This window comes from Symphodus melops, assembly GCF_947650265.1.
Source record: "Symphodus melops genome assembly, chromosome: 3".
NCBI classification, from domain to species: Eukaryota; Metazoa; Chordata; class Actinopteri; order Labriformes; family Labridae; genus Symphodus; species Symphodus melops.
In genome coordinates, this window is record NC_136693.1 from 18,605,793 (window position 1) to 18,749,971 (window position 144,179).

General features: G+C 40.5%; 1 protein-coding gene across 1 annotated transcript; it reads right to left on the reverse strand.

Annotated features, from left to right (window-relative positions):
• Nucleotides 1-24,504: 24,504 nt before the first annotated feature.
• On the reverse strand, nt 24,505-107,914 carry mafa (MAF bZIP transcription factor a). The gene is made up of 3 exons (XM_079338793.1): nt 106,407-107,914; nt 98,569-98,634; nt 24,505-33,755 (listed from the first exon to the last, which is right to left on the reverse strand). Exons 1-2 carry the CDS (start codon nt 107,372-107,374, stop codon nt 98,607-98,609), a joined length of 996 nt encoding a protein of 331 aa, XP_079194919.1. The 5' UTR covers nt 107,375-107,914; the 3' UTR covers nt 24,505-33,755; nt 98,569-98,606.
• Between the last annotated feature and the right edge of the window lie 36,265 nt (nt 107,915-144,179).

The following is a 144,179-nucleotide window of genomic DNA, read 5'->3' on the forward strand; positions in this document are numbered from 1 at the left end:
AAGTATTCTGATGAAAAAAATAAATAAATAAAAAACAGACAACAGTCCTTTGCATGACCCTGCAATGACTTGAACTGATGGGAGACCAGACCGAAATTAGCTGTTGCTTTTCGCACTTTAAACAAAGGAGTTGACAGGATGACCTTTCCTGGTAATTGTATAATTAAATGGGGCTATAAAATTAATGGATATATATTCATTTTAGAAATAAATTTAGTTTTTCAAAGTCTTTTTAGAAGCCTCTCCCAACCAGGGTCTCTCAAGCAGCCTTTCTGTTTGATGACACTGTGATTGACGTAAACAGATAAATCAGTGGCATTTTCTCATATTGTCATTAAAATAAAACAAGTAGTAAGACAGATAAGGTAATTGTATGCACTGTTGCTGCCACCTCTGAGCTTCGTCATTTCTTCTTTTACAAGTCAAATAGTGCCCCTCTACGTGTTGCATAGTGAACTACGGTGGCCGTGGTGGGAAACAATTCTAAAATAGACCCATCAGTCAAACAGTTATTAATCATGACTCTGCTCAAGGAAGCCAGCGGTCCTCTGGCTTTAAACCATCAAAACATAGCATAGTATCAACATCACTAAAATGAACTGACAGGACAGAACACAGCCCGCTGTTATTAGCTAGAGTAGTGCATTCATGAAAGAAGGAGATTTGGAGTCTATAGTAAAAAAAAACCATTTAACTAAAACATGACTACAGCAGTAAGTTAAAAATACATAATGGCTAACTCCAAAACTTGCATTATACTCAGAGATGAGAATAGGACAGAGTCTGACTGTTGATGACAGTAATCACTGGAATAATATGCTGCTAAAGGTGAGCTTGACAGCTAGCCACTCCGCTGTAATGTCAATAATGATGTAATTTTGCCGCCATGAATGACAGAAGAATAGTCCTGGTCAAATAAGAGTGGCTGTTGACTAATTTGCTCCTTTGGCTCTGCCTGCCTTTTTTGATGTGGTTAAATTGATCTACTTGTCTGGATTTATCTGCATGTAATAATCAGTTCACTTAAATAGTTATTTTATTGTGGATTTTTGCATGCAGATATAAACAACCATGGTACGCACATGTATGAGGTTAACATTTTCAGCTTCCGATTCAGATCAAGTTACCTCAGTAGACAAGGCCTCTGCAGTTGCGGTAGTTTACTGGGTTGTCAGTTATTGGGTCATGTTGTGAAATTAATATTCGGCCGAGTGTTAAGTGTATTTGTGCATGTTGAGCATTTCACAACAGGGTTTGTGTGTTTGATCGCTTAGATGCAACCTGCGGAGAGAGAGAGAGCGAGTCTGTGCCATAAGTGTGATCTTGTGTGTGCAAACTGCATTTGAATGATATCATTGTTTGTAAAATTGGAGCTATAATAGTGCATCTGGTTTAGATCGATCATTCGTGTTGTCTCTTTGGTCTTCCTCAAAATTATTCCCCATGCCACTGAGGTGCATAAACTATATACCTTGAACGAAGTAAGGACCGACCGATATGGGATGTTTGAGGTACTATACTGATATCGATATTAGAAAGAGGAAAAAAATCTGATAATCTGTTAAATCAGCTGATATCTTTCTTACATCTATGTTAGATTGTTAGAGATAGAATTATTGCAATGATCCCTGAAATACAGTGATCAAACACTTGTGGGAAAGATGTACAGTATAAAGTAGACGAGATGGTCATACAACTGGAAAGTAACTGTGCATGTGTGTGTGTCACCACCTGACACTCGACACAGAATTGTGTAATAATGTTTGCTCTAACCCATAAAGCACACTTTGCTGGTGACAGCCAGAAAGAGAACTGCTAGTGTGATAACATGTTAATCAAATTAAATGCTATTTGAGTGCTAAATAAATCTAGTAATATCAGCATTTAAGCATGTGCGATAAAATTAGTCGATAGCTTAGTCACTTAACATGCAAAAGAAGATCCAAACAGCTTTGGATAAATAAACAAGAGCCAAGGGGTTGACAATACTTACTTTTTGGTTAAGTTTCCAAAAACAATTAAAAACAAACATTTACCAAAACATAGAGTGTGAAGACTGCACATGAGAAGAGAATTACAAGGGAGAAAAGAGAATTATATTTGTTTGCATTCAGCCTCAACTATTTCCCTTGTTTCAAATGTGGGAAAGTGTTAGTACCGCCTCCTTTCAACAGTTTGGAGAGGAACAACGTTGTTCATAGCATCCACGCTGAACTGATGTTTTCAGAAGGCTAGAACGACAAATGAGTTAAACATGCATCCGATCCTTTAACCCCCTCGTCTAAAACTCACGGCTAATTCATAGCCCCGTTGATTACCCAGGGGAATTCTTTTATCTCCCCCATTTCATTCCTGAAGCGCTCGGCAGACATTTTAATGGCTGCACTTTCATCGTCTGTCAGATATTTAAATGGAGAAGTGCGTGTGTGTGGTGTGGAGTGAGGCAGTGTGGGGGCCTTCTCCGATTCTGCATGTCAATCTTTAATGCCTAGAGATATGGACGAGCTCTGACCTCTCACTCTGTCATTCTGCTTCTCCCTTGCATAAATTGACCTCCTGATAATCATTTCCTGCTTCTATCTACTGTAACGAGTGTTCCAGAGTACTTGGCAGTCACATGACCCGAAGAGAGCCATTAGGGTTGAGAGATTGACCTCTCTGCAATGGCTAGGCCATAGAGCCCCCTTCTGACATATGGACCACAGTAAGACTGTTATGGCAAGTGCTTTTCATTTGGCCTGTTACGACCATGAACATCACAGAACGAAATGTAATAGAAGGAGTCCCATTGGTATAATGGCAATAATGGCAATGCCAGAGTGAGTCATTGCCATTACCTCTATCTGTTGGTAGTTAGAGTGAAAGGGAGGTGTGGCTACAGAGCCATACTGAAAGAGAACCAGGGTTAGTGTGTGGTTTGATAACATGTCATGTTCATGGACATGTTCATATTTTGAGAATTCCTTGTATACATTTCTTTTGTATTTTGGCTTAAGGGGATTATGGCAAAAGGAGCGAAATTATTTTGCCTTTGAGTGAGTTTGCATCCCATCCCATCCCTGCACTTTATGCAGCGATGTGAATATGGCTACAATCCTGCTCTGTCGCAGTGCCTGTTTACCGATGACAAGACACTTCATGATCCTTTAATTTATCCAGATCTGTCACCTGATGTAACAAGGTGACACGTCTTTTGGTCTACATAGTAAAAGCCATTTTAAAGCAGACATTTGTACTCTCTCTGATTGCCATGAAAGAACAATAGAACCACTTCCTGACCCTCCGGATCCCTCCAGTTCTCTAAATATATACACCCAATTAGCTCCGGATGCAAATTCTGCTTAATTAGTTTACTTAATCCTTTCAAGACTAATGGCCACACTCTGGATGTCCTCAAATGAACATTTAATCCTTTTGTGGGCACCTCTAATCTTTTCATATTAAAAGCTAAATAGCCAAATGTGAGTATCGATCTAATTACACTTGGATTGCTCTAGAGAGCAATGAAAATTAAATGTGCTGCACATGTAGCACACAGCCCCGTGTAGATATGTTAGGTTGTCAGGATGTGTACAGTGCAGTACTGAGCCATGCCCTGTGATTGGTTTTTAACTATCCTTAGTTCCTCTTTCTTTGTCAGTTAAACAATCCATTGTAGTATAAATTGTCATGGAAAAGCATTATCACCAATTACTTCTTTAATTTTGCATCTTGTTGCCTTTTACCTACAGAGCAGGTTTGCACTATCACGTACTATGATGGTAAGCTACTGATAGGAGAGGATCTATTAGTTCATATCATGCTCCTTGTGGCATTTCATCTTGAGGGCATAATTTTGTCTGTCTGACATCAACACATAAAACCAAATAAAGATTGATTTAGTGTTCTTGCAAAAATCTATTCATTTACTGTTATCATTCAGTTTATAAAGTTTAATTTGTGTTTAGTGTCATTTAAAATGCTTCCAAATGCTTATCTTTTTTTTTTTTTAAGTTTGAATACAGCTCTGCAAACATGAAGAAAAATGTCGAAGGACATACTATCTAGATTGGCGATTTAGTTCCTCTAAAACATTTGGTTCATCTCTAAAGGACACATATTTGGTGCCCTTGATAGTAGGAGGCGCACTGAAATGGAAATGTCATTTGTTTTGTTTATCTTGTAAGGAAATGCTGTTTTATGCTTATGCAGGTGAATCATTTTTAGACAAAAAAAAAAAAAGTACCCCAAATGCGGCAGGCTCACAGGAATACCACAGCTGTGGTGTTGAAAAATAGAGAGTTGAGATAATCGCTGAGTTAGAATAATGCATATAGCCAAAAACTGTTTGTTCTGAGTAGAAGGGCCAAGGACATCCAAAGATCAAATTCATCCTCACAGTTGAAAAATATGGTTCTGTAGTTCACTTTGTGATGATATTTGTTTGCTGTTACGTGATCATATATTGATTAGTCTCGACCATGATGTTTGCTACCAAGATGTACAGTATGTGTAAAGACCGAAACAGTCAAGATAGCAGTCCATAAAGGTATGAACCCTCTTTAGAAGTCCTACGGTAGAATTCAGAGCACGAAAGGAATATGACTTGTTCACCTTAAGTCAGGTACTAAAGTGATTCTATTTGGCACTCGTCACCCTGTAAGAAAAAACCTTTCTTTAAGAGAAATGTACTCAAGATTTGTTGCAATGTTATCCTAAAAATGGAATTAAACAACTATTCAACATAGGCTATGTAGTATATGTGTTAAATAAAAGACAGGTCATTTCTGTCAGCATAGCAGTGGAGTATATATATGATCTTTGTAAAATGTAAAACCTGAAAATAACATTGTATTCATGTTTTTAATGTCACATTTGACGAGGGGTTGGTAGCGTTTGGTTTGATCAAGTCTGGTTCTGCTTATTGATTCTGGTTCTAATTGATTCTTGATCCAGATGTAAATAATTGTATAAAAGAAAGTATACAGGGACTGGGATTTTTATTGCCCCTTCATTTATAAACTCAAAGTAACTCTTTTTTATGAGGATCGATCGTAAAAACATTCATTAAAAAAAGATTTAAAAAATAATACATATTTGTATATTATCTATTTAGGTAAGTTATTCTGTCAACTTTTTCTGATTGACTGTGATAATACATGGAAATATCAAACAAGGATTTCATTTTTCGATTTCTATGATTAACCAGATATCAATAGTGCATTTTTCAAACCAAAAAGCTGCGAACCCAATCGTTCTTAAGAGGTTTAAACACTTGACAAATCTTCATATCATGTTGCCATTCCTCCACTTTCCTCTCCTTTATTCATCACGAGTGAACTGAGTTTCTGAACTACAGGGTCTCTTAATAGGAACCTCGGGGTGGAGGGGTGTTGAACTCATATCTAAAAAAGATACACATTTCATATATTTGTAGACATGATTATTATCTCAATATACATTAAACTGTGAGCTCCATTGTGTTTAGTACCTGAGCGCTGCATGATCATGCTACAGCTGCTACTGCTGCCTGTAGGCATTATTGTGAATGTGAGGCCACAGCACGACAGGTGCCGTGCATTAAATGTTCATTTTACTGTATCCAGTTCAACACTATATTCTGAAAAGTGAAACCGAAATTCAGAAACAGTTCCAGGTTTCAACAGACACTTAGTATCCAAGTCTACATATGACCCATTTAAATATGCTCATTATAGATTCTTTGTGATATAGAGGACATAGGGAGTGAAGTCAGTGTTTTAAGTCATTCAAAACCCCTGGTATGGTCCTTTTAAGAAGACAAACTGTGGGTAACTGATGAGGTCTGATGGGAGTTGTGAGAAGTCTGCAACATTAAACTGTTGATTCCTCCAGTCTGTGAGAGCTCCAGGCCTGTCAGTGTTATCTCCTTCTCCCTGGTGGGAGGAGACATGCTCCATGGGAAGGGCTATCACCATGGGCTGCTGTGAAATCAGACTCTCCTATCAAAGCCCCTGACCTCACTGTTATATGATAGAATGTGAAAGTTAACCTGGATCAGTGCCTGGGGACAGTGTCTGCCTGGGTCCAGGGAATATGATGTTTCACTGTGTTCTAGGACTTTTCTCTCCCCACACTTTTGGGGATTGATGTGTGTGGATGAATACACACAGATAAAGTGACTGTTTCCGGAGCTAAATCAGCCTAAAAGTTAAATGTCTTAGTTATTGCAAGCCACATGCACTTGTGTCTTTTGTTTTAAATAAAACCTCTGAACAGCCAATCAGAGAGATTCTTTTCACCAACTGCTGACTTCGATTCAACATGTCCAATCAGCCAAAGAAAGGCAGACATACTGTATAGCGATGGAGCAGGAAAAACTGAAAAAAACTATAGGGCAACTACCGCTCACCGACAGTCCAACTAGGATCGATGGCCAACGATCACCTTTGTGTGTCAGGGCCTTTACTCAACCAATGACCTGCATCCTGTAGAATATACTTGACAGTGAAAAGTTGAAACAGAAACAGATGAGAGAGTATAAACTCCACAACCGCTTTATCATTCATCATTGTGTGTTCTATGGAAGTGTTCAGCATAAAAAGAAATGAAATGTATAATTGAATCAGTTACGACAAAAGTGGAATTTTTTACCGGCTGAACAAAGCCTCTGCAAAGTTGTAGACGTTCAAGACTGATTTGGTTAAATGTTCCCAAATCAGTCTTTGATTAGTGTTTTCTTTCACTTTATGTCTGGCATGTGCCAGCGATTATTGCAAAACACGAAAGAAAGGAAGCATCTCAGCCAAGCTCGCATCCAAAATGCAGAAGAAAGCAGCTCCAGATTATCAGGTTAAACTTTAACACAGTACAGCTGTAACTCTCTGTAAATGTGTGGGAGGACTCGCTGCTGATTATCCGCTGGGAGGATCTGTACATGCACTGCTCTGTAGAAAGGTTAATGAAATTACGCAGGGGGCTGGTACCTCAACTGCAGGTGTGTTCTCACACAGACACACACACACACACACACACTGAGGCACACTGAAGAGAGACAGTGAGTTCTTTTGTTGCAAATGAACTCTGTGCAAAAAAACTGCTTATCTAATAATTTATCTTGGCAGCACACTTGACCAGACAGAGTTATTCAGACACAGGAGTGGATTTTTTTGGACCAGTGTACATGATTGTAACAACCTTGAATATTCTCATAACTGCTCTATAGCATTTGTCATTTCCCTATCGCATTTTTGATCACCTTCAGGCCTTTTTAAGATCAGTTTGGGCTTCAGTTTGTGTGTAAGTGTGACTGTGTAGTGTGTGTTTACCAATGGTGCAACGGTTCACAGTTTTTTTGTTTTTTTCTTAACATGGTGTAAAATAATTGGATTGCCACCAAATTCCTGTGTAGATTGTCAGTGAAAAGAAGGCAGAGTTCAACTTATGTGCGTGTTGGCACTATGGCGATATGCTGTGCAAATAGGTCGACAATTCACAATTCAATTGTGTCTCTTCAGACACATTTTTACAAAGGTCTTTACATTTTCACACACTGATTTCACTGTTGGCTACATATAACATCAAACCAACTTCCAACTTTTCTTCCTGCTGTTGTCTGTGGCTGTCAACTAAGGTGAAGAAAATCTGTAACAGAGTGTACACATTTATGTTTACCAAAAATGCTGTTACAGCTCCCTTTGGCTAATATTAATTATACAATGGTATAATTCATATTGAAAATGTCCTCTCCAATTACATCTCAATAAACAATAAAACTTGCTTTTCCATCTAAAAGTGCATGGAACATTTTGTCTGAGGAGTTAATGTCTTTTCAGTTCAATAATTGTTTAAATTTTCTGAAAAAGTCCCTGCTGTTGTTACACGTAATTTTTAACACAACTTTATACAATTATATAATGTACAGCTTCAAATAGGCAACTTTGTATTTGCAGCATAAGTAAGCATTAAGCAAGCCTGAAGGTTATGCCTAACAACATGTCATATCTGTCTATCTATAGACCTATATACATGTCTATCTGTCCAGCACACTATATCATTATAGTGTCTGCATTCATCTATTAAAACACAACACAACAACATCTGCTGTTTTGGGACTGCAGTTTTTTGTGGCTGTAATATAATGCTTTGTGAACTTGACCACTTAGAAATGATACCACGCAAGTCTCCAGAATAATGTACTCTTAGCAGGTCATTGATTGGCTCATCTTAATTTAGACCCTCCACCCTATCATCATAGCTGAGCTACAAAATGGATGTTTTTTTTTTCTTTTCATAACTGCAGGCCATACAATATGTTTGGTGACGTTTTCTTACTGTCTCTGTTTGCTACAGCAGGTTAAAGGGCACATAGTGATGACTGCCTGTGCCCAGTGTGCAAGAGAGCCCCAAAGACTAGAAGGTGCCAAATACGAAAATGACAGCAGGACAAAGATATTTAGTTTCACTATCCGCAGACTGTTCTCTATTCTTAAAGCTGTTTACAACTGTCTGATCCCAGGAAGCAGATGGTGCCCCCCCCCCCCCATTTTCATATTTGTTTTAATAGTATCACCATTTAGTTATGCATGTTCAAATGTTCATGTGTGTCCGTGTTTAGAAAAGGCTTGTAAAAAATGACCATAATCGCCAAAATGACACTTTTAGGCAGCACCTTCAAAGCGACATCACATACAGACGAAGATCTCATCGTCAATAATAAAAAGAACATTTAGACAGATTATCTCTTGAAGTTGTAGATACATTTATAGGCTGGTCAAGACGTGATTTTGACAGTGCATGATGACATAGTCAACATAACCAGTTGTCATGGCATGAACAAAAAAATAGAAAAGATAGGAAATGAGGGTGGTAATAGAGAAACAAGTACGATAGAGTTGCATAGAGTTAGAGATGAGGGGGGCTGGAGGGATACAGGCAGTGTTCTAATGACTTCACACCCCATTAGCCACTTAGTCTGATGCGTCACACCTCATTATGCTGCTGGAGCAGCAGTGCATGAACGCGTGAAACCGTCCACTCAGCCAGACCTGTCCACCCGCTCCAAACGCTCACTCACTTACAGCAATTAGATTGTGTGTTGGTGTGTTTGTGTTTCTATGCTGCTTGCTTGCATGTCTGCATGTGTGTGTTGGCAAAATCCAACCGACCTACCTGTTTTTAAAACAAACGGTTCAAGTGAATTGTTTGAAGCCCAATGAAGACCTTCTCAACAAAGATGTTGTGGTTTCCACTATGTGGCATTTAAACACAAGTTCACCATGCCAACCCCCGAGTTCAAGCTGGAAATGCTGCAGACAGGCCAGAGCACCACTTTCTTTTGTCCGCCTTCATAAGGGAGGAGGACCGAGTTGCGTGCTCCGGAGGACTCTCCTTAATCACTCTCCCTTTAAACACGCGGGTGCACATGCATACACTCTGACACTACAATAAATATGCATGCAACCACACACACAAAAACAAGAAGATGGGAGAAAAGAGAGAGGTCTCCCCATGCCATTCCCTGCACGGGCAGCCCCACTTGGCAGAGTGTGAAGTGTTCCTCTCCAGTACAAGGCCTGCTAACTCAAATCCCTGGCCAGCAGCCACGCTCCTCTCCATTACAAACACTGGGCCCATTTATTCCAGTGTCTCTCCCCCCCCTCCCTACCGCCCCCCTTTTCAGTCACAGTGCCACCCCTGGGGGAATGCCACATAATGGCTATGAAGCCACTGTAACTGACATCTCTGTGCAGATAATGTTTATTGTTTAGCTCTGCTTGGTTTGTTGATATTCAACAAAAAATGAGACGCACACAAGAAAAACCAGCATGAGAGGATAATCGTATCATTGTGCCAAGCTTTGTATAATTCATGGAGCAAAGACAAATATTTCATATTTAATCTGAGTCGTCTCCTGGTTCCAGCCAAGTTCGACTGTTAATACCCAGCAGATGAAGGAGCTACTCTATTATGCAATTTGCCCCTTACTAGAACACCAGTATGAGGTTGAACACTATTTTTATCTCTGCAGCTGACCTGAAATGATCTGAGCTTTCCTCTCTTCAGTCTCCATCCTGGACATTTCCTAACTGCACTCTTTTGTTTACTTTTTAAATTTCATTCATGTCCAAATTTGATCGTCTTTTACCATAGTTTGCATGATCCCATCGGCTTTTTCTGCCCTCGACCATACTGGGAACAGTTGTCTCTGAAAAGTGATTTTCTTTTATTCTTCAATTCAGGTTTTGTGCGAACGTTTCCTTTGTGAAGGTGCTCTGAAGAGCATTCAGACGTATCTGCAAGAAGGCAAATTGTCTCTTCTACACAAGATTTATAAACAGTAATCAATAAGGGCCTTTGCTATTTTAATGGCGCACAGGTGAGTTAAATTGTCATTAGCTGTGGCTGCACCCCAACCCACATGAATTGCATGTTATTTTGAAGAACATGAAATGAAAAGAAAATGTGTAAATGTGATGATCTTATAGGATTAAGGTGAGTCCACAGATGGACTGTGCAAAAAACAAATGGCACTCTGTGTTGGGACTTTCTGCGTACGAAGCGACAAACATTTACCTAATATGTTTTTGGTTTTTTTTGTGATATAACGGAAACATAATCTCACTGTATTTGTCTCATTGATAGTTTGTTTTTTGCTACGAGCTGGGAATCTCCTCTGACCTTCACCAGCACACCATGAGATAATGTAATCATGGTCAGGGAGTCGCTGCTGTCAAACACGTCTCCTCCCTGTGATGAACGCACACTGTGTGAGCATGTCAAACATCACACACCTGAACACCTGTCTGTTTCTTTCAACCCCATCTCAACCCCAGTCTTTGAGGACGAGGGAGGAGAAGGACAAAACGGGAGGAGGGGTTGTTCACAAGTACGCTGATAGACAATAAATCCACATGCGTCTTAGAGCTGAAAAAGATCTCAGCACACCCCTGATTAACACACATAATAATTGCATTGTTAATTTGCTGCAATTGAGTTTTAATTAAAGAGTCTATCAGTGTGTGGTGAGATGTCAGATGATTTGTCAGATATCAAACCTTGCTGACTGGCAGCTGTGACAGGAGACACAGCTTGCAGTGTGTTGGCCCCTGCAGCGGCCTGTTACTGGGTCACAGAGGCCTCGCTGTGGCGCTGTGCGCTGCAGACAGGGGGTGGCCTTTGGTGTCAGATTCTTCTGTGACCTCCCTCTTGCATTCTCAACCTCTTCATATCTGCCTCCCATCCTGAGGGGGAAAAAAAACCAAACAAACAGAGGAGAGCGAGTATCAGCTGGAGGAAACTGGCATCCAAAACATGTCTCGCATTTCCTGCTGGGATAACAGTTTAAAGCCGGTGAATTGATTGCATAGCACGCACAGGTAGAGACGCATGTTGTTGTGCGTTTGTGTAAAAGGGGTATCGCACTCTGTCATCTTCAGAAATCCTTTACATAGACAGGCTGTGACTCCTTGATCTCTGAACTCTACCCTCGCTGCTGGGAGGAACCGGCATCAACAGAAATGTGATGAACATGCCCTTGCCCCATCCAGATGTACACAGCATAAATATTACACTTTATTTTGAATGTGTGTGGGGGAGGGATGATACTACTACGGTCAAACATTCTCATTATCCCTCTCAGTTCATTATTCCCTCCACTGCCCTCTGCTCCCTCTCTTTCTCCACCTCCTCTCCCCTTCCTTCATTCACTTGTTCTCTCTCACACTTCCTCTTCTCTTTTGGACAGAGGTATGGCTGAGATCATAATTATGTTTTGACACATGGTGTTAGCCCCTAGAGCGCTTAGGATTTCTAACTCAAAGTGGGAGTTGTCAGTGCGACAGCCCCTACTGCTCTTAATTGGAGGGGAGGACCAAGAGGCCCGCCCACAGACCAGGGTGGCAGTTTTAATGAGGTTATGTTTGTACAGGAAGTCAGAGTTGTGACAGGAGGAAACTGTCATTGGCCTGTTAAAGAGAGCGGCTGGCATCTCAAAGCCGGCTGTGTTTGTCAGTGAGAGGGGAAAACCTCTCCCCTCCTCTCTCTACAGGTGGAAGAAGGCAATTAAAAAAGAAATAAGTAAGTAAAAAACAGCCAAGCTAGCCACACCAACTTGAGTAAATGGCCAATAAACACCAATCAGAGGAGGAAATGCTGCTGATAGAATAATAATTGCCAAATTAAATACTTATTAACCCCCTTGGCCTCACTTCAGCAGGACTCAGTAGAAAAGGAGCCTTAATTACCCCAACTAAATGGCAATTAACACAAATCAGCAACACTATGTGTGTGCTTGTGTCAGTATTACATATGCACACATATGTAGCATGATGTATAGATCATTATGTGAGTTTCTTAATTTGGAGGTATGTGCTTGTGTGTTAGCATGCAGTTAAGAGACTTTGCGCCCATGTTTTTCAACCTTTGCTCCACTCGCAGAAAAACATGGGGAGCGAAGGTGTTGAAAGCTAAACTGCAGATTCCGCTTGCCAAAACACTGGCCTCAGTGTTCTCCAGGTGCACCCTGTTGTGGAAGGGTGCTAATGCCAGAGCAGTGTGGCTCTTGGTAGTCTGCCCTAACAAACAGGCAGTGTGTAACCTTTGATCTGCACCAGCCTCAAAGTGAAAAATCCCCTGAGGTCCCACTTCTGTGAAAAGTCAATTGACAAAATGTATTCCATTCTTTTCTCTAGTTTATACCCAAAGCCAAAATATTGGCCCAAAGTTTCAGTTCAAACAGAGATTTATTTGGAATGGAAGCTCAGTTTATTTTCCTAAGTACAATTTGAACAGGTTTGAGTTTCACCCATGCTTTTAAGCACACACACGATGTGCGCCGGCGTCCAACCAAAATCATCACACAGATCATAGCTATTTCCTCCCGGCATGTTTCTATATGGACCGCTGCATGTTTTAGACACACCAGTTTGTTTTGATGACAAGACTTAACTTACCAGCCAAAAATTCTGTGGGTCAAGGACAGGGGTTTTAAACACAAAAACAAAAGATGAGCCAGTCCAGGTTTCACACCTTTGGTTCTTTGTGGGGTCGAGTTATTTTTTTTTACATTCTTTTTAGATACAGATAATCCTCTGTGCTTCAACCATAGCCAAACATTCTGTTATCATTGGAGGAATATGACAATGTTGATTATGGCATGTTAAACGTATGTGTAGCACATGTGCACACATACACACCCTCACAGGGCTGATTCCATCTGGCTCGGTTTTGATATATCGCTCAGTCTTTGGTTTGCTTCATCTGGACCTTATATCATGAACTTAATAGACTCTCTTTGTCCACCTTGACAATATGTGGCTTCGCACAATTAGAGAGGACTCCTTCCTGCCGTACTGTAGATAAGCATCACCTGCTGGCTGTATAGATTGGAACAGGCCTTTCAAGGTTGTCTGGAGGTCTTCCTGTGTTTAGCACCGCATTCTCACAAACACCTCAGAGCCAGCCTCTCTGAGGAGGAGATGGAAAGGAGCGTGGGTGCATCTGTCCCGACCTTGTGTGGCAAAGGTCATGAGGAGTGAAAAAAGGATGAAGTAGAGAGCGCGATCCTGAGCAGAAAAGGACAAGGTCAATGTGTTTTTTTAACAGGCAGGACGAGGCTGTTTAGTTAGTCGACAAGGATCACAGCAAATGGGCTTATCTTGAGATATGGACACCAAGGTGAGAAGGGGCAAAGTCCCATTTAAATCCGATCTAAATTTAATTCTATGGTGAACACAAGTCTTTCCCATGTTGCACATCACAGCCTTGGATGGGTGTGTTTCAGATCTGAAAAACCCAAGTGAGCAAGGTGCCTGTATAATAGCAACTCCATCAGGACGAAGGATTTCTAAGATCTAACAAGTATATTGAGTGGCTTCTACCCTCAGGCTCACAGGATCCAAGGGATACCATATGGTTATCGACTGTAACCACCATATTTGCACGTCTGCCATTTTCCTCAGACATTCGGCTTAGAATGGGAAGCGCAAATTCTGCCATGATGTCATACTGTTTCAGGTTGAAAGCCAAACAGATGTAGAAAATCCTACTGCTTTCAGATCAATTCAAAGACAATGTCTATTACAAGTCATTAGCAACTATTAGATAGCAGCCAGTATTGGAACCAATCGGCTTTTGTCTCCTGAAGATGCCTTAGCTCTATAGATAGCTAGCAGCTTACCATAATGAATTACTTTCCAAGGCTTCCTCTTCCAAGGGTTGCTTTGTTGACAGCCTACCTTGCAACTTCAAGTATAATATTTGATTAAAGTTGAAAAACAACATGAAAGAGCCAACTGTTATCTTCACTTATGTGCACGTCTGTTCAGAGACATTAATGAAACCTAAATCTACATTCTATTACTGCCCATGGCTTCAGAGATTGTCTTTCAGCTGATGTGTACCCCCACTTATCCTCTTATAAAAAACTATTTGAAATACTGACGTAAACCAGAAACCTTCTGATACATAAACATTGCACATTTAGACACTCAGCTGCTCAGATATTTGATGCTTGTATTCAATCAGTTCAGTTCCACTACAATTTCTTACAGATGGGTCAGGATGAATAACTGACTTGGTTAGCTTGACGCTTACACGTACTGCAAAATACCGAATAACAGAATGAGCATTGTGATAATCTTAACTTGGGACAATCTATCTTACTTAAAATACCCAACAATCACCACAATATGCACTTGTACTTGCATGCCTTTGTTTTCTAAAGCTCTGTGGAAATTAACTTAAAACAAAAAACATAAACAAAAAAAAATCGGGTTTTCCTACTCTGATCCATCTCTGTAAACAATCATTGTTCAGACCAAGAGATTCTTTCTCTTTATGTCTGGTGATCATAGGACATATCTTCTGCTGCATAAGTTTGGGGACTGGTGTGCAAAGTGTTCATGAACTCATTTTGTAGCCCCTCAAGAAGCCCCTTTCTTTTGTATTTATGAGGCGCAAATGCACATGTTAGACTTAATGGCAGTCAATGGAGGCCCCTAATGTCATCATTCTGAATGTAAAACAAACAACTCTGGTTTGTCCTCTTGCTTTATCTAAACTCTCTCTCTCGCTGCAGCCTTTCCTGGTTTAGTCTAAACAGGTCGAGCAGTTACCAGCAACAAGTCAGTTGAGCTAAGCTTTCTTTGCATAGTCTGCATAGGGAGCCAGGTTGGCTTTTGATTGGTATTCTACATCCAGAGTGTACAGCAGTGATAGGTTGGAGGTCTTACAGGATTTCAACAGCTATGAGAACTACCCTTTTTCTGTCCTTTTTCAGAGCACATGATTTATTGATTGCTATGGGGGTGGGCAGACCATTTCAATTAACGTATCAAAGAGTGTATGCTGGATAAAGTTACCAACAATTATTTTAATTGTGTGATAGAATTACAATACATTAAAGGCAGGGTTGGTAATTTTCAAAAACTAGTATGATTCTAAAACTAGCATTGTCTCCGCTGTGTTCACCCACCCCCTCCTCTCTGTGCTCCCTCAAAAGCTACGCCCCTCACTTACATGCACTAGCGCCATTGGTCGAGAAGCAGATTTTATCTCATACTGTGAGTGTGTGCTCGTGCATGCATGGGGTAGAGCAAAGAGACAGGATTGGTTCATAAAACTTGTTCCGAGTGCAGACATTGGTCTGTCTTTACCCGCTTACAACTGCTACACTCATTTTCAGAGCACATATATAATTAATTTCTGTCAGGACCTAAAGACAATTTCAACCTAAATCTTCAAAAAAAAGTATCTGGAGGAAATTACCAACCCTGCCTTTAAGGAGGATGAAAATTCCTGGCTAGGATTAAGATTTTTTTATGATAACATTAGCTGATTTCTGGCTTTATCAAATATAAAGTGTTTCCATCGATTTTTAGACCGATATCCCTGGGGGGCTTTGCTTCTTTGAATATTTTATCACTCACAACTTGGAAGACAGCAGTAGACCATATAAATGCTTTTGAGCTTCAGCCACATTGAGACATAACAGGAAAATGAAACCCGTGTGAATATGGTCAGTGTTTCTGCTACTGGCCCAATCTGTGAGACTCAAGAACAGTTGAGGTGTGACTTTTGAGGTGAAACTGCAACAACAGCGAGAGTTATCATTACTTAAGCCGGGTAGCCTTATGTGTGTGTGTGTGTGTGTGTGAAATGTGTTTGTGAACAAGGGGCTCAGGCCTGAGTTCCCACCACACCTTTGAGGTATGTATCACTGCGCTGTGATCATGTCTGAGTTTAATCTTACCACAACTTAAGTTTACCCTTCTTAGAATCATCTGGAACTTCAAGTCATGAGTTTCAGTAGAGAGCACTGTGACCTAACAGAGAAAAGTGGTTATGCTAATGCTGTCGCACAGCTCTTCCTACATGTGTCGTTGACGGAAACTGATGTGCTAGAAAAGTCAACATGCACATATATCAGAAATAGCACGCAATGATGATGGAGTTTTTCAATGTTTTAGATCTTTACAGAAAGTTATGAAGGCATTAAAATGTCAAGGTTCCTTTTTTCAAGTTAAAGTTAAAAGATGGCCACTTAATTAGTCTGCAGGTAAATCTTTCTGTCACGCTGATGTAGAATCATGTTGTACTGTGTAGTCTTTGTGAGTCTCTGCAGTGATCACCTCTGGTTAAACTGAGAATCCGTAATGCTCAAAGGTCCACTTAGCTGGGCTTCGCTAACATTAATAATGCAGAACATTTTCCTAATGAAGGAACATATTTTTTCTTTTCCATTTTTCTTCCAACATGTTGGATAACTGTGTTAATCAAGGCTTTACTTTCAGATTTCCTCTCTAATGGCATATCCAGTGGAAGGAAAAGGTCATGGTGGTAATAGACTGATGTGAAGTCCTCAGGGAGATCTCTCTCTCTCTCTCCCTCCCTCTCTCTCTCTCTCTTTCTACCTCCTCGTGGTCCAAGACAGGCCGTCTCACTCGCAGACATCCTCATCTGCCTCCCACTGCGTTCAGCCCTGCTCGCAAGGATTTCAATCACACAGCCAAATGAAATTATTAAGAGGTGCTAAACTTATTAATCATTAAATTAGCTAAATGATCCTCCGAGTTCAGCTGAGATGAATGACGTGTCATTCTCTAATGCAATTTGCTTCTTCGACAGGTGAAGGTCAGGAGAGGGCCCACAGCGTGGAGGTTGATGGATTTTCTTTTTTTTTTTGGTCTCATTTCATGTCTTTCTTCTTTCATGTCCGTTCTAAAGCCTTCTTTGAGGTCCAGAGGAAGTATATTGACAAGACACAGTATGCTTGAGAAATACGTCATACAATACATTATGACAATTTATTAATTTAACCTTTGTTTTATCTCCAGAAATCATTCAAGTCCTCAGTTCCATTGTCATTGAGAGAAGTAAAATATGCACATCAGAAAAATAAATACACAAATCATGAGATTAAGCTCTTGGGATAAAAAGTAAACAAGCTGAAAAAAGCAGAACAGAGTTAAAATAGTTGCATTCATGATCAGAGTTGTTTGTACCATGGTTTAGTATTTATTCAGGGTGTAAAATGTGTTTCTGTTCTGCAACAACACCAAGCAACACTCACTTGAACACATCACATATTGACTATTGGATCTGTTTAAATAGGAAGTGGTTTATGAAGTATAGTGCTTTACTGTCTTATTGTTTTCTGATAATAATGTAGCAAAGAACAAATCACTAATGTGTTATATTTGAGCTGAGTTTAGGTTTCCTTCTTATCTTGATTTGACTTGTGGGAAAATAGGTGAACGTTTGTGAAACACCCCCATTTATACCTATGTTCTAGTTGTGAAGTGTGCAGTGACATTGTTGTGGTATTTCGTATAAAAATCCCATGACAACTGAAAGAAAGAAACTGATTTCGTACCTCAATCACCTTTCAGAAGGCAAACGTTAGTGTGTGTGTGTGTGTGCGTGTGCAAACACTGAAAGTCATCATGTCTTACATGTTTTGAACTCTCGGTATGATCACAGTAATTAGGTTCATTTAATACTCTGCACACGGACGTGTCTCTCTCTTAAATTTCGGTGTGACTGACGTAGCAGAGAACTGGGTGTCTTTGGGTCATGATGAGATGGAAAATCTATCTATTCTGGATTCATGATTTAAAGTCTATTTTTAAATAAGTACATACTTCTGGATCTCCTCCAGTCATCTGTGAGACTGGCTGAATTACTTGCTGCTCCATTTGACATTCTACTGAGTTAAAGAGCTCAACTTAGCACTTAGCAGGTTGTGTGTTGGTTGGGGGAGGAAGAGATTTTTGAAATGTACAAATCTATTTAAAATCTCAAAAAATAGAAATAAATTATATAAACGGATCCCCCCACCTTTACAGAGAACCTTTCAAAACAATACATGCATTTAGTAAAGGAGCAGAATTACAGAGTTTACTGACAACTTACAGAGCAAAACCTCTGGTTGTACAATTACAGCGACAAACTGTGCCTTTTCATTCAGTTATTTCGCTGCTGTTATTTTTGAGATTTCATCAACTTAATTGTGTATAATGTCCTGCCTCAGTGGTGTTTAAGAAGGTAATGTTGACAGGCGTGACTTTTTTCCTCAATTCCAGGACATCCACAGTGCTGTGTGAATAGCATCCACCTGGAAAAGAGTGGAGAGTGGGTCACATTTGGTATATGGAATATGCTTTGCTGCTCCAGATACACTTTTTAGGGGGGCTAGAAAAAGTTGCCGACCCTTGAGTTGAAGTTAGTGCTGTGGATGAGCAGGCCCAGGGCGGTCCTGGTTTCATGTGCAATTATACTTGGACTTGGATTAGTATAGAGATGTGCTCACTCACTTATTGTTTTCCTTGTTTGTGCACATACAGGCCATGCAAATGTTTTTTTCTTTCCTACAAATCTCACTGTAACCTTCCATTCCTCTGCAGAGTTTGCTGCCATACCTGTATGTGTGTGCGTGTGTGTGTGTTTGTGTGTGACATACATGCCAGTGGTGCAGATTACAGTCCTAAGGGATTTAAATATCATTTTAATTAATCTGCTCACCTGAATTTAATGAGACATATCCAAGGGGCTGAATGCATGTGTGAATATTGGATGCATGTGTCCATATATGAGTGTGAGCTGAGGGTGTGTGTGGGCGTGCTGCATGTGCATCTATACGTTCAAGTGTGCATGCCTGTGACTAATGAAGTTCATTGCTGGACTTCAAATTACCTCCTTCATTCGGTCTTTTCAAATTTGCATAAATTACCTGTACGACAGCGACACATGAAAGAGAGATCAATGACGAGGCGACTTTGTGTTTATACAGTGAGAGCTCATCCACAAGCCTTACTGCACCATATTTGTATATCGGAGCTGAGTCTAGAAATCAACACTACCTGATAGTAATATGATTATATTATTAGTCAGTGATCAATATGACATTGATTCCAATGCAAACAAGGGGATTAGAGCTCTCTGTGTTCTCTGGACAGTTCAGCAGGCATGATCTGGACGAGTTCGACAGGCTGACCAGCTGGCCGGCACAACCTTGACCAAGTTTACATCAATACCTGATTGAACAGAACACAGAGGTTATGGGAAAATATAGAGTTAGAAGTTACCAAAAGGAGTCACTTCTAACATCATAAAAACAAATCATCAGCCATAACAAGTTAAGATTAAGTTTTTGCAATGATTAGTTGTCACTTGTGCACGTGATTTCAAATTTCAACGTTTTTATGAGCGTTTATGAAAAAAACCAACCTTTTGTTTGAGGAGCCTCTTGCCCACCTCGCGTTTTTTCAAGGCAGAAAAGCACTGTTGATAACGGCCATGTTTTTACTGATGTTGCTCCGTAAATTTTTACTGTATGGATTGTTTTTTTCCCAATCAGGCATGGAGCAAAGAAGAGGTGAATATAGACACGATCCGTAAGCGGCCAAACTACAGGGCATATCATACATTTAGAAAAGAATGCAAGTGACGTTAACGTTGCCTTTTGAAACGTTGAAAGATTGTAAACTTAAACGCTCGGAGAGGCTCAGAGAAAAAGACGCTGGGCGCTGCATTTTTTTTTTCTCTCCAGGTGGCCTTCTATTGCTGCGAATGCCCTCTGCTCGTTGAAAAAACAATTGTGTTAAAAATTTTTTTATATATATATATAAATATATGGAAATGGAGCCTTAAGATGCAAATAGTTTTGTATTTACTTCCTCTATTTGATATGAAGGAATCAAAAAGACTTAAATACGTCTGATATGTTTTTCCTCCTCAACATGACACTTCAGGATGAGTAAAGTCATAAACGGTTACTTTTTGTCCAGCGCCACAAAATAATAGGAAGGTTGTTCATACATACATTCATACATACTCAACTAGTTGAGACATAATTTAACAAGCTCAAAGTCTTATTCTGCAACATTTTAATAACACATAAATATAGCAGAAATCCAGTATATCTCTCTAAGTCATGAATGTCTACAATGAGTGTGACACTGAGTCCGGTCTGCGATGTTGTCAGAGGCATATACATTGAGTTTAGGCAGACTTGACTCATCCCCTTGAGTACAAAAGTTGTTTCAGTGAGGGACTAAAGCAAAGAAGAATAACATACTGTACTCACTGCTTGTTTGAATGTCACAGCGTTTTTCGGTCATAGTCATTTTGTGTACATTTACTTTCAGTGTGAAGCTACTCGCAAACTCAAGAGCACTACCATTAGCATGCTAACGCAACTATGTAGCTCGAGTTTTTGGTGTCATGCTGGTGCTCAAGGGCGACATCTACTGGATCAAAAAGTCGCACAATTTTCCTTTTATGTGTTAAGCGTGAAAACAATATTCCCCTGGTATTTAGATGAATTGATAAATCACTGTGGCAAAAAAGTCTGTAGTCTCTAATCCCATTGTTGACTCATTTTGTTATGTTCACTCTTTGGCCTTCAGACACATTTGAAGACATCACTTTGGGCCCTTTGAAATTTAAATGATACTTTAACACAACACACTGACCTTTAAACAGACTACCAATTAACAGATGAAAAAAATTATGATCTAATTGTAAATGTAACCTCCATACATTTTTACACACTGCAACTTCATATATACAGTATCTCTTTATGAATACATGATGTCGACATCTCTCTCTCATTTCCAGGCCTGTGTGTGTTTGATTGTGGTCGCTGTTAGACGGCAGTTGTCAAACAGCAAACATACGAGCACAGTGCCAGATATTACACAATAGGAACCCCCCTGCCCAACCTCTCTGTTACAATCGCCTGTTTCTCTCTGTTTGTGCTTTTGTTTTGTCCATCCTCATTTGTGATGGTATTTATCTCAGTAACGGATACAAAAACGCTCGCTGTTGTGTGAAAGAAGAGTAATTTACAATCATTTACATTAACAAAAAATGTATTTTAGCATTACAATAAGCTCACACAATAGCATATATCCGCCTCAATTCATTTTGAGCTACAAAAGAACAGAGGTACACACGCTCCCATTGTTCTGGATAAAACATGGAGCAGACGTAATCATCTCTCCCCACACTTGGTGTATTAGATAATGAGAAGATGCTGATAAATTCCTCAATACAATCTACTCTCCGTTGGCTAATCCACATTATTCAGTATTGTAAGGATCACAATGATGGTTTATCACTGCTCATTCAGAGCTCAGCAATGATTTAAACATTTGGAATATAGCAACAAACACACAGTCTTAGATCATGACTGCGTTGAAGAGGATACCAGTTCTGCTTAGTGGCAGCTGTTTGTTGCTTGGAGGATGCAGATTTGTCGAGAAGCTCTACAGAAGAATACCAACCTTTAGAAAGTCCCGCAAAATACCAATGATGCCAAATACATGATCTTCTGGCAAAACAGTTTGTTCTCTCTGATATCGATTCTGATGCATGAATTCAAAAAGCACCAAGGCTTTGCTTCGTCCTAACCCTTTCAAAAACAAGAATAATATTTACAGAGCTTTTTTTTTTTTTTTCTTTTACAGCTAGTTTGACCTGAAGTTACAAAATTATTTTTAATAAATCAGTCCGGAAATAAAGATTTGTTAGAAGTGTTGCCAGCATGTTCAGAAGGAACATGTGTGGTGGTCTTAGTGCTGAAATGCATTCCTAGTTACACCGCATGCGGTGCAGGAGTAACTTTAAGCCCGATACAACCGTCACTCATACGTCAAGGTAATATATATATATATATATATAGGTGTATATATATATATATATATATATATAGGTATATATATATATATGCCATGATGCTGTGGGTAGACAACATATAGTATATAACAAAAATGGATACAATTTGTTCTACATGCTGTTGATGAAGTTCTGCTCTCAATAGAGTTAACCTTCCAATGTTCTGGCAGTAAAGCAGTTCTCTTTCTCAACCTAACAACGTCATTAGCCAATCAAAGTAGTAGTAGGAGACCAGAGAGAGAGAAAAAAGAGAGAGCTGTTAGGTCTTTGAATGTAAAAACTACAAACAATGTATCTACCTGTTTTGTGTAGCTGCTGGCAGCTAATGTTAGTTTTTAAAATGATTAAAAGATTACATCATAATTCTAATGTTTTGCAGAAATGGCACAAATTGGTGCAGACAGTTGATCAGAATGCAGGACAATGCATGTTCAGTGCTCAACATTTTCTGGGATCAGCCACAAAACCCCCTTACCAAGTGAGCTAATAATTTACATCTCCATTCACTATTTTGTTCAGGTGTGGTAGAAGTGAATCTGTCTGTCTTTGTTTTGCCACTGTAACTTTGCTAAATGTTGCAAAGTGCTTCTGAAGGACTAACATTAGGCCTTTGCAGATAAAATAGCACTGAATTAAGTCTTTTACCTGCTTTTGTAAGGTGTCTTGAGAGAACATTTAATGTGAATTGGTGCTCGACAAAAATGTGTTCATTGAAATAAATAACTAAATTATAAATTGAAATACATAAAAGTCTACACGAAAACATAGAAAGTGAATGAAGAATAGAACTTAGACATGTTGGGGCTGTAGTTAATGTCCTCCTTTTCCCAGGATCTTATAAAGACAGAACATCTTCTGTTCGGCTCATCTGCTCCTCCAGTGTCGGGCACCTGGTGTATTGAATTTCACCAAGAGTCAGGCCCTTAATGAGAAGCAGAACGACACCTTCATGTTATAGCTTATGCCCTACCTCTTTCCAATTCTATGACTTGCTTTAATAAATTACTGTCCAATAAGAACTTTTATGATCTTGGCATATGTTGCCTTTTATAGGTGAAAATAATTGCGTTCCCAGATCACCCTGGCTGTTCTGAACATGAGAATGAGACTAGCGGAGCCTACAAAATGAGATAGTTTCACAGTGTCTGCACAAGTCCTTCTCATTCGGGTGGTTACGCCTCCGCCACCTCCCCCCGCCTTTCTCAGTTTCCTGGTATACCTTCACAAGCACCCCCCCCCCCCCCTTTGCCACTCTTAACTCCACTCATGCCTAGAGAGGCCTGCGTTTGCATGCCAACAGGCACTCTTAAACCCACAACCCCATCCCCCATTCAACTTCACACGCACACCCCTGTACACACATATACACAGAGTCTTGTTTTTGAGTTCCCACTGAAGTGTGACAGAAGCCACTTGACAGGTGACACACACACTTGATGTTATCGGGTCAGGGCCAGAGATTCAGCCTCTTGAGTGATGAGAGACTGTCACCCGCATTGTTTATCTACGCTACAGGAAGGGAGAGAGAGAGGAGTGACAGAGAAAGAGCGAGAGCTTCTTTCTTTCTTTGCCATACATCACTCAAGAGGAGAAGCAGGGGAAGAAAAGAAAAGACGGACCCCTTCTCCCTTCAAAAGAAAGCGTCAACATGTGGAAACGTATCTGGCCGCAACCAGTGACTGAAAACAATTTTTTGGATGTTAAAGACGGGAAAGATTCTCCTGTTTTACTTGCTTCCGTCTAAAAGAACTCTTGTGAACTTGCTCTTCAATCATTTAGAGAAATGTGTTTGTGTCACCCCACAAATTGATGCAGCTTTGTTATCGGCACTGTCAATTGATTACACCTAGGGCCATAATGAAATAACTAATTGAATGTGTCCTCTTGTAAACAGTTTGCAGGAATGCTCAGAACACAACTAGCCATGTCGAGCCTCCCTCTGTGAGACTGCGAGCGCCTTTTAATATAATTGCAATACCGCTCTGATAACCTTTAGACAACTATAGCCTAAGAGGTGGATTATTGACAAGTCAGGAAATACTTCAATAGAGATAATCTTCAGTTATGTTTTTATTTTTAAATGTGTGATTTAATAACCAAGAACAGTGTGTTTGTGAAGTGAAACATAACCAAACACCTCAATCTCTCTTGGAACCACGGCTCAAAGGTCATTGTTCATGAGGCCAGAATTTCTTCTGATTTCATCAAGGACATAATGAGTTAAAAGGCTCAACACTTATCTCTTTGTATTAGAGAGAGAGAACACTGATGCTCTGTTTCACTGTCTTCATTGTACGTCTGTAAAATATCCAGATGTTTTCGACTCAAAGGGATAGTCCAGAAAATGACACCACAACGTTACTTGTTACAATAATTATTTATTAAATTTAAAATATCTTTAGCACAGGTTAAAAATTAGACACTTCCATCTACCATGAGCGCCTTGGGATTGAACATGGTTCTAACATGGTTGAAAATAAACACTCTTAGAAACCCAAGAAGATTTCTACCCACTTCCTCCCGTCGCTGTTTTTTCATCAAATGTCACAATAGAGTTGTTAGGGCAGAGGCAAATTTGGCATTTAGACAATCATCATTTTCACTGGACATATAGTGTAAGAAAAAACTGACAAAGATTTTCAAAATGTCTTTCCCTTGCAAATCATGATTTGGAGAATTTGGAATGAATCAAATTATTATTCTTATTTTCTTCCAGCTTCTTTAGGTCGTTTAACGGTTTTGTGTTCATAAATAGGTATGCCTTTTCAAAATATCGGCACTTTTAAAGCTGGTGATTTCTTATTTGGTGTGATAACTCAAGACTGGCAGCCCAGTTTTTTCTGCTTTTAAGCAATGGTTTTGCCGTGGCATTTTATTGGCTGTGTTAGCCACTAAAGATATGTAATTTATTATTGAGTTTTTGCAAGTGAGCGTGCATTGACAATAAGACAAAAAGAAAGTACTAAGATTATGGTCGAACTGCCATTCTCCCCCTCTTCTTCTTGTTCCCATACCCTACTTTTCCACAAACCAGTGATTCATGGTCCTTTTTTGCCTCAACCCTATCTTATGAAACATAAAAAAAGATAACAGGTAACATGAGCAGAGCACTGTAGTAAATGGCAGGCCAATGCATTAGTTATCAGTAAGAAAACATTAACAGCAAAGACATATATTTTCCAGTTTTGAAGTAGTTTACAAACCATATCTGTGTCACAATTTATTACATTTTTCTATGTTTGAGTTCTCTTTTCCGTCATTACATGCCATATGAGAAGTGTGGATTACAAAAGTACCTGAACAAATTGCTTGTATATTAGCATGCATAGCTGTTTGGTATTTACATCCTATTTACAGTGTTGAGTTAAGAAGAGAGGGATCTACAATAGGTTTTCTTTCATGTGGTTCATTTACATTTCTCGGATGGAGAACAAAAAGCAGCCTCATACAGAGAGTACACAGGACATGCACAGAAACCAGAATATTTGCTTAACCCAACAAACCGTGTTGTTTTTATTCCTGTACAGTGAAAAAAGGAAGCTCTGAATTTTGTAACCAGCTACATCTCTGACTGGGGCTACTGCATTGCATAACATAGATCTATTTTCTTCCCCCTTTTGTCTGTATCGCGCAGCACTCTCTGAGCACAGGGGGCTAAGAAAGGTTAATTTACGATGTTAACTGTGCCGTGAAGGGAAAAGCAAATAGGAAAGAGCATGCACAGCACCAGAGAAGGACATTAAGCTTCGGCCACATCTTTCTCTTTCTCCCTCCCTCTATCTGTCCAGTGACAACAGTAGGGCCCCCTGATGTGTACAGAGACACAGAGCTATCACCATCCATCATTGTAGACATACTGAGAGGATCTTTCAGCAGTGATCAGGCTGTAAGCAGGCGCACACCGTTGACATATCAGTATTTATTTGTATATACTAGTGTTGTTCATATCCACAGGAAAATATCTAACACATGTGCAAGGACATGAAAAAGATATGATTATGGACAGTTCAACTAATAAGATCAGGGTTGCACAAAGGAAAAGACATCAACTGAATATTATGATAACTACAGTATACAAGAGAGCTATTGGAATTGATGACCCCAAAATGTAACTATGCTATTTCTATGCATAATATACTTTTGTTTTCTTTTTGGTGATGTGAGTTTATGGAAGAAATGAAGCTGGAACATTTTGACCAATTCCACAGATCCTATGATTTAATATCCAATCATTCTTACAATCAATGGCTGTTGATTGATTTTCAAACACAAAGGGCACCTTTGATTGCTCAGGATTTTTGTTTAACGTAAAGATTAAGTAATGTTTAGTAATGTTTTTCTTCCGTAATAGTCTAGGGATTTAAATGTTGGTTTTACTAAAGGATCAAATCGAAGACGTCACTAAAACTCTAGAAAAGGAGAATTTTCAGCCACTTACTGTGATTTTTTACACTTAAAGAGCGATCTCTAAATTATAAAAAAAAAAACCCAAAACAAATATTGTTGGATGAGGTATGTACAAAAAATAACCATTTTATATATATATAAATAGACGGCTGGCAATATTTGTAATCCAAGGGGCAGTAACCTGCTCATGGGGCGGAGCAGTCATTAAAGATATTGCTCATTTAGTGAGAACAACATCAGTGTAACACTGTCAGTTCTTGCCCACTGCTACAGGTCCTGTGTCCACCTCCTGCTCAATTATACTCAACCTCTAATAAAGGCAATCAGCAGCCCCGTGTCCCCACCGGGGGTCCATAAACACTTGATTTCACAACACTGCCTTTGATAAAGGAGGGAGGTGACTGCAGGAGCATGTTAATGTGCTTTCCCATAAAGCTTATCTCTGACTGGGGTCATGGAGGCCAAGTGGCAGGGGGCTGATCGCCATAGCAATAAGACCCCAGAAGCTGTTACTGCAGCTTACGACCCCTCTGACAATAACAGAGCCAACCCAGGGCTACCTTCGGATAATCAAACCCTTGGTCCAGGCCCATGTGGGAAATAATGTGGACATTTACTGCAGTACAATTGAAATGAGGGGCGAGCACAAATTAACCTTTGGTAGCAGAGCAGGGGCTCATTGTGATAGGAAGCATAAATGTTTAATTGTCCACCAGCAGCAGTATTTTAAAAGCATGTAAATACAAAATCATGAGCTGACCCAAACCTTTGGGACACAGCTACTATTTGAACAAAGTAGAAACAAAGTCACTTTGGAAGAGAAATTCAAAAATGTCCCTTCACATTTCAAAGGCAGCACATTTCGTGAAACACATTTTTTAGGTATCCATTGTTTTTCCTGTTAGTACACTGAGCTGCATAATTATGTTTCGTCCGTGTTTGTCAGGTATATGTGATGATACTGTATAATTCTGTGGACCAAAGACGGGGGCTTTGAAGAACACTTTGATAGCATATGGTTATCCCCCCGCTGTGTCACACTCGCTGCTCCGTAGGGGGCCCAGAAGGGACATATGCGTAACTTTCTGGACTCTCCAAACTTTTCACTCCTCGATAAACTGAAGGATTACACCCTGTTCACAGCAGGTAGGAACAGCATGCATCCTAGCATCTCCCCTTGAGCCATCTTTAATCTTTATTCTACATCCTAAAGACAATGTGCCAGCCAAACAAAACCAAGCTGATAAGGCAGAGTAAGGTTGTATCAAAACAACTTCCTTCTGCACCTGACCCTGAATGAACGTGCACAGCCTTTGCAGGATCACAATCAGCTAAAAAACAGCCAGTTCTAAGTTTTTCTTATCCATTAGCTTTATCAATTGTGTTTCAAAGCAGGCAAATTGGAATCCGTTTAAGCTGTTTTTCCTGCAGTTAATTTTCTCTTCTGGCTCAGGTGTAAGGGACTAAATCAAGCTGTCAGAAAGCAGACTGCACAGCTAAACGGTGCAGGCTGAAATGCCACCTGTCCGCAGCTTCTGGCGATTTATTACTTCACTGTTTATTTATTTCCTTAGTGGCAACTTGGGTATTTGTCCCAACTCCCCACTGCTTATGACAAACTGAGGCTGTTTGTTTTTTGGTATTCAAATACAACACAGATTTTGGCAATTTCCCCACATATAATACTTGCTAAAAGCATCTGTTTTTCTCCATTACCTAATCAGTAGCTAAAGATTTGGTTTACTGCGTTGATCAATGCTATTACACCGAGGTCGGCCAGAAGCATTTGCTTAAATTGAGGCATATTGGTTAATCCGATTCGCTTCGACCCCCAAATCTTCTTGGGTACCCATCTCATCTCAGCGAGGGGCTTGATGGCAAACAGATCTACAGCTTATGCGCGGGGCACAATGAGGTGGGAGTAAAGGCTTTAAAGGTCCATTATTCAGCCCTGTCATTGGGTGCGTGACATAAGGAGGTCTGCTCTGTCTTTGCTGCTGCCTTGCTCTTGGAAGAGCCCTCATCTGCTCTATTACGTACACATCTATGCTGCCTTTTGTTCTACATTTAAGCCTTTAACCAATTTCTTTGTTAGCCAAAAATACCTTAACAAGCAAGTATTTTGTGTAAGGGTTATGACGATGTGGATTTTTTTTAACCAGTCTGGAGTCTGCTGGTCAGGATTAGAGCGAATCGGTTGACACGGGTTGCCTCACTGTAATCCTTCCACCTTTGACCCTCCTCCCACCACGCCAACCATGTCAGACTGGAGGTCACTGTTAATCATGACACCCCACCAGACACACACAGAGACAGTGTTTATATGCATGTCTGTGGGTGAGAAAGAGAGAGAGAGATGGGGAAAAAACAGGAGTGTGATGTGAAAGAAGCTGCTGGTTTCTCCCACAGTGTATGCTCATTTCAGTTTTTATTGAACATTATATCCTTTGATGTTCTTAAAAGGGAGTCACAGAAACTGTCATGCAACTCTGATTTAAAAAAAAAAAAAAAAAAATTTGAATTTGTCTTTTGGATTGGCATGGTGTATGCTGTTAGACCTGTGATGCCCATGAGCCTTGAACACAAGTGGTGCAAATTAGAGGAATGGTAACCACCTACATATTATACATATGCTTTTGTAAACAGAAATTTAAAAATGACACCTTAGATGATGTCTTTTTCTGAACTTGACCCAAAAACATTAAAGATTTTTTTTGGCCAGCGCAAGGAAAACATTTGCTAAAATGATGTCTGGGAATCGTAGTTCACTTCTTACTTTCATTTTTTTTTCTACAAGTAGATATGTTGTTGCACAGTTGCTGATCTTTTTCTACTGATGACTAAATCATTGCAGTTTTCTGTTGAAAAAAACAAATAATTATTGGGACTTTAGTTCCCCTTCCCCTTTCCATTTTAACTTAAAGTGAAGCTCGTCTATTGCTGATCATTTAAATAGTCAAATATGTCACAACATCATTAAACCAGAGAAATGCTTATTCTAATTTGCTCTAGACATCTCGCAGGCAGACGCCAGTATTATATTTTATTGTATTGTATTCAAGCCCCATGAAGTCCTAAGGATATTGAGTATCACTGTTATCATTAGACTGGTTACCTTTGTACCTATTGTCTGTCTTAAAGGTTGTTTTTCCTCCCTGGTGTTCTGCCTCTGTGTTTGCTCTGCAACCCCCCCATGTGTATCTGCTTCAACAGTTTATAGACGTACGCACTACGCACGCACACACACACCATAGCCAGCCAGTGATGACACTAATGGAGTGTTTAGCCAGGAGGACACAGACTTATTAACTAGTTGAGAGAATAGGCTAGATGGTAATCAAATAAAGCCGAGATAAGTTAATAAGCTGTACGTGTAATGGAGTAAACTACACAGGATTTATCTTGACTGACATGGCACTTGTTTGCTGCTACTTATTGAGACACACAAGCACTGTACTTTTATTGTGTTAAAGTCTTTATCATTATTATAATTTATTTTTTTAAACTGAAATTCTTATGGTTATTTTTAACTTAATGCTACATACAGGCCTTTTCTTGCTTTTTCCCTTGTATGTTTTAGTATGAGACATGTCAGTGGGACAAGGTGACTAGGACCCCTTTTAGATAATCCAAAAACAAGATTGTGAAACTGCTTTATCCTGCTCTCACAATGACCACATACTGAAGATGGATGGGACACTTTGCTGAAAGAAAATTAAAATATATTCAGAAAAAGAAGGGAATGGGCAAGAGGTGAGTAAGGTATAAGACTGGAGAAATGGTAAAGAAAGGTCGGGATGTGTGTCTGAAGAAGTGGAGGGTGAATGGCGGAAGAAGCAGTGTAAGAGAAGGAAGGATGATTAAGTGGGGCCCGTACGGGAGGGGGGGAGAAGAGATAGGCAGCGGACAGGGCCCAATAGGGGGTAAATCTAAATCAGTAGTGCTCTATATCCTTCCTACCCCTGATCCCCTTCCCCCCTCCACATATCCATCATGTTAATATACATACAGCGTAGCCCTCTGGGTAATATATCTTTGACCTGTGATTACGCTAACAGCTTATTGTTTGCACACTGAACAATCCCATTATGTCGACGATCTGTTTACATACAGCCTTGCTGTTTAGATTAACATTGTGTGTGTGTGTGTGTGTGTGTGTGTGTGTGTGTGTGTGTGTGTGTGTGCATGCGTATGTGTGTGTGAGAGATAGAGAGAGGGAGGAAGCAAAGTTGTGCATCTGTGTGCACGATCACACTTTCTGTATATGTACATATACATCTTTGGATGTTTATGTTCGAGTGCTGACCCCGGTCAGGGTCAATGCCAGATAAAAACACATATACAGCCTGACTGTCAGGGCAGAACACCACAGTCTATGCATTAAAAAAAACAGAAATACAAATCAACCTGTCACACACTGCCTGCAGTTGTGCAGAACCAGGGCTTTGTTTGTTTTCTCGGGAAGTGAAAAGCCCTAAGGCTCAGAGAAGATCAGCACTCGCTCAATGTCTTGTTTCCTAGCACATGGGATGTCTCATGTTTGAGGGATATCTTCATCCTTTCCTGCATTTAAAATCTTCTTTAACTTATCAGTGCTAAGTCATAAGTCCTGATTTCAAGTTTGTTTACTTGTTGACTGAAAATGCGCTCATGTGGATGCTCAGACAGTTTAGGAATTCTATAAATTGGCTACACAGTGGTGCCTGAATTTTGCTCAAATCAAAACTATCCTGAAAATAATAGGTACCATGACTAAATTAATATAATTTGAATTTTTCTAGTCCACTAGGATTTTTGAAGCTTTGCTCTGAAGAGAAGCTGTAACGGTCACAGTAAAGAATAACGGGGAAAGAATAGTTACAAGTGTTTGAGTAAGAAGCTGAACATCTGGCTGCTGAGTGAGGAGCTCATTAACACAGTTGACCTCAGACAGGACGTCAGGTTGTGAGAGCTCAGAGAGCTGCATGACAGTCTATCAGTTTGAGATCAAGAGGTTACTGAACTCCCTAAGCTAGATGCTGCTCAGGAAGAATGTTCTACAGGAGAACAGACCGAGAGAAAACTTGAAAATAGGTGCAGCGCAACCTTCCATTTTTCCATCTCATACCAGTTCCTTTTTATTGTTTCTTCTGCGCCTTCCTTCCTTTCTCTGCTCTGCCCTCGGACATCTCTGGCATCGCGTAGACTCATTGGGATGTGCAAATCCCTTTGACATAGGATGAATAGACAGTTGCTGGCAGGATGCCCCATGCCACTTTGTGTGCTGCCACTTAATTGGAGCGCCCCAGTTTGCCTTCCCCTCCTCTTTTTTTGCTACCCACGCTCGCTGTGGCCAGGTTTTGTCTGACATCAAAGACAAGGTTACTGTATGTGCCCCTTCAAAGAGTTTCAAACCTATCAGAGTGGCTGTTTAGCCAAAGAGGCCTCATCACAAGAGAATTTGTTGCTGTAAAAACAATTTTACCATACTCAAAAGCAAAGTAAGGACATAAGAGCTCGCGTTGATTGGGAAAGTCTATCCAGCGACTAGCTGCACAGCTTCTTCTATGATTAATGGTCACGTTCCGTCTACAAGTCAACATGCAGAGCACAGCATCTGAGACTATAAATAGTGGATATACTGTACATATATACAGCAACATATTGGAGTGGTGCTGTGTATGATTGTGGATCATTATGCATGCGCTCATCTCTGTGAGTGTGTTTAAGTCAAAGTGAACAAGCTTGTGGTAGATTTCCCCATTGCCATGGGCCCCATCAGAAGCAGGAGCATAGAACTTCATTCTCCTCATGAGGCTATAGAGACATGAAGTAGAGAAGTGAACTGTGGGGACAGCAGGGAAGGCGAAGGGTCACTGATAAGTCATGGTATTCTTGGTGCACAGCACACGCTTAGAGGTAGAGGGTGCACAGAGGTGGAGATTAGGCGTTAAACAACGTAGTAGTTTCCCTGTTGTCCATGCAAAGGTTTTCTGTCTCGACTGGATGTTGTCTGTTCATTGGCTTGTTGTGTTATCTTTCATTCCATTTGGTTATCTCCATAGTCCATAGAAGACGGAGGTCAGAGTCCCCAGGTCTACATTGCAATCAATGAGGCGTAGTCGGCCCAGGATCAGAGCACCATCTCAAACCACGGAGGGAAAAAAAGTGTCCCACTCATGATGACAGCAGCTTTACGACAGCAGTTCCAGCACACTTTTTAGGATGGGGAGGGCAATTGTTAAACTTGAAAGAGTCAAAAGGAAGATTTTCGGAGTCTGTCACATTAGTCTGTTATGTAAAAAAACTATCAAACGTTTGTAACACTCATTCCTTGGGTGAACTTTCCCTCTTTAGTTTGATATTTCCTGATATAGCTGATCAACAATACCAATGTAATTGTGGACTTTAAATCCTTGAATGGTATTGAAATAAGAATATCTATAACTCTTGCCTGTATGCATCTATTTAGATTCACAGAAAAATTGTGTCCTGACACCTGGATCTATATTTCTTTAACTATGAGAAATCCAGCTCTTAAAATATTTTAAAAGGTTGTTTGAAATATCCACATCTTGAGGTTTGTGATCTACTGGGGAAGTGGTAAATATACACTAGAGTCAGTTCCATGCTACTAATGTGGATATTACAGAGGAAGACTAGGCTGTTTGGTAACGAGAATAAGAAGAATAGGAAGCACATCTTTTTACAATCCAAAGGAGAAATGATATTGGAAATGATAATTACATGTTCTCAGGGGAGGTAAGAATAATACTGACTTTATATGGAAAACATTGAACCATGAGTAATCTATGCACAGTCATGAACGTTGATGAAGTAGCTGAGAGCAACTTGTTATGTTTCCTATATAAGGAATACGAATAGGGATTTATTATGATGTATTTACAGAAGCATGCATCACTGATATTCCCACCAAAGAGAAAATAGTCCTTCCAGTGTATTTATCTGGCATTTCAATCTCATGATTCTGAGTCTCTTTTTTTTTTTCTTCTTTTAGTTTTTTAGAAAAAAGCAGGAGGTAAAATATCAGGGAGGGTACCAGGAGTAGCAACAGGCTGTCAAGAATTTCACTGTGAGAATTTTGGGGGGATTTCAGCAGGTCTCGTCTTTTGTTCTTCAGTGAAGTCATTTTTGAATGTTGTGCTTTGTAGTTGTCTTCGTGCAATTGTTCGGCTGCTCTGATGTCATCGCTGCTCAGTCATTAGGTTTATCTGTGAACAGAAGAAGAAAGATGGAGGAAAGAGGTACGACGAGAGAGGAGGGGTTGGATGAGAAAGAGAAAAAAAAAGTGATTAGACAGTGAGTCAGGCCAAAATTCTTTCACATACTTTCATGGCTAGTGTCTCCTTTCACACTAACACACACACACACACACACACACACACACACTCATACATGTAGAGTGCACAGTGAGGCATTGAGTGAAGTCCACATTGTAAGCTATAACTCAGTACACCCGTCCAGTCTTTATGGTGACACAGAGTGAGTCACGGCCACTGTATTTGGGGGTTGGGCAATGCTCTGCTGTCACTGGTGCGAGAGAAAAAACAAAGGCATAGTGACCACCCTGTGAGTGTACATGGCGAGCCCACTTGGCTCAGATTCAGAGTGACAGTGGCGTCAGCATGGGGGGTGACTCTTTAATCAGCTTCAATTAAGGCCAAAGAGAGACGAGCAAATTCAGTGTGGATGAGTCTACTGCACGTCTACTTCTCTTTATTCAAGATCTACATGTTTTACTCTTCTCAGAGTACTCGTTTTTCAGTATCTTATTTGTACGAGTACACAAAGTCTTTTAGAACCCCACTGTATCCTGTGTAAGGATGATTCATTTAGCCAGAAGCAGCACTTTGTGGGTGGGCCATTAGACACAGAGATTCTCATGGAATTCAGCTACAGTGTACTGGAGATCCAATTACATGACCCTTCTATAAAGGTGCCCTGTCTGCACCCATTATAAATCACCATAAACAAAGCAAAGTCTTGACAATACATTGCATCAATTAGAGTTCTACTGAAACTTGTACAATAATTCAAGTATCATACACTGAATGTGTTTAGAAGTGCTGTGTATTTGACCAATATGTTAAAAATCCTATGCCAAACAGACTGTTTAAATGTGTTGTTCAGACTATACATTTACTAAGAAGGGATTCCAAACATTACTTGAAATCAAGGTATCATTAGTGGATTTAAAGTTAATTCAGCCGTTTGTCTGTGTAGGTTCTCAGTCAATTCAAAGCTTGATCCAAGAGGCAACTAAGCTGGTTTAAGGCCTTCAACCAGACCTTCAACCAAGTCCACTTGCCTTTTGGATCAAGCTTTGAATATGACTATTTGGTTTCATTATTGAAGTAAATGTGGAAAGTGTCTTAAAACCCCACTCTCTCTATTGGCCATGAGGGGGATCTCCTCTATCCAGATTCCACAAATTGTCGTTTGATTAAAACCAGCAGAAAAAATTACCTGTCTTACTTGGCGATTAGTTATCTCTGTAAAAAAAAAAAATTCTAATAAGTTTAGGGTCAAAATTTCCATTTTTTAATTGCTTCGATACAACATGATTTTATAAAGCAGCCTATTTGTTACAGTTTTGCCACATGTGATTAACAAGCTGCTACCATGAATCTGTCATCTATGATAGAAGCAGCAAAACATATCAATAATATTGTCCAATATGGTTCCAATCAAATCAACAAAATTGCAGCCAAAAGCAAAAGTCGTTGCTTCAAAAGATACATTTTTTATGTCAAATTGGCTACTTCACTTTTTATATGCCATCTACGATCATCACTTACATTTTTTTACGTTACATTGTCTTTGTTTTCGACCAGTTAGAGCATAAATCACTGCAAGCTATATGGTTTTGTCCACCGTTTACGCAGCAGCGAGCCATGTTTTATGGGCTTATATCCTCACAAGCGAGATCACAGCTATTGCCCGGGGGCGTGCCATATCCACTCTGAGAGAACAGCAACAGTTGAGGCTCCATCCCTTCAAGACTGAATGTGGTCCCAGGGTGTGTGATAACTGAGTATGTGATGGGAATGCAGGGCCATTTGGACCTCCAAAGCCAGGTGTTAGCACTTCAGCTCACTGCTTCATCAATAATTGACAGAGGCAAACCAATCAGAACAATTTGCTCCCCACAGCGAAGTGCTAGAGCAGCCTAACACCGGTGAATCATTAATGAGGCAATTAGCTGAAATGGTTAGACGGTTAGCCCTCCCTGGCAGCGCTCCTGTGACGCTACGCTAAGCGACGAGTCTGCTTATTCAGGAGCAGCCCATGATGGAGTGAAGTACAGGCCAAGGCAGGCTAACAGGGCATAGACAGAAATGAGCCTTTAAGGTTGGAGTGTAACTTGTATCAGTGATGCCAGCTCTCCATCTGTTGACCACCACTCAGAGGGCCAATAATGGGAACAAACCCAATTGGCCATTACCATGGGAGATTGACCTTTATTGGTTGTTGTTACCATTGCAAAGACCAACAGAAGCCGTCTCCCGGGTGATTCAAGTGTGGGAGAGCCTTTATGGACATGGATAAAATCGACCCCAGTGACATCACTCAAACATGGAATGGGGAGAAGCAACAACAACAATAACAGCAAAGATGGAGTTTGCCTTTGAAGAGCAGAAATCCTGGATTGTTGTTTGAGAGGAAAATCAAAACCCCCAGGGAGCTGCTCACAAAGCCCCATCGATCGACCATATTGGAACCATTTCATAGTTTATCGATGCTCCTCTGCCTGCTCTCTCAGCCCTGGATCCAGTACAGGCTCAATTAAACCAGCAACCTTGATGTCAGGAACAACCATGCAAACTCTGCACGCTGCACAGATTATTTCCAAATACACACAGCCCACACACTCCTATCTGAAACTGATAATTTACACAGTGTTTATTTTGTTAAAACCGGATGAGATTAAAATTATTCTATTTTTACTTTTACTCATTTACAGCTTTTTCTTGGAAAAAAAGCTTTATATATTCAATATATCTTTGTGATGGAGGCATTTGGAGTGAGAGTGAAAAGAGCAACAGAAAGGCAGGGAGGGAGGCTAAAGAGAGGAGGGGGGCTGATGCATACTAAACTGTTGAGGGTCATTGCTATAGTATAGCCTTATCGCAGGCCAGTCCCTGCAACAACTTTGTGCTAATAGTTTCTAACAAGCATGCATTTACATGTATGTATACACACACACACATATATATATATATATATATATACATGTATTTGACATACTGTATTAGCTGGTTGTGTTTTGCTTATTTTTTCGACGATTAAAATGTAGAAAGGCAAACATTTAAAATCTCAGACCTTTATGTTGTGTGTAAATAATGCTTTTAGACTGAGTGTAAAAGCTGAAGCGCCATTTGTTCTGAACAGAAAACAGGTAGAAAAACATTCTCTCTTTCTCCATCCATTTTTTGTATCTCAAAAATATATTTCACAGTGAGCCAGGGTTTGATGCTCTGTTTAAAGACAAACAAACACTGGTGTCAAATTAGCCTTGATGACCTATTTAAACGCCAGCGGGACATAAAGATGTGCGAGAGAGAACAGAAAATAGCTCAAGTGATCTGTTCCATTATTGCACTCATTTGAACACTATCGAGCTCGATTTCCTGCAAAGTCTGAAAGATTCCCTCCGGTGTGATGGTAGGTCACGCTTCACAAAGCAATCTGTCTTGGATGTAATATATTAAGCTGATAGAGGGCAGTTCACAGGAGCTCTAAAACATAGATAAAAGTTACATTTAGATGTTTTCATCTTAAATAGTCTGTGTCAATTTATATTGTCACATCCTATTTTGGCCCCAAACCCTCTGGAGATCAATTAAAGCGCCTGTTTTAATAAAGCCAGTAAAAATATCTTAAAACAGATTTTGAGAGCTGCCAATAATGATAAAAATTGAATCATTGCATCCCACTTTGAAAGTTCAACTCACTGTACAAATAAATACAACAAGCAACATGAATTGGTCAGAAAAGAGGGTAAAATGAAACCTATTTTAAAATAAAACTTTTTTATATAATTGTTAATATGTAATCCTCTTTCCACAGTTTGTCTTGCTAATTCTTGCTTTTGAATAGAACAGGGAATAACAGTAATTGATTAGCAGCTGGGTCAACCTGTGTTGCTGTTATTGACACTTGTGCAGATATTGTAGACAGATAGCCTCTGTTTAATGATTGCCATTCACTTTTATGGCCCTCTTAGGAAACCATCCTCAATAAATATTTGCAAACAGGAAATTTGCTGCGTGACTTGAGAGAGCTATAACCCTGTCCTCCGATGTGTTTTTGAGATTAACATGTAATTAAAATAGTAAATCAATATTTATTAAGCAGTAATATACAACAAATGAGAAACCTAATCAGGTCATATAATGAGTCGCTGCATGGAGGAGGTCCCTTTAAAGACACATTTCATTTACAGTGTGAACAGATTAGATACCTGCAAAATGACTGAATAAAAATCAATCAGGTGCTCTGTTAATCACTTTCAAAAGAGGGCAGGTAGAGGGGCACATTGGTTAGTGTGCATGCTCCATTGTACAGAGGCTCGTCATTCATTGGGCAGTGCAGGTTTGGATCAGACCTGTACTCCTTCCCGTTTGCTATTCACCCCCTTTTTTTCTCTCCCTAATTTCTGTTATCTCTCAGATAAAAACACAAAAAAGCCCAGAAGGAGAAAAAAATGCAGGTAAAGAAACCCTTACTCACCCTGAGACCCCTTCCCTTTCCAAACTGCATGAGGAGTCTGCAGTCACTTGCCAGAGCTTTCCCACAGTAAGCATTCTCAGACTTTTAAGCGCTCCCCCCCACCCCCACCCATCATCTCAACACAAACACACACTCACACACACACACCTCTGACATCATCAAAGATGCCCCGCTGTCCATACTTTCCACATTCAGTGATGTATGACAAAGAGACGATGTTAAAAGCTTAATGGACCGCTCCTCTTATTGTTTAAAAATTGCTTGACTTATAAATGGCCAACGAAAACATTGCTTGGCCTCAATTATGCATTGAAAATAAAGTTATGAGCTGGTGGCTGAATTATTGATGCTGGCAATGGGAATAAGAGGAATGTTGGCAATGTGTCACTACTTTTTCTGCTGAGGCTTCATCTTGTATTGATAATTTTTCATCTCAAAAGCCCACGAAATCCTGATCTGTGAAAGATGGAAAAACCCACTACCAGTATTGGAAATCTAATGCAATATTACCGAAAGAGGAAAACAGATAATAACAATAACACATCGTCGAGTAATAAAATGGAAAAAAAACAAAACAAAGGAGAGAGACTGGACATCAGCGCTGCTTGTTGTTTAAGCAGCCTCGGAGGTTTTTCATTGATGCCAGCGTTCCTTCAAAATATATCCATATAATGTTCGTAAAAAATGGGACGAGAGTAAAAAACAAATTAAAAAAACAGAAAAAAAAACTTTGTCTTGGGACTGTCCCCTGAGGCTGACACACATCCTGAGATGTAAATACTACTGGTTATATCTGCTGATAGTGACACTCACACAGACAACCTCACACATAAAAGGACACAATTGTGTACAAGTGCTGGCAATTTCTTTGTGTTCAAATTGTTTAACATTTTATAAAAGTTGCTGAAATGTTGTTTGAGTATTCCCATTCTTGTATTTGAAAATGGTTCTGGCAACACAATCAGACATCCCAAAGTAAAAGGGAGAACACAAAGAACATGGTGGTATAAATAATTGTGCTCGGAGTTGTGCGCTATCAGTTTGTCAGGGTTAATTAAATGTTAAGGACATCATAGTGGAGACAGCGATTACACAATCAGATCCTGTGTTTATAGACCAAGCCACAATGAGAGCGACACTGCTCAGTGTTTCACAATCTGCAGCCATCTGTGCACACGCAGACAAACACACTGCGGAGTGAACATCTTCATGCAGTTGTTGCAGAGCTCTTATCCCCCATCTATGCAAACTGAGCTGCCACATCGTTCTACCTTTTTTTTTAATACCTTAGTAGGCTTTTTAAGTACCTACAATTCTTTTAAATGAAATACGTACTTTAAAAAAGGTCCTGCACATACACAACACATATTTCTCTTCCCTTTTTAATTACAATGAAGATGAATGCGTTAACATTATTGATCACGTTGCATCAAAGAGACATAGTATTTAATGTCCTTGCGATTAACTTCACATATCTTTGTTGCATATTGTTTGAACAGTCTGAGTACTGCCTGAAGAAATATTTTTGGCTTAAAGAGACATTTTTCTTTCTGATGTTTCATGAAAATGTTTAAAAGCCTGACAGGAGTAAACTGATTCATTAAATACTAAGTAAAAAATCAAATGATTTGTTTTAGAAGTTTCCTTTTACAAATGAATTAAACTAATTGGTTCTGTTATGCTTTCTTAAAATATTAGATCCTTCAATAAATTATAAATGCAATGCTCAAATAATAGATAAAGCTGTCTGTAGGTCTCAGCTGACGTTTTCAACAGGCATTAAATAAAACTGAATCATCATCGGTCCAAGAACAGAGAAAGGTTAAGAGAGGTTAGGGTTTCTAATGGGGAAAACTTAGGTTAAATACAAGTTTCCGTTATAATTCTCAGGCAGTATTATGACTGGTCTCAACCTGTGGATGAGTTAAGGCGGTCACCATAGAAACATTACATCTCCTCACATGATTCACCGAGCAGCACTCAGGGCTAAACCGGAGCTAAAGAGATGAGGGTTTTAGAATTGAACAACCACAGGTTATATCTACACTGCAGCTTTTCCTACCTTTCCGTCATACTCATCTTCGTGCTACTCTGCTTGTGCAGCCTTAACAATCAGCATGTGGACATATTTTCTGGTCTGTATCAGTTTCATGCTGCTGTGACTCAACTTCTGTCATTCTTAGGTCTTTCATCTCCTTAAACGGCGACTGCTGAGATACTCTTTCTTTTATTTCCGATAAATGACTGATTTTATGATGAACTCGCAGTCAGAGGCCACTGTTAACCTTTCCACACCTCCACAGACAGAAGTGTGTTTTTTTTCAACTCATATGGTGAGGTGTTAGATGTGTGTGACCGTACAGAGCCGCCCACTTCTCTTCTCTTCTTTCTCAGGGTCCCATAATGTTAGCCTGCAGAGGAGATCAATACATATCACGCTGCTCAAATAAATGCATTTATCATGCCGCTGCAATGCTCTACTACAGCATGTTTCATCTGATTGTGGAAGAGATACTCACAGTCACCCACATGATATAGAAGCTAGTGGCAAACTACTCTTTTTGTATTAAAAAAAAAAAGGTCAGAAAGCACATGTCAGGCAAGAATGAGACTCCTGCTCAAAAAGTCACACTAGTCAGACTCTGCTCTTTCTTCCGCAAGCTCTCTGGATTTTATTTTGAATTTCTTCTGAAAGAAAATGTTCCTTCTGTCGACCCTCTGCTGCGGATAAAGAACAGGCGTTTGAGTAATTATGGTGCATTATCGCCAAGGAACGTTTGATTGCTACATTTTAAGCTGTGTAGTGAGCGGTGACAAACGAACGACCGTTTTAATTCCTGTCAGGAGGAAAAACACATGGCTGGAGCCAATGAAGTCAGCTCTCTCATTCTGCCACTGACTGAGACCATCTGGACTGAATAAAGTTTTTCCCTTTGAATCAACAGCTGTTGAGAATTAGACGCGAACACTCCTTCTCCATATATCGGACTTCCTTTTTTTTTTTTTTTCAGTTTTGCTTCATTTTTGTAATAAACCGATCATGTTGTTTCTATGGTTTGAGTTTAGTGCCAGATTTGATCAGTGTACAAAAAACAAAACAAGACGGAGCAGGACGATATCGATGCACCTGTTTCTCTTTCGTTTTCTTTTCTCTGTCCATTTCTTTAGCTTTGTCTTCCTCCCACTCACCCTGGCCTATCCTCGGTGGTGATCGAAGGGTTGACCATGTCAGTCAATATGTTAGAGGCTGACAGTTTTACAGCAACATGCACTACACTGATGGGTACCATCACTCACAAAGCGATTGCCTCCCGCACTGAAATCAAAAGATGCATAAGGGAGTGAGAAGGTTGAAGAAACAGAAGGCAGCTGAAATAAAACCAAAAATGTTCTCTTTTTTCATACAGAGACATACAGGAAGAGGGAAAAAAAGATTTTTCACATGTATCTGAGAAACGGCCTCTTTTTAAAGATTTCACAGTTTCTCTGAGCTGCAGAGATGGAACTGCTGTGGTTTTCTCTTTCCACTGGCCAGAGATGAACTTGTTCCACTCAGCAGATTCAGTTAACATTTTCACTCATGGTCAAATACGTACGTTTTCTTAACATAAATGTCTTTCTTATATGCATTTTGTCACTCTTTTTTTTTTTATCATTTACTTCTTAAATTCCCTATTCAAACTTAAAGAGACAACTGAGATGAACTGAGAGTGTTTCAAGCTGTTTTACCTACAGTTTTTGTCATTAAAACTCTTGCAAATGCCAAAAAAATATTTTTGATGGCATTTTTTTTTCCAACTGCTAGCTGACAGCAGTGATGAGAAACATGTAGGAAAAGTTCCTGTCTGTCCTGAACGACTGGTTGCGGAAGCCACAAATATGCCTATTCGAGCCTGGAAATGTATTTACACGTCAGTGTGAGGGTTTAAATGACCTGATAGTTATTGGAAAATGTTTTTTAATAGAATAAAAAAATGCACAAAGAGGCCAAATATGACAACTTGCAAACAAGCAAAACAATAAACTGTCATCTCTAATATGTAATAATCTTCATCTTCTCTTTATGTTTGAAGGAAATTTTTTTTTTGATTTTTGCACACAGATGCAGGATAGATTTACTGATCTACCTCTCAGTCTAAATAAAGTTGGACAGCTTTGACGTAAGTAAAGGAAAGAAACTAAAGGCAACACACACTTGATCCCTGATGGTTTCATTTAATATGTTTTATGTGGAATAGCTGCTGCTTACACACTAAGTTCTGGTGCTTGGATCTGCTCTCAACATTAGCCTGACACATGACAGTGTTGTAGATTAATTAAAAGAAGCCATGCTATTAATTGAAATGGAGCACCAGCAGCCGTCTCTGTGCAGACCCAGGGGAGGAGAGTCCTAAGTGTTCCCCAGAAATAAAGAGGCAGAAGCTGCCCAGAGGAGAGAGGCAAACGAGCCAATCTGTTTGTCTGTTTACAGGGACCGGCAGCAGAAGCATCCTGCTGCCCCGCGCTGTCATATGGGAGCCAGGCTCCCACAAACACATGCTTAATGACTCGATTTATTCACCCCGTCACTATATCTTCATCTCTGCCTCTCTGTTTTCTCTAATGGTCCTGCCCATATGCACTCCCAGTTCTCTGTGGAAATGTTAAGTTATGGCTTCATGGCTAACAACTTACCTATTTTTTTTGTGGCCTGTGTTCGAGTGTTCATGTGGATGGAGACATATAAGACAGGACTGTGGCATTTGTAAATGTGTCCCACTCCAAAACCTAGGGTCATGAACGAGTCTGTTGTGTTTGAGCAAGTGTGTGATGCGTGTCAGTGACATCTGAGCCAACAACGGCGGTGAATTGATCAGCCTGTAGCTCTGGAAGGTCTTTCAAAAGCTTTATTCCTAAATCTATTCTGACAGGCGATGACATGATGGAGACGGGGCTGCTGAATTGATCGCGTCCTCTCTCTCCTTTCACTCTCCCACTCCCACTTCCCTTGGCCTCTCTCTTCTCCCTTTGTCCCATCATTCTTTGCCTTCTATCTCTTCTTCCCTCTGCCTCCCATTTTTTTTCCTCCTTCCCTACTCATCGCCTGGATGTGTCGAGCACAAGATGTCAGATTATTTCCCAGCAGACACTGCGCTGTGTGACAGAGGACTGGAGCTGTATATCACTGGATGTCATCCCCCCCCCTCCCCACACACACACACACACACACACACACACACACGCACACACACGGACTCACACGCAAACACACACAGCTCTCCTCAGACAACATCAAATATCGCTGGGCCTTTTTGATCACTTAAAAGGCTTATATTAGGAGAGGAGCCGGTGCTTAAACAAAAGCAAACAAAGTGTTTCATCTGTCATGTTTGTCAGTGGGCCATATGTGCAGCATAACAGCGTCTCTTTCAGAGAGGTGGTAAACCACATGATACCACATAATATAGGACTCTAGAAATAGTTCAGTTCAGAGACACTGTGTGTCAGAAGAGGCAAACATTTATACATTAAAAAGATATTTTAAGATGTTTCTTAAGGTTTTGTTTGTTTGGTGGCAGACTTTAGCGTTTAAATGCAGTAAACATAAACAAATAATAAATCAATCAATCCAGAAGGAAAATAAATACACACAGTACATAAGAATATTTAGAAAAAGCATATCCACAAAAACAGAAGAAAAATATGATAACACATGGACCTAGAACACTTCATAAGGGGACACCCCTTTGTATTTGTTGCCATTTAATCTACTTATAACACATTTGCTTAATTTAAACCTGACTTTTTATGCTTAATTGTAGAAAATAAAACTGGAAACTGAATCCTCTTTGTTGACATTTCTTATATTCGCTAAAGCTGGGCTTTAGTCCACACCACACATAATTCTAATTAAAAACACTGAGGGCTTTGTCAAGGGGGTGGGGTCAGCCACATATCCAGACCAACCGATTGGCATAGTGTGCCCCCCCCACACCTGTCCCCCCAGATTAATAACTCCAAGGTCTGCGCTGGCAAAGCATGCATAGATACCAGAAATTACAATACTAATTCAGGACTAGGGATTTATACAGCCGCCTCTCTCAGGATTTATGGCGGGGCAAGCGAGAGAGCAGAAGCAAGAGAGAGAGGAAGAGAGACTAATAATGTAGGAAAAGTGATTAGCTCAATGGGAGAAATTGTGCGTTTGTAGTCCTGCGATTATTATTATGTTTCTCATCACATAATGAGTTTGAACAATGCAGTTAATGGTATTATTGGCGAGCCACCAGAAACGGGCAGTGTATATAAGCTTGATAGCACTTTTTGGTCAATAAATCACTCCAGTGCACATGGCAATATTTAAATCTATGTTATTAAAAGTGTTGGAACAACACTATCAGATTTATGTTGTGTTATTTTATTATGGATTGATTATCATCATCACAGGCATATCTGATTTGCGTGAAGGCAGCTGGAGCGTGCTTGGTTTAATCCATTTTGATTGCTCTGCAGAGGAATGCCGCTGCTTTGCTTGAATGGACAGCTATTCACTGTGTTCCTTTGATGATTGCTTCACTAAGAAAATAAACCAAAGAGGTTTTTTTCATCTTTCTGTTGTTGCTCCTTGTGCGTCAGAAATTGTTTCTACGACAAACTGATCTCAAATTACTGTAAACATCTCTCACTTGCGTTGCCCAAATAGAAAAAGAAACAAAAAAACACTGAAAATGTATTATTGAGAGTACAGTGAATCCTTTATTATCATCCTTTTTTTTTTTTTTTAACCAAACTAAAGGCCATTTATCTTGTTAACACTTGGGACCCAAAGATGATTAATAATACGTTCTTGTTGTTGAAAGCATTGTGTATAATTTAATAAAAATCTTTAATGCAGTTCCATTCAGTGTGACAGATGAAAAAGAGCTGCATAAAGGACAAACTGCTTTGTGCAATAAATGTAGCTGCATTAAAACAAACATTATTTTAAATGTAGCCTTTGTGTGGAGTCTTAGGTCTCTGTGAGATTAAAATTATTTTTATACATGGTCCCTGACAACTAAACTAAAACGTAGAGTTAGGAGGAACACATAAAAATGGAGGAATGTGACCGCTATGTATACACTGCTCTCTGTTTGCTAAGTGGCCTGCTCTGCGCTTATTCTAATCACTTTGTTTATTGAACATGTGATGAATGTGAAAATGAAGGCAGTCTAGACAAAAAAGGAAGAGAACAGTCTGAGCACAGAGAAGCGTTCAAGTATGTCCGCTCAGGGATACGGCAGGCAGAATTACCGGCTCTCAGAACTGTGACAGCCTTGAAATTACAATTGAGTTTACCTCTTTCCCTGCTTTCACACCTTCCTCCTAACTCCTTCCCTTGTTTCCTCATTCTCTCTCCCTCTCTTTCTCTCACTGACGGCTCAATAACAGGTGCCATGCTAAGAGAGCTGTTACAGCCGTCCCTGAGTGGTTGTGTCAGCAGCAATGTAAGGGTTGAGCCTTCCAACCTGCTCACCATGCAGGAAAAGGGAAAGTGAGGAGGAGGGAAAAAAGCCTCTCCGGTCCCCAAATGATGCCCGCTGGGAGCCATCGTGCGCTAAATTTCACCGGGTGGTTCTCTCCTGTTTTCTGTCTTGTGGCCCCCGGACTCCGATTTACAGACAGAGCCATATTGGGCCTTTCTGCATGGTGGGACCTGAGCAGCTGTGTTCAGCAGAAAAAAATGACAACAACAAAATAAACAAATAAATAAACAAATCAAGAAACACATAAGAAAAGCTTTTCTCCCTGCAAACGCACGAATAAGGACTTTTTGTGTTCCATCTGCAGAAAATGAACCGTGTCGTCGGACCTTGATTGCAGTTTGGCCTGACTATTTAAAAAAAAAAGCCCTAACTGTTGTGGAAAAATCTACTAAATGCTCTCATCTGCATCAAAACAAAATCATAAAGTTACTGTGTGCCTTTTTTTTTCAACTTTAAGAGCCAATTTACTGCATGCAACTCCACTTCTTCTAATCCGGCCTGCCTTTAACACAAACGAGACGATGTGTCATCATGATTGCTCATCTTTAACTCGTCTTCAAGCACACTCCTCGACATTTGAGAGAAAATCTATGCAAATGAAGCTGCTTTGAGAAAAGACACATCACTGTGCGTGAAAAGCCTGAAGCGGGCAATAATCACCGTCGGATTGTGTGCAAACAAGAGAAGCTAAGCACCTCAAACCTCTGCGAGCGACAGAAACAACGCACACACAGAAACGCAGCACACACAGAAACGCAGCGCTCACAGAAACGCACCAACATGGGATGAAAGAGACAAGTCAAACATGTCGTTGATTGCTCAATATCTTCTTTTGTTTTTGCTGATGAGCAACAAAGCATGGTTCAACATTGTGTTTACCTTTCAAACGTTTCGATGCACTTAATCGTGAAGAAGTGCACGTCATTTTAGGAACGACATATCCACAAGTCGCCACAAATATGAGGACAGGAGTCAAAAGAACAAGCAATGTGATGAGAAAAATGAGCGTTTTGATGGTACCTTTCACAAACATGCTGCATCTCAGCATAATTCATAACACCCCCCCTTGTTTTGAGGGGAAGAGGGGTGGAGATATGTTAGCATATAGGTAAGCTAAATTTAGCTTCCATACCATCATGGGCCGTTTCATTTTACACACACGAAAAAAAATGATAAATTTCAAAGGTGACCTGATGGGTTTCATTACAGCTGATTGATCGGCTTATGTGAGGGTGTCACAAAATGGACAGGGGAGACATAGAACACCTTCAGGATCCTACATGGGACATAAAGGCCATCCAACCTTCTCATCTATACAGGGGAAATAAAGGATCTATACTGTTTATCTGATTGACATGTCTGGGTTTCAAATTGATAAGAAACAGTTTTGCAAACAGCAGTTTGAAATCGAAAAGGTAAATTTGCCTTTAATGTTAAAACAATTTAAATCCAGCAGAAAAAAAGACACCAACAAGAAAAAGCTCCAAAAACAGCTTTTCAGCTCATCTTTTTGTATGATAACTTACTATAAAAAGGAATATTGTTCCTTAAAAAGGGACACTCACTCGATACTTTCATAAAGCTATTGAATCAAAAACCTCAGAAAAACCCATTTTCAAATATCACATCCTTCTTTAACTTCGTAGCTGAGTCATTTGAGGTTTTCCTAGCTTTAATGGAATAAACAATCCTCAGAGGAAAACATTTAGCAGTATGTAGTTATGTCGCTGAAGGTTCCTGAGCACTTCTTTTTATGGATGTCTCTGCATTCCTTCCGAGTGTTTGTGAACAAAGCAGGCATCTGTGACTGCCGCCTACGAACAAGTAAATAACCCCCGCAATTCATCATAAGAACAAGAAGGAAATGTCAAGGGCACAGGAGTCCCTTTTTTTTGTTGAGGTCACACACAAAACATAAACAGCAACACATATGCAAACACACACACACACACACATTTCTATGCTGCATTGTGACCACAGTGCACTATATAGAAGTTGAGGCATTGACAAATCACTGAGACCTGAAAGTGGGGCCGAGGTGGGACTAATTGAAATGAACTTTAGAGAAGGGGGGACACCTAATTAAACATGAACTTTCTTTCCTGTGTTTGTGTTGACATCATGGGGCCTAAATTTAAGCTCATCTTTGTAAGGCCCGAAACCTGGCGATGCAGGCAAAAGAACACTGCATAAAAACACAGAAAGAAGGAATAAGGTCATCGCTTTTCCTCAGTGGAAACAGATTTTTCCTTGTCTCAAGTCACTGGCGACATGTTTCTATGTGAGTTTGTGAAGGGCGCATTCATTATCTATAGCTTCTCCTCAGAGAGAGCATTCACATATGGTATCTTGTGTTTTTGTGTTTATATGTGCCGGCTATCATGTGCTGTGTGCTTATTGGCATACATACAGCCTGAGCTTTTGCACCTGCATACACATATGCAGGTGTGTGCACACATGCATTTGTTTGTTGCCATTTATTGCCTGTTCTATTTTCTGATTTACTTAATCGGGGACGCAACCCAGTGCAGGAGCCGTGAAGTTTCCCAGTAACAGGCTAATTCCTCAGTGGCTGTTTAGAGTGTCTCCAGCAGTGCTAAGTGTTCTCCTCTCTGTGCCTGATCAGAAAACAGGACCACTTTAGTCAGTTTGTTTAAGGTCCCCCGAGAAGGCTCTCATATCCTCCCTCTGCTCACCCCTTTCTTTTTCCCTGCTCTGTATCTCCTGCTCTCTCGCACATACGCAAAAGCAAAATCCCAGCACCACTGTCTCACTCAACAGAGATGGAGCAGTAACACCTCAACTCATACTTGATTCCTGCATGTTTTACTCTATATTTATGTCTATATTTATTCTTAATTATATTTGAAGTTTAGTTTTTTTAGTAAAGGGCATTGACAAAGATGAGTCCTCGATTTTCTTCATTTTGAGTTCAAGGTACGACAACTCGGGCTCGGGTTCTTTTGAAGGGAAACATGCAGTAAATAGGGAGCTGTGCAGATGGTGCAGCATAAATAGAGATGTAATGTGCATTTTTAAAAGCAAAATACTTGGCACTGGATTTGATACAATGCTTTGAGTCCCCACTTTCGATAACGATTCGTAAGTAAGGCCGGGGTTGAACAGACCGCAGCTGAATTTCACGCTGAGGATAAATGCTACGTTTGCTACTTTAAACAATACTACAAACATTAAACAATGTATGCACCTTTTTTTGACTCAGTAAATAATACCCCACAGCTGTTCCTTTTCAGTAAATCATCTTAAACAAAACGGTGTTGCCCTTCTTTTTGTATTGTATTTATATTGTTTTTCATTAATATACATTACTTCATAATGCATACAGCCTAATAAACCCTGCTTTGGATTGATTTGGAGAGCTGTATGTTGTTTGAATCTGCAGATGGTGTTTGAGTGTAAATTCTGCCCTCTTTTAGAAGAATTTAGAATGGAGTATATTCGCAAGGGGAATTATTTGCATAAAAAGAATCTCACAACACGGAGACACAATCTGTCTGTTTTCTATGGCCTAGCCTGTTCTACTATCCTTATGTAAAGGTGAAGTTTCCTCAGAAGAGCTGACAAGTGTGAAATTACGATAGGAAGTGCTTCATACCCTGCCATTTACCTCCATTCATTACCATACCACACACACACACACACACACACACACACACTCTCACACACACTCTCTCACACACATATATCTACACACTCGCTACAGCCCACATCTGACTGGCTGATATGGCAAGTCACTCCTTTAACCAAGAGTGTAGGAAAAACACCACACACATTATGCATGACAGTTGTGCCTTCGGAGGTCTCTCAGAAACTTTGTTGGAGTCCTCAAAGGCTTCCGCTTCCCTTTGGAGTTGTATTGAGTGCAGAGATACAAAGGCATTGGCAAGAAGGCTGGAAGAAGAGATATAGAGCTACATGGATTATAGCTCATCTATACCACTCGTCTCCAGCCTAAGAACAATAGATCCATATGACGTTTAGAGGAGCGCTGGACCACAGAGTTGTTCTGCCGAGAGGTGAGGTTAGGCCACAGGGCATGACATGATCCTCGGAGGAAACACGCTATGAGTCTTTGTCTTTCAAGTCAAACTCAAACTACACAAACTGAGGTGCACAAGATGACCTTGAATGAAGCTTTGCTTCAAGAGAATATTGTCTCAAAAGAAATCATATGATAAATAAAGTGTCATTTTTGGTGTATTGTCTTTCTGCTCTTCAAATAAGGAAGTGTTTCTTTGAAATCATCTAATATAATTCTACTCCTCTGTCTCCCCCTCCTCAGTCAGTGTGTGTTGTGTGAAGGTTATCCAGCTGACTGTGTGACCAGAGGAGCCAAGGGAGGCGCTGGGCCGGTCATAAGTCTTTGTCTTTGAAGACTGCACGCTGTGTCCGTATCGCTGTAGCAGCGTAATTGATACAGGCTCATGCTGTTGAGCTTAACGGAGCCCCATCATGGCCTTACACTCAGATCTCTCACAGCTGTAGGGCTCAGAGCACTGAGCTCTCACAAAATCACACCAGCGTGTGCAGACACATACATACACATCAACACGCATATAATACCCTGCTGGCTTCTGGGGAGATCCCAGCTAAAGAGATCCTGAGCGGCGCTGGTTAGACTAACGCTAATGGAGATGAGCTGCCTGGTTAGCTCAATGGAAAATTGAGCAGAGCATTGATGCTGATTTCATCACAGCAGTGGTCCTTTCCCGAGGGAATTTACAGTCAACTTACACTGATTTTAAATCCTTGTGAACAAAAAAAAAATACAGTGTCATAATCTGTAGTGAAAGAAAGGCCCATGTGGTGTCTGATTTTATTCTTTGTAACGTGCAGGAAAGAATACGTTTGTAAGTCCACTCTGTGCTCAGTCAGTGTTCTTCTATGGAGACAAGCTCTTCTAACTCTCTTCCTCTGTATCGAGTGCATTAAATCATGTTACCAGCCAGTCTGGTGAAATCCAGGCCACACCTGAGCGCGTCTGTCCTGCCCGGCAGCACTGTAGCATAGTAAAATCCCACTGAGGATCACCGGCGAGCAGGAGGAGGTCCTCTGCTTTTATCCCTACGACTGACATTCTGTGACATTTAAGAAGTCGTTAAAGGTGTGAGCGTGTGGAGCGGGAGAGCGCAGCTCCTCAGGCGGAGAAAGACCCTCAGCACTGTCACCAAATAAAAGCTTGTTGGATGAACCGATCATACTGTCAGGAAAATCACAGCATTATATTACACCCTGCTTGGAAAAATGTATTTACTGTGTTGACAACTCATGATGTGAGGGCGTTGTGTAGGCTATAAAGACCCCTGTGGAGGTTTTTTTTGTTTTGTTTTTGTATTTGAGCTCATGGAGGATGCACTGCAATTATCCAACTGAGTGCTGTCCATCCCTGTCCCGGATTGTCCCGCACGTCTTTCATTGTGCTTGCTCTTGGCCGTGACACAACACATGGGGTCCACACAAGATAAGAGTCTCCACTTTTATGAGCCTTTTCCTCTCCACCAACAAACACCTATAAAAACGCTGCCAGATCTGGCTCTTGCTGCTGACAGCTAATGTCCTGCTATTTGTCCATCTCTGGCGTCCGTCTCCATCAAGGCCCTTGCTGTTAAAAAAAAAAAAAAAAAGCTCACTGACCTACATCGTTAGGGGCCGACCCTGTCTTTACTGCAGTAAATGTTTGTTGAGGGCCAGGCCCCTGTTCTGAAGTAACGATTAGCCTTTTGGTAGAGAGAGGAGCCCTCAGGTTCAAAGCCCTCCCACCACTGACGGGCTGTCAGCTCCAATACTAACAGAAAACACAGACGGAGAAATGCAGAGGCAGAGACAGGACAGTGATTACAGAGCCCCCCTCAGCTCTCTGCTCTGGGCTCTGTGCTGCTTCTCTAGAGGAAGGAAAAAAAACACTCTCCTCCTCAAGTCAGTGAACTGACAACTATAGCGCGCTGTCGTGTGGAAGCAGGAAGCATCTTACAGAAAAGATCGCTTAGCATGGTTTACCCAGTCAGTACCTACCAGACCTATATGTTTAACTGTTCAGTATGAAAAGGCAAACTGCTGTCATGGTAAGGGGAGTATGTTGTTGGGAAATGTGAGGAAACAATGAAATCGTTGTGACAAATTTGAAAGTCAAAGGAATGTTGGCAACTACAACTTACAACTTTAACTTTCTTTCTCATTGTGTGAAGTGAAGCTCAAATCTTGCTTCTCTTTTTCAGAAGTGTACATTTAAATATGCGTTTGAATTTTTTTTCTATTACGTTTTTTTTATTGTTTTTACATATTACCATAGTTTATTTCTGACTGGTTGTATATATACGTTCTTCTCTTTTTACATGTTCAAAATAAAATTTCAGTTAGTAATTTCAGTTCAAATTCCCCCCAAATCTTGAAGTCTTAAAAAAAATGTGTAAGACATTTATTTTCAATTCTGAGCCAACACTGCTGGCTCTAACTTCACTATAAAGTGATGTAACATTGCAGTGCTGTTGGGTGTGCTGGAATAAACCACACTCTGACTTGTCAGAAAAGAAACTGAGTTGAAACTTTTAGATCAGAAGTCATTACAGCAGCTGCTTTGACGTCGAGTCTCCGTCATGTTAAGGGAAATGTACACAATCTTTGCCACCATCTGAACTTCAGCCCTCTTCTTTTCAGTCTCGTGATGCTCAGTTTGTCGTTCTCATGACGCGCACTGAGTACATTTTAAGACTTGGAGCTAATTTCCTGTAATTTCAGAAGCTCAGACTCGTAAATCAGTCATCTCTAAGCCTTCCCTCTTCTACGATCTGTACCAAGGGACCTCACACTCCCCTCCCATAATGCACTGAAGCTCCATGCCTGTGCCATGTAAATCTGCCTATGTGCTGAGAGTGAAAGTCAGCCGGGTCACAGTTAGACCTCGCCCCATCAATCTGAGGCACACGTTCCTCACACAGGGGGGTCCTGACATTCTTACAATACAAGCAGAGGTAATGGAGTCCCAAAGCTGCCTGCAGGGACATAAGTCACAGAGAAAAGAGATGGTGACAGAGTGACAAAAACCTGCTACACTCCAGTGCCTCTACCCTCAGGTAAGCGGTATGGCTCCAGTCCCAAATCCTTTGTGGTAACCAGCTCAGGTCTTTCCTCAGCCACATCCTTCAATGGGGAGGGGGGGGGGGGCTTTATGATGGATGTTTAATAGATGATGGCTGGAGGTTTGGGGGTTTAAATAGGGAGCACATCTGTAATATTCTCCGTGGCCTCTCAACTGCTACATTTAAAATGTCTGTGTGACAGCCACAGGCCTACACACTGCTCGGTGTGCACTTTCACATCACTCCTACTATCTTCACCACAGACTGCCATGAAGGAATTTAGTGCACATGTCCACTTCCTTTACCTATCCCAGCTTTGTGTTTTGTTTTTTTCTTGTGTGGTAAAAATAGAAGCTGTAATATTAAATAAATGCCCCTCGTCTGGTTATACGTCTCATAACACACACTCTACACAGTCTGTTTTTCACACTTTCTGGGCAGCACATTCCTGTACAAACCAAAGCACTGTTCACATGCACATGTATTTCATACAATAGCCTTTTTATATATTTCTCTTAATTTATATATTTGTTTCTTTAAAGTAGAGGAAGTGCTGTTTATGTTTTTTTCAGTACTCCTTTTTGCATGTTATAGTCCTGACTTAATCTAACTGCAACTAATTGTTACCAAAGCCATCATTAAAAAAATAATTGTAATTGGACAAATGTCAATATTGCTGTACATAAAATACATTCAACTTGGCCAAGACGGAGATCAACGTTTTCTTAGACTTTAAAATTTAATGCATATCAATCATTGGAGCCAAAAACATGTTTCGCATAGGGGCTTCCTCTGGAACCTGTTTTTTCTAGTCGAGTAAGCCACTATGTTGAACGCATTGTTCGGTCCAATGTTTTACATGCATTAAACTTTAAAGTCAATGTGAACAATCCTGGTGTGCACTGAATTACTCTGATCTTGAAAGCTTCCTGCTCTAGCTGCACCCGGGAGGAGTTGCATGGCAGTGCACAGGGCACCCATATCGATTCTCAATTTTCTTAGACTTGTTTCTAACTTTAGGGAGCTATCTTTTGAATTCTCTCAGTTGGAAACAGATACTTCCCATTCTCTCAGCATTAGTTGAACGTGACATTATAGCATCATAAAATATTATAAGTGTCTGCACACTGCTGTTTACACTGCAGTAAGAACATATAGACATCGAGGCAACACCAATGAGCCCTTACTGGCTGGAAACTGCACACGCTCACATTATGTATTTAGGTAGGCACCAATGAACCAATACAGTGATGTCTTTTATCATAAATACATCAAGTCGCTACAGTAAAGAACATTAAAAAATGGAAAACGGCCATATTGAGAGCTCGCTCAGCTTTAAAGCCACTTTTGATGAATAATTCAAGTAGCTCTTTAAATTATTTACATAAAGGTCAGAGTGTAATGTTATGCAAAAAAAGAGGCTTGCCTGTTAGTGTAGCACTATCTTTAAGTTATGGGGGGATTTTTTCCGACCCTCCTTGATGACATATGCTGTACTACATGCTCTTGCTGTTATTATAGTATATGCTTTCACTACCGTTAATCTCAGCACCTGGGACTTTAGTTGCAGCGTGTAATACAAAGTGAGATACACAATTTTTAAGTACATCAACTGTGTTGTTTTCGGAAAGTTCATTTGCCCAGTGTGACCCGAACCTGCGCAGGCTAAAGCCAAAACTAAACACACAGACATCTGCTCCCTGTAATCCGCTTACAATTTAACCCCACCCACCCACACACACACACACACACACACACACACACACACACACACACACACACACCTCAATGGGGAGGCTGTGGTGTCTATGACATTGTGACATGGCAATTAACAGCTGAGTGAAGGAAGGGTCAAGGAAGCGACTTAGGCTCTTAGCATTGGAACGGGAGAGGAGAGGTCATAGGGCAGTCCCACCCGTCTGACCATGAGTGTGTGTTGTTTAATTACAGCACAGACATATCAATACACATACAGTGACAGAATTTGTTTCATTTGAATCAAATATTTGAAATTTTCAGAATGATCTTCCTGAAATCCATGTGTTAGAATACATGTGTATGAACTGTAAATAATATTCTTTCAATATATTTAAATGAAAGAAACAATACATGAAAAAGTTCTATTTAATTTGTATTATTGCTTTAAAAACGTAAGCACCAAAATATTGCATGATTTCTATTTCTTCATTAGTCCTGTTTTAAAGTCAGAGCCTGTAAAAAAGTCTCTATATATCTCTACATGCCTTGCATAATAGTAGAAGTACTCCCAGTTGTAGAAAACACTGAAATGATGAGTCTGATTGGCTACAATGTAGTATTGCCGATGTGCCCTTGAGTAAGACACAGAACCCCCAGCATCTCCATGTGCAGCAGCCGCACTCTAACATCTGTCAATCAATGCATGTTCATAGCTCCTGTCTTTGTACGAGTGTCATTCAGGCCCGTGTGTGAGAAGCAAGTGTCAAATGTGAAACCAGGCTTTCCCTCTGAGTTTAATTATGCAAAATTAAATTAAACACTGCTCAAAGCGGTGTCATTTCTGAAAACATGTCATTTTGTATTTTAATAATGACAGTTTGGCAAAAAGAGTTGTTTGAAAAATTTACAGGCACTTTTAAGCTTTCTGATTGTACGTTTGTAAAGATGTTTTGAGCACTGTTAAGTTGTATATTTTCATTGGAGTTTGGGATTACATGTATATTTTCCAAACATTGTCTTTGTTGTTGCACATTAACTTGCCAAAGGTTCCATAGATCTATTTAGAGCGCAACTCTATTTCTGTGGGGTTTGGCTTGCAATTATTAACCCACCATTATCTTCTTTTTCTATTTCAGAGGGTTCACGACAACACTTTGTTATAAAGTGGAATTTTAAGACTGAAACATTGCAAATCACTCCAGTAATGCATCTTAAGCCCCCTTATCTTTAAAGCAAAGGCACAGTTGTTTCCAGCAAAGAGAAGACATGAATGAAGTTGAAGAGAAACAGGAAAGCTTGAGTGCAGTCCGTGAGATAACAAAGAGGAAACTGCAGTGTACCTGCCACCGTACACTATCCTGCTGTCATCACTCAAAGAAATATCATCCAAGTTTGCATCTTGTCCTTTTAATTTTTTTTTTTTTTACAAATTTCACATGTTAAGAGTGTAAACCTCTGGGGTGCAATTTTAGCTTCGGCAAACTATCAACAAATCTTTGTTTCTCCCCTGGCAGAGCGCTTTGTAGGAGCGATAAAAGCTTTTTGAGAGAAACAGACTGGAACAATGGTGGAGACTAAACTCTAAACAGCTTCCTGTTGCGCTGCAGCGCAAGATTGAGCACTGCTTCGGAAGAGCAGAGAGAAGTGGAGAGAGAAAAAAAGAAGCGTTTCATATAACGGGCCCACAGATAGCATAAAGCGCGGGATACACAGTGTATGAAAGAGAGAGAGACACTTAAAACAAACAGTTTATTGACTCTGCCGGCGAGAGCTTGTGTGTGTGAAGAGAGAGCATTGCGAAGATGTGTTCACAGAGGCATGCCTTTAGTCTGCTATACAAGAATCTCCTAGTGTCTCAGTCCTTTCAGCCACTTAGCACCCTGCCCAAGGGAGCTCAAGTGGCTGTTGTTGTTAACGTCTCAGGGGTAAAAATACTAAAGCGGCAGACACTTTGAAACGAAACAGATCTCTCTTACGCGTGTCAGTATCCACAAATCAAAAAGGACGATATGTTTTTTTTGTTTCATCTGTGCAGGATTATTTAACATATTCAAAGAAGGATAATTTCTTAGATGGAGAAAATGAGGGATAGAATCAGCTGTATTTTTTTAAAGATTTGATTTTTTTTTATAGTCTTGATTAAGAATTTTAAATCCTAAAAGGAAATTTCACTGAAGAGACTGAAAGCTGAAGATGGTGTGTCAATCAACTATAAATACAAAATGCACATAAAGTGCATAGAAAAATAATGACTACTGCATCATGCATGTGACTTTAACATACTGTACCTAAAACTTTGCAATACTGAAGAGTTAAAAAATGCTGAAGAATTAAAATGTTCCTAAAAATTACTAATGAATAATACACAAACAAACATTTAACTCCACGAAAGCTTTTGGAACTCCTTACAACATTTTTATGCAATGGGTTCATTTCAACTGACGAGAGAATCCTGATTTATTTTTTTTAACAATATCTTTAGTTAATTAATTAAGGATTAATCTCTTTTCTCTCATTGAAACTAAATCATTTTGACACTGACTGAAGAGTAAAAGGAAACAGGCATTCTGAAATGAATGAAATAAAATACATTAATCATATTTATTGCATTCTGTATGTTAAGGAGACAGGTTTGAGGTGTAATATAAAGTTTAAGCTCTGACTGCTGAAGTAATGTAGATCCATGGGAGCTGCACAGACCCCTAACTAATTATAGGCATCAACAGTAAGTCACTGATGGAGGGATATATTCTTACCCCCATCTCTCATCCCAAACTGGCACAGTGTCCCTGTGTGGGCACCCATAGCCTTGAAGCTGAATCCCTGACAGGGCCTCTCCCAGCTTAAATACAGGGTGTTCCTTATTAGCACGATGCCCAAGATAGGAGCACGAGGACGGGTTAGGTGAGAACTCCCTCAGGGGAAATAGGAAGGATAGATGACACTTTGGCATTGACTCAGACCTTTTCAGATTTAGTAGCACTTTATCACAGTCTTGACTTGCAGACATAAAAATGGAGAGCTGCTGCGAATGCTCTGCAAGACACATCTGGTTTTAAAAAAACTCAAGCAAGCATACACAGCCTAAACAAAAAAAAAAAAAAAAAAGACGAAACGAAAATATCAATGTTACTTTAATCACATCCAGACCTGCAGTACAACTGTAACTCTGGGGCTGTAGTAATGGTAATCAGAAACAGAGCAGTCCCGTCAGGAACCAATCCAATCGCTGTTTTTCATTAAAATGCTGGCCACTGCTTCTCACATCTCTGTGAACATGTAAATAGTTAATGGACTGCCCATACGCCCGCCTGGCTACTGTAAGTTTGGGGAGGGTGGGGTGCTGGAGGAGGACAGATGAGGCTCTTTGAAAGTTTCTCTTTCAGATCAGAAAGAGTGACTTTCCAAATCTTGCAATATTCATGATGTGTTTAGGAACTCTATACCCGCTCCTGGCTTTGAAGTTTAAGCGATACCACATTTCATCCATCTCACGAAAACCTTCCAGCCCTTTTGACTGGTCAGTAATTAGGCACCAACACAAATACATACTGTACATACATAGTTTTTACTTCATGACTTTCCTACTTATTATACTTCACACATTCTAAAGACACTACTTTATGCTCACCAAGTGCCTCTGTAATTTTCCCTGCATGGCCAAGCTATAAATGTCTGGTCAAATGTTCGCTTTACCTGAACTGCACAGTCACTGACTTGCAGAGATGAAGAGTGTGAGGATGGGGGCGAGTAAAAGAGAGAGAGGGGGTAACTTTAGATAGCAGGTAGGAAGTTTGAGTTCTTGCACTGAACACATACAGAGATTTGGCACGTTCAGCAGGACCTCTCTGAAGGAAACTATAAAATATTAAGGGGAAGTGGATACCTCGCTAGGCGCAATGCAGACACGAGTCAGGCCACACGTAGGGTCAGAAGATAAACCCTTATCTTCTCTCTTTTGCTTTTTATCTCTTCCTAGCTCACTCGCCCTCCTTCTCTTGGTCTCTCGCTCAGTCTGTGCAGCAAGAGGAGGTTCATAGAGCTTTACGCCACACTGACTTCAAACATGTCTGTTGGCAGTCTGTCCCAGGCCAAGGGGAGGGGGGAAAACTTCCTCAGGAACTCCACACCACAACCAGCAGCTCCACCTTTACTTATTTCTCTGAGGACCTGAGCCTTATTAAAAAGTCATTTCTTACCTTTCTGTAGCAAAAAGCAGAGAGCTGCTACTGGTTTTCAGGTTTCTCTTATGTTTAAATAATAATACTGCTCAACTAAAACTTGCACTATTAATCCATTCGTCAGGTTTTCATCAAGTAAGTACACCAAAAAAAAAAAGACTGCATTCACTGTGACTTTGAGAAACAGTCCAGTTTCAAAATACCACTTTGTGACTACATGAAGTGTCTCATAGAGATACACAGACAAACCTTCCGCTTCTGCAAGAGACACATGAGTTTGTTAACGTGATCGTTTCTATATCAGCACAAAGTTGAGAATCCAAAAGTGTGAAGCTAAAAGTTAATGATTTGTTTCTTTTGAAACCATGCTTTGACGGTTTTCCTTACCTTTATCAAGTGTATCTTTTTATTTCGACTAACTCCAATTGAACAGACTGTTAGATATTAACCAACACATGAATGAGTTAAACAAACACTTTCGTATGCATCTATATGAAGGGCCAAAGGGATGTGACGAGGCATCTGTACTTAAGAACTTGGTAAGATAATGGCAATTGGCATGGGCGAAACATGTAATAAAAGAGACAGAGAGAGAGAGAGAGAGAGTCCTTCACAAAATACATCCGTCAAAATAGTGCCAATGTGCTCTGGCTGCTTTTAACCCTACAGCTATCGCCATCTCCATCCGTCCATCTCTTCTCCTCCTCCTCCTTGCCGATGCAGGACTGTTCAAAGTTACTGAAACACAGTACGCCAAGCCAGATGGCCGGCCACACGGTCGAAGCATGTACCACTCGGTTTCAACACCCCTCTAACAAACCCTCCTCCCAGCTCCAGATGGCAAGCCATTCCTGCTTCTTGTGCCACAGGAGAGACTGCGGCGGTATCCGTGTGACTCAAGTCCCTCGGGGTATGGTCCGTGTGCACGTGTGTTTGTGTTTGTGTATGTGAGCCTGCATGGGCGCTTGTCCCTTACGTGCTCTTGTTTGGTTGTGTGTTTTAGCAATCAAATGCTTGAGTCTCGTGGGCTGCTGATTTCTCCCCTTTGGCCAAATTCTGCTGCTGTGGTTCAATATGTAGCTCCTTTACTAATAATCCTCCCCACTGAGCTTCACTGTTTAAGTATGAGATCTCAAAGGGGAAAACAGGGCCTGAAAGCTTGTCCTTACTGCTGGAGGAATAACACACACTGAGCAGAGTAAAAAAGAATGTCCTCCCTTATTGTGGTGTATTTTACTTACAAAAACATGCTTTTTATCCTTAGAGCTGTGAAAAGGAATAAAGTGCAAACTAGAGCCTGACCAATGTGGGATTTTTGGATTTGATACCAATACCAATATAAGGATAAATCGGCGGATGTCTTTCTTTTTCACTATGTTCAACCTTAACAGAGATATAGATGTATGAATTTATTTTTTTGCTCCATCAAATGCAGTTGTCAAACACTTGTGGGAAAGATGTACAGTATTACAAAGACGACGAGGGTCACTTAACAGGAAAGTATCTGTGCATGTCCGTGCATCACCGCTTGTCACTCTGGAGCGTGATAATGCTGTACTCCATACAGCACACTCTGCTGGTGACAGTCAGAAAGAGAACTGCTAGTGTGATATAATGAAAGTAAAAATGCTATTTGACTGGTGAATAAATCTAGCATTATCGGTTCAAATTTGTGATAATATTCGCAGATACGATACATACTTCATATGGAAATATTGGCCAATATTATCGGCTGGCAGATTAATCGGTCAGGCTCTTGTGCAAACAACTCTAAATCTATAAACTACTCTAGTTGCCACACTAAAGTGTGCTTTTAGTATCCAGTGTATTTGACTTTGATTATGTCATCTGCAGTTATTTGACTTGTAACAAACTTTTTTTTTTTTAAACTCTATTTGTCCCCGTGGGGCAATTGCGCACCAAGCGTTCGGCCACAGGAGCAGCGAACTGCACACACCCTGACAGAGCAGGGGGAGCAATTCAGGGTTAAGTGTCTTGCCCAAGGACACATCGGACATGTTGCTCGCTGATCACAGTAATGGCTTCATTAATTTCACCCCTGTATTGTACTGTATACAGTACACTGAAATAACTTATATTATTGTCCAAGGAAAAATTTCCCACTAGGACAATAAATTGTATCTTATCTTATAGCTGCTCTTTTTTTTTTAAGTAAAGCTGCATCGACATTCTTATCAATAGTGAGTGTCAGTCTATCACCGTAAGTGTTTCTGTGTGCGGATATTTGTCTATTAGACAATTTTTTTGCAATGAAACATTTAAACCAAAAGTGAAATAACTGTGCCTTAAAGAACCGTATCATGATTGTTATCAAGGAGTGAAAGCCCTGCTCCTTTAAAGAAACCTTCTCTTTGACATTGAAGTGGAATATATGTCCAAAACAATCAATCATTTAAAATGCCACAAATGAATACATCAAAAGTAACAATTCATGAAGTTTCATGCTGGACTTTTCAGCCTGAGGTAAAATTGTATTTGTCAACATAGTGGTAATTTCAGCTCTGTGCAGAAACATGTATTTATGAACTTTGGTTAAAGGAAACACACTAAAGGAGCTGCACTGCATTTATTAATTGTTGAGATAAGACAGATGGGGTTTTTTTCTTCTGTGCGTATCCTCCTGCTTTACCCTGCAAATGTCAAGAGGCTCAGAAAAGCATTGAAAGCAGTCAAAAGGGAAAACCAGAGGTGGCCCTTTGCGTCTGATCTGGGGAATATTTCTACTGATCCCCCCTTCTAAATTAAAAAGCGGTTATGAATAATCCTCACTGGGAACTCTACTTAAATTAATGCCTCAATTAGATTGGGAACATTAAAGGTAGTAATGATTCCACTCCTCTGTATTGTAATTTAAGGCCTGCTTGCTCTTCGCTGGGAAAGCAGCTCTTTACAGTGAATGTATTAGAGTAGATTAATGAGGGGAGGATGTGGAGGTGACTCACAGTGAGAGCCGGGCCACTCTGCGTCCTCTCTTCTCACACACCCTTAATGGCAATGAAAATGGAGGTTTATCAATCATGCAGTCGTTGTCGATCAGCATATTCTTTTAGAAGTTTTTCTCCTAAATGTAACTTGACATAAATTGCTCCAAATGCCAAAGAAAAGCGTGTTAGAGGAGACAAAAAAGAATCTTTCGTCTCTGCAAGGGCACAATTCGGTTAGAAGCTTCACCTCTCTGCCGCTGTGAGTCCCACCATGGCTCCACCTGAGCGCTGGGGCGGGGTTGTAACGATCGCTGCGTGTAAGTGATCCATCCCTAATCGATCCAGACTGTCAGCATGGACTAGACATTCACCTCTGCCTGTTATCTCTATCTGTAAGGAAGCCTGCCTCAGTCAGAGCAGTGACCACAGCCTAACCTAGCTGGTCAGCTCCAGTCACAACCCACTACAGCTGAGATGAGTCACGTATGACTGGGACCCGGATCTAACGTCAGGTTTAACTTTGGTGAAATGAACAGTGGAGGGATGTAGGCTGGCTTATATTGCATTAAAAGGTTAAATCTATGGTGACCTTATTTTTGGTGGAGCAGCGTGATAATTGGAAGTCCTGCATAACATCAGGGATTACTATGTTTATCCTCCCATAATCCCCATAAACATTAAGACACAACGAGCTACATGCTGATTAGCTTCAGGCAGGAGCAATCAATCAGCGAAAGATAAATAGCCCCTTGGCTTACAATGCACATCAAAGACAGGTGAACGGCTCATTTTTATGTTATGCAGGACTTTCCGCGGCTTTGACAGCCTTATAAGCAGCATAAAAATAAATACATACCGCCACACTAGTTTTTGTCTGAAACAGACACACAACTCTTTATCAATTCAGCATTTTCAGGAGTACATTTAATGAGTTTTGCTGCTTTAAATTTAAGCGTTTTTTAAAAGAAAATAATTCAATAAAACAGTTCTCGCTCTTTGCTTACAGTAACTCCTTATTGACAATCAAAAGTGTAAACATTTATCGCCTGCCCCAGGCCTGAGGGCACGACAGCTCCATTGGCACACAGGAGGCCATTTTGCCATGCTGCACATTTGCCTATTCAGACGGGGAATGGGCAGAACCCCTCAAGCAGAACATATTCAGGGGTGCGTTTTGAGGACTTCATGTTTGCAAATGACTTGCAGGTACACACATAAAACCCCCTACCTGCTCTTGATAAAGAGACTTGTTGAAACCCAGACAAGCGCGGCTGCTCAGCTCCTCTCCCCAGATGCGGGATGGAGGAGACAGGTTGTGTGTGGAGATGGAGGAAAGCAAGAGGGGGCGGATGGAGGGGAGGGCAGGCATACGCTGTCTCCTTGTCCGTGCGACGCCATGATAAGGAGACACTAGAGCTTGTTTACATGCAGCAATGGGAAAACAAATTGAAAATTCCTGCCGGGACGCAGATGCATATCAAAACAGGATTATTTTAGAAATAATCGCCCATGCCACAAACTGTCACCAGCTAATCTCCACTTTGTTAGAATTCAAATTACTTTCCCATGTTTACATTGCCATTACTGCAAGGGCAGGGACTGGGGACTCTATGGGGGCCGATTTGCACAAGAGTAGCAATAAAAAAAACAGATAAAATAAACTTTCCATAAATATTCCAGAGCAGAGAGAATGCTCAGGTCCTGTTGGCGCAATAGGAATATTGAATAGGAGGGGCTTTTGGAATAATGGATGCTGAAAGGCTTGGCTATAAAGCAGAGGCAGCAGACAGATTTAAATTATGATGGGATGAGATAGACTGGCAAAGGGAAGAACCAATCAGAAGTGGTCAAAAACTACTGGAAGAGCCTCTTCTGACCTCCACCTGGCCAGGCGGGTATGAGCCAAGCAAATGTGGACTTGGCGAAGAAGAATAGAAGTGCATTAAGTTTGAACTCTGTCGGAGGCAGAGGCGTCTCTTGTCTCTGGATCAGGTTGCTAGTGTTTATCACTTCTAGCTGTGCTGGCACTGAGGGCAGACACACTATCCCTTATCCAGAGCTGTCAGTCAGGCGGCCGATACGTCTCTCACATACACAGCAGCCCTGAGCATCAGCCTGCTTCAGCACTGGAGGGAGCCATGGAAAAACACACAGGGCTTATTGCCCCATATCCCACCGATCAATGGGGCTTGTCCTTAAGTGAGAACGGAAGTGCAAACCTGTGCGAAGCAGCTCTCATGTATCAGACACGCTGCCAAGTCCTTACAATGTTAATTCTGAATATGCAGGAAAAAATAAAAACACATTTACACTTTTCAAACTTAATTAAAGTGAAAAAGAGCCCTGCAGGAGTCAAGCTGTGCATGTAAAAGTCATAAATCTGATGTCAGTAGACAAGCTTCTGTGCATGCTGAGAAAAGTTGTCCCTCCTTAAGCAGCATTAAAGACACAGTCAGTCTCGGTCCATTGCTAAGACTCTTCTTTTTCGCGGTCAGAGTCTCCGCACTAGCCTATTTGTTGCTTTGCCATGCTGTCACGGAAGTTGGCCTTATGGTTCCCAGAAGGATCGGGGATGTGTCTTGTGGTGAAAACCACACTGTGTGACAGACACAGAGGAGACATGAGGAAGGCAGTTCTCATCCATGTTCACTGAAGCAGTGGTCACACCAAAGACTCTGAACATGCCTTCCCTTTTTTTTTTTTCTTTCTTTCTTTCTTTTTTTTCTAATTTCCTTTTTTCGAAAGTCTTGGACAAATTAATTTACAAATCAGTCATCCTGAAATGAAAATAACGCCAGTTCAAAAGCTTCAAGTTTACAATGAATAACCAAACACATGTTGTTTAAGTTAACCTCCCCTGTGAAGCATGCATTGAGAGAGGAAACAGTGTGGTGGTGACTCGAATCCACGGCTCGGCTGTGACTTTGCTCTTATGTTCCCAGCCCTTGCCTGAGGCAGCAAACGGCTTTGCTCACTGAGGGAGAGAGGAGAGGGGGTGGCGTGGGCTGGGATGGGAGGGGAGAGCAGACAGAGGCAGGTTAGATTGGGTTTGACAGGGTAATGCTTTGAAAAGAGGCCTGTTAGATGATTTATTCTCAAACACCTCCCCATAATGGGCCGGTGCGTGTTTCTATTAAGGCTGATGGAGCTGCTGCTACGCTCACTTCCTCAGACACTCAGTGGTCTGCTGTGCTGTCTGTCCCTTCTTCATATCTTCAGCCTCTTCATCTTTTATTTCTCATATCTCGACTACTCTCCCTTGTGCACTCCCACAGAGATGCACACATGCAAGTTCTCGCCCCTCCTCCTCCTCGTCTTCTTTACTTTCTTTTACATTACTCACTCTTCAACGATTCCCAACAGATATTTTGTCAGTTCGTCCGGCGTTGAAGAGGCAGAACAGACACACTACATCAGAAGTCAGGAGACAGAGCTTTGCTGGAGCTCACGTCGTCTGTCCTCAGACCCAGCGTGAGACTTAGCGCCTACTAGCTGTGCGTGTCTGCTGCTGTAACTAAGCCAAAAAGAGGCCTGTCTTTTTAAATTTTGTACTTTGTCATCTCAGCCTTCAGCTGCTGGGTTGCAGCGCTCCGTGTGGGAGTGTAGCGGTTTAGAGTATACACTGGAACTGAGGACCATGGAGGAGACAGTCATATAGAAAACATCTCTGACAGGGTGAATGAAAGATGATGGTTCAACCGCAGAAAGACTCCAGAAGCGATTCAAGGCTTAAGCTGTTTGTTTCTTTCAAATGGGAAAAGGACTGTAACACAATGCAAACAAAACCATAATGCACAACATAAATTACACAACCAGTGAAATCAATTTGTCTTCTGATATCACCAGATTACATCTCTTTGTTTTATTTTTGCTTTAGCCCCCTCCATCAAAAGTATTTATGTGATTGTGTCGCTGTCGGTGTGTTCTCACTCTTCTGTAACCATCTCTCAGGCCACAAGTTCAGAGCATGACTTCCTGTGACTGGTGCGAACTTGACTGATAGCAGTGGTTTCAGTTAGGTAGGGTCAAAGTTGACATAGGAACATTAGAGCAGCCTGTAAGAGAGTACTGGCACTGGTTGGACAAACCAAACAGGAAGCAGTGTTTTGCTCTGCAAGGCTGACAGAGATATGGGTCTGCAGAGAGCTACGATGGGGTTATGGTAAGATATGGATGCCTGCTCGAAGCCATTGCAGGAAGGAACCGAAATAGATACCATTCTTTCCGTTGTGCTGGGAAGGTGCAGCTCATATCGGACAATCACGTTACTGAAGAAAAAAAACCACCACTGTAAGACAAGAAATGAGACATTCAAGGGTACGTTCTACTCTCACAATGCTCCTTTCCATAAAAAGCAGATATGAATAAACTTCTGTTAGATATAATCACAGTTTATCTTTTATTGCGTCCCATGACTGATCAAGTCCACTGGTAGAAACTGCAGGAAATAATGACTCTCGGTTCTAATCTGAAAATGTAAGAAACAGAGCAGGAAAAACCTTAATTTGTTGCAATTAAAGGGACATTTGAATCATTTGAAGTGGGTTTTCCTTCTCAATAGTGAGTGTATTGGCCACAGGAGATACCGATCAGTTCAGCCCCTTTATTGAGAAACTGGTCAGACTGCTGACATTGAAGCTAAGCTATACACATTGCCGTACATGGGGTCAGTTTTACCACATAACTCAGATAACTTCCAGCACTCGACTTTGCCATCAGCAAATCACCACAGATTTTTTTAAGTGAGTTTATCTTTTATTTGCCTTCATTTTAAACTGAATTGAATATGTTCTCTGTTTATTAAACCCATGTGCGCCCTCTAATCATACATATGTAATCTTGCAACGGCTGAGTGAACTTAACTTCAAGATAAAATGAGCGGGAAGCTTTATTTTCTTTTATACACAAGACAGGAGCAGTGGTTTGTACTCTGTCTTGCTTATTTTAAATGTTAAAAAAGTTCAACAGCCAGTAGCATGTTTAGTTCTCAAATGCTACCTCCTTACTAATCTTAATGTGTCAACATGTGTTTATGTGCCTTACAATACTTCCTCTAAGGTAATTCCATAAACCAGTTGCAGTAAAATATCTTTTTAGGGGTGTCAAACAATATTACTTTAGATAAAACGCCTAACCACAACACACACAATTGCACCTGACAACAAACCCAGAAAACCTACATAACTGGATGCATTAGTGTTTTGTCTCTAACAGCAGCAAGCCTGGGTCACTCTGTTGTGTTGCTATAAATCCAGTTAATTCATTGTCAAGACAGTGTGCTGAAAACCCACATTCATTATGTTAGCTCGCTCTGCGGAACATGTCAGCGGGCATTTTAGATCTTGGGAGTCTTTTAGTATTTTCGTTTTGCACAACAGCCACAGTAGCACTCTCTTATTCGAGTGACTTTTCAGGTGGTTAGAAATGATACGCTATCTGTGGCAACAGAAACTGCACTAACTCTGTCTCCCTTTTCTTCAACCCCCACAGATGTAGGTTTTTCTGCGCTTTGCAGGTGAACACAAGCGCACAGACACACATACGATCCAGCAATGGCACATTCAAGGGAACCTCGGTGTGACCACCTTTACCACAAGTTCAGAAGCTGTGAGAAGCTGTAGGGGCTTCAGTTTTCTCTGTTTGACATACAGTGGGACTCTGAAGCCAACTTGTTGCCGTGCAAATATAATACAAATTCACAAGAAGAACAGAGGTATAGCCACTTCCTTTTATTTCTTCAACCGTGCTTAGCAGGGAGGATGAGGAGCGTGACAGGGAAGATGGTTGGTTTGGAAAGTTGGCAGAGAAGGAATATAAAGCATGACTCTTGGTTCGCTCACACATTACTGAGACAACCTGAGTGGTCACATCCCCCATAGTGAGTTTCTGAGGGAGGCAGAGAGCAATGATGATGAAACATCTGATGATTCACACTTTTCTGTCAGACGTTGTAACGACAGTGCTCGCTCGCACGCCTCGAAAAAACAGCATGCAAGTCACCATCATAGCTGACATTGACTCATTTTATCCTCACCCATGTCGCTCGGACAGTTACATTTAGTCACGACAACAGGGCAGCACAGCATTGTCTTTTTATTGTGTTGCATAATGTCCCGGAAAACAAAGTGCCCTTTAACACCTGGTCCTCTTGTGGTGTATTTTACAATCTGCATGTACACTCTGTGACTCCATAAATCTACTGTAAATATAGCTGCATGTCTCTGCGCACCTTCCAGTGTGCGTATACTGCCTTCCAGTTGCAGATGGCGAGGTCTCTTTTCTCCATCAGTGGGATCTCAGTAGAAACAGATGTTCCCATGTGTGTGTTCCCATTGTGTCTAAACCTGTCTGAGCTCCTTCGCCGTGTCTGCAGCTCCTCCTCAACTTGGTCCCATTAAATGAGTTTGGGACAATGAGGATCACTCTGTGAAACACTGTTGAAAACAAGGGCAAACATGTCCATTAAAAAATGTGGACATGTTAAACAATCCTCTGCTCAATGTTATTGTTGATGTCAGAGTTTGGAGGGTTTAGCACCAGTACTGTACATGCTCTGTATCTTCATATATAAGCTACATCGTTCATGTGTTACTTAAATGGAATGGTCCTGACACATTTACAATCTAATATGCAGGTATACAATAGAAATGCATATTTAAGTGCAAAACTGGACATTTTGAATAATGTGTCTTTGGCCTTTCCCCGGCACTGTTTGGATTGTCCCTAAGGCCTGGTGATGGCCTGTGTCCTGAAGGCCCAGTAGTATCTGTCCAAACACTGATACAGCTCTTCCAGAGCTTCCTCCTTTCGTCCCAAGACCTGGCTGCTAAAACAAACATTGACCCATCCATCCGTCAGCAACATGCACACAAAGGTATGTGCAAAGCAGGAAATAATCTTTTCTTCTGGTGAAATCATGCTTGCAGTTGGACAATATTCTTGCATCAAATGTAGTCATCTATGCAACCTGTTAAAGGCCCTGTTTCGATGTTGTCCGATAAAAAGGGACGTTTTGTGGTTGAATTCCTGACTATCATTGACTTCCAGCAGCGCTACTGTGAATGGGAAGACATTACTCTGATAACAATGAACTCTGACCAAACAGGCATCCTGCTCCTATCCAGTCATGCTTTTCTAACCCTAACGCATGGATCAACAGAGATCCTGGAGGCCTGTCTCTTCATGCTCCCCCTGGGCTCATAAAGCTGCCAGACCCCAGGACGTGGGGTCTTCTCACTACACCAACCATGTCACTGCCAGCTCCCTCCATATCAGAAGAGTCTGCTTGTGTCAAGTAAGGAGTGGGATGTTTAATGGTTGTATCTCGCATGCCGCTGGGAGTAAAGATAACAAAAGCAGGTAGTTTCTCATTCCCTCACTTGGCAACACCCGTCTAAAAAGACATTTACCAATAGTCATTTCTGTGCCAGCAGGGGAGGGAGGAAAGAGAGGAAAGGAAAGGAGGGAGAGGGTAAACAGAATCATAAAAAGTTGTCAAAGTAAGCAGACAAAGAAGGGTTATGTCCCTCAATATAAGTATTCATTGCTCTTATTTTACTTTTATTGGCTCCTATTTTCTAATCTAAAAGTTTTTAAACTTTGTTAAGGGGAGGGACTTAAGACTTCTTACGCCGGGAAAAAGCGCCACGCTGGCTGCATCTGCGCTCGAGAGTGTTTGCATGAAGCGTTTTTCTCTCTGACAACTGACGTCACGTCTGTTGTCAACGGCCGCTGTATGAACGACAAGGCTCACTTACTTTATAATGCATGTTTTATATTTGAGATCGTTTTTCACCCCAGCAAACACGGAGCAAAGAGGATGTGAGTACACATACAATTTGTAGGAGGCTGTGGTGGCGCCAGAGATTTCTTTTTTGCTGGTGCAATGGGGTTGCTCAACTTTTCACAGAGAGAGCGCGATGAGATTTCATGTTCTCCATGCCAGTTAGCCTAGCAGTTCAATTTCTACTGCAACGTTTGCGAGGCCGCGACAAAATTATGTGGTTAACACAAGGTTAGATATTCGGCCTTCAGAATATACATTTACCTGTCCAGGTTGTGTTTTTCTGTTTAGCTTGATGTGAAGCTGCTGCGTCCTCAAGCACTACTTCAGAAATAGACACAGGATAGTGGCGCTGGCACCATGCTCCGGAGATGCACCTCGGCGACCGCTGTGTGAAAGAGGGTGGCAACAAACTACGGCGTAGTGCGCAGCACTGACAGGCCGCGGCAAGCACAGAGTAGGCCAGTGTGTGAATTGGGGAGCAAGTGGAGCTATTTAAGGTCAGAAGTTTTTTGCTGTGCCCAAATCACCTGTCCTGGTTTTATGTTTATATTCTCCAATATGTTTGTATTTCTTGTGATGTTGTATTGAAAAAAAAAAAAATAATCCACATTTTGAACATTTTAAATTAACCCCACAGATTTCTTTGGGGTACTTGGGCTATGGCTATGCTTGGGGTAGCTTCAAAACAGCGCCTGGTGCTGCCCATGGTAGGAGGCTAAAATATGACGAATATCATATTGAAAAGAGAGCCGGTGACATCAACATTGCCTTTTTGAAAAGTGGAACGTTTTCCAACTTGAGCTCTCGGAGTGGACAGACAAAAAAGATGCTGCACTTTTTTTCCAGGTGGCCGCTTTATGCTGGGAACCCTCTCTACGGACTGAAAACAACTGGGAAAAAAAAGACGCTGGTGCTGAGAAAAAAAAAGCAAGGTGGACAAAGGGCCTATGGGAACCATTTTATGTAGGGAGAAGCATGCTGGCCCTGAAATGCAAAAGCCCCTCTCAAACTCCTCCTTGGATGAAGTGCTGAATGCTTGAAGGCCACGAGAGTAGAGCCAAAAGCCCAGAACAGACTCCCATGAACCAGGTTATGTTACAGCACAACACAACTGGGGACTGCCTCATAGACTTTCATCACACTTACAGACACATGCTGTAATGAATCGCACACAGGCCTCATGACCGCAAAACCAAATACTTGGTTTGGTTTTAATGAGTGTACCAGGTTCAGGCTTAAGCTGGAATCCTGTTGACTGACCAACTGAGTAGTGGATCAGAGATTGATAGAGATGGGTTGCTCTCTAATTAGCAATCACAAGGACTTGATCCTACACCTACCTACATGTGTGACATCACTTTAGGTCCGGTTGTCAGAGTTTAAGTTTGAATAAAACTTCTTCTTTGCATATAATTCACTTCTAAAAAAACAATTGGAGCTTGTTGAGAGTTCTACCAGAGTTATTTAGATGAGTTGAAATTAAATTTAAAATGAACACAAAAAAAACACATTTCTTTCTCGTGTATGTTTCGCCTTTCTCATGCATGAACATGAATTCTCAAGATAGTTTTCAGAAATTCAGAAAAAGAAATATCCTGAAGTTTTCACACATGTACCTTGTATAGAGAGAATGTCAGTGTTAATGTTACAATCCAAACCCTACAATCAACAGGAAGGGAGTCAAGCTGCTTTAACAAACAAAAACGAGGGAAAGACTGCTCTTCAGGAAAAGTGTGTATTCGGAGCCTGTGCTTGACAGCCTGTGTGATCAATATATATAGCACCAAATGGGTTGTTATGAAATTGTCGAGAGCTGTAAATGATCCCTACAGACAAAACTCAAACATGAAAGAGCACAGACTCGTATGCACAGGTACAGACATGCTGCCAGACATACATCTGCAGCGTGTGTACATAATCAAATATGTACCATACCCATCACCTCGAAGGCCAATTAAACACACACACACACACACACATTTAAAAGTGATTGGCCGAGCAAAGCATCTATGAATAGAAATAAGAGAATGTAAACTCGACAAAAATAAGCGTTTTCCTCAAGCAAATTAAGTTTTTTTTTCAGCCTCCCAAAAAAATCACTTGGCAGGCACACACTGCATATACATGTACATTTGAAAATGCATGCATGCACACACCACTGCTTTAAGCTGACCCAAGGCAAAACTTCACCTTCAATAAGGCAAAAAAACCCCATCTTTATTGCTTTGTTTGTTGGATGGCATGATTTATGAGAAAAACTTCTGATCAGCAGTTTCAATTGCTGTATACCAGGGGACAGGGAAAGGGGCTGACTGTAGGCGAGAGGAGGAGACAGACGTCCTGTACATGGTGCCCCTTGTGGTCATATGTAGCAAATTCAATTGTAAAAACTCATTAAAAGTGAGGATATTCTACTATTGTATTGTAATGATTAATTTTGTGTTTGCATCATTTATTTTTTCCCCTTTTTCCTTTACCTCTCTGTACAAATCCATTCATTTATCCCAGGTAAGTCGAGAGAAGGAGATCCACTGATTATAGAGACTTATTGTATTATAACTCTGCTAAAGATTAAAGAGAGAAACGGGGGTGGAAGGATGAGGGAAGGCTAAAGTGCTGCGCTGGCGTTTTATACACACAAAGACTTTTTAATGCATATGCATCCCCCAATTCTTCTTCACAAATGTGTGAGCGAAAAAAATATTCAAAGATATCTTTCCAACTAACTTTTCAGGTAAAACAAAAAAAAAACAAAAAAAAAAGCTTCAGTTGGTTTCTGTCTGACAACGGAGGAGTGCGTGTTTTGCCACTGGATGCACTCTTCGCCAGAGTGCTTGCGGTGACAATCGTCGCTTGCCGTAGCCGTGATTCGGTGGATATCACACAGACTGGCTAATGAGCATTAGCATTATAGCTATGAGATGCACAGGTAAAAACGCACTGAGGAAGGAACCTCCTGAGGATATGTCTAACTTTTTAAATCCCCCTTTTTTCCTCTCCTTTAATTTCCCCCTACGGACCATTAGCCAATAGATCCCCACCTCCCCCCCTTAACCAGAGCTCCCTCCCTACCTCCCTCCTTTTTTCTTTCTTTCAGCAGGGTGCAATTAGCGCTCTCATTGAATATTGAAGGTATGAAGAAGAATGGGGCTTTTTAGCCGTTTCTCTTCCGCTAAGACCATTGCTCGGCTGAGGGATGGCTGAAGGCTTCGACTAAATCAGGATGCCGAGCTACAGCAACGGCACTTAGAGCCAAACAATCACTGATCATTTATTTAGTCTGCCTTATTTATTCATCTCCCTTTGCTGTTGCTTTGAGCTGTGATTATTTCACTTACATTTATTCTCATGTGATTCTCCTCACTTGGAGCAGACAACTGGTTGGAGCTTTGCAAATTATCGAAAATCCTCAAGATTTTTTTTTTTTTCTTCATTCAGATTATTTGATCACATCTGATTGTTCTGATAAAAAAAAAAATCCCCAACATCAATTTGGAGGCATATTATTGCAGACATAACCTTTTCTTCCAATCGTTTCTTCATTATAATCTTATTTACTAAAGATTGTTGCTCTTGTGTTGCACAGAGCTGGCAGGAGGGATCATATTGCTTCTTTGTGCGTCATTCAGAATAAAGAGAAAAGCCCTACTGTACTCTTGTGTTGCATAGATGTCAGCCTGAGGGCTCTACGGCACGTTACTGGCAGTCCAGATCTGCCAGTAGGTTCTCTTGGCACACCAGTCTGCCAGCATAACACACAAGCATTGTCTACATGTAAACTCTCCATGCCTTATGGCCACATAATCAGACATGATCCCGATCAACACAAGCCTGCTCCTGCCTTGTTTAAACATCTATACGTATGCAAACACTTACACAAATAAAAACATTGCTCTGAGGTTGCGCACAAACACGTGCACCTGCATTCACCGCAGACATCGATTCTTACAAATTCTAGATTACAACATCTCACTGCCATAGTCTAATAACCATACCAAGCTCACATTGCACTCTATAAATACATTTACAGTCTCAACAGGCCTCAGTATCAAGTCTGGTATGCTGCTGAACTCTAACATGTGTTGGTTGGGAGGCAGATCTCTCAGGACAGGGGTGGGGATGAATAAGGTGGGGTGGTGGCGGAAAATCAATCCTTGTGGATCCGTGTTTGGATTTGACATCATGACCTTTTCAGCTTGTCTTGTGGATTTCTTTTAAAGTTATTTATACTCTGATTTAGATCTCTCTTTATGAACACTGATTGTGTTTATATACTTATAGCAATAATTGTATTGCCTGAAGATGTTATGGCACGTTTATTTATCCTACATTTCTTCTCATCTTGAGAAAATAAAGTCATACAAAGGTGTGAAAATCATTCGATGAAGTTATGCAGCAGTACTGGAACACACACATACACACACACACACACGCACACACACACACCTATAAAGGAAGGAAAGTATTGCCGTCATGTGTCTCCCACCACTTCCTTTCATATAGCCGTGCTCTGTGGTAAGAGTCATAATGCATAATGCACCGCACATAGACAAGAGACGCAAATACAGGAATCAAATACATACACACACACACACACGCACGCGCGCACACACACACACACACACACACACACACAGTCATTTCCAGGAAGTCACATCTCAATGCTGTGCAACTGGCCACAGGCAGCAACAGCAGACACTCTCATTTCTTCAGATTTGATGTGTCTTTGAACACGGAGAAGCACTCGCTGCAGACTGATTCGTTCGACCACATTCACACAACCATTGCACAAGCAAAGATATTAGTCGTGGAAGAAGGGTAAGAAAGAAATTGAAAGCAGACAGGTTGAAGCCAGAATAGAGAGACTGGCTATAGGCAAGAGACAGACCACAGTAGGAGACAGGCTCCAGCCTTCCCTTACAGCTCCATCAATGTTTAATGCAGTGGGGCAGAGAAGGGGCCGGGCCCAGGCGGCCACCCCTTAAGGAGGAGGTCAGCAATGGAGTCGTCAGGCTGGAGGGATACCACAGTGAAGTTAGAGTAGTGTGAGAGGAGACAAGGGTCTGTCATACAAAGCGACTATCAGGAAACAATCCCTCCAGGGGTCACAAAAGGGCAGCTTTGATTTCCCATAAGCATTAAACGCACAGCATGTGAAATTCACCACTAGGAGGCTCTCAATCAAAACAATCACAAAAAAGGACGTTGAGCCCTCCCCCCCATGAATTGAACTGTGTTGACCATAGTCAATATAATTTACATGTTTTTATCACTGCAGCACATATAGCAACAGTACGGCAGCTTTCAGAAACAGGTTTTGCTTCCTTATGCAGCGTTCTTTGATGTGACACCTGGTGTTTCCTTGGCAACGATAAACAATAATTTGCGTCATGCTGGTTCATCATGGCGGTTGCTGACAAGACAACTATAAAATGTTTTAGGTAATGTAAGTCTTCAACAACAAAAAATGTATAACATAGATTTGTTCCATTTTTAGTTCATTGAGATATTTGAATGTAAACACTGTCATACAATTCGACATACTATACCTTTAAGAGAAATCTGTTTTTCTATTAAACATAAATGCAACATGTTCACAGCAAAAAAAACTTAAAAAACAAAAACACAACTTTGCATTTAATGTACTGCAAGACATGTTCAGTTCTCAACAATGTACTTCTGTTAATAGAATATTGGATACTGGAAAGAAAATGTGGTTTAAGTTAATTGAATTAGGGTCAAGCATCTTAAACCTCTTAGCTAGGTTACCAGGCAGCCATAATGCAATAATGCTTAAGGTGGTATGAAGCTTCAGCAGTAAGAGAGAGCCAAAGTTGTGGTTTTATGTAAGAAATGCCATGATATGTTCATCTTTGATCAAAATCAAATATGACTAGAGCAGTGAGATATTCATGTTTTCCCCATGTTAAAGCTTTCCTAAGACACAACACTGTCACACAGTAGGCCACTTTACTTTTGGAAGGAAAAGAAAGGTGCTCAGGGAGATGCGTTCAGTAGTGTGACGTGCACAGGACGCACAAACATCGGTGCTGTTTGTTTATCGTTGCAGGACGTCCATTCAATTTGTGGCTGAGCAGACATCTACTCTTTTTCCACAGGTCCACTCCAGCTCAGCGGGGAACAATTTAGAGTCATCTCCTCTCACAGTATGAAAAGCACACACACTCACTCACATAAGAAGCATCCCTGTACACTCTTTAGAGAACAGACACTTGCAAGCTGTGATTACCTGGACTAGAGGCTACCTGCCCTGTCATTGGGGCCATCAGTTGAAGTAGTGTCGGCTTGTGTTTGGGGGGGGGGGGGAGTGACCTTCAGCCCATGGAGTGGGCTGTGGATGTAGGTTAAAACCAATACAGAGGACAGAAGAAGATAACAACTGACAAAACTGGAGGTATACATTTTCAGATGAAAAGAAAAAAAAATGCAAAAAAGCTCGAGTGCGGGCAGGGTGTCAAGTTATTTGATTAGCATTGTCAGTGGAACTATTTATTAACAACACTCCTCTAGTGTCGTCTATGGCTGCTTTCCTAAAACTGGATATATTGTATTTACAGTAGGGGGTTTTGAATTAAGGTGATCTGGTATGAAATGCTTTATCAGTCAGCAGGATGATGGGATGATGGGAAGTCAAAGGAACCCCAATCATTGGATTACATACCCAACGTTGACTTCTTAAAGAAATTCCTATATTTTTAATCAAAATGACAGTTATTTGAAGGCATTTTCTTTTGAAAACAGCTCGCCCCAAACGGTCTGTTAGCTCACAGGCACATCCAGCAATGTACATATTAGCTCAGGCGTGTGTCCTAAAGGGATGTCAAACCTGCGGCATCTGTGGTTGGCAGACAGGCAGTGAGAGAGATGGAGAAAAGGGGAAAAGGAGAGAGAATGTGGGATGAGGGAAGAGAGAGGTAAAGTGCTGACTCTGACACCGTCTCTGTGTGCCGCTAACACAGGAACCAATTAGCCAGGAGCCAGCTTCCGTTGCCTGTGCTGTTATAGGACCTCCTCTCTGAGTCCCCAGGGCCGACTGCAGCTTCAGGGCTGTGGTGGCACATATACTGTATACAGTAGACACGCTATAGGAGAGACACAGATACTCTGCAGACACACTATGGACAGGGAGGTGGTGTGGCCTTCCAGACAGAAAGAGCAGAGCAGACGGATGCAGCAGGTCAAAAAGGTGAAGTGTGGATATGGCATTATAAAGCAAAATGTAGTAGGACTGCACTCTGACTGACCCATGGCACACTGTCCTTATGTCCTTACATCTAAAAAACACCTTGAAACCTCAGATAACACGCTGTCCACAGCTCATTTCCTTTCAAATGAAAAAATGTTTTCACAATTTGAACCCGCTCAGACAGTCACTCAAATAAACCACTGCACATCTCATCGACTCGCACCTCATCTTACATCAGTGTAGAAACAGATGTAAACATATACACACACACACACACACACACACACACACACACACACACACACACACACACACACAGATGTCCCTTTGATATCACACAGTTGAGCACACATCATTCCTCATTCTTACAAATGTCATGCCAAAAATGTGCTCGCACATACACCTTACTAACCTACAGCCAGCTGCTGTCCTGCTCAAAGAGGGCACCGGGTGATTCAGTGTTTTTATGACAATTATTGATCCTCTGGAGCGCAGTAAAAACTATCCCCAGACAGACAACAAAAATAACTGTAACCATATAACAGCTTCCTGCCAGGGGAACAGATCCCACAGAGCGGGATCCACGTGACCACACTATTCCTGGAGCATACTGTAGACCCCGTGCAGACCCAGGGCACTGACCAGGCACACACTCACAACATACAGGGATGGGAAAGAGAGGAGAGGGGAAGGTTATAGAGAAGTGTATGTTGAGACTTTGTCAGTTCATTTGGCTGAAAAATGAGCATTTCATGTCTTTCTGCTCACTGAGAGGCTTTCAATTTGATTGTTTTTGAGCAGCTCCTCTCCCTCACCATATGGTGCTGCTCACTTTTAATTATGATAATATCAAAGTCTTTGTCTTGCATAGTCCATTTATGTAATAGCATTTTCTCAGTGCAGTACCCGTGGTATTCTCTCACCTTCTCATGCTCACATATATTCTCCAGAAAAGACATCACTTTTTAAATCCGTCCTCTTTGAAAACCTAAATAACTTTGGCGTATTAAACAGGCTAAACACTGAGAGGGAGGGAGCTGAACACAAGCCTTATTTCAAGTGTAAAAATGGACTTTTGTATTCATCGCTTTGTGGTTGAATTTGTATCCTCGGGAACAATGGACAAGATAAGTCAATATTTCTCCCTCAGAACAATTTGGCTGTCGGCAGGCAGGAATAACTGTTATAAAGCAGTCTTTGATTCTGCCACCCTGCCATTAATGTAGCCGGCTAAAACACAGCTCCTGGACGGACTGTGAGTACCTGAGATGAATGAGATGATGACAGAGGTATAGAGAAAGTGGGAGCCCAACAGTGGGATGTTAGACTAAATATACACTAGACTGTGGCAGCAGTTCACAATTGTTTTTCTTATTCCCAGAGCCCTATCTGAGGGGCTCAAGTACCTCCTCCACATAGTCCCCCCATAGACTTTGCAGGTGCAGGGCTTTAGCTGTTAAAACAAATAAAAAATACAAAATTGAAACCACAGTTGCTTTGGTGGATCTGAGGCTGCAAACAGGAATCCACACAAAAACATAGTAACCCAGGTACTGCCAGTTTTGCATCTTGCACAGGCAGTTTAACGGGGCATCCAAAGTAGTTTTCTGATATTGGAAAAACAAATAACTGACTGCTAGCATAAGACATGAGACTTATGTTGGAGTTTAGATAGCCGTATACCACCGGGCTGTTTGCTGCACTTACTGCAGGTTTCTGTTTGCAGAGATGAATGAAATGCAACCTTATCTGAGGACAGCTTATTGCTTCAAAAAACTGCATTGGAGCCAATTCTTTGCATTTTTAGGTTTCTTCTTTTGTTTTGTTTTTTAACATTGATTTGATTGGACAGATAAAGAAAGACAGGGAATGTGGTGAAGATGGAAAAGGGGGGAGGTTTTGCATCTATCTAAATAAGTGTGCCTCATTTCTAGACACTTTAATCAAGTTTGCTTGCAGCAGTGGCAGATATTTGTCCTTATTACAAGCACTTTAGGTCTGCTCTATCTTCCAATAAGATGTTTGGACTGGACTTGTCAGGTAAACTTGGCTTGAAATAGGTATAATAAGGTATCATACGAGAAGTTAGATGATTACACTTTCTTAGATTTGCCTTCCATTTCATACTCAGGCTTCTGTTTATTGACTGTATGTTAAGGGATGAGCATTAATGGATGCTTACTAGGAGAAAGAGAAAGAATGAAAGTGAGATGATGGGTCTGCAAAAAGTGCCCGGTGGGAAAAAAAAATGGGTACAGGAACTTGGGGGGGGGTTGGGGGCGCAGAATGGGTCTGGATATGATCTGGTCACAGATACAGAGCAGCTAGCGGCTGTCAGACAAACAACGTTCAGTCTTGTCAAACTCTAACACTCCACAGTCCACATTATTTCCTGGCTCCCAGCCAGCCTGGTGACAGAAACCTCTCATCAATGCTATTCCTCATCTGTCCTATAGAGTCCCATTGTCTGCTGAGTTTGAAGCTTTGATCTCTGCTCAGACATATAACGCTGGTCATGTGACATAATATAGTCAATGGAACAGAGTTACCCTTAATATTAAAAGTATCCTGAAAGATGCCTTTAAAACTAAGCAGCCTGACACAAAGTTACCACACACACACACACCACACACACACACACACACAATTAGAAATGTGACATAACGGAGCCCCTTTTTGCCCTTAATAACTTATCGCCTGTCTGTGTTATCACCTCGTTAGCGGTTGTGGCGGTGCCTCTGTTAAATGAGACACACACTGAGCAGTGTTTTCTGCAGCCCCCCCTCCTGCCCCTCGAGGGAAGCTTTCAACTGGGGATGGTCTGTTTGATCTCAACACTTGTCTGCTTCATTTCTGTTCTCTTATGTGGTACTCCCCAGCCATCACTTTGATTTGTGGTCAGGCTCAAGTCAAGTGCATTAACCACCTAACACACGAATGTGTACGTTCAGCTGCACAAACACACTCAGCATCAAAAAAGAAAGGGTCTTGTTGCAAACCTCAATAGGAGTGAAATGAATGTGCTCGCCAGAAGAGTGTTTGATATTGTTTCAGAAACTGTTTGTTGAGAGTGTTCATGTACTACTGGAGAAAATAATATTGTCTGCACTGCATAACATATTTCAAAGCCTGATTTTTGCTTTTCTGCCAAGGTGACTCATTTATGTAGTCATCGTGTAGTCATTGTGTCGTTGTCTGAAAACGACTGGAGATTGCTCCATTTTGCATGCAGAGCTCCAAAGCCTTAATTATTTTGAAAAAGAAAAATGAACTGTACAAAACGTGAGCGATCAAACCCTCTTCTATTCTTTAAGAATAAAAAAATGAACCACTTTTACTCAGACTAAGCGCAGATGCTGTAATTATAATCCAGAAGCATTCATTATAGTAGTTACAGTTTCACTTGAACAATGCATTAGTGTGTTTGTCATGCAATAAAACACTGTTTTCTTTCTCATCCACTTACATTACATTTAAAGCATTGGTTCACAACCTGGGGGTGCACCAAAGATATCTAGGGGGTGGGCTTTGTCAGCTCCGAGGTTGTCAGAGTTCAAGGATTGAAGATCTTAACTAAAATTGTGATAAACACAAACGAATAGTTAGTTTGATATTGTATATCTGTATAGATTTTTTAAAAGCTACAAAGACATTGACTGAACAAACAACAACTTTGTTGACATTTTCCTCCATGAAGTTTCACAGTGGATGATGTTTTAATAGAACACATCACACACTTGTACAGGACAGGGTCAGCAAAGAGCTACAGTATGTACCTTTCAAAAATCCAAAATGATGTGGTTTTGCCTTAAGTAAAACAAAAAAAAAGCAGAATACATAAAAAAACGACAGCGTAATTCGTTGAACTAAGCTTGAAATGATGTGACTAATACTCTTAGTAAATTCCACCAATCAAAGCTCTCCTTTCATGTTTCCAGCAGTCAGTTGACACAAGTTGTTTGTTTTTTTTAAACATAATGGAAGATATTGTTGTTCGAAACCTCAATATAAACACATGTGTTTCACATTTTTAGCTGAGTACTGTAAAACTCCTGTTAATGACCCAGGCTTTTATTTAATTCATTTTTTTTTTTTGGGGCAGATGATACGAGACAGGCCTCTAATTATTATTTTGAAAAAAAAAAAAATAATAATAAAATAAAAAAAAAAAAATATATATATATATATATATATATATATATATATATATATATATATATATATATGCATAGCAAAGATAGGAAAGACTTTAATCGTACTTTGTAGGACAGTAAGCCAACCTGTTTCACAGCCTGTGTGCATATAAGCATGAATCTGTCTTTCTTGGACAGACATCTTTGTTTTTTGAGTGGTGCAGCCTTTTCTCCTTATTTTTCATCCACATACTGATTCACCACTAAAATCAGAGGGACCTCTAATTGAGACCTGCTTTTGATTTGTCAAAACCTGTGGCAACTCGAGGCTGGTTTATTTTTCTGGTTTGAGTTTTACGGTAATTTATACCAACAGTGTTTTTGATTAAGCTTCTGTTACTATTTAAACAATATCACATGACTGCAGGTTCTTATCCTTAATGAAAAATTTAAATTTCATCAAAAAAAGCAGAGCCAAATAGATTTTTTTTTTTTTCAACTTAAAGGGACATTAATACACTTTTTGTTCTGCTGTTCACTGTAACAGCCAAACTCACGTAACGTGATCAAAAATAAGAAAACAAAGCTTTGAAAAAAAGATCCAGACAGTCAGGAAAGAGTGAAATAAATGGGATTAGACAGCGAATAACCATGGCACATTACAAAGAGGGTCAGTGAAATTGAAAACACACTTTGCCTGCTCTGATTTCTATTCCTGTACGCTAGTCCTGTGCATCTACATGTGAAATAGATTCTTATGCCATCCAGAGTCCTTCACGCTGCTTGGTAGCAACATCTCTAAATATAAGGAAGGTAAGTATGCATGTAGATTAGGTCGAGTAGGGGAGACGTGTGCCTAGAAGGAGTTGGCCCTGTTTTAGTGGAGAAAAGTATATTTTCTGAGGAGCATGAGAAACACTGCAGGGTAGGCTTTTTTGTGCAACGTCTGCAATAAGAGTATTAATTTCTGGAGGTGTCTCCTTTAGATGGGGTTTGTTATGAAAGACTGGGAGGCAAGAAGAGGAGTTGCAAGTTTCTGGGGATGCTGGGGGCTTCTAGTAGCAGGTTATCTGTTTAAATAAAGCCCTGCAAAGCTATGTGATTGGGGAGCAAAAACACACACACAAAAAAAGCTCTGAATGCAGAGACTATCGTATGGGCTTAAAAAGCAACCCATTTCAGAAGTTTCATGCAAGAGGTCGCACACAAGCATCCCCAAACAGAATGACTCTTTGTTTTCCTCATGCATAATGCTATTGTTTTAACTCTTTAGAGACGTAGAGGTCTGTTAAAAAATGTTCATTAAAGTTTACCAAAAGGAAGAGCAAGAGCAAGAGCAGACATGAAGTGCAGTGGGGAGGACCAGATTTGTTTTTGTGGTTTTGCTTCTGGATTTTTTAAGTTCCTTTACTCAGCTAAATTAAGACAATAACTACAAGTTTACCCACACAAATGAAACACAGCCGTAAAAAGAGAAAATGCACATTTTATAGGCCGCAAAGAAAGAAAATGTGGGGCTTTTGCTGCTTGTTTGATTTGTGTGTGTGTGTGTGTGTGTGTGTGTGTGTGTGTGTGTGTCTCTGAGAGGCAATGAAATAAGTGTGTTTGCCTGTGCCATCCCACTATCCTCTCACTTATCTTTATTTCTGCAAGAAACCAAGCAAGAGCAACAACGAGAGATAACAAGAGAGGAAGACTTACTGACAGACACACTGACAATGAGTGTGAAAGTACTGTCGATAAAAGAAAAAGTGCAGATTTCAGATATAGCCGTTAGCAATTCAGCCATGATGGTGGCTGAACACAGCTGTCAGACCCAGATGGTGAGGTGCTAATAACATTCAGAGTTTTGCAGCGCACCGTTTATTTTCTAATAATAAAACTGTTAGCGCTTGCTAATAGCATAGCCGCTGCCTGCCAAGCACACGTTCTGGCTGACACTCACACCACTCTGCTGCCATTTACGTGCCATATACTGTCGAGCCCAATGGGTCTATAGAAGGCCCTAACACATCTGACAAACAGACAGATACAGACACGCACACTCACACACACTGTCCAGCAAGCTGTTGTGGGTTACCAAGCAGAACAAAATGACCTGAGGTAATGAACACATAGATGTGTGGCAGCCATGAATATGTAAATATACATGTAGAGGTGAATATAAACACACGCACATGTAACCAGGTTAAAATGATATGTTTATCTTTTATTTGAAACTTCACCAAATACTGAAGATATTTTCATTTTGTCATTTTCTTTATGTATTTTGAGGTTTGCTGTACCCAACTGTGACACCTGTACTGTCCCTTTAAGAGGTTGCTGTGTGTGTGTGTTGCGAGTGACGTGTGTTGTGCTTCTCTCAGTCCGCGCGCTACGCGCGTTGGGGGAAGGTAAGGCTACTTTGCTCTATTCACGGTTTAGCACTGTTTCTTTTTATAACAATATAAAATGCAGTAGTTGCAATTATGGTTCACTCGTTGCCTTTCTAAGTATGCAGAGCAAGTTACGTTCCGAATATAAACTTTGTCATTGAGCTTTTAGAAGTTTATTAGCGGACACGTGTTGCTAAGTGCTACGGGGTTTCCCATGTGTTCTGTTAACAGGAGACCGGAGACCTGTGTGAGAAAGAACCGCATGTCACAGAAATGTCTTTTTGATTTGTGCAGGTATGGGTATTTTTGTACATTTTATTTACTGTTAATTTTTATTTAAACATTAATGCTGTTAAAGCATTTATATGTGTAAATGAGTCTCAGTCCGCGCTGCGCTCGCTGAGGGAAGGAGACTGGAGACCTGTGTGAGAAAGAACCGCATGTCACAGAAATGTCTTTTTGATTTGTGCAGATGCTGCAGCCAGCTCAGTTCTTATTAAATGAGAAGTCGCCAGCAAATTGTGGTCCGAGTCCTCCATCTTCCATCAACATCACAACAGAACACAACGCAGATATCACGACCAGTAACGGATGTGCATCCAGAGAAGTTTAGAACTTCAGCAGGACAGAAACACACCCGTTACAATGGTGCCGTGACCTTTCAAGGATTGGTCTGAGGAACGACGCCTGTTCGTTCGCCGAGGGAGGCTGCCTTCTCATGTTTTTTTTTTGGGGTATTCAGGTATTTTGTTGGACTGCACCTGCTGGTTTAGTGCATTTTTTTTTCTTTATTCATTGTTATTGGATAATGAAACAGCGAGGATTTTTTTGTTGTTGTTTTGGACTCGAGAATCTAAGTCGTTGGATGGGCTGATAGATTCCATGGTTCAGAAACCATTTTTGAGGGGTCCGAATTTTTCATTTGCTAATCGTTCTCAATTCCCTTTTGCCTTTGAGAGTTAAGAAGTGATGATGCATATATTTGATTTTTTTTTTTTTTTTTTCTCCCTTTCTTTTCTGTGAGAGGTCTTGGTGGGCCGCACACATTTTTTTTCGCAGTATGGCAAGTGTCTATGGGTTGAAATGAGGGCCAAGTTTTGTGTGGCGTATTAGGCGTCGCATGTTACTAGGGGAGTTTGGAGACTTGATCAACCTCTTTCCTTCCTTATCCTTGTATGTGAGGTAACTTCTGAGTTGTTTAGGGAGACCCGGTCTTTCTTGTGACTTGTGCCAGGTTTAGCCAGTGTAGACATTGCCATTTCTGTTTTTGGTCACTTGAGGATGTTGGTGAATTTCAGGAGGGGTGAATGTAACCAGGTTAAAATGATATGTTTATCTTTTATTTGAAACTTCACCAAATACTGAAGATATTTTCATTTTGTCATTTTCTTTATGTATTTTGAGGTTTGCTGTACCCAACTGTGACACCTGTACTGTCCCTTTAAGAGGTTGCTGTGTGTGTGTGTTGCGAGTGACGTGTGTTGTGCTTCTCTCAGTCCGCGCGCTACGCGCGTTGGGGGAAGGTAAGGCTACTTTGCTCTATTCACGGTTTAGCACTGTTTCTTTTTATAACAATATAAAATGCAGTAGTTGCAATTATGGTTCACTCGTTGCCTTTCTAAGTATGCAGAGCAAGTTACGTTCCGAATATAAACTTTGTCATTGAGCTTTTAGAAGTTTATTAGCGGACACGTGTTGCTAAGTGCTACGGGGTTTCCCATGTGTTCTGTTAACAGGAGACCGGAGACCTGTGTGAGAAAGAACCGCATGTCACAGAAATGTCTTTTTGATTTGTGCAGGTATGGGTATTTTTGTACATTTTATTTACTGTTAATTTTTATTTAAACATTAATGCTTTTAAAGCATTTATATGTACATGAGTCTCAGTCCGCGCGCTACGCGCGTTGGGGGAAGGAGACCGGAGACCTGTGTGAGAAAGAACCGCATGTCACAGAAATGTCTTTTTGATTTGTGCAGATGCTGCAGCCAGCTCAGTTCTTATTAAATGAGAAGTCGCCAGCAAATTGTGGTCCGAGTCCTCCATCTTCCATCTTCCATCAACATCACAACAGAACACAACGCAGATATCACGACCAGTAACGGATGTGCATCCAGAGAAGTTTAGAACTTCAGCAGGACAGAAACACACCCGTTACACACAGACACAAACCCACATTAATTCACACACACCTACAAATGTTTGATGTTCAGTAATCTGTGTCAAACATTGACTTGCATTATATAGAATAACTATTACTTTGTCCATGTTTCACGTATGATAAAAAAGGTTTTATTACTCATAAAATGAGCGATACTTTACTAAATTCAAATTGACCTGGTCACAATTTGATAGAATGACATTCTTACTCACAAAAGCCAATCACTTGAACCACTTGACATCAAAGCAGTCACCCAATTTGCTATATACTGTTTTAAACACATGATGGTGTGTTTTAGTTTAGCCATGAACTCAAGGACCAGAAAGTTAATTTAAAAAAAATAGAATCAGTGAGAAACCTTTAACATATTCCAAATACCATTAAAAATAAATGTAAAAGGATGGAATGAATAGAGTGACAGTGTTTATTTTCATGAATGAGTTGTCTGGACAGTAATTCTGGGCAGAACTGCCAGACCCGCTGGGCCAAAAAAACAAAAGGTGCTATTCTTTGAAAGTGCTGACTCATCACAGTGTGTCCTACAATAGAGAGCTACTGTGGCGTGACACAGAATGTCACTGACCCTAAAAGACTGCTGTTTCCTTATATAGACTTGCCCATTTTAGGTGAGATCGATAGGGTGCACCCACACCTAATTCAACAGAATTTCACCCGCCAATTAATTTTTTTTCACACCAATTTAACACTCCAGGTTAAAAATGTTTCAATGGCTAAAAATGTAGGGTGAGAGAGAGAGAGAAGAGGTCTGCATTCAAAGTCAAACCTGCAGCATTAACAGAAAATTAATCTTTAAATTTTGGCTCTTGTGACATCACTCACTTTCTCATATTATATTTGAGCAGTATATTTATGTGTGTGAGTGTTTGTGTGTAAAAGAACATAAACAGCCACGTTTGTCAGTATCATACAAGGTTGTTTCACCTCACAACTTATTTATTCAATAATTCACCAGGAGCCAATTTCCTGTAAAGTGTCATTACAGTGTTTCTGCACACACGCGTGCCTCCAAAGTGCCACAATTAATTGGACTTCATTTCCGGGAGATAATTTCCGACTGTTAGGCAGGCTGTAAAAGCACATCACCATGCACATAATTACATAGGAAGGCAGGAGCAGCCTGCAGAATTTATCTTCCACCCCAAATATGAGTCGCTGGTGAGCGCTGGAGCCTTTGAAGAGGCTTTTATGTGTGTGTATGTGTGTGCTAACAACGTCTAAATGAGCACGCACCGTCACATCACTGACATGCAGCTTCATTTAGTGTGTAAACTCACTGAGTCAGGGCTTCCATATCTCAAAATGTTAAGCTTATGTATGAATGAAAAAGATGCGTAATTTAGTAACATAACCCTGATTGGCAAATAAAATAAAATGAAGCACACAATGGTATAAAAGCAATGAACTAGAATAGCAAACAATCTACATGAATTAACTCAATAAACCCCCTGTACTGTGCCAGGTCTCCAGCTGTCTCATGTAGCTGAAAGTGGAAACCTGTCTTGGCTAATTGAGCTCCCCTCTGCCACAGTTATCATTTTGCTTATTATTCAGGGATACAGTATGTGACGCAGAAAAGCAGATCGACTCTGTTAGCAGTAGTTGGCTCAGAAGTGAAATCTCCCTTTGCACTGCATGCTTTGCAATGCTCAATACTAAAAAGACAACATGTGGAGGACAGGGGGGCTCCAAGTGACGCCGCAGGGTGCTTTTGCTGAAGGTCTTTCCAGTCAGAGTCTGTGGAAAACTGGAAGAGAACCGAGAGATGAGAGAAGGAGTGTTGACTTAAAAAAGGGAATTAAATGATTCGTTGAAGTCTATGAGGTGGATTAAGCGCCGGTAGGTTGTTAACACGGAAAAATCTGCTTTCTCTGTGTGTGTGTGCTTTCATGTCAGAGTGTGTGTGGGACAGAAGGTTCCGGGGCTGCTGTGTGCAGTACCGGCTGGCAGGGTGGCTGTCAGAATGGCCCTGTTTCCTGTGTCAGCTCTAAAATAGGTCCAAACCCAGCAGAGATGCACGACACACTCTGGCTATTTACAGCACTCACACAGTGTGTGTGCAGGATGCTGCCAAGAGTATGGAAGCAGACGCTTTCTGCGTTCTACTGTATCTACACACAAACTAAGAGAAAAAAAAGTATTTGATTAAAAAAAAAAAAAAAAATGCAACATGACAGCCAGAGAACTACATTACTCTTAAAATATAAGACAATAATAGTACATGTGCTTCTGCTGAATATTTACAGATGACATAGAGAGAGAGAGTGTTTGTGTGTTTGTGTGCATGCCCTTGACCCCTCCGTATGTAGTTGTTGGGAGTATATTGTGTATGGTAAGGGTGCTGCGCCCTGCTTATGTCACTGCACCCTCCTCCTGTTCACTGAAACGTCGCCCTCTGTGTGTTCGTGATTACAAGCAAACCTCCTAAATGACCCGTACAGGCTGCCACCTCGCCTGGGCATGCTCAGTAAAGGTTTTCAACAAATGGAAAAAAGAAGAAGTCTACTAACACACAGCACAAACTATTCAATGAATCAGTGAGCTTTAAGTGACAACATCCCCCCCCACACACACACACACACACACATCATTCTCCAAATTTCATTGAACACAAGTCCACCAATCTTAAGAAGCCCAACTTCACAATCTACTTATTTTTCTATCTTTTACATTTGTAATCGTTCTGTCATCTTATTTACAAACAAACATGCTGATGAATGCAGATTGAAGTTCTGTGTGAACAACAGTAGCCAACCACTGGTTCACACAATCATAGTCTGTGAAACTTGCCTACCTGATGCAGTGCGTCATTACCCAATGCACACACGCACACGCACACGCACACGCACACACACACACACACGCACATGCACACACACACACACACACACACACACACACACACACACACACACACACACACATCCATATCTGCTGCTGACCATGTTCTGCCACAATAGTTCATTTAAAGCAGCAGAAAGTCTTTAGTCAGTTGTCACCTCACAACAGGAACCAAGGACAGTGTTAACACTCTAACCTAAACAACTCCACCACTTGTTACATGAGGAACTGAGCGAGATCTTTAAATCTCAAGAGGATGCTTAGGTTTTTTTGCCTCTGTTAAACCATTGTTCTAATGTTGGATACGTGAGTTGCTGGCTCCCCAAAGGGAAGCACCCATTTAAAGACAAATTGTATTCAAGTCGGCTCAAGGCAGGTTGTCAGGACGCAATTTTGTTTCGCAAAATTGTTGCCCTGCTGTTTCCACGCAACGCACCCACAACATGATCGACTCAGATATTTGCAAAATGCCTCCCTCAACTATCCTGTGTTAGAAATGCTTTTGTTATTGCATGCATGCCCACTCCTTTAGTTTTGTTTTTAAATCTACTGCTAATTTTAGTGAGCCAGTCACCCCATAAAGAGAGACAACAATAGTTTCGATCCGTATTTAATCTTGCTTTTGCTACTCGCCCACACTTTCTCACTTTGTGCATCCTTTATCCCTGTCAAATTCTACAAACGTTTTTAATCAAAATTTCCATCGCTGGTTTCACGCGTGATTTTTGAGCTATGGTTCAAATGGTGTGCTATGCTAAAATCTGCATGCACACAGACTTTTGTACACAGATTCCCAGAAAAAAAGGATAACAAACAAATGAGAAATGTGACTAGCTCACGGTTCATGTGTAGCATTACAGCAATTTCATTGTCATGGGGAATGTCTGTCAGCCATCCTGTGTGTGCATTTAGTAAGTGTTTTTGTAAATGCATGCATCTTTAATTCTGTATTCAAAAGGAAAGAGCCTGTAGTGGAAGGATCAGAGCAGGACAGGAAGCAGCTATCAGTGTACACTGTGTCAGTTTTCAGTCATAAGGGCCTCTCATACAGCCCGTCTGAGGACGAGGAGGAGTAGGAGGAGGAAGCTTATCAGGAAACAGATAAGATGGCTCAGGCCTTTCTCAAATTTTAGAGAAATTATTTTAATTGCTACTGAGAGCGAGAGAGCTTTGAATTTTATCTCCCTACTTCTCTGTGCTGGCATCAATTTCTTTTGTCTCTCAACGTCCCACCCCTTTCCCTTCTTCTCCCGACTCACTTCACCTCCCTGTCTGTTCAGTTTTCTCCTAAATATCTTTTTATACACAGCAACTGCCAACCTCCATCAGGGGATACTGGTAAAGGTGTGAGTGTTATTTCTCTGCCTGCTTTTTTCTCTCTCTGTGTGTGTGTGTGTGTGTGTGTGTGTGTGTGTGTGTGTGTGTGTGTGTGTGTGTGTGGCGGTGTGTGCTTGGAGCGTGTTAATACACAGAGGTCACAGGGTCAGTGTTTAACACCCAGGCACTGTATGACCAGGCTCTGAACCAGAAAACTGAACCAAGAAATCTTGCCTTCGCTGATTCGTATGTGCGTGTGTGTGTGTGTGTGTGTGTGTGTGTGTGTGTGTGTTGGCTTGCATTTGTGTCTCTTGTGCACTTGTGTGCTCCCTGAACCAGAGAGCTGAGGTCAGATGCCTCCAGTGTTGGGCTTAAAGCTGCTTTGAATGGGCCAGGCTTTGCTCATCGTCTGTCTAATCTTCCTGCTCTGGTGAGTGTGGGGAGGAGGAGGAAAAAAAATCCATAGTCTTTTCATCCTCCTGTGACCACTGTGCCTGCGAGACAGCAGCCGTGGGAATGGAGATGGATCCAGGCAGCCCTGCCTCTGACCTCCCTCTACTTCAACACAAGGGTGGAGATAAACAGGGCCACGAGGATCGCTAACATCTTTCTTCCTCAGTGACACACACACACACACACACACTCACAGTGACATATCCACACGCCGACATATCCACAGACATCTCATGAAAGCAATAGTAGGTGAATGTTGCAACACTAGTTTGCTACTGGGAGAGAGGTCTATTAGGGATACTATCAAGAGACGGAGGAAGGAAATGAGAGTCAGTGTAACGGTCCTGTGTGTATATTCGGGTATGGTGTATGTGTTTGATGTATGTCTCATTTTTGAACATCCTGGGAACCAACCAAGGAGACAGATTTAATACTTATTGTCTTCTTTGTTGTTATAATGACCCGACTCAAGAGGATAGATAAGAACACCTTCTAGGGCTGGTATCCTTTGAGGGTCTTGATAAGGGGGGGGGGGGGGGGGGGGGGGGGTGTTGTCTAATGCACTATAAGTTTAACCAGGAGTACATTGCCACTTCCTCGCATTGGTTACTTGCTGTACTAGTTTAAATAATATGTATTGTCTATATCATTGTAAGATAAAGACACCACTGCAGGTGTTCTCCGTTAACTAAGGAGTGTAACAGAAGAGGAGACACACATTTTAAATTTTATTTGGGGTGAGTTATTTTGGGTCTTTCCAACATTTTAACTTCTCTGCTACACATAGATTAAAAAAAATGAATTAATGGAGAAGGGGTGAGATGAAATAAGTTTACACTTCTTCCCACTTTTTACATTCATATAGAAAGTATTTGCGAGCTTGTTTTTTGTATACTCATTCATTGATTGTCCATATTACATTTTTTACAGTTCGCTTTCTTCTCTCTTTTTTCTTTTCTTTTTCTTTTTACATGTTTTAAATAAACTAAATTAAACGATAAATGATTTTCCTTTTAAAAGAAAATACAGTCTTGAAAATGTGACCTAAAGTGAGCACATCTTTATTCTCAAGTTGTTTTTACTAATATCATCCTGCCACTCCTTAAACTGACAGCCTGATCAAGATATAAACCCTGATAGACATTATTGTTGATTAAAATAGAGAAATAATAGATTTGTTGTATATCACCCAGCCTTTAATCTCAGAACTCCATGAAATGGAGTGTGATTGTGATGTGTCGTTGTTTTGCGATCTTTTGAGCGTGTCCAAAAGTGAGAAAGACAACACAAACATGGAGCCTGACAGAGCGCTCATCCCAAATTACTCTTCCCTCCTCTCTGCTTCCTGGGGATTTTTGAGTGATACTCCTCTCCTGCTCCCTCGCTCCCTCAGCTGTCACAACCCGTCACCACAACTATTCCACTTCAGCCGCAGGGACGGTGGGGAGAGCTTTGTCCCTCTCCATCACCCTCCTTCCAACCCTCACACTAATGGTAGCAGTGGCATACTTGGTTGTATATTGAGAATGCCTTTACTTGTAACCTCTTTTGTTTGCCTCTTCCCTGACCTATTGGTTTAAGGACACAGCAAGAGGCCAATGGTTTTATTTTTGCTCTGAAACTGCAGTATGTGAAGTCGGACAGTAAACACACATTGCCGGTTCTTTGGTTATGGCTGATGTCCACAGAGATGAGTCTTATTATGGTCTGTCAGGGGTCATAATTGTAATCCAAGCAGACAGAAGTTTATACTGAGAGAAGTGCGCCATAGTATTCTCTTTCTGTTTGTGTCTATTTTTTTTTTTTAGTATCTATATGCAGCCACTTCCGATAATGTCATCCTACACTGCTCTCCGCTCGCAACCAGAGACTATCAGCTGTGAACTCATCGCTCTCCTTTAATGGCCAGGTCGCAGAGAGGGAAGACAAATCTAAGAGGCAGCAATGGTGTAAGTAAGTGTGTGCTAGAGAGAAAAGACAGTTTCCTTAGTTCTGAGAAAAAGGGAGCAAACCACAATTCTTAATTTCTGTTTTTGACTCCACCACAACATTCTTTCCCAGGGGTCACACACACCCTCCCGCACCAACAGAAAAGACGACAGCGAGGTGATCAACTGAATTCACAACTTGGTCTGGTCTGGCGTGCCTGTGTCAGAGAGTTCCCTCACGACACATGACCATTAACTGCCTGTTCAGTACATGCAGAAGTGTGCCGCTGCTCAGCCCCAAAGCCCCTCCCGCCTCCCATCAGGTCTCTGAGGCCATGTACTCTCAGAGGGTGACACTATACCCAAAGTCTGTAATTATAAAACACAGAGAGCATTCCTTGAACTTGGTTAGCCAGAACTATGAGCGAGAGGGACAAATATCTACTGCCCCACCCCCCGCCCCCCCCCCTCCCGCTGCCTCTGTTCCTCCTCCTTTAACGCACCCCCACCCCAATAATTTAACAGTAAGAGCAACTCAGCCTTGTAAACACAATAGTTATGTCTGCGCTCACAGAGCCATGAAGCAGACATACAGGCTCCACTACCCCTGCAGCAACCACTAACACAGGCTCTCTTCTCCTCTCCTCTCCTCTCTTCATAACTTCTTTACTTGCAGCTTTTGGAGTGTTATACAGTTGTAGATGAAAACAACACTTGAAAGAAACTCAATGGGATATTTACAGCTGTGTACACTTCGTATTAGTGTTGCTTTTAATTTGTCTTTGTAACAGGATGACACAGTGTCTTTGACAAGGTCTTGCTGTATTAAAGGAACTTAAAAAAAACTAGAAAACTGAAACGGTGTGTTTGTCCTTCTCCGATCTCAAAACATTCATTGTCCCAACAACATCCCCAGGTCCATTCTGTAGCTTCAGCAGATGCTCTTTCTGCCAAACGTATAGGACAATTGGCTGAATAATAATTGAGAAACTGTAATGAATTATACGGCAGGATGTAAACTTGACTTAAAAACAACATCCCGGACTACCTATTAGTCCATCACACTTCTTTCTTATCACATTCTTTCTGACTTTCACTGAAGATCCAAACAAATTGAAACTAAAATTCCAAAGGGCATTAAAGCAAAGAGCAGAATATGAGTTCTCTCTTATAATCACACAAATGACAACTATATTTGATTTTTAATAATCGCTGATCCACAGAAAGTTTATCAATGTTAACTGAGACAAGGAAAACAGACTGAGGACATGCATGTTCATGTATCTCAAATTAATGTGTATTAATAGGACGCTGTCAGCAAAGATAAAAAGATAGAATCATTTTGTCTCTGAGGCTATTTTTGTTTGATGTTAACGGGCACAAGCACAATACATTAAGCCTGGAATGTAAGTAATGTGCACTTAGATATGGAGCCTGAGCTGCACTGTGCGGACAGCAGCGTTTAATGTGCAGCAATAACTCTGTGCTGCTGCTGCCTCTCATTGCTTCTCTTTCACCTTGCGTCGTCTCTGTCTCTCCGCCTGTTGTCACTTTCTATATTCATTTCTTAAATGGTGCACGAGTGTGAAAGATGAAAGATGAGAGAGGACACTGCAGGTCTCTTCAGAGCTATTTACTTTGTGCTGCTCTATCTCCCCTTGGTCCTGTTTGTCTCAAGATACTTAAAATACTTAGAAAACGTTTGATATGGAGCAGCCATACTGGACCTCTTTTATCGCTGTTTTTTTTTTCTTTTTCAAAAATATATGTTGTGAGTCAAGAAGCGAGTTGAACTCTATCAGTATAAATGCAGGCCGAGCCTCCACAGAGGAACCGCTATCGTGTGTGAATGACTGCGAGAGGCAGTGTATGGCAGAATGAAGTGTGTTCATTTCCTTATTTATTGACTCACTTGCTTTTCTCTGAGTGTTTGAAATTAATAACAGCCAGCAGAAATCAGACAGAGGGATGAAAATCAGCACTTTCCCTGCAGAGAAGCCATTCATCAAGCTAACGAGGAGGAGAATAGGAAGGGAGGAACAGGAGGAGGAGGGGAAGGGGAGAAGTGACGTTTGGAGAGGAGGCAGCGAGCGGGAGGGAAGCAGGTGCAGCGTGATGCAGGAGGGGGAGGAAGGGGGGGGGGAGATGGAGTGCAGGAAAAGTGACGTTGGGAACAGAGGCGAGGGGAAGGGAGCTAAGTTTGTTTAGAAGGATGAGGAGCGGGAGGAGGAGAGTCATTTTGAGGATAGCAGGGCAGACAGAAATGGAGGAGCTGTGTGTCACTCTAAGAAAAGCACTACAGACAGATACACAGACAAGTTTGACATTGGTGTATTAAGGGAGGAAGAATTACAGACAGTATCGTCTGGACTGAATGACTGAGGAAGTGACACAGACATTAAAACAGAATAGAAACTACCTATGGCGTGTTAATGTCCCCTTTTTTAGCTCGTGCCCTTGTTAATTGCTAATGAAGAGATCCTGCAGCTTGTCGGCCTACCGTACAACAGCGCTGGATACTATGACTGGCTCCTTCAGACCTAATCAAATAATATCCACAAATAGGAAACTACCAGCTCTTCACAACACTTATAGTCCATTTTGGAGATTGATTTCATACACCTGTCTACCTCATTACAGTGGGCAATGGCAGCATAGCATGGCGTTGTCTGCTCTATCACAGTTTGCAGAAAATCCTGCCCTTGTCACGACAAAACTGGCTTTGTTACTCGAGATAAAGAGATACATAACTGTATAATTCATATGTTATTGTGTACTTTCAATAATTCTGAAAGAGCAACACTCTTGTAGCCCTCTGCCTGTAAGCTTACTGACAGTTAAGACTGGCACAGTAATATCTTTTACAATGGTGATGTGATGTATCACAGTGTTTGTCTACTACGACTACTGCTATTACAGGGACCTGACCGATATGGAATTTTTGGGGTTGATACTGATACCGATTTTGGGGAGAAAAAAAAAATATAGATAGATCGATAGATAGATAAATATACTGTATATAGATATACACAGTTTTATGGCATCGATCCCTCAAATTCCTTTAATGACTTGTCAAAAAGATTTATAACATTTGTTTTTTTTTAACAGTTTAACAAAAGCCTTTATTGGCCACAATAACAAGAGTGCACTGAAAAACACATTTTAGCTTGGAGGGAACAATTGTCAAAAACAACTACATCAAAATAAATACTAGACTTAAGTTGCATAAACCAAGTCTGTCGGCATACTAGAGATAAAATACTGATACTGATCGTATGTGCTATTATATGTGCTAATACATGGACGATTTTTCTCGCTGGCCGATTTATTTGTCGTGCTCCAATTACTACTATTACTACTACAACTACTCCGACTTCCACTACTACTAATGCTAGACAGATCTTAAATGTGTACCAGGGTTAGGCACACAGTAGAATTTGTCACAGTAGTCTTGCTCTACCCACATCCTGAAGGAATAGCTAGTTAACTATATGAAAGTTTGTAATTGACACCAAGACAACTAATTGTGAGACAAACAACTTTACACAAATAAAGTTGTTACAGAAGTAAACAGCAAGAATTTATTGCTTGTGTAAAGTTTGTAGATGATCAATTACACTGGATGAAAAATGTCTTTGTTTAAAATGATTGCTTCTGTAACATTGCAGCAGTGTTATGATAAAATCAGGGTCTCTCCTCTACTCTTTGTGTTGGAATTGGCTCAGGCAAGTCAGAAACGGGGGATCCAACCACCACGACTTGCGATGTCTTGGTCTCAATCTGCTCCGCCTTCCAGCCTGTCCACACACCACCGGAGACCCAACAGTATCTCACACCCAGAGCAGGGCTGACTAAGCACTTACCGCTGAGCCTCTCTTCTCCGCGCAAGAGAGGAGCGTCATGCTGAGAACTCTGCCACAGGAAAATAATTAGCAAAGTGGAGCTCTGCCCAAACACACTGGGCTAAATCTAGTACTACTTCACAGACAAACGCAGCAATAAATCTTTTCCTTTGTTTATTAGTTTCTTTGCAAGTAAAGAATCACTCTCACAATCAGAAAGGAAAAATCATTAAGTTTCAGGATTTCAATTGTAATATTTTTCAGCCTAATGGAGAGGTATTGTAAGATTAAACCAATGAATGCAGCTACAAACCTCTTTTCACTCTGTTCCCAGTCTGAGTCAGTTCAAGCTGACAAACTTGTGCTCGGTGTCAATCTCACTGTACATGGATATCTGTATTTTTAACTTTGAAGTTAGACCACAGTCTTTGGTCACCCATGCTAAATATAGTCAGCTCCTCCTGAGCAGTCTCCGGTTTCTCACTCCTTTCCGAGAGGCAGGTGGAGCAGAGAGGAGGAGGAGGAGGAGGAGAAGGGGTAACACCCAGTCTTGAATAAATCATCCCCCGACTTTTGACCCATATGAAGCAGGAGGTTGTTTTTGTACTTCTCTCTTTGGCCTCTGCAACCCCCCTCTATCTAATTCATTTTCTCCTCCACATGACAGGTCAATCTGGATCGATTTCATCTGCCCTCGACGACTGAGACCAACATCCTGGCACCCAGAAATAGAGCTCCCTGTGATAGAAGAGCCTCCGACCAACCGTCACTGTTCGCACGCAGCTCCTAGGAGGGTTGAGTGAGAGAGGATGTGGGAGCAAGACTATTTAGAAGACATTCTCAAGAGATAATTTACTGCACAGATAAACAAGGCTGATATGAGGAAGCAAAAGAGACTCATGGAGAGACTGATCATTGTGATGAGATGTGGTGTGTGTGGCGGGGGGGCACTTTTTCTGCAAGTTTCACCCAAACCATCATGCCATACATTTTGGGTGGCCTTGCTTACCTGACAATGTGCCGATGTGATAACAAACAACATGCAAAAACTCAAACACACACACGCCTGCTTCCCCAATCTATATTTAAACTCAGCTCTGTTTCTCAGACTTACAGTACATATACAGACACCTGGTGTTTTATCTTTGTCAGCATATTCTGGGTCCTTCAGCTCCCTGCTAGGCTCTGAACTTCTATGTATCTCTTCGTGGCAGACCCCTGAGGTGTGTCTGCTTTCACAACACACAAATTTAAATTGCAGGTGAGACACACTTGCATTCTTGCACCACTGTTAACCTCTCTTTATCTCCTCTGCATCTTCACTTCTCACAGTGTGCCTGGGAGAAAGAGGCTTTTTTCTTGTGCATTGGCAGAGTTTAGGCCCACAACATAGTTATGTGGTGGTGTGCAGGCAGTCCTGGCCGGAGTCAGGACACTCTTTCCCCAGGCAAGGACACTGAGACCTGGCTCTCTGTCTCCATCACTCAGCCTGTCCTCCTGGAGCTACGTGGCCAGACTGCTCATTGCCTTCCCCCCTCATTCTCATATGCATGGATTTGCATAAAACAAAGACATGGCTCTGCCTAGTTGCAACCGCTACGAACATGATCGACCAGATCAGACCACACCGTGCAGCACACAGCCCCTCTAAGCTGGGCTGGCAGGCTGTCAGAGTCGAACATCAGCATAGCGCAGCGGCGCGGCGAGGGGAACGGAGATTTATGAGACTGACTAAGATAGACACCCTCATGGTTTTCCACTTTCATTCATTTAACATCCGTTCTTGGCATTGTTGATATTCCACACCCCTCAGCGTGGAGCAGAGGGCACCTAATTCACAGTGATGACGTGGGAGGAGAATCAGAGCACTTAAAACACTTCATCTAAAGATGATTTGTCCTTGTCTTCCCTGATGCCTTTTGTCCTGCATCCCCTACCGAAGTTAAGTGGAGCTGGAGAAAGGCCAGATACTGATCCCACTCCCCACTTAGATACAATCAAGTAAATAACAGTGGATACAAATACATGGACACGCCGCATGCATTGTCAACTTCACTTATGATCTTACGCTGAAACCTTCGCTTCTTTATCTTTCAAGAGGAAGAATTTTTTGGGGGGGGAATTTGCTACTGAACTATTAAAGGAATATTATCTGAAGCACCCATATTCTCTTCCGACTAAATATTTATCCTTCACTGTGCCTCGTATGATGTCAGAGACTATCAACGCCTTTTTTTCTTTACATCAAAAACTCAAAGCATGCTGTTTATGGTTGAATGAGTCGCAGTGATCTGTTGTTCATGCTGTTAATCCAAGACAGAAAATGTGACGTCTGCGTTGTGCATGTGTTTCTCCTTCATGGATTGAAAAATGGCTTTTAATGCTCACAGTTCTCTGAAAAGTTATGTCATGGAGGAGATGGTGAGAGATTCGACTGTGAGAGATACCAACACCGTAAAGAAGGCAGGTGCTCTTTAGCATATGAATAGAAGTTGACAAACTACAGTACATTATGTATCCATTATGGAAGCCTACAGCAGCAATAAAACTCTCACCGTTAGATGTGGTGAATGTATCCACTCTCTATTTAATACCAGAGTCTAATATTAATGAATAATTCATCTGGATTTCATTATATAATTGAAAAACAGAAACAACATAACCAGTAGTAATACTTTAAATTTGAATTATCTTTGACAGCTCTTTCTTATTTATCACTCTTTTTATTTACTCATTTCAAATAGTTGAAATCACAGGGCAGAGGAAAGCATAAAGAGAGAGAGAGATCAAGCAAGAAGTGTTTTACCTCAGAGAGCCGAGGGCACGGAGGGATGGGGCTGGAAATCACAGATGGAGGAATTTTCTCGACGACCTGAGAAAGCAAATAAGATTGAACAAAACACATAAGAAAAGATAAATGAATATCAATGCAAATACACATGCTGTTTTATTCTCTACCTGCTCCGTTTCTTTTATTGTTTATGTCGCTCTCTAACACCCTGGCACTGTCTCGCACACGCACACACACACACACACACACACACACACACACACACACACACACACACACACACAATTTTATACATACAGACGGATGAGCACAAACAATCACAAAGAAACAAGAAGATTCATTCAGAGCGAGATTCACTCTCACCTTGTCTGTCTGCTGAAACAGTACATGTATCATAGTAAGCGTTTGATGCGGGAGGGAAATGTAAAAATTTGCATGCAAATAGATTCTCCAGGCAGAAGCCATGCATCAAAACACTGTAACCACAAGAGACAAAACTTAAATATCTAAGCATACAGAGCACTGTCGCACAGAAATGGCAAAATAGTTTTATGGCGAGGCCATTACTCCTGCAAGTTTGATTAAATGACACAATTAACTGTTCTATGAAGAACAGGTTTTAATCATGCGGGCTAATAAACACGAGGATTGTAGTGTCTGCCGTTTCTCCGACATTACACTTTCATAAAAAGAAAACATACAATGCAGGTTAATTCAGAGTTTCACCTATTCCTCATTAGTTTAGCATTTACCTCCATAATCCCTTTGCACTCTTCCCAAGTTATAAACAACTACTGTAGACTGACAAATAAATGTTCAATGAGTCAGCTCTATAGAGGAGGTAGAACCATCAGGATGCTGAGATTCCAGCATGGAGACATTAGAAGTCAGAGCAGAAAATAAATTAATGGAGGTTGTAAACTTTTAGAGTTCAGATGGCTTGCTTTTACATTTTCAGAACTTTATTTGAGCGGAAAACGAGAACTAATGCTACAAATCGAAAGAATGCATAGAAGTTCACATGACTTTTAAAAAAAAGGGCGAAGGAGAACTGCATAATTTACTTCACAAAAGTTTGGAAATGTCTTCGTGACTGTATTTTGTGAGGTGTGCTTTATTTCTTCTGCTTTAGATGTTGCTATATTGTTAAAGGGGAAACATTTGAAGGAGAAAAGTGTTCAAGAAAAGCTCCCGCTTTTAGTTAATTGTTGTTTTTCTGAGTAAATAAGTAAATCCTTATTGGAGAGGTTTCTCATGTATATTGCTTTGCCACAATTTTCTATTTCAGACAAAATATGTCAAATGTAACTCTGAAAATACAACTGATAATGCTCCCAAAAAACAATCACTCTGAGCATAAAGGCAGGTTTGTTTGTCTTTAGAACTTAGAAAAAAACCTCGACTCCACTTTGAAAGATTAGAATCCCTCTTAATTGTGTCTTCTCTTCCTCTGCCACCTTTTGTGCGGTGGGACTGTTGAGAAATGGCGTTACATTCATTGAAGTCACGGTCTCTTGGTTTGGGTCCTTTTACAGACATAAAATTACCCCAGCAAGTCCTGACCACCTCATTACCAACATAACCTGCAGCCAGTCTTTCAAGGACAACTCTCTAATGACATATCCGCTTAATGTCTGTTTGAAGCACGCTGTGACTTTCTGCCACAAAGAACGAAGGAAATGTATAGAAAGAGCTGCGCGTACTCTGATCAAATGAGCTACTTAATTGATCCCTGATGTCTGTTTCATTCTGCAGCACAGAGTGTTTCTGTGCTGAATCTCTCATACTCACTGAAAAGTGAGAGGAGGTTTTTTTTTTGTGTGTGTGTGCGTCTCTGTATCTGCCGTGAATCTGGACAGAGCTTTCTCAGATATGGAAGCCACCTGGTTAAGCTGAGACACCTGACAACTGTTTCCTCCCTCCTATGTTCTCGATCTGCATCTGTGTTTTCAGCTGCAAAGGCATAAAGTACAAAAGCCTTATGTTTGCCACTTTCAAGGAAAATGTCAAAACTGCTTATTTTAAGACGTACATACAGTGATGTTAATTTATAGAATTAATGATTTAAGTTTTTTGTTTTTTTTGGGCTTTTTAGAATATTTGAAAATTTTGCAGCAACACCAGTGTCTGAGAGAGAGAAGCGAAAAAGCTTTTCTTCAAAGTTGTATGCTTTTTTTTTTTTTTTTCTCCACTGAAGTGAAGACTGAGAATGAAAATGTCTCTTCAGTAACCCAGTGTGACTCCGAGAATATTTAATAGAGTTGAGTTGAAGTTCCACTGGTTGTTTTGTTGTGTCTTTGCAGCCCCCACAATAAAATCCATGACTGACATCAGTGTAAGAGAAGAAATAACTGCACTCTGTGATCATCACAATGCTGACCGCACAATGCCCATTATACTTCTGTGATTAGTTAAACCAGTACAGATGCTGCTTTATTTTTATCTTCATTGTTTCTGGTCGACTGTGGATTTTCCCTCTTCAGCTACAGGAGAGGATAACTCTGGACGACAGAAAAAAAATAAAAATAAAAAATAAACCCTTTTCTAATACCTACCCCTACATCTACTTAACGTGGCTACTTTTCCACCTTAGCAATTAACGTAGAGAAAGAAATAGTATCTACTGCAAGTTGTCTTTGTGAAAGGATTTAAGATCCACAGAAACCGTCTTATGAGGAGAAAGTACGCTGTCCAAACTCACTGAACAGAAACAAAACACAGCAAATGGACACAAAAATAAAGGCAGTGAGCGGACTTGAGTTTACTGTGTAGTGTACCATGTCGGATGTGCCTGTACATCTCATTCAGAGGGCTCTGGGCAGAGGAAATGAGCGTACGCTCCCCAGGGCAGGGATTACTCTAATGACTTTGAGAGCAGCCTTGTGCGCACTAACTTTTGACCTCTGCTCATCCTTTTCTCCAAAAGATGACAACACAAACACACACATGTACGGACACATAAGTACGCATTTATATATGCAAACACACATGTTGTCCACACAGGCATTAATTAACCTTGCACAATGGATGCTGTGAGTTAAGAGGTGCATAAATGCACAGACTACACACAACTGATCCTCTGCAGCTCCTCCTTTGGCTCTATGTAAAGTCTTAAAGGTACCCATCCAGTTCTTATTTTTGGGCCCTATCAAAAGGGGTGCTGGTAACTTCAGTGAACATCATGCTGCATTTTATGCTGTCAGCCCACATAGCGCCAAAGGTCCAATGTTCCTCATGAGTGCATCATTGGAAAATCGATAGATTAATCACTTACATAACCATCATGCACTAGTGCCATAGTTATAACAGGAAGCATGTTTTGTGAATTAGATCTGTCTTCACACAAATGTAATTTAGCTTGTAAACTAAAGATATGCATCTTATAAATGCCTGAACATAAAGAAACACCAGGAATGTCATGCTGTGAGCCAAATCTATGCCGGGTTGGACAGTGTTTGTGCTCTCATACTGATCTGATGTGTTCAATTTAAGTACTCAGACATTCAAGATCTAACTGATGCAACCCAATAAGGAAAACAAACTAAAAGAAATAAACATGCTTCAAAGTAAAAAATAAAAATAAAAAAAAAGTAGCTTTTAGCTGAAAAAAGCATTTTCTTTTTTTTTTCCTTTTTTTTTTAAGCCACCCACAACACATAAAAACAGCCACCACACAAACTCTCTGCCTTTAGTCAGGGAAAGCCCTGCTCCTAAAACAGAAGAAAAAGGTTTCCTCTTTAAAATGGCAAGTGAAACATTTTTCTTCAAAGAGGGTAAAACAAACTATTATCCTTCCTGAAGTGATTCAGTGCATTGTTGTGGTTAATGTGAAATATCAAAATAAAGCAGTACCACTGCTCCGATCAAATTGAGGTAATTAGATAAATTGAGGAAGAAAGAAAGCGGCTTGGCTGTAAATTGCATCGTGTGTGCATGCAAAGACCCAACACTGGCACAGCTGCACAGAGCCGCACTCACGATTTATCATCTCTACATCGCAGGAGCCAGCGGCCCGCACCACTATTAATCATCTGCAAAATCATTTAATTCAGCCGGAGCCCAACTATTGTCTCAGTCTCTCCCCTCACTCTGGGCAAATCAGCCACCACAGCAGCACGAGCACCTTGGAGGAATTCACACAGAACAGACTGGGATACAAGTGTTGGGTTAAAGCTTCTTTTTTTTTTTCTCATTGTGTTTTTTATCCTTGAACAAGCTGTGCAGCACATCATCCCTGACAGATGCTGCAGAATACAGCTTTTTTAAAATATACATTTGAAATGTTTAGGTCTATTAGAAAAAGAAAACCGTTGATCACTTTGTATTCTGTAAAAACTCTTGACAGAGTGGCTCATTTTTCTGAAGGGTGCACTTTGTGTACATCCTCTGACAGCCGAGCTGCAGAAAAGCTGACAGATCCAGAGTGAAGCTGTCCTCAGAACAGAACAGTGTTAGTTCATTATTAATTATTAGTTATTAGTTAACTAACTGACTAACTATTAATTATTAGTTATTAGTAACACTAGTTCTATTCACTTTGGCACATTGCTGTTCCTGTTTCAACAAAGAAATTGTTCTGGAACAGTGAAACAAGATGCACAATCCTTTTCTTGTCCTGGAGCTTCCACATTAAAAAAAAAAAAAACCTTTTTCTCTGGTGTTCTAGACAAGTGGCCTTTTCAGTTTGAGCACCAGTTCAAAAGTAATGTGGAGAGCAGGCAAAATGAGATGTCTCAACAACTGTAACGCAAGATTTGGAACAGCAGCACTGAGCGGTTTCTGCCCACCGCAGTGGCTGACTTACATTGGCACCTTCTCCGGCGCCCACTCACATGCCTGACATGACTGTGCCCTCACTGCACCTCCTCTCTGAGGGCACAATCGCTCCAGACCATCATGCAGGCACACTGACAAACAGGATAACGCAGGGTGAAAGGGGGGAATCTAAATGTTGACAGGCTAACGACAGAGAGCTCCAAGTGTTTGAAAAGATGAAAACAGCACGTGCAGATCAGGAAACGAGAAATGTGACAAAAAGTAGAAAACATGTAGAGACACTTAGAGAGACATCTCGAGACCTTCCTTACACACTGTTAGTTAGGGAAGAACACACGCTTTTACATTCACACCTCAGTTACTTTTACATTCACACCTAAGTTAAGTAAGACATGCACGCACAGGTACTGATGAAAACACACACACACACACACACACACACACAGGCCCATACACACTTCAAAAGGTCATGTTTCAAGATAAAATTAACCATCATAAATCATGTCTAACTTCCACTAGGATGTAATAAACGCTTCAAAAAAACCTTCAATAGAACATTAACATGACCCCTCATATCACACAACATAAAATCATGTGTTTGGAAAGATCATTTTGAATGGAGTGGATATATTCATACTGAAGTTATAACAATTCCCTTTTTTTTCTTTAGACCTTAGTTTCTGATAGTAATATTGTGTTCAGGATTTAGTCACAATTATTTTTAAAGACAAATATAGTCTAGATCGTGAATCAAACAACAGCATGTGAAGACAAAAGTGCATTCCAATGTAGGCCACTGTGTGTAGAAATATAAGTGTGGTTTTATCTACTTAGCCCACAGCATGTGTATCGCCTGACCTGTATATCTCTCATCTTTTAAAGATGCAGCACTGAAGAATTAGAGTGGAAAAGGTGTCTTAAACCTGAATTCATACTTGTGTTTCTTTTCTCTCTCTCCGTCGTTTCTTTTTAAGTGTGTAAATAAGTTGTCGAAAAGAGCTGTTTCTGCTGCGTTCAGGGTGTCGCGTTTTCTAATTTAGTGTTGGTGAAAATCACAATAAAAAACGACAGCAGTAAATATAAGTCGTGTAAACGTGGGCAGCTGAGTAATCATGTTCAGGTTCTGGTTTTACTTTCTTCCAAACACAAGAATAAAACAAAACAAAAAACTTTTAGGACACGTCAAAAGAAAAGTGAGAAACGTATTGTAGACTTTTACATACATTTATTGCATATCATTGAATTGTATGAAATGAAAAAAACGAGCACATATGAACATCACATATGGTTAGTGAATGAAATAGTTTTGCACAGCAAAATATATATATATAATATACTATATATAGGAAGGAAGGTTATTTAACATATTCTCACGATTTATTGGCGAATGAAACTCCCTCGTTTTGTACAGGCAGGGTGTCAATCCCTGACGATCTAACAATGTCCAGACATTATTGATTATAATATTTGTTATTGCTTTGCAAATATTGAGTTCGTTTAAGACAAAACAACAGTCTCTCCTGAACTAATGATAAAGTATCAAAATGTTACGCTCGAAACTTCATCTTTACATTGAACTTTTTCTTAACTCCCACATGAAGGCAGGCGATGGGCTTTCGTTTTAGTGCATCTCAGTCCAAAATACGTCAGCTCGTTGAGGACACACATTTCTAAAAGCATGACAATTGAACATTGACTTCAGATGAGAGATAATTTAGACTAACGATACAATTTTCAAATATAAAATCCAATGAAGCTGTTACACTTCTGTTTGAAGCACATGCTGCAAAAGCGCGGTTTATGCACTGCACAATACTGCTCTTTGTGTAAACTGGAGCCGAGCCAATTTCTCTAGAAAAAAAAAAACAACAACTAATGCAGAAATGTGATTAATAATTATCTGGATCTATATGCTCCAACCTGTGGCACGTCATCTCTTACAATTTAGATTATTACACTTAAATTACGCTTTGAAATGGCTTTGCAATGCAGAGTGTCATATCTTTAAATAACAGTAAAAGGCTTTAAGCAACATTTAAACTTCCATGTAAGGTATCTGTTATTTCCTCAGTTTTTTTTCCTCCCCCAGCCGATCCACTTCCAGCAGGAATGCATTGCGCATTCACTGCAGCCTAAAGACAGCCGATGGTGGTGCACTTCAACACAGCTGAAATGCACTTGTACAGATTAGAAGGTGGGGGTGGGAAGTCCTGTCACTTTTTTGTTGCTGTCCCAAAAAAGTGAAGAGGCCATTAATGAAGAATGAATGCCATGCTGGAGTCCCGACAAAAAAGAACATCTTCAAGCACAAAAAGAAAGAGAAAAAAAAGAAACCATACATGTCCAGCATGCAGGTACAGTTCAATAACACATATCTGTAAAAAAAACAAACAAAAAAAAACAAAAAACAATGACATTTTTTGTGACGAATACAGTCTTTTTGTTGCTCAACACATTAACAAGCAAACGCATGATATGAGGTGGCGTCAAACGGCAGGCTCGCAGTCCCTCCAAGTTTGGCAGACAAAAAAGGGCAAAGTAATAAAAAAGACCAAAAACACACTGAAAGGAATCTGTACACTGATATCAAAGTAAAGGATGAAAAAGGCCAAGTTGATGAACTTTACTCTGTGCGTGCATGCACACTTATACTGCGGCATAAAGTTGGATCAACTTAAAAAAATATATCATATTTTACTCAAACTGCAAGTCTAGTAAACAACGATCAAAAATGTAGACAAACAGGCTAAGCAAAAATAATCTGTAAGCTTGCAAAACGTGGATGAAAGGTTTTTTTTCTTAAATATTCATCTCCAAAATAAAAATAATAAAAAAAACCCACCGACGACAGCCCTCAAAATCTTAAAAAAGAAAAAAAAAAGAAAACAGTCTCAGACATGAGTAAACTCTTGTTTGAAATATGTATGAAATGGGAAAAAAAAGCTGAAACATTAGTTCTTGGTCTAGGCATTTCAGCCAAATGATAAAAAAAAAAGTTTGATAATGAAACTTTTTTTAAGCTGGGATGAGAAAATCATCTGGTAATCTTTTTTTTTCGCGTTAATGTCGAGACTCACATGAAAAACTCCGGGGATGAAGGGTTGTTGTCGCTGCTGGATCCATTTTCTCTGAAGCCGTTGCTGATGAGCTTCTCATACTTTTCTTTGTACGCGTCCCTCTCCCGGACCAGCCTGGAGATCTCCTGCTTTAGGTGGTCGACCTGCTGAATGAGTTGCGTCTTCTCCCCCTCCAGGACGTGCCGCTGCTGGACCCGCTTGTACCGGCAGGACTGCGCGTAGCCTCTGTTCTTTAGGGTCCTCCTCTTCTGTTTCAACCGGATCACTTCTTCCTTGCTGACCCCCCGTAGCTGCCGGTTGAGCTCCCGCACTGACATGGTGACCAGCTGGTCGTCCGAAAACCGGTCATCCAGGCGCAGGTGTGGGTGCATTGTCCCCGAGCTGCCGTTGGACTGGACGCTCTGCGCCTGGTGGTGACTGCCGTTGTGGTGGTGATGGTGGTGGTGGTGGTGTTGCGCTCCGTTCTGAGCGGCTGCTGCAGCGATGACTGCCGACACCACCGCTGCGGCGGACCCCATCTCTTCCCCGGCCATTGTGCCTCCTGCTCCGGCTGCCCCAGCAAACTGCTGGCCCCTGGCATAGCCATCGAATGACTGGAGCTGGTGACTGCTGTTGATCAGCGCCTCAACTGCGTCTTCGGGGCTGAAGCCCAGCGCCTCTGGATTCAACTGCTGTTGGTAACCGGACATCCAGTAGAAATCCTCTATGTGTGTCTTCTGCTCGCTCCCCGAGCCCGGACTGGGCGCCGAGAAGCTTGGGGAAGGGGGCACCGAGCTGCACGGCGTGCTCATCGGGGTGGAAGACAAGGATCCCCCGGCAATAAGGCGACTGCACTGGCTGATGTTGCGATCGGGCTCCACCGGCTCCTTTTTCACTTCAAACTTCATCAGATCGAAGTCATTAACATATTCCATGGCCAGGGGACTGGTGGGCAGGTCGGAGTTGCTCATTGCCAGCTCTGATGCCATCCTCTTGCTGCTGACAGTCCTCCAAGAAGGGTGAAGCGCAGCTGTCAAACTGGGTTGGTTGTGAAGAACGTGAGCCAGTTTGATTTTTGAGCGTTTGTCTTGAAATTGAAAAATGAGCTTTTCAGCGTCCTTCTTGCAGGCGTGTGAGAGGAGTTTTTCTTTGCAGAGTCTATTGCACAGACACAGCAGTGCCGCGCGCACGAGTAGCGAAGTCCTTTTTCAGCATGTGAATTCGGCGGTTTTGGATTTCAAACATTTAACACTTTACGGTTTCCTCATGAATGCATTGCGCACGCGGAGAGGGAGAGCAGCCGAAAGTAAAGGGAGTGAATGCAGCCTCGCACGTTAGAAGCCGCTGACTGGTGGGGCGATTTTTTAGAGGGATCACACAGCAGATGAGTTTAAGAGCATTGTAGCCGCCCTGACGTCAGGCTGCAAATGCGAAATTGACTCGGACGAAGAGCCAATAGGGTCGCACACTCCGAGAGCTAATTAACATATAAGTAGCCCACAGAAACAAAACTTTTCGCAACTGTCAAAGGCCATCAGCTGACTGTCAGCTGGGACAAGGACGCTTAACTCTTTGGCTGCTCACATTATAACTTTAATCTCTGTTTATTCAGAGCGCAACAGTTTTATACTGGTTTATTTCATTTAATTTTATATTTGAATAAAGAAAATCCTGCGAGCTGCAAACTCATTTCAACTGGAGCGTTTGTCAGAAAACATAGATAGATAGATAGATAGATAGATAGATAGATAGATAGATAGATAGATAGATAGATAGATAGATAGATAGATAGATAGATAGATAGATAGATAGATAGATAGATAGATAGAAAGAAAGATAGATAGATAGATAGATAGATAGATAGATAGATAGATAGATAGATAGATAGATAGATAGATAGATAGATAGATAGATGACTTATTTTCATTTTTTCCTACACCCACTCAGAGTATCATGTCGGTTCATGTTTAAAGAATATCAAATATGAAGAATTTGCATATTTAAGAAACTTCTCCTTTTATTTTTGCAGTTTTTGACACATTATATCGTTATAGCTTTAAAAATCCACTCTAATTTACGAAAGTGACTAAAAGGCCTATATCTATTATTTTAAACATTAAACTACTTTAAAATACAAAGTGCCAAGAATTGGCAATGATGGGTGGTGAGTTCAAAGTCCGTTGACAAAAAGTGTAAGGTAGAATGAGGAGGTTTGTCATGTCTGCACCATTATAAAACTCAACACTGCCACCTTTTGGATATGCCAGTGCATGGAATTCCCCCCTTTCAATCACTGTAATCCACACAAAAGTCAAACACAAAGCTGTTATTAAGGGATGAAAATGTGTTTTGTTCGAACAACACACAAAAATATAGAGTTTCTTTTCTTTTCTTTCATCAACAAGAAAGAATATATTCTTAAAGTCACCAATATGAAATGAGTTATGTAAGACTGTGTGGATGTTGTGTCAGTGGAAGTTAATGCCAGTGAACCTAGTGTTCTATCCAAACTGATATTATATCCCACAGCCATAAACAGCACTTTATCTTAACACCAGCCCCAGTGCTGTTGAGGAGTCATATAAACGGCTCTCAAACATTGCACTTTATCTCAGTTCAGAGGTCTCACTTTTAATTGACTCAGTCACGTCCCAGCTGCTGCTATGTGTGCTGTAGAGCTGTGTAGAGCTGCAAAGCTACAAAAGCCTGTTTGAACCAAACACTGTGAATTATATGCAATGCGTGTAAAAAAAAAAAAAAAAGTGCTTTTGTCTGGAGCATACAGTCCACATGTTGCTCTTCAGTTTTATTTCACAGATTTACAGAAAAGACAGCGGAGTTCACACTGTTTCGTTCAGCAGCTAGTGAATATAATGCTTGATAAATGTCCTGATATGGACACATTCAAATTATTCAGCTAGATTTCATGTACTGTATGGCTAGATTCAAATAACTGATGACAGTTTGCTAAATTCAATAATAATTTGAACAGTTTGTGAAGACAGTAAGCTCGACCAAGGCCGGTCAGTGTGTGGATTTTGTTTGTGGTCCTCTTTTGACATGCTGCTGACAAATAACCATTTCTTTTGTATGACAAAGGCCTATATTCATATAGTCTGCATTTCTCTCTCTCTCTCTCACTCTTTCTCCAAGTGTATGACCTCATTGGTGTGAAGTTATGTATTTTTAGATTCTGGGGTGCACACTATTTAATGGCAGGCCAAATCAGTCACATCTCTGCTGCCAAAAGCTGTGGAAGATGATCCTGCCAATCAGGAAGAGATATTCCTGTAACGATACTAAGCGATGGTTGTCCTGAGCTGCAGCTTTGGTGCTTTCTTTATGTTTTTTTTTTCTTATTTAACTGTAGTGGAAACACTGGATGTCATGTCAGACAAAGTGCATGAATGTTGTACAAGCATCTTCATAAAGATATTTGGATATATTTTCTTGAATAAGACAGCAAATAGAATGTCAAAGAGTGGCTCAAACTCTAAACACACAACATTTTAAGTTACTGAATGTGTCTTTAAAAAAGTTAATGCAGAATTGCGTATTTAGCTCAGACAGAAGTCAAATAGGACCCTATTGTTTGTATTTCCGTTCTGTTCCCTCGTCATCTGTTTGGGCTTACCTGTTTATGGGCAGGCACAGCAGTGGCACCGTTCCCCGAGGTACGGCCACAGCAGAGCGAGACTAATACACAAACGAAGGCAGAGCTCATTAGTCATGACAGAAGAAAGTGGCGGACCTAATTTAGCTGCTTTTGTGCCTTTGAAGTTATTGATGATGCAGAGCAGAGAGAGATCTACAATATGTGGAGAGCATCCTTGAAGAGGACGTGTAAAACCTGAAAGAAGAGTATCTCGTGAAGAAGTGGAAAAGAAATGTAATGTTACAATCATATTTAAAATCACATTATCCATTTCCTAAGTTTTTAGTCAAACGTTGAACTGGAGCATTTTCTAGTCCACAGCAGCCATTGAAAACAGACGAGTGTGGTTGTGTGAGCACTGCAGCGAAAAATAAAATCCCTGTATTTATTCTGATCAGGTTTGGGGCTTTGTAGAGAAAAAGTTCAGAAAACTAAGTCAGCATTAACACAGGCTTTTTACAACATTATACATGTAGAAGTTCAGTGTTGTAAAAGTCTATGTGTGAAGCATAAGACTGACTTAAGACTACCTACTGTATTATCTGTAGTGAATATCAAGCTCTGCAAATACAAAAAGCTTTCTAAAATATTGACATTAAAATATTACAATGTCATTATAATAATACATTTACTTACATTGTGCTCTTTAAAACACTCAACGACATTTTACAATGACCTTCAGACCAAACAAGTTAAAGGAAACATCAACATTAAAGCAATGTGACAAAAAGCAAGATGACTTAATAAAAGTAAGTTTGAAAATATATGTTTTGATCAGGGAATATGTCATGTTTTTATTATGAATAGTATTTATTTAATCAATATTATTTTTTGAATAACTTTCTGTCATTCAACTCTCTTTTAAGGCCATTAACCTCTTTGTTAGTCTATAAAAAAAAAAGAAGATAAATGAATGATACATTTGGGATGGTAGCCTCGTTTGGTTTGGTTGGGCTGTGTTTCACTTCTAAACAGGGATGAACAAGACAGCAGCACATCCCACTACATGAATCAGAAATGTTTCCATCCATTACATGTTGTTTTCCAGCTTATTTATTCTTGTAACACTTACACTGATGTAAGAGGTTATGATCAGCTGCAAGGAGTTTTAGAGGACCTTAAAACACGGCTCATGTTTTAGTGTGTTGTCATTTTCTACGATTTCAACAGACAAACGTTTTTAAAAGATCAGACCAGCTAAAGTTTAAAAGTCCGCCTTGTTAACCAGGTCCCATTAATGTCTGTTCTGTCCTAAGTGGACACGAGAAACTAACACAGGAGGAGCTGAGGATTTAAAATGTTCCATGTCAACCTTCCAGCGTAATCACTGTTTGTCTGCAGTGAAGCACAAGTTTTTCTTTAAAGTTTGCAGTGATATGGAATAAATTTGTCAATAGCTTGGGACAATCTTCTAAGAGGCAACTTTGACATGTAAACAAATGCAATCCTTTAACACAACCTCAGCAGTAACGTGATGAGTGTCATTTAGATCAGAGTATTGATGGTGATATCAGTCAGCAGTGGTCTCACTCTGGTGAGCGATAGAAGCCACTGAGTGGAAAGAGCAGAGGTCAGTGAGTTGTTTGCTGTATAACTGTTAGACGCTGTGTGTGTGTGTGTTTGAGTGTGTATGTGGGTGTGTGTGCGTGTGTGTGTGTGTGTGTGCGTGTCTGTGTGTGGTTATTGGGGTTGTTCAGCTGCAGACAGGGCTCGATAAGGCCATCTAATCATCCTCTTTGCATTCCAGCACTTCTGTTCTATGCTCCAAAGCTGTGCCTTTTACTATTTAAATGTCTTCATCTCTGAATACCTCAAAGCTGATAGCACATGTAAACAACACAGGTAAAAAGATCACAGGGCTTTTATTATGACTATGTTTTTATTTGAATGTATTCTTGAACTTTTAAGCGAAGAAGACAAAAACAGTACCCGTGTTTTACATCTCTACAAACGTGACGAGGTGGAAATGCAATTTCATCAACAGTTTAGTGAGAACAGCAAAGATGGAATATCAATTTTCACTCCACCAACAGAATGTGGGCACAGCCATGTCATAATTACCTTAATCCATTAGTCAGAAGCAGGGCGAGGCTGAGAAGGGTGCGACAGAGGACAGAGAAGACAAAACAAGGTCATAAGGTAAGCAGATCTCTTGTATGAGGTGGGTTTTGGATGGCCTCTCTGACACCGGGAGAAAGTATTTGTTAGCCTCCAGCTATAGCAGCCTTTGAATGACCGGAGATGTCCACGTGTGACCCCGAGCTGGTATCATTTCTGTGACTTGATCACGGCAGCACAGCAGAAAAAGCAGTGAATGTGTTAGAGTGCTGTGAACGGAGTGCACTCAAGCGTTTCAAGACTGTCTCAGACTCATATGACCACGGGGTGACTCAGAGTTTGATATTTATTCTACTTCCTCTTCTAGCTGTATATTTGTCAAGCTAACCAACATGGGTGCTAATTAAGAGTGCGAGGCACGTAAATGTCGGCTACTTTGTTCACCACATGTGGAGTAATCGAAGACGACAGGTCAATATTGTATAAAAGTTGGCAGAGTGGCTTGCATATTAGCCATTATTACGTCCACATGAGCAAAATGTATTGGTTTACTGTCATGTGTAAGGTTAATGTGTAGAGCCAGTTAATGGTGTATTAACTGTTGGATGGCTTCTTGGGGTTATCTCCTTTAGATGTTGCTTGCTGCTTTCACACGACTTACACTTTCATCTTTGTGTGTTTGCGTGTGTGTGGTGCTTGGTCGTGTTGCAGTAAACTTCTCTTAAGTCTGTGTTGGTTTACATTTTTACACAACTTAACTTATAAAAGGAAGTAGAAAAAACTTTTTTTTAGAATAATTCAGTACTTCTAAATATGTAAAGAAACTATAAAGCTTGCAAATCTGAAAATGTGTTGCCTACAATAGGGAGAGCAGAAACATATTTAGGGGTTGTGTACTCCTACTGACTTTTGCGTGCACAACTTTCTAACTCTTAAACTGTTTCCCACAAAGCCAAATCATGAAGATCGAGAAACCCCTCTAACATTGAGTCCCACTTGCGCTTTGGTCAAATCTAGACACAAAAATCGATGTTTGGGTTTAAATGAGCTCTGAAGAATGCATATTGATACACCTTGTGTTACTTTTTCCACTATGATGCACTTAAACCCTACGTGTTTTTTTTTAACAACATACTGAACATAACTTGTAAAACGTTGTTTCAAACCAATTCATTTCCCATAAATGTTTGGTCTCCAATCACACGTGTCTTTTTCTTTAACAATCCTTCACCATCACATAGCTGACAAAGCAATTTCCTTTACTCTTATTCTTTTTCATCTTACTATAACCCCCTGAACAAAAGGAAAATGACAGGGTCCCAAAGTTATACTGCACTGTCTTAAGCGTAAGAGTTCTCCGTTCAACCTTGGTGATTTGGTGATTGTGATAGTGTTGGTATTGAGAAGGAGCTGTTTTGAAAGCTCACACATGAACCACTTACCATCAATAACATATTCACTGGGATCTGTTGTTTTGTTTGTTGTGTACTTGTAGTTTATAGATAATACACTTTGTGTGATGTTTTTTGATTCATTCCTTGTGTGTTCGCTGAACATAATGAGACCATCTTTCTATTGTGGTCCACACAGTATTTGTCAAATATTCCAATACATGCCATTGACTTGAGTGAAGATCCACAGGCTGCCTGCCTAAATCACAGTTTGATAAAAGCAACATCACTTCTAAACGGGTTACAAATTACAGCCATGTCAAGGGGGCATTTTTTCTTCTTTTGCATACAAAGTTATTATAAAAGCATTTGTTTTACTTACTTCATGCAAAAAAAGAAAAAACAACTTACACAAAACTACAAAACACTGATCATTCATTTTAAATCACAGTACTTAGAATCTCTGTCCTAACTAGTAAACAAAATCAAGCAGACACAATGACCAACAAATACCCCCAAATGCATGCATGGTTACACAAAATGCACATAGGGGGACCCACATGCGCATGCTCCAAGCCTAATGAGAGAATTTCTGACCTTTCTTCATGTACCCCTGGAGAATATTGATGAATCCCCTTTTAAAAATAACTCTCGCCTTGTAGGCTCATTAAATGATTTACAGTTATTTCACCAACACATAATTATTGCATTTATTATGTTGGACTGTACGGGGTAGGGCCATTGTGGTAGGAGTTGGACCTCTTAACGCGCAATGGATGCCATTAAAAGTTTATTTTACGCAAGTACCCTTTACTTATGTTCCACTCAGAAGTTAACATCACAAGAAAAGGAGTTTACAGCTTTTTATAGCAATGCATTAGCCACTATGAAACTAAACCTGTAGCATTTATGGTGCATTGTCTGATTAGTGAACGAAAACCCATTAGAGGAACTGGAGAGAACCCAGAGTTATAGTGTGGGATCAGGCTAATTATGTTTAACATTCCCATAAAATCCTGCAACTTTAAAACTCTGCTCCTGAATTTCAGCCATTTCTAATTGTGAGATTTGCTTTGACATTTAAGTATTTTACTATCATACAATCTAAACCTTTATGAGGAAAACCTTTGTCACAATGAAACGTGAGTGGATGAGTTTTATCCCCTCTCAGATCACTCCATTACCCATGTCAAATCAGTCATGAATCTAACACACTGAGTTAAGTACTCACAGGTAATGTCACATTTGGTCTCATGGCAAAACGACTAATCCCTGCATTCAAATTGCAAGGTTATGGAATGATCTTATTCCGAGCCGTCTCTGACCTGCAAATGTGCATCACTTGCTTCACGGTGTTACCACTACCATTACAGATAGGATAAAGTCCTTTGTGTTTTGGAATCCTGCAGTCTATATCTGATCTTAATAATGATATCTTCTCAATTGTTCCACCACTAGGCTGGTTAAAATGTCAGCCAACTGTGATTGTGAGCGCAGCCCTTCAAACACTCCCAGTGGGTGAGGCGGTTAATGTTCATTTGAGCTCTGTGTTGAGCGACCAGCATTAAAGACCTGACTGAAGCCCAAATGAAGATGATTTAAATGAACTCATTTGAGCAACATTTAATTACCATTGGAGCATAATTGAATGTTTCTCTGAAGTGCTGAGTGACTCCTAATGAAATGAGAGAGGGAAGATACTGACGCGGCTGAGCACAGGCAATGACAGTCTGAGCTATTTCTCAGCCTAGAAGACAGATATACCATTTTCACACAATAGGAAATCTTCTGAAAAAACTCAGGAGATTACCTGGAGTGGCTGTATATGTGAATGCAAACAGCCAAATTTTTCGCTCTGACTTCACTGGAGTTTCTTCTGCCAGACCCTTATTTTATTTTTATTTTTTTTTGCTGCAAGTCCGAGTGGACCGGTGTAAGAAGACTGCAGCATATTGTCTGGATAATTCTGTTTGAGCCATTAAGAGGGGGAGTGACGTTTCTATCCTGTGACTACTGCACGGTGCATAGAGTGTCTGCACGTGACCACTACGATCTCCGAGCATGTAATTAAACAGCTGCATCAAGTTTTTTTGTTCGCCAGTATGTTCTTCTCCACTCTTTTGGCGACGTTGTCGTTCTGTTGTACTAAACATAGCATTGACATAAAGGGAACTATATTGTCATTATAGTGTCATGTAGCAGACTGTGTTGCTTCATCTGCGTTGGTTTTTCACAGCATGTCTTACCTCTGGAGACCCCTCCCCTCAGACAGCTGGGAGTAGCATACGTGAACAGCCAGGTCGGAAGAATCTCCAGAGCAGTCCTCCCATAATTATTTATATATTATTCAGAGTGCATGGATACCCAAATTCACTAGCCATCATGTTAATCATGTAGAGCCTTTGTATTAGCCAATGTTATCAAATCCAGAGACTATCGCTAATTTTATCACAGATATACAGCGATTTTACCAGATTTATTCACCTGCCAAATGGCATTTCTATGATGCATTTTACAAATGCCATCTAATGTTGGCCTTTGTATCAATTGTCACACGAGCAGTTCTCTTTCTGGTGCCCAGGAGTCGAGTTTGCTATATGGATTACAGCAAGTATTATCCCCCTCCAGAGTGCAGAGTGGTGATGGACGTCAACGCTCAGTTACTTTTCAGTTGAGTGACCATTATGTCTTCATTATACTCCAAGTCAAGCAGATCCCAATGGCCTGCATGGTAGTCCAATTAAAAGGTTTAATTTAGTGTAATACAGATATAAGTGTAAAGATAGATATGTAAGATGGAGTCTCATAAAATCAAGGAATAGGTGAGTAAGAGGTGAGATAATATTTACAGGGCAGGTGTGCTTCGAGGCCAGTAAAAGCTCCTTACTCTGGACAGGTTTTTAGGCTGTGGCTGCCATTGGCCTTGACATTACAGTCTGCATATTTTCAAGGCCCACTGGAAATTCCCAAATCACAACATCCTCACACCTGCACCATCCATTACAGGGAATCTCACTCACCTCTTTGCTCTCTAAGTATGTGTGCATGACAGGAAAAGCGAGACAGGGAGTTCCTCCACATGTGTATGCAAGTAAATATGTGTCAGTCTTTACGAGTGGCAGAGGCAGCAGCTGCTCTCGCCGTGGTCCTTTCAGTGCTGGGAAGCCCTAAGGCCTCAGGGCAGAAGATGCAAAACACATCTATCTCTAAACTCCTGCTGGAAGCAAACTGTCAAAACAAAGATGCAGATAGAATATTTTAATAAAAGGTGCAATATTAATCTGGAATGTTCCAAGTTTATGTCCCGTCTTCTCTCGATATAGAGCTTTTCAAATAGAGTTGAGAAAGTCATCATTTGACCTCTTGCATTTTGTATTTCTAACAAGGCTTCACCATAAAACAAGCAGAAGCTGGTTGGTTAAATGCTGGTGACGCTATTATAAGGTTAAATCTAGAGTATACAAGCCGGCGGTCTGTATGGTGAGAGCATTTCCTGACGAACAATGACTCTCAAAGCTTGTCTGACAGAGAGGGACACAGAGAGGGAGATAGGGGAGAGAAAGACAGACAGAGAGGGAGATCCTCACTTCTCAATGTGTGCTCTCACATCTATACCGCTTGGCAATGGACCAGATGAATTCCCTCACTTGTTAGCATAACACATGATGGTATTTCTTAGTCAACATGATGGTTCGAATATATGTTAGATAATCTTGGTACCACTGCATCCCTCCCCCTTCTGTTCCTCCTGAAATCCATGAAAATGTAATTCAGATCAAATGAAAAATTTCACATACTACATATAACCATACTACACTAAGACTTGTATGTCAAAGACCCATCTGCAGAACGCACAAACTCTGCATCCTCCAAACTTTTAGAAAATAAAGAATTCAGACACACTTTTACAAACCCTTCCAAATTTATAGAAAGACATGCTGATGCTGTTTTGTGCATAATTTTTTTTACAGGCAATTGCAAGAAATATTTAAGATCAACAATATGCGAGCCGTACTTCCGTCCCCAAACTTCAGGGCTTTTTTTCCTGAGTATTTGTGAAGATTAAGCTCATATAGCTCAGTCAATGCTGAGCCAGTGACTGAGCTATATGATTTAACAGGAATAGTGTGAGCACTCAATCTGTGCTTACTGTGAGAAATGACATTCCATCACCATTTATACATATATATTATAAATTCTCGTATAGTTTATGTCAAGTCCGACTGACTTTGAACAATAAATGGTTTGGATGTAAAATAATATATCAAAATAGGGAATCCTTTTATTTCCCTACACAATTTAAATTTCAGAAAATAATTGGGTAAAAAAAATGAAATTCACTATGGTTCCACAGATAGAAATTTATTTTATGTGGTTATGCAGAACAATATACTGCCCTAAGAAGACCTTTGACAAATGTACAGGGTTTTTGTTTTGGAATGTGATGCCTGGATTGAATATATATTCACAGTTTTAGCACTATAAGTCAAGATACAAACTATTAATTAGTAAAAAGGAAAGGTTACTTGTCACCTGTTACCTAAGGGCAACTTGTCTAAATATATAACAAATAGTCCTTTCCCATTGGTCCATGGTATATGTTTTTTCTTGCATATAGCTCAAAAGACCACTGGTTGATTCACCTTTGTAAATATAATGGTAGCTTTCAACACTGCCGTGATTGAATGACCAGATCAAGGACATTGAACCCTTTAGCCAACCTGTGTTTTATTGTCCAAATGAGTTTATGTGCAAATGACTTACATCACATGAATCTTAAGCCACTCTTGTGAATAGCAGGGGCTACATCACATGTGGCATGTCTTATGTGACTGTATCAGGTATGGCTTCACCCTACTCACTTCCACATAGATGGTTAAACACAAACTAAACCATGCAAATACTACAAGAATTATTCTCACAACAGACATCACATGATTGTTGTACATTCAGGCCAGTCACACCAGTGACACGAATGACACGACTCTCTATGCTGGATGTGCTTCCCATGGAGACGTAGTGACTAAATTGACTAATAAAAGCTCATAATCCTAATTGTAGTCCATGACTCCAGAGGTCTGGCGTTGGAGTGAACATAGACAATGACATCCAGTTTACAGAGCACATCCTCTAACCAGGCTGACATTCCTTACAGCAATTACAGCATCGAGCCCTCCAATCCAGACCGAAACACCTACTCACAACAACAATGAGCATCAGTGTTTCGCATACAAGGGCAACCCTCTTTAGATTGTCTTCATTCCTCTTCATTCCCCCCCCCCCCTGCTCTTGGGTCAATCTTTTTATTAATCTTAACTCATTCATTAGACAAATTCTCAGTCATTGCATGTTCTCACATGAATGTAATAATCATGACAACGGATCAGTGTGTTTGCTGTCATAGAAGACTGGATGGTAATTGATGGTAAAGTTTCAAACTACATTGTGCTTTTAGAGGTTTTCTATGATGATTTTCCCAGAGAAACATTGTGTTATTTTTTTAAAATGTATTTATTTTTACTTTAGTTGTGAAATGTCAACATAGATACTTGGAATATGTGTGTGTGTGTGTGTGTGTGTGTGTGTGTGTGAACCTGTGAGTGTTTGCCAACTCACAGGTTCTTGGAATATGTCTAGCCTTCCCCCCATTTACAGAAATATTCCATCAACTTTCTCAGTTTCTTTAACACACATAAAACTGAATAAAGTCAATGCTGTCTAAATGCTTGTATTTCATCTACACACCCCCATTATTCACACCATGTAATTATGTGTTAATGGCCTGCACTGCAATTTGGTGTGCAGAATCTGTTTTGTAATTTAGTGTGAGGTGAAGTATCCCAGATGTGATGGAAATCACATTAGTCGTACTGAAGTCTTTGTAATGCTTTTATATGCAGTGCATGTTGACCAGATACAATTTTGCACTAAATACACTTGGCAAAGATCTATTCAACTATAATATATATAAAGTTGTCAGAGAATGAAGCAGCAGTTTCGCAACTGAGTATAGGGTGATGATGTTGAAATAATGACAGATTTGTTCATCTTTACAAAGCCATGTCAAATCAATACTAATCAATGAGTCAAATGATTTGGCAAGTGCTCTGGATCACACAAGGTGAAAAATGCACTCAATCACATGTATTGTCAAGCTCCTCAAGTTCACAGACGACACCACACTCGTTGGACTCATCTCTGGTGGGGATGAGTCGGCTTACAGGTGGGAGGCTGACCATCTAATGACCTGGCGAAGCAACAACAACCTACAGCTTAACAATCTGAAGACAGTGGAGATGGTGGTGGACTTTGAGGAAAAACCCAGCCACCTCCAGCCCCATCACCATCGGCGACTCCAAGGTGTCTACTGTGGAGTCTTTCTGCTTCCTGAGGACCACCATTGCCCAGGACCTCAAGTAGGAGCTGAACATCACCTCCCTCATCAAGAACGGACAACAAAGGACAAGTGCAGGCTGTAGCATATCATTCGCTTTGCAGAGAAGGTGATCGACTGCAATCTACCATCTCTCCACGACCTGTGCACCTCCAGGACTCTAAGGCGTGCAGGTAAGATCGTGACCGATGGACTGTTTGAGACTTTCCCTTCTGGTAAGAGGCTGAAGTCCATCAGGACCAAAACCTCAAGCCACAAGAACAGTTTCCTCCCCTCAGCTGTCAGCCTCATGAACAATGCCCCTGCTCTTCCCCCTCATAACACAGACTCTCATCAGCCCCACATTCAGAAAACATCACAGTAATGTTAAGACTCAAACTGTTTCTTTATGTGTTACATTAACACTCACTGGACTTTACATTTATTTTCCGTCATCCACCTTTTGTAAATGTTGTGTTTTTTATTACATTTTGTGTCTTTTATTATTCTAAATTTTGTAAATTCTGTTTTTTATATCAGTAATTGCTTTGCATATTTTATTTAAGTACTTGTTATTTTAGCCTTGTTTTTTCGTACCAATACACCAAGACGAATTCCTTGTATAAAATTTACTTGGGCAATAAAATCGATTCTGATTCTGATTATACTCTTTAGGTTACATTTAATCATAAATTGATGGAAGTCATTTTTGCCACAGGCCTGTTTGCTAGTTTCTGCCTCTCAAACCATCTGTAGCAAAGCAAGCTCACTGCTGGGCCATGCAGGAACCAAGTCTTGTGCAACGCGCTCTCAAAAGAACATTTGTTCACCATCTGTGGCTGCTGCTCCCACTCCATGCAGAGTTGAAGCAGAGACGTTCACTTTCTTACAATGCAGTGAATTGGCTGCTGTTTTAACCTTCTCTCTCCAACAAAACATTTTTAAAGATAAAAAACTACAAATCAACTCCATCTATGACAATGAATAGCCAACTTTCCCTGGGATCATGAAAACATAATCGCTGCTTAAATTCAACCCCCCCTTTTTTTTATCGCCAAGACCCCTGGCCTGTAGAGTGTGTTTTGATGACAGCTATGTGTTTCCTGTTGCACCCCATTCAGGCTGCAGCTGCCTGTTAAAAGCATTAGTCCATACTGGAAATATTGCAAGGGTGCCAGGTAGACCCACATGTCCACAAAACTTGGAGAGAGGCTTCAGCTGCAGAATAACAGGAGAATAGATGCATTACACACTTAATTATACGTGTAGCTTTATGAAAGAGTTAAAGATTAAATGTGCAACCGAGGGACACAGTTATTCTACACGCTTACCTGCTGAAGTTTGAACCAGATTTTGTATTCCAATTAAATATTTAACAACACAAAAATGAGGGCACAGTCAAAATGGGACAAAAGTTGACATTGTAAATACTGTAGTCACTGTATGGACTCAGAGAATGTGATAGTGGCTTGTATGATGTACGTTGCAGCACCACCAACACAGAGACCTAATGCTTTCTCTCTTTCAACACACTCACATTCAATCTACACTGTGTCATTGTCCAGCACTGTGGGATCCCTCAGCTTGTTTCTTTCTCTCCACTTTTGTTTTTTTAAGCGGGGGCCAGAGGTTTGGCTATGTCTATGAAGGAGGAGTCATAAAAATCTGTTTTAAACTGCCCAGTGACCGTTTTCTGTGCACCGACTGTATATTGAAGGATTTACTGACTACAAACACTTGGCCTGTTCGATTCTGTGCTTTACATGTTTGAAGTTGTAATCCTTCTTCTTTAAATGTGATACATACTCATGGGGGGGATATATGTAAGCTGTGTTTTCTTGTGTGGATTTCTTTTTTCAAGGGTTTGATTTTTGCATTACAAAATAGATGTCCAATAACAGTCAGGCATGCTGATAAGTGAATTTGCAAAGAAAACAACCAAAGTTCAGTCGTACTTCAATCTATTGATTCTTTAATAGTGTGAATTTATTCTGGGAGGACAGTTAACTTTACCCATAAATCCACTTCATTATCAGGATGCAATGAGGTCTCATTGTTCAAAAGTCCAAAATTGGTGCCTGATCTGAAGCATAGCATTTGAAAACCCAGCATCGACAAATTGCTTTTCAGAAATTGACACATTATAAAAGTGTTGAGTGTAATACAACATGGTCCAAAATGGAGTCAAAGAAGCCCAAACATTAGAAGCAGCATGATGGACCACCAATGCATAAACAGTATCAGACAGAAAATAGTAAATTAACTCTCAATAAAGTTAACTCTCATGACAATTATGATTATGTTATTATATTATGAAATATTATCAAGGTTATGAAGACATGTTAATATGAAACCACAAGCTGCTAAGCTGAAAGAAAACAAAGCCAATGCTGGTGTCCCAAAAAAAATCTGCACGTCTTCAATCTGCCACTTGAGAGTTGTTCCAAAGGCAATTCCTTGTTAGACCTCATACACCTCCTTCAGGGAATACAGTCAAGACTGACTCTTGTTGTCAGTGGCCGTCTGTTTGGGCCCTTGGCACAAATTAATTTGGGTCGGTACAACCACTATTATATCTAGGCCTACCAGTCTCCTGACACTCTATTTTCTTTTTTTACTCTCAGACAGATAATTCCTCTTTTCCCTTTAGTGGTTTTCATTGACAGTCTTTGGTTTTCGCAGGAGTAACCCACGGGATGCTTAACAGGGCAAAGAGAGTGAGTGGTGTCAGATGTATCTCTATTAGGGAGGTTTCTTACCGTCATAGCAAAATGTTTACATTTTGAGCTACTATAGTGGTTAAAAGTTTGTCAGCCCTTGCTTGGGGCCCCTTACTGGCCTGTCCTGTTGACACACAGCGCCTCTGCTTTGTTTAAAGTGTTGAGAAAACATTTGCCATGAGTGGGTGCAACACAAATAAAGATTGATTGATTGGGAAAAAATGAACCTATATCTCTGCTCTGATGCCTTGTCATTTCAAGCAAATGTTAGAAAAATGAAGGCTTTTATCAGTCCACACTTTTTATCCATTGCTTTATTGTATATTCATTGTAGTGTAGCTGTGTATGTGTGTATTGTATCCATATTCAAGCTCTTGTTCAATTCTATCCCAAGTCAGTGGTATTTTTGTTCTCTAAGTCCTCCATATGAAGTTTTGACACATACACAGTAGAGTCTAACTTGTACTGTTTTTTTTTTCTCAAGGCCAGGGTTACAGTCAAAGAGCAGCAATGTCTGAAATTTTGAACCAGAGGAGCATGTCTACTAAAGGAAACCCAAACTGGTTTAATGAGAGGTCATAGGTCATTCTGGGTCAAGTACCCTGCCTGGGGACTACATGTTAAACACACTCCCCAGGGGAAAAAGAGGGACAGCACAGTGTCTGACAAGATCAACAATGCTGGCCTAATTAGAACAAACACAGATGCAGGGACTGACTGTATCGCTGAGGAGCCAAAGGAACAAAGAGAGTCTCCTCGTGAGTTGTTTTTGTATTAAAATAAAGTTAGACGCTTGAGTTATTCTTTCTTTTTCCAGTTAGTGCAGATTCTTCACCACCAACACAAGGATTTAACGTCTGGAGTGTAATTTGGAGAGGCTCCTTGAGGAAACAGCCTCCTCAGGGAGAAAGACAATTAGTCCTTCAACAAACAGCACGGATCAGTCGCTTTAATTAAACACCCTCCCCCATCATTGCCTCAGCCCTCTCGCTTTCAGACCCTACCCTACCTTTTTTTCTCTACTTTTTCTTTCCTTCTTTCTATGCCAGGAAAGAGTTTAATCCTAGGCCAGATGACACCCTAATAATTTGTTGTATGGCTTGGTGAGCCCCTAACCAGTGGATTAGATGGATATTGGCCATGGGGTAGTTTGTGGAGTTAGCGCTAACAGGATTTACCATCTACTGAGTATATCAAAGGTAGAGTCCAGCGCTAAGCACTAAGCACTTCACCAAATTAAAAAGTGACCCACAGGTGGGCTCTCTGCACTGTTTGTGCCGATGGGCCATGACGCTAATTGCTTTCTAACTCTGTTACGAGTGCCATCAAATTACGCTCGTCAATTGGAGTGAGAGGGGTGTGTGTAAGGTCTGAGAGCTTATCCTGCTGATCACTGCTGTGTGCTTCACTTCTGTCATTATTGCAGATTGGGCATTGAGTCAGACAAAGTGAAAACTACTTCTCTCTCTCTGTCTGGCTCTGGTTTGGGATTTCCAATGTTTAGATGTGTCTCTGCAAAAGGCTTTTTAGAGGCCTGTGATTATCATTGCTCAAGCGATGAAGAAGAGCTCAGCTAAGCAATATATTTATTTTCCATTTTAAAATAGAATGCTGGTCATGTTCTACTTTGTTTACATGCAATTCCAAAAGAACAGAAGCATGTTAAAGAGGTTAACTGCGAAAAGACAGCAAAGATAAAAAAGCCTAGAAAGTAGGTGAAGTACAGTAGCAGAGAAAACAAAACTGAAACACCACAGGAAACTACTCAGTGCATCCTATGTGTGGGAATGTACTGATTGTTTGGTGTGTGTTCGGTGGACGTAACTGTGTGTGTGCATGTTCTTTGGTGTGATGTGGTGAAGCAGTAAGAGGAAGGCAGGATGTGATGCACGATCTTCGTATATATGACCTGTGATGTTGGGGAACCCCACCATCTTCTTTCAACTATACAGCATCTTAAGACTGTACAATGTTTCCTGTGCTAGTTACTTTGTAAAACACTTGATCAGTCATTTTCTTTCCTGCTAATGAGATAGATATTCGTGTTGTAGAAACATCAGGATGTGTGCTGTGGATGCAAACCCCAAATCAAAACTTGTTTTAATTAAACTTTAAGATTAAAAAAATATGAGAACATTTTAGTGTTTCCTTTGTATTCTGGACCCATTGTTAAATACTGTGGACCTGATATGGACCTAAAGACTGTCAGAAAGGTCTTGTCTTAGCTCAGTGAACCCATAATCTTGGTGTCGTGAGTGACATGAGCCGAGTCGACGGATGGGGGTGTGACATCTGTACATAATGTTTTACTGGCAGTGGAAGGCGTAGCTTTCCTGGAAGAGTAACAAAATAATGGGGAAAGAGAACAAAGGGAGAACTGACTCTTTCAGACAAATCAGGTCAGACAACACACCTGTTGCAGCATGATGAGCGAGATGAGTGGCACGGTCAGGTTCGTAGTTCCACCTGTATGCCGCCCCCTGTGCCGGCTCCTGCAGCCTTCATTTAGAAGTTACAAACACACATATTTGTATACCATAAGTGATACTTGATATGCAGCAGGGTACCATTTAATTAAATCAACTCCATCATGACGATATTCTCCGATTTGTATACCAGGGAACTACCCCTCCTCTTAGGTTTCTCAGTTTCACCCAAGCGAGCAGTGTGCACACAAGCTGTTTCTATCTGCTACTTTCAAGTGTTGTGATTTTCATTTACTCTACTGCTTCAGGGCAACGCAGCTCTAGTTCGGCACACAGCTTGTCTGGCATAGTCGATCTTAAATAAACAAAAGGCCCCTGTTTTACGCTGTACACATTGTTTCTTTTGGGAGGTGGAAGAGTGAAAGGGGATGGAGACCCAAACTAACCATTCAACTGTTACTGTTGTTGTGTTGTACTTGAGCAGGTAATGATGAGGGATTTCTTGTAAGGACACAGAATTAAATATTATGGTCTACACTAGTTTCTGGAATGTTCCTCATCTAGATTAACAGTTCATTTGCACATGATTTTAAACATCACAGTCAAATATTCAAACAATGAAGGTGCTGTTAGCCCCAATTTCCTGCTATTCCTTGAACCCCAAGTTCCATCAGGGCAACGACTTTGCTTGGTTGGTCTGTATATTGTGTTTCATTTTTAAATGACCGGATGCTCTGTGCATTTCCTTGTCTGACTTGTTGTAGTTTCATTCTGTTTGATGCGTGTCAGCTGCGTACTGTCGAAAGGTTTTCAATGTCGAAATAGACTTACAGCATATTTGAAATGGAGCAGAGTGCAGTGGCACTGCTGGCACGCTCTGGAGATGCTTTGATGGATTTTAAATAGTTCAACATTAGAAATGAAAATATTTAGCGTTTTAATACACGTGCAGCGTTTGGACATGCAATGTCCATCCTAGCATCTTACTTGGTTGCTTGCTATAAAGACAAGGCAACATTATCCTATGTTCTTATTTCTTCACATTTAGAGTATTTAGTTTCACTTTACTTGATACATTGCTGAATAAAAGGTTGAAATCCCACACACACACACACACACACACAGATTATATATATATATATATATATATATATATATATATATATATATATAAGTCACACTTTTATCATGAAATATGACAAAACGTAAGTAGGATAATAGATTTGTGGGGTTGTTTCTTCACATAAATTATTGCAAAATGTGTATAAGCTGCTTCTACACAGATGTTTTGCAGTCTGCACCTCTACGTGCAGAGGCATGTCCTTGTCTGGGATGGCTGCCAAGACAGGAAGTCTCTTTCTTAACCCCTTGTGTTCTGGAAGGAGAGAGACACAACCAAATGCTCTACATTAAAGACGGGCCAGGAGAATTATATTTTCAGTGTGATTGGCAAGGGTTAATTCTAAAGTAACACTTGAATCCACTGAGATGATTTTTCTTTGCTCTCTGCAGCTGGTGGCAAGAACCTGCAGCCACTCTAATAATAAAAGAGGAGATTAGGGGGTAACGCGCATGTAACACATACAAAATATACAGTGTGTCTGGCAGTCTTCAAATGCTAGAAATCTGTGTAATATACCCAAAGTAGGTAAAATAAAACAGATGTGAAGAAGAAGAAGAAGAAGAAGAAGAAGAAGAAGAAGAAGAAGAAGAAGAAGAAGAAGAAGAAGAAGAAGAAGAAGAAGAAGAAGAAGAAGAAGAAGAAGAAGAAGAAGAAGAAGAAGAAGAAGAAAACAAGCACTTTGTAGTGCAAAATGTTTCATTAACTGAATTCGTGTCTGAATTGAAAAACATTTAAATGTAAAGTGACAGATCTTTGACCACAATTTAATCGAAGACTATTGAGTGGAACATGACTATATCATTATAATTGCCTTCAAGCAACAAGTTGAAATTACTATCTAGTGTCTCTGTGCAACTTTTTGGCATTACAGTAAGTAGGCTACTTTGAACCAGTATTTATGTTTTCTCCTCAGTACTTATAGGTAGCCCAATGAACGGACGAGTAAAAACAGAGAGATTTGGATGACTACATTTCTGTCCTCATTTGACTGCAGTGGTAGGTATCATGTATGTATCATTATTTTGTTGTGGGGAAACAGACCAAACAGATCCGTAATCTATAGGCTGTCTGTCAGCTGCAGATCAATAAAAAATGTATCAATGTTGTGTAAAATAAATGTACTGCTGCTAAATCCCCATGTGGAGTCCTAAACACAAGCGTTTTTACGTAGTACATATATCCTGCATTGAGATCATGAAATTGTGCCTTTGAAAAGTCAGACTAGTGTCTTCTTCTCCATTGTTCTTTACCAAGCTGAAATCAAGTCCCGCCCCTTATTGGACATTGACATGAGACAGTTCTAAAAGTTGAACTTCTTTAGCCATTCACAGTGACAAAAATCAGCTGACGCAGAGAGCGTTTAAGCATTTAGTGAGTGCTGAAAATATTAAACATCTTTGGTTTTGTATTGAAACAAGACAAAAAAGTATGCTGTCTTTGGACACAAGTCCTTCGGGAATAAAGGGGAGATGAACCCTGGTATTTAATCCCTGCTGTATATAATAGCTAGAACTCCGGTTTAAAGAAAGCCATTGTTTGTTGTTGTTTTCGTTGATGATATACAAATGTATCCCCCACCACCCAACTCTGAATTACTCTGCAACTGGCAAGTCTGAGACAAACTGTCAGGCAGTTCTAGGTTTTGAAATGGAGGAATCTGGTGCCAATTAACACTACACAAGTTTAAACAAATACATCTCAAATACAAAAACTAATACATCTCAGGCAAATAAAAAAAAATCAATTCTGCACTGCTTCTAATGCAGCTGTAGTTCTTTTGGCAGCTGGACAAGTGATTTCATTTGCACCTCCATAGCAAGAAACACATGGCCAGGAAAAAGAAAACATTATACAGAGGCTGTGGATGTGAATTGGACGTAAGACAAGAGAAAGTTTTGATTTACAAGGATATGCATTAACTTCGCAACCAGCCGTGCTACACACCTCCGGGACACATTTTTCTCACACCTACACCTGCTGCCAGGCAGAAAAAGGAAAACAGAAAAAGAGATTGAACAGATGTATAGCACAGAAAAGGTCATTATGAAAGGATGATCCATTTTTTAACAGTCATTTTGAAAATTAAAGACTTGGCAGAAGATGTTTGCCCATTTGAAATCGAGCTCAACATTTTTTTTTCTTGCCTTGTAGAGTCCAAAACCTTGAATAGTAACTGTTATAAAGACTTCTTTTTAAAACACAAACACAAAAATGACTTATGTACAGTTAGAGTCACAATATGCAGATACAGTTGAACAGCCGTGTAGCAACATGCTCTGCCTACCAAGAGAGAAGTGTGTCTAATTGTAGCAGACATGATGTTTGTCCTCATGATCTGGGCTGGGGCCAAATGTTAGCATCAGGGGGCAGGGCCCCTCCAGGCCATGGAGGCTCTAAGATTACCTCCCTCTGCTAGCTTACATCTTCACTATGCCCCCGCCTCCCTTCTTTCCTGTCTCTTTTTCTCTACATGACGCCAATTTGTTGTGGCAGGCGTGCATCTCAGGGTCCAGATCTTGTTACACAAATTTAGGTTTTGCTTGAGGATTTTGGACTCTTTCCAGACCAGATAGAAGAGGCAGTGTGTGTCTCTAAGGAGCATGAGGCAGAGAAGACATGATATGGGCTCTTATGTTTGATGAGATTTAATAGGGTGGCTTTGTGTGGTGTACAAACAGCATAATCCAAATGCTATAATGTTACAAATCACTTACTAAGTGCCATCTGAAGAACATTATTCCAGTGCGTTCCACTCCATGTATCAAATAACCCCAAAAGGCTCTGATAATTGTGCACAAAATTACATATAACGTTGAAAACATTCAAATTGTCATTTGAAATTAATAGCTATCTATGGTTTTATTCCAGCTGCTGTTAATTTTATCTCTTTTCACAACAGTCCCATGGTGCTCCTTTGCCACATAGTCAAACTCATCCAACCAAGACCACTAGAACCAGGATTAGTTTAGAGAATACTCATCCTTTCCTGGATTAAATCCTGCTGCAATCGCTAACACGGGAAGCAGTGGCCATGGGTTTTGTGCTCAAGAGGAAGAGAGGCTTCTGTGGTTTACACAGCGCTGCTTTTATCTCCCCTATTGTTGTTTTTAGGGATTGGTGGCTTGATGAGGGTGAGCTGGGGTTGAAGTGTTGAACAGGGATGTCCGGCAGTGATAACCATCTCTCGGCAGTATATTGAGAGAGTTTGATTATGGTGTTGAGGTCATTACAGATGAGATAACGTGTCTTTCATGGCCCATGCAGCACACTCATCACTCATGTCAGATACACAGTGTTTTTACACATTTCTAAAACCATAGATTTAAGGGACTGTGTTTTGTTTGCCAACCAAAATCTCGACAAAGAATTGATATTAATGAACCTTAAAAAAAACCTTTTTATTAACTTGACTTTGTTGATATTTTTATGAATGTCCATTCATAACAATATCAACAATGTAAATAAAGTCAACCTTAATGCAATGCAGGTGATCAACATTTTCTTCTTGGACTGTAACCACATTGAAAACCTCTATTATTTCACCATGTTGTCACAACGGACAAAGCTAATCAAGATTATCGAGTTTTTGTAACTTTCTTTTGGCCTCTCATTTGGACACTTAAAGCAATACTTCACCTATTGAAACAGGAATCTGTAGTACAATTGGGTCATATATGTGGTAGAAATGTGAAATATTTTTTTTATTTGGTGCCTTCTTGACCGAGAAAAAGCAGAACATCTATTTTAAACTGATTTGAATCAAATACTACAACTCCCAGAATGCACCGCGCCGCAGGCCACTCTCACTGATCCCACTGAAAACCAGAGCGAGCCTTCAGGCTACAAGCTATAATCTAACTTTGAAATAGGGAATTATTGTTTTATACCGGGTTGGTTAATCCGAACAGGGACAAGAAGTAAGTTTTCACCACCGCTGTGGGTGGATACGGCAGCAGAGGAAACCGACACCCAAGGTAAGACTATATTTCTGTAGCTTCAGTGTATGAAAACATGAAAAACTAGACTTGTAGTTCTTACCTGCTAGCCTAAAATTCTTTACGTGATGCAAAATGACGATTTAAGCGTCATATAAAGAAAACTCTCAGGCAAAGAATTTTTTTTTCTCGTCTCAGGGAAAAATGAGGGCTGGATTCACAACCATTTAAAACTACTACCATGTTTCTCATGATACAAAGCTTAATGCAAATGGGTGAAGTATCCCTTTATGGTATTCCTTTGTGTGTCTTACAAACGGTCAAGGTAGTGTTTGATATGTGTCATACATGTGTAAAAACCAAAGCATCTGTTCTCTTTCTGGGTATTTAATTTGTAACCATAACCAAACCAAACTGTTTGTTTGGTTATGATTAGGAGACTAATATGTTATCGATAGATGCCCTTGGCCAAGGCATTTTCTCAATCTTTCAACGACAAATGTTCCTTGAATTAGTTCCTTGAAAAGCTAAAAGGCCTGTGACAAAGTGTAGGCTTTTGATGTGTTTGGAATCAAAACAGGCATGGTTTTCAACTCCAGTGCTTTTTTGTGTATGGAAAGCCTCAAAGTTGTTCTTCCATCATTTATATCTTTCTTAGTCCTCATGCCACATTGTCAATAGGAAGTCCAGCAGCTACCAAAGTATCTATTTCTCTCCTACGGAGCTGTGGGCAGCCAGGCTGAGAACAGAGGGCAGAACGAGCCCTTTAGAAAGTAAACAGACACAGAATTGAAGAAACAAGGAAGCATCTGAAACATGTGGGCATTATGGGAATGTTGGATTGGATGGACAAAGGCTGGCTGTGATAGCTGCAAAGTATTGAATTGTCCTCCCTTATTTGGAAAAGATTACACGATTATGACGAAGTCGTTTTCCCACAGACTTTAGGTAAAGCATTGTGAGCCCATTTCAGTGACAGACCTTTCAATGTAAAGGCTGAGAATGGGAAACCATGGTGATGAACTGGGCGTCCATTGTAAAAGAGCTTGCTGCCTGAATAGTAATAAGTTTGCAGTCATATAAACACTTTTTCTTTTAATTCTTTGGCATCTTAAGGCCATATCAAATTATTTCGTGTAAATTCAGCCTTTGGCCTGACACAAGCATTCATGCAGCATCATGTAAGCTTTACCTCAAACAGGCATGCAGAGTAAAAGAAGCGTGAAAGTCTGCTGAAAACGTGACATATTACTGTCATTACCATTATTATCGTGCTGGACTACAGTCATAATGCCGTTACACTGGCTGACAAGCGGAGGATTTAAAGAGAGCTGTATTTCTCTGCCAGACTCTTAAACATCTCATTTTCCATTAACATGAGACCTAGAGCAGCGTGTGTCACAGAGGGACATAAATCTCCTGTTTCCCTCCCCCCCCGGCCTTGCTCAGTGTGCAGGAAGAGTATGCAACCCAGTATGAGCAGCTCCCTGCCTCAAACTATAGTGTGCAGGGCTCGTCAGTTTAACTCTTAATTAATACACTTTGTCAACCTTCTTGTGTCTGGTCCTTTTGTTTCAAAGTGTCTTGCATCAAGCCACGCAAAAGCTTTTATGCACCCAAAATCTCAGTCTCAAGGCTCAGCTGACCCCCAAGCGCCACAGAAAGCAATGATGGATGACTCCTCTCAGTCCTCTCTCCAGTAGCAGAAGGTAGCATGCTGCTCCACCAAAGACCTTGCTGCCCATCCTCAGATCTGCACCAGAGAGGACGTGCAATTAGCAAGGAAAAAGTCCATTTAAAGCACTATCCTGTGCTCTAAAGTGGAATCATGAACTGGCAAATGGTCATCCAGGGCCTTTTTAATGGGTGCCTCGTTCTGTGCTCTCATGGGAACTCCATAGGAAAAGAGATGTCTTGTGGTCTATTTAAGTACTGGTCAAAGACCGACTCCCATTTTTTCCAATTTGAAACGTGTCTAAAGAGACTCTCTGGAGAAGAAATGAAGACTGCTAAAGTAAAATGATGGTAGGTTAGACTTGATGAATTTTTATTTGAGCATCACCTGTTCCTGTACTAGATTCTTTTGATGTACGGAGTAGAGCCAGTAACAGATAAAACTATCAAACTCACATTAGCTATCTCAGATAAGTTTATTTTCACAGGCGTCTTGTCCAGATCAAGCTTACTGACGCACACACACACACACACACACACACACACACACACACACACACACACACACACACACACACACACACACACACACATTATTTGGTCATTAAGCGTATTCTCATTAGTTGTGAATGGGTCTTGATTAGGGGCAAGTTCACACAATCCATCTGATGGCCATCCACAGGGACCAGGGGTGGAGGTAGGGAGGCAACAGAGCACCAGCCAGTCAATTAGATCGCCTTTAGAGTTCGATGGTTCTGCTGAGGGGGTCACATTTGGACACTTCTGCCTCCCATTGCACATTTCTTCCCTCCCACAGGCGCACATATCCTTAACTCTCAGAGCATAAACACCTACACCTCAACAATCCTCTGTAGCACATTCTGTACTGTGGCAGAAAACACAGTGCACAAGGTCAGAGAAGTCAGGCATCATTAGCTGGCCTTGACAGTTGAATGTTCATTTAAGGTGTACTTGAACAGTTAATAGTAGAGAACTATTACAGCACTGTCTCAAAATATTTTTACTAAATTGGTTTAAGCTTGATCATGGAAATATGCATTGAGCTGGATAAACAGACTAATAATAGTAATTTGTTGTTAAGTTAAATGTTGGGCCTCTTGGAAGCTGCAAATAAAGACATAAAGCCGTTCTCCCTAAAATACAGAAGTCTAAACTCCCTCACAATATTAACTGGCTCAAAAACTATTGACATGCTTTAAAAGGAGAATGTCTTAAGTTTCATCATTGTGTGAAAAATACTTCATTTTTTTAAAAGGAAGAAATCCATTCATGAATTTAATCGTCATATTTTTCCCACATGACTTAAATGCAAGAAAAAAAGGGAAAACATTAATTCAGCATACAAAATAAACAGTTAAATCTGCTGTAAATAGAAACCAGAGGCCAAACTTATATGAAGTGTTGGTTGAATGGAAACAAGAAGGCGATTTAGTGCAGTAGTCGAAGAAAAAAAAAAGAGTAAAAGGTTTGGAAAATGTGCATCTGACTCCGGCTTATCCTGAGGTGACACCAGACATAAAATTCATTCTCATATGTCTGGACTGGACATGAGGCTTGGGGCCCAGCCAGTACCCATCACCAGACACCTCCGCTTGGCATGGAGCTTAAGGCTCCACTCAGTCGTTAGTTGGGTACTTGTGGCTGCCAATATTAGTGTCAATGAAACCAATGGCATGGATTGGGTGAAAGAAAAATAGATGGGTTAATTTAGAAGCAGTTTGGAATAAAGAAACTGAATTACAACTGTAAATGAACGACAGTTGTTGTAATTGTTTCAAAGTCAGCTTACTAGAAAAATGAACTAATTTAACATGAAATACTCGTGAGTTATTTTTTTGATTAGCAAGAAGATGGAGGATTGACAATTAATGGTTCCCATTCAAGAAGTTGGCAACTTTCTGTTTGGATGAAAACAATAAAAAGGAACTCTCCATTCTTTTACTTATCGACATCGTTTTATGTAATTTTACAAGATCGAATATTGTATATTTTGTTCATTCTAAATTTCAGCAATTTGTTGAATAATACACCTGTGCAATACTGAGCCTGCTTGTGAAATATCAAATGTTTGATAGAGCACTTTTTGTATGTATTGCTCGATTTCTTTAATGATCTACACTTTTTGTACTTATTACTTTGTTTGGTAATTATATACCTTATTGTATTCATATTCTGATTTTGATTTCTTTACTTTCATTGCTATTTTTTGTCTGAGAGCAAGTGTGCATTCAGGCCGCTGTTAGTATGATTGAAGGGTACGCAAGTGTCCCTACAGGTTTTTTGACAGTTGACCAGTGTTCTGACTTAAATACATAGAGGAAAGGCAAAGCTGGAATGAGCAGAAAGGGAGACATGACAAGCATTGGACAGCTAAGATGAAATGAAGAAAGACAGAGTGGGTGAGCGTACTGAAAAAATAGATGTAGACATTGCAGAGAAATGGAAGCAGAGAACGTCAGGGCGCTGGCTCGGCCATGTCCCGTTGAGAAATCTCCAAACCGCTGCGTCTCTTGAGGAAAATGCTTTCACCATTCTCTAAGTGCCCATTAACTGTCTATTCCCATTCCAGCCGTGCTCTGCACCGTGCTCTGGCACAGTGGGGAGCTGTGGCCGGAGCCGCCCACAGTATTCCAGGGAGGCTTCGGAGGGCCGGGATGAGAGCTGAGGGAAACGGAGAGGGGTAGAACGCTGTGCAGGCTTCCCGGTGTGTGAAGACATGTAGGTCAGTCTATGTGCACACAATGCACTGAGTGAAACTTTGAGATCTAATAAACAGATGGTGTACCCCAGCTAATATTCCCCTCTGCTTTTGTGCTTTAAAAGTAGGATGTTAAAGCATTCATCATGAGTTTCGTACTGTTCCTTCATCTTTCTCTCTCCCTTTAAAAAGATAAAGGCATTCAAAGTCGCAAGTTTGATGGTGCCAGGGCAAGGTGCGCTAACTATTTAAAAGTATTAGAGGTCTATTTACTTTCTGCCATTTCCATCAGAGATTTAAACATCTGAGGTTGAGACATTCAACCCAATTAGGGTTTGATAACTAATCAATGGCTGCATATTCTGTGAGCAGGAAGTAAACGATTGTGCCCCTGGGAAAACAGTTCAAATTACACTGTTGTCAGTGTTGAGGGTGAATAGAGAGAGAGACAGAAGAAGACAGCACCGGGATAGGCAGGATAGAGAGATACCATCATTGGATTGTGGTTGTTATTCTTTTTTTAAAAAACACAATGTGATGGATAGATCTAAAAACTTCATGAACACCTAAACTCTCTGATCAAAAATTAAGAAAAGAAAGACATGTTCTGTAGGAGGCTTAGGGAACGTCTTTTTCAGTTGTTTGCTGGAGGGGTTGATTTGTACCTCCCAGGCTGAATTATGTGGTGCTTTGAGTGAATAACTGGTAGAAAGAGGCTGTTACTACAACAACCAGCACAGCCAGAAGCAAACCACGGACAAGCACACCACAAGTGGAAACAGGAAGAACCACTGCAAACCCTGTGCCTTTATTTATGTATTTACTGAACCAAGCTCAAACCACAAGTATGGAGGAAAATATGTAAACTGATGCCAGTAAAGGTCTATTTTTAAGTGCTATCCTTTACCATGTTGTGTTCTCTTAGATGTATTCACATCTTGATATTTGCATCTACACAACATTTTTATAAAAGCGACTTATTTGGAAAGATCTCTTGGTGCTTAATTAACACAAGAAATTAAGAATAAAAAAGGTCCATGTAAATAAACAACACAAAAAGTATTCATATGAAATGGAAAAATCTTTATTTACATCTTTTAACATTTCCTTTAAGGCATAATAAGGGATTATTCCACTGACGCCTCTTCTCTTTTGTCTTTTTTCTTCTCCTGTCGAATGTCATCTCCGAGTCAATCAATAGTTCAAGGAATCATTCAAAGCCATTCCTTATCAAAGCCTGCTGCTCTGGAGCATGGGCAAGGCCATCCTCAATGTGTAGATAGATTAGTCCTGTCTTCTTGGGCTCTCAATCAAACTGCTGAGATGGGGCAATTCCAGTGTCAAACCAAATGGATCAAAGGGAGACATTTTGAATGTTGAGAGAGAATGTTAAGGAAATTAGCATTTGAAAGATTTTAATTTCTACAGTTCTACTTTATTGCAAGATTATCATGTGAAATACAAAAAGGCTGACGTTGATAGTTTCAATGCAAGGAATAGCACAATACAAAAAAGACAACATTTTGTGCCATACTTTATTGTTTATTAAGCCTTTTTATGCCTTTATTGTACAGGCCTTTGGATAACAATATAAACAGGGGTTTGAGCTTGGGGACTGACATTCAGTAAACTATTGAGGCTCGTGGCGGCCAGCTTCGAGAACATACTGTAACCGCAAGGCTATGAAGCACATGTTGTTTGTAATTGTTTGTATATTCAAACAATTTCAAATTCATTAAGACGGTAAGAAGCATTTAAAGTTGAACTTTTGTTAGAAGAGCCGAGATTAAAAAAAGTAAAGAAAAGAAACTGATTGATTACAGTCTTTATCCTTTGATCCAACCTAATCCAAGTCTTAGTTTGAGGATGTTGGGAGGAAAGCATCTGCATATCGAGAAGTTTTGGGCTCTAGGTGCTGCTTTTTGCTGTTAGTGATGCGTTGCATTAATCTCTTTTGCTGTCAGAGTTAATGAAATAGGGAGCGAGATGTGTGTGAGATCCTCAAAGAGCTTGTATGTGTGCTTGTGCCTTCTGACTGCGTGTGTGCTTGGCCTTAAACCTCTGGTTCAGTCTCATGGTGGAGTTTGTGTGACGCCTCTGGAGGAACTGAGTGAAAAGGAGCATTGTGCTGAGGGAGTGTTCTCCTGGTGGGTAAAGCTTATAAGCCCCTCTCCTCAACATGGGGCCTGCAGCTCAGGCTCTGAGCTGTGGTCTAGATGGCACCAGAGACCACTCCCCTTGAGACAACACCAGTTGCAGCCGTGCCTGTTGCCCTGAGAGATAATAAGGGATGGAGGAAGTATGTGATAGAAATATGATGAAAAGACAACAAATTAAAAAGTTAAATCATTAGATGGTGAGAGACCAAAAGATACCAGGATTACCACATGCAGGACAAAAGCCAGGAAGTTTTTTTCTGTCAAATATGTATAACCAGAGATGCCATCATTAATCAAATCAGCTAACTGGTTAACAAAAACAATGGAGTTTTTTTCCGATGAAATAAGGCTCCATGTTCACTGTCTTCCTCATCAATTGGGAAAGCTGGAAAACAAAGCTGGAAACAATTTTCCAGACTGCACCTTTATATTCCAAGTGAACTGGAACACATACATGGCTGTAGTATAACAACATTTGAGCCTCCAAACCTGAGCTAGTGAGAATATAAAAAACAATTGAATATGGCTATTGTTGATCAATATTAAGCACAATGCATGGCCCTAATTTAATAAAGTACAGTTTTTTTCTCTCTATCATACTTTAAAACTACTACTGCTATGTCATAGCATGAGGACATCTATTCCGTATGTAAGATTCTGGAGTATAGTGTGGCAATTTTCTATTTGGAGCATAACATCTATATCTGGAAACAATCTTATTTAGCCATACATCTCCTTGTCACAATGGCAATCTAAATGTTATCTTGCTCTCATCACACGTCTCCTGCAGATAGCACTGGGACTGTCAGGGATGAGTTGGGGGAGGTAATGTGTTGATATGGCTCCCTGCTAAGGTCAGACATGGAACACATGAATAAGCGTGTATCTGTTTGTTCCTGTGTGAAAGTTTATTTTCATGCTGTAACAATGTGTCCCTGTGTTTACCAGGTCTGTGGCTTGTATGATGATAAATTCAGTGCAGGTGTCACCGTGGTTACGGTAGGTGAGGATTGATGGTCTTCAGAGGGTGGCGATCCATCACCATCGCATCGGGATTTCAGGAATCTGTTCCTGATCACACCCCATGGTAGGGGCCATGTGGTAACGACCCCTCTCAGTGCGACACCACAGGAAATCGATACCAGGCACTCAAGGTCAATGTACTGTTAGAAAACTACTTAAGTCCTGACGGATGGAGGGCCATGAGATGAGCCATTGACAGCTCCACCTCCTCCTTTTATACTTAAAAACATACATACATACATAAAGAGACAAATACAAACTGCGTGTCCTTCGACGGCTGGAGTGTCCCTCATGTCTCTGGTTCTCTCCAATATGAAAAAAAAAATCTTGTCATAAAGAGTTTCATTGGATTTCAACATATAACAAAATGAGACACATACACAATCAGACACAATAAGATATGTTTCCTGCAACACATTTTAGTCGAGGCTGTGCTTTAAAATCACACGCCCTCTGCCTTAACTACCCTTGTAGAAAAAATGGCTGCCCTTCGTCTCTTTGTCAATTAACTTGAGCTTGTTACTGCTTTTCTTGTCTTCTGACTCCTCAGAGTGCTTTCACACTGCATGTCACACCTACCCATTCATAGATTGATTGCAGAGACTGCTATGTAAAGTGACCATCAGAAGTCCCATTCATAAACATTCACACAATGCCAACACAAGGGGCAACTTGGTGTTAAAGACACACCACACAGGTGATTGCAAGAACTGGGGTTTTGAACCCCCAACCTTCCGATTGAATGAAGATGACTCGACCAACTGAGCTATAGTCGCCCCCTATATAAGATACAATAGCAACTAGATACTGATAAATACATTTGGACCTCTACATCTTAGTTGTGACCCAACCTGCATCTGAATTTGCAACTCCGACTGTAAAAAGCAACCAATGTATGAAAGAGAGAAGTCTCAGCTCTTACCCCTCACCCCTGGTCGATCTTTATTGTGGTCAGCAAAGCTTGTGTAAAGAAATCTGCAACAGCCTTTAAATTCCTAACCATATACCCCTATGTACCTGGATGTGTCAATGTCTTTTAGCTTGCTTATGTGTTTGACAGCTATCTGTTATAGATACTATGAATTAAAGGACTTAAATTTAGGTGAATTGCTAGGTTTGTCTCTGCTTTAGAAGCTCCCGTGAAGCCACAGACCCCAAATTGGTATTACCATCCTTTCTTTTTCCAACCTCCTCTTAAGGTTGGCCTCTTTTGCGTCACTTTTACATTAGATTTCCAGCCACTGGCATTATACAAACCCTGAGCTATTTTGCACCGTCCACTTCTCTTCTGAACATGTTATCATATTTAATATATAACGTTATTTTTCTGTATTATAAGTCAATAATTGTTCATGTCAATATTCAGTTGTCTGTACTTTATGTGGAGCCCAGTGTGTCAGAAAGCATGTGCCTTATTCAAGTGTCCTTGAGCCCTGCACTAAAGCAAACCTTTCCAAAGGATTGGATTTTTTATTCCTGCTGAAACACACTATTGGTTTTATAAAAAACATTTCTGCCACACATCAAATTGTTTCACTTTATCTGTAGATTTCAGCCTATTATGAACAAATGATGCTTTACAAAATTCACATAGATTTGCAAAGTTTACATTATGGAAACCACAATTGTCCTTAATTATTAATATTTTTTTTTTTCAATCTCTCTCAAAGTATTTGATTTGGCGCAAAACAAAACAAAAGATTGTCTGATGCATTTTTGTTAAAAAGTAGTTGTCTCTTTATTCAATGAGTGAGACATTCCACATGGCCACAAGGTACTTTTGCTGAGGTTATATGTAAGTTGTAAGTAAAGACACCAAATTTCCACATCCTGTCTAGCAGTAACAACAAGCATTCATTGGAAGACCTCAAGAAAAAGTACGGGTTCATTGAGAAGCTGACAAATGATCTGTGTTCCTCACACAGGAAAGCCACAAAGAGGCATTTCGGGGAAGAGATAAAAGCTTTGTCAGAGCACAACTTTGTTGTCTTTCTAATATAATAAAGGTTGTGAAACTGTGGTATCTGTTAGGGTCACACCTGATAAAGAGACTTATGTGGTTTAGAGGAGAAGTAGCATTGTTACAGCAATTTATTGTTAAAAAGAGCATACTGCTGATTTCATATATTTCTGAAAGGAAGACAAAATGCTGGTAGTACTGGAAAAGCATTGCATCGTCATGATGAAGCATACTTGACAATTGACTTCATTTTTGATGTGTGTTGCAATGCATGCTATCCCATTTAGTGCAAACACAAGAACATTTCTTAACAGTTATTAGGGTGGTATTCAAAGTCTGCATACAACACACAGACATCACAAAATGGTGCAAAGGTGATCACTCAAAGTCAAACAAATAGCGCTTATAAAATGCGATTTTTCTCGTGAGTGGGGAGGTATACGTTGTACTGTTGAGGTGGTGTGTGGGGTAATCAGTCATTGTGGATTTATGTTACACCTTCAGTTATTTTTATAGAACAGTATGCATACACACATAGGAAATTAATGTCGACAGTTGTACTGTGAACTTCCCAAGAAGCCACACAACATAGAAAGTGAGTATTACTTGGATCTACATAATGGATTATGTGGGTCACCATCAAGGTGGTCTATTTTTCTTACTCCAGCTCATCTGTGAGCCTTGTGCTTTTTATACCTACAAATAATTAGTGTATCGAGACAGCACAACACATTTTTGTTAGATGCACTCTCCCAGCTAACCTATTTAAAATCTAAAGTCAACCACATCTTTTGTAGCCAAATTGGAGTTTAACAAACAATCAGAATAAACTTTTTCCAGAACCATATTTAGTTATTTCTAAGACCACTTATACATAATGGAAGTGTATCTTTCTGCCTGTTAGAAGTGTGCAATTTGTTGAAGTAAAACCACACAGAATAAAACCAATAGTAGTGTCACCAGGCCGAAAGAGATTTAAGTTTAAGGCATGTAGATCTGGAGCAGCTGCTCTGTCGGACTCAGGTCAGATGGCAAGAACAAAAGTAATATTATCAAGTATGAAGTACTATTTGTACTTCATTAATCCCACAAGAGGAAATTCAGTTCCTCCATATGACACACTTTTTTTTTTTTACCATCTCCCCTGTTTAATACTTTTCAACCAACAATTGCAAATTTCTTATATTTTACTGTTAGATTCATAATTCTTGACTTTGCAAGTTGTTTAGAAAAAAGTATCTCGCATTTTTAATGAGAATTTGTCATTTATTACTGCAACAACTAAAGGCTGTCATGGAGTTCTTTGTAAAGATAGTGCAAAAGAGATCAGAGGCGGAGGTTGCCCTGTTTTATGACCCCTTGAGGGCACTGACAAACCTTACATTAGCCCTCAGTCTGAGCTTGGGAGTCAGCTGCCTGTTAGAACATGAAAAATTAGCCAAGCCCTCAGACACTGGTCATTATGTGGTCGCCACTCGGCTTTTCCACCATAGCTGGGCCAAATGGGACGTGGTGCCGGGCTGAAAAGCCAAACTTCAAGGTTGGCTATTCATGATAGTACCTCCCATAAGAATGGTAATGGGAACACAGGGAACCATGCAATTAATGGAGGAAGTACAGAGGTGAGGGGAATTGACGAGAATGAGAAGAGGAAAACAATGGAGAAGTAAAGGAAGAGGACAGAGGTAGATGAGACAGAGGATGTGTAACAGAATAAAGAAGAAGTTTTTATCTTAAAGCCAGCTTGTTGTCTTACTCTGTGATTCACTGGCATGAGAAGATGAAGCCTCACAACACTGGCAAATAAGATGAAGGTGCACAGTTTGGTGCAGTTTTAAAGGAAATGTGTTCTCAATGCATCTATTTTAGAAGAAAAAATCTCTTCAGATAAATTCACAAGGGGCTAGAAGTACCATCACCGTTTCTAAAAGTAACTTCTCTTGTGTTGATAGACCTGTCATATTAAAGGTGCGCTGTAGATTTGGTAGATATGTGTGAAAGTTTGAGAACTGTACACAAACTGTCCTTAGAGGAAAATGTCACACTGTTTGTAGAAAAAAAAAGCTACCACAGAAGTTATAATGGAGGGTCCGCAACAGTGAAACTGTAACTCTTCTGGTAGTTTTTAAGGTCTACGCAGTGTTCAGGGGACCATTTTTTTCTTTGAGGAAAGTTTGCGTATTTACCTCAGGAAATACAGCACAGAATTGATTCACTTCTCCAACTTTAAAATGTCACTACCAAATCTACATGGTTGTAAGGCTGGCTATGTTGTCAGTCATGTTTGTGTTGTTGGGAGATAAATTGTATGGCTTGCTGTGCTCCTCCAACAGGCTGTTCAAGAAATATATTCTTTGGTAAAACAAATCTTTTATTCTATTATTTATCTGCTAACCCTTATTCTCAGCTTGCAGTGTGCGTTTGCCATGCATGTATTGACTGGAAGACTGGTTGGCTGTTACTCAGTTTGTTAGAGTCAACCTCTCAACCGGTTGGGGGTTAGATCCCTTGGGCAGTTACCCCAGAATTTTTCCCATCAGTGGCGTATGAATGTATAAATGGGATTAGTTAGTTCTGATGGTTACTAAATATAGCAGCCTTTGCTATCAGAGTGTGAATGGGTAGGTTTTGACATGTTTGACAGGTCTAAAAGGGCTTTGAGTAGTCAGAAGACAAAAAAAAGCGATAAGTCCATTCACCAAGTCCATTGTAAGTTAGTTGTTTCTTGTCATTTCTTGTTGTAACTTATTTCTGCAGTTAACTAACATAGCTAAGCACAGAATGCCAAACTCGAGGTCTCCTAAAGTCATCCAGCCAATTCATAGCTTTCAGTGACGTCACCAGTGTGGAGGGCAATAAATCCAGGAAAGTAACAGCTACCATAGAAAAAATTGTAGATCTGCAGCAGCACAGGCTTTTAATTTAACATCTCCGAAAAAGCATGTTTGCATTAACTGACAACCATAATAAAACTAAGATATCAAGATAAACTTACGATACATACAGGCAGCTTTATGTATTTTTGATTGGTTAAGGTCAATAATGCTGCTGTTTGAGAAGTGAATGGCAAGAATTTCTTCATCATTCAAGGTGTGTGCTAATTAGCTAACATTAGCTATAGTATATAGTGTTAGCTAGCAATAGGATCACTTGTGAATTTCAATGTTCTAATTTGGGTTAACAGCAGGAATATTAATATTCAGTCAATACTATAGTTGATGGGAGGATGAGGAGAAGTCCAATGTCACGGGCCGTGAAGGGTCTAACTGCATTCATCCACAAACACCCTTCTTTCTGATTTCTTTATCAGATTTAATTCTGTAGAGGCAATACTCGGGCTCCCCTCCTCATTGGTAAGTGTATCAAATTGGAAAATTAAACGGATAAAAATACATATCAGGAAACTGAGACCAGTTACTGCTTAGTAGCCTTTCTTGTCTGCCAGATAGGCAGTTCCATACGAGTGTGACGTAAGGTGAAAGCTATGAATTAATGACTTCACTGTGGATATGTTCATTATCTATATAGTTTCTGGTGCGTCGTTATTGGTATGTTGACCACATGAAACACAAGTAAATGCACAGAAGGTTACACACAAAACAAGCTAATTGGATTTTAACCTAGTTGGAAATATTTTCATCACTCTAATGGAATAAGTACGTACACTGAGGTTATCTAGGGGGAGCTGACCTGCTTTTAAAAGAAAAAATCAAGAAACATACTGTTCTTTCTACAGTGATTTAGAATATTGTCAGTGTGAAAGCAGTCACATGTATGAGGCCATTGTTTCTAAGCTATAATAACAGTCAGTCTTGTTATAGTTGTTTTGTGTAAAGCTCATCTTTCAACTCCACCTCAGACGGCCTCTGATGATATTTTACTACCCAGAAGCCTCAAGGGCTTTGGTGGGTGTTTCAGAAGAAGTAAACATTGAAAGACACAAGGGACACAGAGGAAGTGTCGAATATTAAGTGAGTAAGAGGACATATAATGGGAAAAACAATAAGGATGGTTTGATAGGGAGGCATGGAGACCGAGGGGCATTGTTTGTTAGCTTGCTCTCATTACTTTAACCACAATGCTCAAATTCCTCATCATTGTGGCTTTCCTGTCATGAGAGAAGTCAGAGCACATGGAAGAGACCTCCCACTCCATGGTGGCCATGCCAACCATAGGCAACACAGTATCACAACTTTACATGCTAAAGTTATCTGTGAACATATATGTTGAGTGAAACACCCAATATGTATCATATAATACATGTATTCTGTGTTGGACATTTTGGAAATACATACTGTAATTAAACTAGCAGTAAGGAACTATTTCCCTGAAGCTTTCTGATAAAATTCAAGTTTCATATCTGCATATTGATTTAAGTATAAGATTTAACTCACCCCAGACACTTCCTTTAGCTCTTCCGGTGGGACCTGAGGTGTTCTCAGCCAGCCGAGAGACATAGTCTCTCCAGCATGTCCTGGGTCTACCCCGAGGCCTCCTAGGCTGAGGGCATACAGAACAGATTCCCGACCCACTTCAGCTGACTCCTCTTGATATGGAGGAGTAGCGACTCAATTTTGA

Excerpts from the sequence above, each read along its gene's own strand:
- mafa (XM_079338793.1), bottom strand. The coding sequence starts at position 107,374 with ATGGCATCAGAGCTGGCAATGAGCAACTCCGACCTGCCCACCAGTCCC. Across the intron at positions 98,635-106,406 it reads TCATCCCCGGAGTTTTTCAT|GTCGTCGAGAAAATTCCTCC; the intron begins GTGAGTCTCGAC and ends TTGCTTTCTCAG.